This window comes from Paramormyrops kingsleyae, chromosome 4, assembly GCF_048594095.1.
Source record: "Paramormyrops kingsleyae isolate MSU_618 chromosome 4, PKINGS_0.4, whole genome shotgun sequence".
In the NCBI taxonomy this organism is placed as follows: domain Eukaryota; kingdom Metazoa; phylum Chordata; class Actinopteri; order Osteoglossiformes; family Mormyridae; genus Paramormyrops; species Paramormyrops kingsleyae.
In genome coordinates, this window is record NC_132800.1 from 1,153,422 (window position 1) to 1,297,600 (window position 144,179).

The 144,179-nt window shown below is 45.7% G+C and overlaps 2 protein-coding genes and 1 long non-coding RNA gene across 19 annotated transcripts; 2 read left to right on the forward strand and 1 right to left on the reverse strand.

The window, feature by feature from the left end:
- The first annotated feature begins 1,874 nt into the window (after window positions 1-1,874).
- LOC111842345 (uncharacterized) lies at window positions 1,875-13,841 on the forward strand. 2 transcript variants are annotated; one of them, XR_011989773.1, is made up of 14 exons: window positions 1,875-1,952; window positions 3,096-3,223; window positions 3,312-3,433; window positions 4,029-4,221; window positions 4,840-4,908; window positions 5,312-5,380; window positions 7,516-7,623; window positions 8,407-8,512; window positions 8,707-8,765; window positions 8,853-10,716; window positions 10,805-10,924; window positions 11,667-11,714; window positions 11,860-11,907; window positions 12,073-13,841. It is a non-coding gene; the product is annotated as an uncharacterized lncRNA (long non-coding RNA). The 2 variants fall into 2 exon arrangements; XR_011989772.1 differs by lacking the exon at window positions 1,875-1,952 and having other exon boundaries at window positions 2,949-3,223.
- Window positions 13,842-26,927: 13,086 nt separating this feature from the next.
- LOC111841645 (polymeric immunoglobulin receptor-like) lies at window positions 26,928-67,149 on the forward strand. Of its 9 annotated transcripts, none has more exons than XR_011989774.1 (14): window positions 26,936-27,013; window positions 27,700-27,761; window positions 36,607-36,777; window positions 48,787-49,107; window positions 49,837-50,148; window positions 53,992-54,306; window positions 55,663-55,699; window positions 56,109-56,191; window positions 56,506-56,549; window positions 57,657-57,716; window positions 58,021-58,080; window positions 58,365-58,454; window positions 66,021-66,303; window positions 66,431-67,149. XR_011989774.1 is itself a non-coding variant. In XM_072710437.1 (13 exons), the coding sequence occupies exons 3-13, from the start codon at window positions 36,732-36,734 to the stop codon at window positions 58,759-58,761; spliced, it is 1,371 nt and encodes a 456-aa protein (XP_072566538.1). In that variant the 5' UTR covers window positions 26,936-27,013; window positions 27,700-27,761; window positions 36,607-36,731; the 3' UTR covers window positions 58,762-64,041. The 9 variants fall into 9 exon arrangements, 7 of the variants coding, with proteins under 7 accessions (XP_072566535.1, XP_072566540.1, XP_072566538.1 ...); XR_011989775.1 differs by having other exon boundaries at window positions 58,368-58,454; XM_072710437.1 differs by lacking the exons at window positions 66,021-66,303; window positions 66,431-67,149 and adding an exon at window positions 58,759-64,041.
- Window positions 67,150-67,629: 480 nt separating this feature from the next.
- On the reverse strand, window positions 67,630-104,830 carry LOC111841644 (polymeric immunoglobulin receptor-like). 8 transcript variants are annotated; one of them, XM_072710427.1, is made up of 13 exons: window positions 104,702-104,803; window positions 93,085-93,405; window positions 79,063-79,374; window positions 77,772-78,092; window positions 71,893-71,953; window positions 71,756-71,788; window positions 70,893-70,987; window positions 69,713-69,759; window positions 69,472-69,540; window positions 69,240-69,308; window positions 68,854-68,913; window positions 68,480-68,569; window positions 67,630-68,241 (listed from the first exon to the last, which is right to left on the reverse strand). In XM_072710427.1, the coding sequence occupies exons 1-13, from the start codon at window positions 104,745-104,747 to the stop codon at window positions 68,155-68,157; spliced, it is 1,611 nt and encodes a 536-aa protein (XP_072566528.1). In that variant the 5' UTR covers window positions 104,748-104,803; the 3' UTR covers window positions 67,630-68,154. The 8 variants fall into 8 exon arrangements, with proteins under 8 accessions (XP_072566528.1, XP_072566525.1, XP_072566531.1 ...); XM_072710424.1 differs by having other exon boundaries at window positions 68,480-68,566; window positions 71,893-71,992; XM_072710430.1 differs by having other exon boundaries at window positions 67,630-68,244; window positions 68,480-68,566; window positions 71,893-71,992.
- Between the last annotated feature and the right edge of the window lie 39,349 nt (window positions 104,831-144,179).

The window sequence follows — 144,179 nt, forward strand, 5'->3', positions numbered from 1 at the left end:
CCAGGGCTTCATGACGAAGCATTTGTGTTATTTGTGATTATAGCATTATGTGATGTTTCCTCTGTTTATGTTAAAGTTCAGTGGTCAGTTTAACAGATAAACCACACACAGTTCCTTAATAACTATATTTTATTCTTCAAAACAAATATAAAAATGATTATGAAAAAATATATATTCTGTGAGCTTGCTGGAAAACAGTTTGTCCAGCATGAGCCAGCCTCATCCAGAGGGCTACTCTCCTGCTGTCAGTCATCCATTGCCATGTCTGAGCCCGCCTCGTCCTGAGGGCTGCTCTACTGCTGTCCGTCATCCATTGCCATGTCTGAGCCAGCCTCATCCAGAGGGCTGCTCTCCTGCTGTCTGTCATCTTTTTCCAGCATGAGCCAGCCTCGTCCAGAGGGCTGCTCTCCTGCTGTCCGTCATCCATTGCCATGTCTGAGCCAGCCTCGTCCTGAGGGCTGCTCTCATGCTGTCCGTCATCCATTGCCATGTCTGAGCCAGCCTCGTCCTGAGGGCTGCTCTCCTGCTGTCCGTCATCGATTGCCATGTCTGAGCCAGCCTCGTCCTGAGGGCTGCTCTCCTGCTGTCCGTCATCCATTGCCATGTCTGAGCCAGCCTCGTCCAGAGGGCTGCTCTCCTGCTGTCCGTCGTCTATTTCCAGGTCTGAGCCAGCATCGTCCAGAGGGCTGCTCTCCTGCTGTCCGTCGTCTATTTCCAGGTCTGAGCCAGCCTCGTCCTGAGGGCTGCTCTCCTGCTGTCCGTCATCCATTGCCATGTCTGAGCCAGCCTCGTCCAGAGGGCTGCTCTCCTGCTGTCCGTCGTCTATTTCCAGGTCTGAGCCAGCCTCGTCCAGAGGGCTGCTCTCCTGCTGTCCGTCATCCATTGCCATGTCTGAGCCAGCCTTGTCAAGTGGGCTGCTCTCCTGCTGTCCGTTACCATCTTGTTTGCCAGCAGGGCAATCACTGGCCATCTCATGGCCGCCTTCAGCCATGGTAGCCGTGTCTGTATCTCTTGGCGTAGTCCTCCTCAGCTTCTTCCAGAACCTGAGAAGAGTGCCTTTCTTTTTTGGGCCCTGAACATTTTTTTGTTTAGGGCCCTGCACCTTTGTGCAACTTAAACCCATAATGAAATTATGCAAACGATATAGCTTAGATTCTCTTTCACCAGTGCTTCCTTTGAGAGAGTCTCTAAGAATGAAATGTGAAGGTGCAATTGCTTCTTATATAGAAAAATCTTCCTTCGATGACATCACTGACCAGTTCCGGAATTCTGTTCTGTTTTGACATCACTGGGGGCCCTCCATATAAGGCATCTGTCATTTCATTGTTTATACCAGTACAGGGTATGCTGATTGATTTAAAAAATAATATTAAATCATTATTTAAAAAATAATACCTGTGTGTGTGTGTGTATGAATTAGCGGTCCCCATAAGGATATGTTTACCCTACATGTGTGTATGTGTGTGTGTGTGTGTGTGTGTGTTGGTTTTGAAGGCTTATGGGGACATTTCACCTGAATACGTACCAACACTATGAGGACATTTGGGATTATGAGGACAGGAGCTATGTCCTCATAATTCTGACAGCATAGATGCACTTCTACAACTGCCAGAAGCATCCTCCCACCTTTTCATTGCACGTCTTAATATACCATAAAAACCAGCTTTTGTGTATTTTTGTGTATGACGATGCACCACCAATCGTTTGGGTATGGTACTGCAATCTGATACACAATTGATACACATTTCCTCCAAGATACACAAAATTAGCGGGAAATATTTTCATTGGTTCACTGGACATTTATGCAAATGAACGTGCCAAGCGTCTTACGTCATCGATTATTTCGCGACTCTCCGTTTTCACAATTAGCATACCAGTTAGTTAAGTGTTAAGGAAAGCAGAATAGTTGTCCGGCCTACGTTGTTATTTTCTATTTTATTTCATTTACCGAGGTAGGTAACGTTGGTTTAATGAATGGTTAAAAATAATTACGTGGTGTGAGAAGTTTTATATCCAACAAGTAAAAATGCCTTACTTTATGAGGAAAATAATTTCACGTCTTAAGTTTGGTAATTCGGCTAAACTGCGTGTGTCGTGAAAGTAATAATACCGACATAAACCCCATAAAACGAACTAAGCAAATACACATCCATTAAAGGCGACGCAGCAAATGCACACCAAAGTGTTGTTTTAGTGAACAAACATCTTTCTGATGTTAATGTAACATAAGGGGTTTAAACTTATTATATTCATGGTTTACTTGCCAGAACGAACAATTTAAAGATTATTCCTTGACACTAATAGCTTAACGCTGACACAAAAATATTAAATTCCCATGTTTAAGGCCGTCTTTAACTCTGGTAAACCTATAGGCCTACACGTAGGGAAAATTCGCGAAACCGGGGACCCACCCGCAGCAGAATAAGGCAGCTCCTTACTGTAGCTGTAATGCACGTGATAGTACGGCAATTATTGAATTAATGCAGAGAATTTTTTTTTTCCATTCATACATACTTTTTCAGCATTAGGAGGATATATTTACAACAGGAAAGGATGATATGATAAAATTATATTGGGTTGTTTGTGGACGCTGTATACCTGGAAATGTTAGGGACCTTTCGTCTCCTGTGGTAGTATAAGCAGCAGTAGCGTAGGGATGGGCCAGTAGTGTCCACCCAAAACAATATAATGTTATCATATCATCCTTCCCTGTTTTAAATACAACGGGCGATGTTAGGATAAAAATAATATAACACAAATTTAGTTTTACTTTGATTGATTAATAATTATTAATAATAAAATACCTCAGTATTAGTATAACAATATTTGTTTATGTATATAACAGATGAGGATGTTTATATTAATATGTCATTGTTTGTGGCCAAGATGTTAATATGATTATCAAACTTAAAATTTGAAATGTTAAAAACGTACTGATTTCATCATACATTTGAAACATATCAGACTGTCAAATTAAATATTTTCCATAAATGCACAAGCACTTGACATTTTAACAGGTTTAATTTTGTAGTATTGCACAAGTCTATAATGGTATATTAGTGATAAACCAACCAATACTTTATAAATGGAAGCAGCCCCATGGCTGCAGCAGGGAAGCGGAGCAGCAGAAGAAATTTAAAGCCTAAAGAAGATGCAGCTCACCATGCATCCACATGCACTGATAAATGTGGATTTGAGATAAGATATATCAGTCCATATAAAGGTAAGCTAAAGTCCTCATTGACTGAATATTGCATTTCTGGCTGATTATATAAGACAAATTATAATTTTGCTCATTCTGCTTTAATCAGGCCGTGGAGTATTTAGTTGTGGACATTATGCAAAAGGAGATTTTCTCTTGGAATACAGAGGAGAACTTATTCCTAAAGAAGAAATGGAAAGAAGACAACGGGTTTACCATGATTTTTTAAAGGTTTTTATGTTTGAGTTCAAGTTTCATGGGAAGTGGTGGTGTTAAGTGTTGAAATATGTAAGGACCATAATTATTACTGTGAAAGTCAATGCAAAGCATATTAATTTGAAATCATAACACATTATTATTTTAAATATATTAATGCACTTTGATACCCCAGTGGGAGAACAGTATGAACAAAGTTTTTTTGATAGAGATCTATAGTATTCCTTCCTGGCTGTAAACAGTATGTGCGCTTCAGCTGGGATTTTCACATTCACAGCTAAAATCAAAACCATTAGTTAGTGTGTCATGAGGAAGCTAATTCAAGTTTTATTTAAATTGTGAAATTGTTTTATGTTATTGAAGGCTGACATCTCAAAATGAGGATATCTGCAGTTACTACGTGCACTTTCAGTGGTTGTTAGTTTCTGTTTATATAAGTACAGTATTTGCCAAATGTAGATCCTTATAGATGATTTATTTGACTTGATTAAAAATTTATTTGTCACAAAGCATGAAAAAATATTGAAATGCATAAAAAGTATATGAGTGAAGGTATAAATTAAAAGACTATAGCCCTAGTTTAATACATTACCATTTTTGATAACTCTAGTGTTGATGCAGCAAGAGAAGATGGATCCCTTGGCAGGCTTGTCAATGACGACCACATCGACCCAAATACCAGAATGAAGAGCATATCTGTGACTGGAAAGCCACATTTGTGTTTGTTCGCAACTAAAGACATCACTCCAGGAGAGGAGATTACGTACAACTATGGTGATTCAGAGTGGCCCTGGAGACACAAGGTACACCTTTGGTCAGATGTATTTGAGTTAGTAGAGTGCTGTACAGGGGTGACATTAAGAGTGTTTAGGGGGCATTAGCTTCTCTAAAATGTTCTTTTGCCCCCACCGAAATGAATGGACACTAGTTAAAATAGTGTTACCTTTTCAGTCAGACCCTCGTAGTAAAGGCTCAGCCCCCATTAGCATAGATCTTCAGTGCCCCCGCTCATCCTGTGTTAGTGCAGTGTCATATTCCACTCATATTCACAGGGGGGTCAGGGTGTTTTTCTCACAACATATCAAATGTTGTATTATAGCTATAAACTTTGAAACTGTTTGATAGTCACTAGTTTTAGACTTCTAGATATTAAGTGGAGTTATATACTAATCTTGGATGATATGATAGCTAATAAAAAAAAAAAGCGTATTCAATAAACGGTGAATGTGATATGTTCCGTTGTCTTTATGCAGGATTTTGTAGATTTAGCCCAATGTGTTTAACATTCATTTAGGGCTTTGAAATAGTCACTGTGTATTATTGCTGCATAGAAGTAGTATTTAGACTATGCCTTGTGATTGTATATTGTAAAAGTATGAACGTATACTGTGTTTGTTATATGTTATGTTGTCTCTCTACAGGATGTTGTAGTCCAGGCACCTGCACTTCAGCCTAGTGTTGGTGGGGAACAGCCTGACAATGTTAATAAGGTATGTAGCATAATATTTCTGACTTCTACTTATGTATGATTATGTATAATGTGGTTGTGTGTGTGTGTGTCTGTATATGAGGACAGTAGTTTGCAAGGACATTGTGGAGAAATGTCCCAGAGATGCATTTAGACTATTAATTTCAGCATGTGTGTAGGTCTGAAGAAGAGCTGGTTTACAGGGACCACAGTTATTGTAAGGACTCCTATAGTTCCCCTGTTCTTAGGTTTGTTAGCAGGTTCTAGTTTTAGCCCAGTGTGTTTAATATTCATTTAGGGCTTTGAAATAGTCACTGTATATTATTGCTGCATAGAAGTAGTATTTAGACTATGCCTTGTGATTGTATATTGTAAAAGTATGAACGTATACTGTGTTTGTTATATGTTATGTTGTCTCTCTACAGGATGTTGTAATCCAGGCACCTGCACTTCAGCCTAGTGTTTGTGGGGAACAGCCTGACAATGTTAATACGGTATGTAGCATAATATTTCTGACTTCTACTTATGTATGATTATGTATAATGTGGTTGTGTGTGTGTGTTTGGGCGCAACCAGGTATTAGACTATGCCTTGTGATTAATTCACTTATAAAAAACCTACAAAGCTCAATAGACCATGTTTTCATGTGCCCAAACTTTTATAAATCTGCCTCATAAGTTTTGTTTTTAACTCTAGCAAGCACATTTTATGGTAATAGTAATGTGCATTAGCTAAGTATCTCAGTCTGGTATGTTAAATTCACACACTCCTCATTTAATTATCGAGGTCCATTCCTATGACTAGGTCTTTAAGCAAATTGGTTGATAAGCGACGAGCCACCCCTTTCTGATATTTCAGGCATATTTATATTTATAAATGTTTATGCAGTAGTGTACTGTACTGTATACTGTAATAATCTCTTATCTAGCAAAGTTTCAACAAGCTGGCCAATAAGTGCTAATGTTAATCATCAGCAGAATAACAAATAAATTATATGAAACCAGTAAAAACTTACACCATTGCTTTTAAATATTTATGAAAAGTATAAGATACAGGAAAACTTCAAGCTTATGTACGTCCATGTTTTATATGCTACTGGAGGTTTTCTACCTGACAGTACAAAGTATATGCATCAAACTAAAGGCAACACTTCGGAATAAGTCATATATCAGAAAGCAGAACACAAAGAACAGAATACAAATGCGCACTGCTGTTTCCATGACCAAAGTTCTCATACAGTGTACAATACTGACTGGTCGCAGAGCTGGTCCTAAGTCCTCGTGGAGTGAGGAGTGTCTGTAATGGTTTCAAACACATTTTCTTGGAAGGTGCATCTCCAGGAGAGGGACTGGATTTGAATACTTTTTAATAGTTTCTAAACTGCTTATCTTAAGGAGTACTGGCATGGCACCTGAGTCTATGTTGTGGGATTCTACAGTAGGCATTAGCATTGAGTAGCGAGTCATATGGCATTAACCCCTGCTCCTGCAGTCCTAATAAAACTGCTGAAGAGGTATGAAAGTATTTGGCTATGTATTTGTTGTCTTGAGCTATATTATGTTGCAACAGAGGCAGAAAAAGTTCTGCACAACATTGTTACTGTTTGGAATTGGAGTAACACTATTAAATATTCAATTCCTGATGAAGTCCCAGCTCCATGGTCTGTTGGATACTCTTCCCAAATGGAATTCTATGTTCCTCCTCTGTGGAATTTTCCTTCCTGGCCAAAGATATGATTGGTCATGCTGTATTTCCTATAGGTATCCTGTAGGTGGGTTACCCTGTCTGTGACCAGCCATGGGTGTAATTTCCTGTTCACAGTGCTAGTAAAGATAGACAGTTGGTCCTCTGCTACGCTGTGAGTGAATTTCAGTATGCACCAGTATGGAGTGGTCCCGCTGCTTTCTGTGCACTCATAGTATTTAGTTATTGTTGCTCTACTAAAGATATTTGTAGATACATTATCATTTTAATTTAATTACCAATATTATTCTCCCCTCAGATTAAAACTAGACATAAACATAGACTGGAGCATCTCTGAAGTTTCCATAACACCAGATTGCACCACTATACCAATGTAATATGTTCACCCTTTGGGGTCGGCGGACCCGTCGGCGGGATCTGACAGAAATTTCGCCAAACCGTTTAAATAACTCTGCGAGTTTTTGTCATATACACATTTAAAAAACACCCTCAGAAACCTTGGACGGTCTACTTTTCAAATATATATAGGTAGAAACTAAATATATTTTTACAGCTTCGTGATATGAATAGAAAGACCAAGAGTGACTGACTAAAGCGTCTGCGTCTTGAAGAAGCTCTGATCGCCTGCCCATTTGCAAATCGCGCTATTCGCATGATAATAACATGATAATCCGACAGTTAGTATTGGCTAAAAAAAATTTTGAATACGCCCATTGTGACCAAAATAAACAAGAGCACATGTCTGGGTAGCGTTTACACTGATCGGCTACAATATGGCACACGGATACGTCTCTGCCGCTGAAGCTTTGCGCCAATGAAACAGAGAGAATACACTGAGAAACTACCAGCTGTATCTAAATAATTTGTTGAGTGAAAAAATTATTAACTTTGCTTTATTTATTTTACAAATTGTTTTAAATGACAGAAACCTGAGATAATGCCCACTAAGCAGCTGGAGAACACTGGAGCACCATCATCATCACCTACCGATGCCATGGAAAAGCAACAGGCAGCCTCCAGGTGTTCTCCACAGGTAACTGTACTTATTGGTGTGATGATTATTTTGGAACTCAGGTACATTAGTTTAAAGTGCAATGAAATGCAGAAAATCACACTATCTGACTAAGTCAATACTTGACTGCATCACACACTCTATTCATTGAAGCCAGAAAGTATGTTCCTGAACTTACAGTTGTAGAAAAATTGAGACCACTCTATATTTTTAAACCAATCTGCATTTTTAAATCCTGGTTTAATCATGGTTCTGCTGGCAGAAGGCTGTGCTGAACAGCAGGATACTTACAGGTTCAAAATTTTTAAGACAGCAGGACACAGGGATAAGATGAAGTGGCCGACTCTGGGAATGACCAGAAACCGGCCAGGTAAAGGGAGGAAACAACTTTCTAATGCCAGAGATGACAGTTAACTTATCCGAGAGTTTCTTGTGAATTGAAGTATGACATCAAGTGACCTTCGAATGGAATGGGAAACATTAAGTGCAGGTGTGAAGTGCACTGATAGGACTGTGTGTCTAAAAACAGAACTGCAATTCCATAAAGCAAGGAAGAAGCCCTTCATTAATGAGAAAGACAGAAGAACCAGGCTGCAATTTCCATAAAAATACATATTGTTCACCAACGCACACCCACAAATTGAGAAATGAGTGGGAAAAAAATTGTGCTGTGGTCTCTTAGTTTTTTCTGCGACCGTATGTCTAAAGATTTAGTATAAAAACACATAACCTTTGAACAGGATTTTTTAAATATTATGTACTTCTTTTGCATTTAAGTTAATTTATAATGATTTTTCTCTACAGTGCTGTAGACGTGACATGTGTGCTACAACCATTTCAAGTTTAGACAAGTGTATCCAATGTGTTGGACCTATATCTTCTCTGGAGTGGCTTGGATTTCAGTGTAAAGGTAGGTATTACAGGGTTCACAAAAATAATCTTTTTGTCTACGAGTCAGTTTGGTTAATTCTGTTTCTGAATGTGCTCATTTTGTGTGGAAACTTATTGTGGCCAAAATAAAAATATAACTTTATGTAATTTGTAAAAAAATGTAACTTCAGCAATTAGAGCATCTAGAATTCATAAATATAATTTTCATTGCAGTTTGTTCTTCAATGTGGCATAAACACTGCTTTGACAGACTTCTGAAGCAATCACCACCAGTAAGCAGATTCCACAGTTGTAATTGCCTTTATAGTCAAAATTATTTCTTAGACCTTTTGTTAATCTTTTTGTTTTTGTAATGCTAGGAGGAACAGAGTTCCAGTGCAACTGAAGATGAACTTTTTTCAGAAGACGAATACATACCAGATAGTCAGTCTAGCTCAAGCAGCGAATTAGACACGACCTGTGTTAATGCTAATTCCAAAAAACAAAAAACTGCTGAAAATGTAAATATTGCTCAACAATCAAGTTCAACAACTAGTTTTGACACTGCAAACAATATAAGTGACCTTTTAAGTGCCAAGAAAAACTACTGTTACGTGTGTGGCAAACCTCAGTCCAAGATTGCCAGACACTTTCAAAACCATAAAGATGAAGCTGAAATTGCACAAGTGCTTTCATTACCTAAGCGTTCAAAAGAACGTAAAATACTGTTGGAGAAGCTAAGAAATAAAGGTAACTACCAACACAATTCAGAAGTCCTTAGAAGTGGAGCTGGGCATCTTAAAGTCAAAAGAAGAACAAAAGTTGAACATGACTTCCCAAAGTTTATTCATTGCCTTTATTGCAAAGGAATGTTTTTACGCAGAGAACTCTGGAGGCATATTCGTAGATGCCCCTCAAATCCTGGAACAGTGAGTGAAGAGCCAGGAAGAACCAATGTATTAGGCTTGGCCACACTTGCTGAATCAACATGTTCACAGCAAATATCGGCAGGAGTTTGGAAAATTTTAAGTAACATGAAGCAAGATGCTGTAGCATCTATTGTACGAAATGACTCTTGCATTATTCAGCTTGCACAGTCCTTTTATAATAAACATGGACACGACACCACCAAATACGAGTACATCCGGCAAAAGCTTCGGGAAATTGGCAGGTTTTTGTTAGTTTTGCGAAATGAATTTTCTATCTACAGCATTGAAGAGGCTATTAAACCTGTTCATTTTCATAAAATTATTCAAGCAGTCAAAAAGGTGTCAGGTTATGATGAGGAGAAGTGCTTCTACAGTACCCCAAGTCTTGCTTTAAAATTAGGGCATTCCTTACAGAAAGTGTGTGACATCCTTCACTGTAGGGCCCTTATGGCAGGAGACGGTGAGCTAAGCCAGGCAACTGAAATTTTCAAAAAACTGTACACTTCTAAGTGGGCTGAGTTAGTTTCGCACGCTGCCCTGACCACTCTGAGTGATGCAAAGTACAACAAACCATCCACTCTGCCATTTACCCATGATGTGCAGCTTCTCCACAGGCACCTTGAGAAGTCAGCAGAAAGTGCCATGGAAGAATTGAAGAAGGTGGCTAGCCCACAAACCTATAGTGAAGTTGCAAAAGCTACATTGGCACAAGTAATTGTGTTCAACAGAAGGCGTGCTGGTGAGGTATCCAAAATGAAACTTCAAAGTTTCTATGAGAGAGACCAAACCACCCTTCATGAAGATGTAGCTGAAGGTCTCTCACGTTTTGAACAAAAGCTCTGCAAGCATTTCAGCAGAATAGAGATCATGGGAAAAAGAGGAAGGAAGGTTGCAGTCCTTCTCACTCCGGCTATGGTGGATGCTTTACTCCTAATAGTTAGCAAAAGAGAAGAATGTGGTGTTGGCATTGCTAATATGTTCTTGTTTGCCAGGCCAAAATGTATGAGTCACTATAGGGGGCAGGACTGCTTGAGAACCTATGCGGTTCAATGTGGAGCCAAAAACCCTGAATACCTCAGGTCAACATATCTTCGAAAACATGTGGCCACATTATCTCAAATTTTAAATCTAAAAGACAACGAAATTGATCAGTTGGCAGATTTCTTGGGACACGACATCCTTGTTCACCGTGACTTCTATCGATTGCCAGAAGCAACCACTCAACTGGCAAAAATTTCAAAATTGCTTCTTGCCATGGAAAAAGGATGCTTTACAGATCTAAAAGGAAAATCATTGGATGAAATAGAAATTGAAGGTATTTGCTGGTTTGTGAATTGTGTAGTTTATATCTCTGAAAAATATATACAAAAAAACAAAAAAAAACACAGGATTACATTTTGCAGATGAACTGATAGTCAGTGGATCAGAGAAGACCGATGAAGACAGTGATTTGGAAGTGAATGAGTCAGGATATACCCCTTCGTCTGCAAACAGATCTGTGGATTCTTTCCCATTACAGAAAGGTATTTGCATTCTGACAACTTCCTTTCATTGTGTAATAAAGCATCAACCACAGGTAGAGCAGCTGTGCAAAAGCAATTTTACATTGATGATAAAAAAACCACAGCATCATGACATATGACAATCATTATTTATTGTACTTATATATTTTGGAAACCAGTTTCCTTGTGTGCCTTTCTAGCTGTACTTGCTTGTGCCATGCTGGGAAAGGCACTGTCTCCTTGTCACCCAGTCTTGTGGAGTCATTCCTCAGTCATGCCTTGATTTTGTGAATCTTCTCTGAGAACTCTATTTGCTTGTCAGGGCACTGATGCATTCTCAGGCATTTTTGAAATGAGCTCATGAACATTGTGAGCCCATGAAAGTTTTTATTGTGATGCAGGTCTTTAACTAACACAATTGACTACTGACCCTTAAATACATTGAAAGTCACATTGCATAACTATGCTTACCCAGTATGAAATAATATTTAGACAATCTGCTGAATCTTTTGTATCCTATTAAAAATCAGGAAAGGTTTTCTTCGCCACAATGAAAGGACCATTAAATTGATATTATTACATATATTATTTTACTTATTTCCTCTTGTTTTATTAGCATTTGCTGAATCAGTGTAATGGATGCACTATACTTGTATGAGAAGTACAATTATCTCATGCTCCTAGGATTTTGTCCATTGTCTTTTCAAACCAGTTATCAGTTTAATGAGGTTTCTGTTAACCAAGTTTTATTTCTCTTTATTAGAAAGTACATCATCTGTGGCTATGGAAGAAGTGCCTGAAAGCTCTTATGGTAAATTATAGGGGATGAAAATTTACAGTTTAGGGGTGAATATTTGTGCAGTAAAGACTTCATGTTTTTCAATTGTAAATTTTAAAAAGTGTTACTATATATGCAATAAGGTTTCTGTTAAATGAGTTTTATTTCTCTTTATTAGAAAGGACATCGTCTGTGTCTATGGAAGAAGTGCCTGAAAGCTCTCATGGTAAATTGTAGGGGATGAAAATGTACACAATTTTGGGGGTGAATACTTGTGCAGTCGAAACTTTGTATGTTTTTCAATTGTAAATAATTTGTTACTATAGTGTTACTATATATGCTACTTATCTTCCTGCCTGCCTGTTTGTTTGTTTGTGTTTCTTTTTTTTAGTTTTACCGGACAGTTCTACAGAGACAACTGCTAATACAAAAAGGAAGTGGTCACAAGGAGAGGTCAAATCAGTTATGAAGCATTTTAAGCACCACATACTAAAAGGGAAATTGGCCACTTATGCCGAATGTCACCAATGCAAACTTGCTGAACATCCAATTTTAGAGAATCGAAGTGTTCAAAATATTAGGGATTTTGTGCGTAATCGTGGAATAACTTTAAAAAAACAGAATCAGCAACAATAATTTTTAGTTAATGTTGATTGTCACTTTTTGTCTTCAACAGATTTGGTATTTTAGAATTATGCCATAACATTCTTTTTCATTCATTATTTAAAGCCTTGAAATAATATTGGAGCAGTGCTTTTTTTTAAAAAAAAAAGGCTTGATATATCTTTTAAAGGGGTTTTAAATGATGTCTTATTTTCCTTGTAAATGGCAGTGAAGTTTTGGTTATTGTGAATTAGATTTAAGTAAAAGAATGTTACAATAAGTTGTTTTGAAAAGGCAGATTGTGTTTATTGAAACTCTTCTTTAAACCTCACAGTACAGCATGCTTTTTTTTTTTTTTAAGGATTGATATATCTTTTAAAGGGGTTTTAAGTGATGCCTTATTTTCCTTGTAAATGGCAGTGAAGTTTTGGTTATTGTGAATTAGATTTAAGTAAAAGAATGTTACAATAAGTTGATGTGTAAGTTGTTTTGAAAAGGCAGATTGTGTTTATTGAAACACTTCTTTAAACCTCACAGTACAGCATGCTTTTTTTTTTTTTTAAAGGATTGATATATCTTTTAAAGGGGTATTAAATGTTGCCTGATTTTCCTTGTAAATGGCAGTGAAGTTTTGGTTATTGTGAATTAGATTTAAGTAAAAGAATGTTACAATAAGTTGTTTTGAAAAGGCAGATTGTGTTTATTGAAACACTTCCTTAAACCTCACAGTAGAGCATGCTATTTTGTGTGTTTCACTGAAATGTCCTCATGAACAGGGAGTGCGCTCGTAAACCAGTAGGCTGTTAGGTGTGTGTGTGTGTTTCACTGAAATGTCCTAACAAACAGAGAGTGAGCTCGTAATCCAGTAGGCTGTTAGGTGTGTGTGTGTGTTTCACTGAAATGTCCTAACAAACAGAGAGTGAGCTCGTAATCCAGTAGGCTGTTAGGTGTGTGTGTGTGTTTCACTGAAATGTCCTAACAAACAGAGAGTGAGCTCGTAATCCAGTAGGCTGTTAGGTGTGTGTGTGTGTTTCACTGAAATGTCCTAACAAACAGAGAGTGAGCTCGTAATCCAGTAGGCTGTTAGGTGTGTGTGTGTGTTTCACTGAAATGTCCTAACAAACAGAGAGTGAGCTCGTAATCCAGTAGGCTGTTAGGTGTGTGTGTGTGTTTCACTGAAATGTCCTAACAAACAGAGAGTGAGCTCGTAATCCAGTAGGCTGTTAGGTGTGTGTGTGTGTTTCACTGAAATGTCCTAACAAACAGAGAGTGAGCTCGTAATCCAGTAGGCTGTTAGGTGTGTGTGTGTGTTTCACTGAAATGTCCTAACAAACAGAGAGTGAGCTCGTAATCCAGTAGGCTGTTAGGTGTGTGTGTGTGTTTCACTGAAATGTCCTAACAAACAGAGAGTGAGCTCGTAATCCAGTAGGCTGTTAGGTGTGTGTGTGTGTTTCACTGAAATGTCCTAACAAACAGAGAGTGAGCTCGTAAACCAGTAGGCTGTTAGGTGTGTGTGTGTGTTTCACTGAAATGTCCTAACAAACAGAGAGTGAGCTCGTAATCCAGTAGGCTGTTAGGTGTGTGTGTGTGTTTCACTGAAATGTCTTCATAAACAGGGAGTGCGCTCGTAAACCAGTAGGGTGTTAGGTGTGTGTTTCACTGAAATGTCCTAACAAACAGAGAGTGAGCTCGTAATCCAGTAGGCTGTTAGGTGTGTGTGTGTGTGTATCACTAAAATGTCTTCATAAACAGGGAGCGAGCTCATAACCCGGTGGGCTGCCATGTTTTTGTGTAGTGTAAACCTGCGTCCCAGCAAACGTTTGTGTCCTACTAACCACCCCTTATGTCATATTCCGATGTCCCGTATCCCAGCAATATGTCAGGTGCAATATTGGTTATTCTGTAATGTATATTGCAAATCTAAAATGAAATTTATAATGTATGGGTGTTGTCAAACACTTTTTTGGTTCTTCAGTAGCTGTATAAGCAGAGGAAAAGGTAGTCCCCTTAAACCACCATTTGTACTGGTTTGAAAAAAGTGTCCTCTTTAACCCTCAAAACCAGTATGTGTGTGTGTGTGTGTGTGTGTGTGTGTGTATGTATTAATGAGCGGTCCCCATAAGGATATGTTTACCCTACATGTGTGTATGTGTGTGTGTGTATGTGTGTGTGTGTGTCTGTGTGTGTGTGTATGAATGAGCGGTCCCCATAAGGATATGTTTACCCTGCATGTGTGTGTGTGTGTGTGTGTGTGTGTGCGCTGTGTGTGTGTGCTGTGTATGTCTGTCTGTGTGTGCTGTGTATGTCTGTCTGTGTGTGTGTGTGTGTGTGTGTGTATGAATGAGCGGTCCCCATAAGGATATGTTTATGAATGTAGGGTAAGAGGTAATTTTCTATGTCCACTGTGTGGCAGCAGTAAACAGAAATGTTATATTTTAATCTTTTCCAATGGGGGATTTATGCTGGATCGACAAAGCTGATACTCATTAGTGATGGCCAAAATGATGCTTCAAGAACCAAGAGCGCCATCTAGTGGGATCAGAAAGGACCCAAATGGTTCATGAATTGTTTTGGCTGTAACTAATACTCACATATCCCAATACCTCCAAATTTGTACCTGTAATCAAAGTGAGATTAATAAGCTTCTAATTGGTTAGAGATAATGCTATTACCAGCCTTTATAATTCTTTATCTTAAGAATTTAAGGGTAAAGCATAAAAGATCTTTTACTGTCATTCCAAAACATGTACATGAAGGGAGCGAAATGAGATACTCAGGACAGATATAGGAAGCAATAATAAAATAGAAATAAAATCCAAATCATTAAAACAATGGATAAAATAAGGTAAAAAAAAAAAAAAGTGAAACAATAAGCGTAGGCACTAGCACTAGCTCTCAGCGGAGGCGGACGCACTTCTCTCCCTCTCCCTCCCCTTATCTTCCCTGCTTTGCTCCTCTCGTCTCGTCCAGTCTACTGTCTTACTGTCTATACTTGAGAGACTCTCAGCTCTGCTCTTCAAAACTCAGGAAATTATGGATTTGATCAACTGGTCTCTCAACGCATTTGACACCATCTTCTCGACGAGAAGCCCAGGTTCAGGGGAACCTGACTGTCCTGCAGGAACATACGCAGCTGGCTACACGATGGACGGATGGGAGAAGTGGAGGGTTGTGTGTCTGGCAGCTCTTTCCGTGGAGGACATAGAAGACATTTACCTATTCGGAACCATGATTACAGGTCTGATGCTGATTGGATTAGGCATTGCCCTGGTTTATCGAAAATTGAAGAAAACGGTGACAGCCGCTCAAAGCCCAACTAGGCTGGCCGGGATGATTGAGGTGATGATTGGCAGAGCTGTTGGCGCCCAGACTATGGCTATAGATCGCAAACTGGATAACATCACTGTGTCTAATGACCGCAGATTTAATAACATCACCGTGACTATGGACCGCAGATTTGATAACATCACGGAGAGGCTCATGGCTCTGCAAAGGATTTTGGATGGCGGAGACCAGCATGGACATTAGAGGAGCTGCGAAATTACAGTTTCTCGCCTGAAAACCCAAACAAGCCCATTCTATCTGCTTTTGGCTCCCCCCTAATCAGCACGGGCCTTGGCCAAGGCCGCTGCTGAGCTCAACAACTCCCCCTGAAGAACAAGGCAGTGAGACTCTCTTGCATTCCTCTCCCCCAACCACAAGGACACCCTACCCCCATCCCACGCCTTCGCCGCTTCATACCCCCAGCATGAACGAGCGGGTCCTTGTACAGCGCCGTCTGGCTGCAGGAACGGATGGCTGTTTGTCTATGCTGGACTACCTCCACCTCCCCATTCCCCTCCCCTGTTGCAAGTCTCGACTTTAGTGTTGTGAGATGTGGTGACTATGTGCTTATTGCTGAGGTGTTTTTTTCTGTTCCTATATTGTACTCCCTACTGGAGTACAGTCTGGGGGCTGTTTTTTTTTATTCACCTCCACTCTCCTCACGTAATCTTGTTTCTCTGAGTTTTCCTATAGTCCCCTGTCTTCCTGACCTGTCCACCCCCTATTTGTGTATGTGATGTTTGTACAGTATATGTATGGTCAGGTTGATGGCCAGTTTTTTCGCTGGTACTTGTGACCAGTGACATGGTGTATTGCAACAGCAATAAAGGGTTTCATCAATCATCAATCAATCAATTAAGTGAAAAGTATGTGCGTAGAAGAAATTATTCAGGTATGTGCAATATAAAGTATATGTGACACTGGATAAAGAAGCAGCAACATGTGTGTGTAAAATCACAGTAATAATGTGCAGCACTGAAGGTAACTATTGCAACAATGTAACCTGACATGTAACACTGATGATTTATAGCAGTGCTGTAACATGGGTGAGAATTCAGAGAAAAGGCCAAAGTGTGGAGAACTGCAGCGATGCCCTGATGGACAACATGAGACCTCTGGGAAAAAGCTGTTCCTCAGGCCAGGGGATTTGGTCCTCATGCAGCGTAGCAGGACCCAAAGGAAGGAGGTCAAACATACTATGAGCAGGCTGCATAGGGTCCCACATAATACAGGAAGGAGGGCAGACAGTCCATGAGCAGGGTGCGTAGGGTCCCTCAGGATACAGGAAGGAGGGCAGACAGTCCATGAGCAGGGTGCGTAGGGTCCCTCAGGATACAGGAAGGAGGGCAGACAGTCCATGAGCAGGGTGTGTAGGGTCACTCAGGATACAGGAAGGAGGGCAGACAGTCCATGAGCAGGGTGCGTAGGGTCCCTCGGGATACAGGAAGGAGGGCAGACAGTCCATGAGCAGGGTGCGTAGGGTCCCTCAAGATACAGGAAGGAGGGCAGACAGTCCATGAGCAGGGTGCGTAGGGTCCCTCAGGATACAGGAAGGAGGGCAGACAGTCCATGAGCAGGGTGCGTAGGGTCCCTCAGGATACAGGAAGGAGGGCAGACAGTCCATGAGCAGGGTGCGTAGGGTCCCTCAGGATACAGGAAGGAGGGCAGACAGTCCATGAGCAGGGTGCGTAGGGTCCCTCAGGATACAGGAAGGAGGGCAGACAGTCCATGAGCAGGGTGCGTAGGGTCCCTCAGGATACAGGAAGGAGGGCAGACAGTCCATGAGCAGGGTGCGTAGGGTCCCTCATGATACAGGAAGGAGGGCAGACAGTCCATGAGCAGGGTGCGTAGGGTCCCTCAGGATACAGCAAGGAGGGCAAACAGTCCATGAGCAGGGTGTATAGGGTCCCTCAGGATACAGGAAGGAGGGCAAACAGTCCATGAGCAGGGTGCGTAGGGTCCCTCAGGATACAGGAAGGAGGGCAGACAGTCCATGAGCAGGGTGCGTAGGGTTCCTCAGGATACAGGAAGGAGGGCAGACAGTCCATGAGCAGTACGGTGTTCATTTTAGGACATCCTCAGGTCTTATGAAAAAATCCGTCAGACTTCAGACAAAACGGCATCAGACATCGAACTCAGGCTAAACGGACTCGGGTGTCAGGAAAAAAACCGTCAGACTTCAGACAAAACGGCATCAGAACAAATGGACTCAGACAAAACGGACTCGGGTGTCAGGAAAAAAACCGTCAGACTTCAGACAAAACGGCATCAGAACAAACGGACTCAGACAAAACGGACTCGGACAAAACGGCATCAGAAAAAGCTTAATTTTTTTTTTTTAATACATTTAATATAAAAATGTAGAACTATTATTGTTCGCTATTTTCCTTAGATTTGTTTTTTTTCCTGACATTTGTTCAAGATGTCATCTGGCAAGGAATGCTCCAACTATGGCAGTTTGATACTGGCTTTGTTTGAAGCTGTTATCACAGTGTAAAATCTAGTAGTCTGATAGCAGAGGTGGAAAGAGTGCTGAAAAATCCTACTGTCACTACCTGTATATATTATTATTATATGATGTAAAGTTACTAGTCCACTAAGTTATTGAGAAGAAAAGTAGCCTTTTGAAAAAATGTTGAAATAAAATACATTTGTCTTACTTATGTGGTAATTATTTTTAATTTTGAATTTGGGGTGTAATTAGATTTAAATCCCATAACATGTTTGGCTGGTAGAGGTGGTAATAGAAAGGTGGTTGTCACATTTAATTTTGTAGATGCAATGATAATGTTGTTATTCAACCAGGGATTTAAACAAAGGGAAATTAGCTGTGTACTGGGCTCACAAGGACATCAAGTTAGGTAAGCCTACATTTAGAAAAGTGTGTTGCTGTATCAGCATTGATATGACACATCTAGCGTGACCACCTAATCCATGTCAGGAGGGACACTATGAGCTACTCCAGGTTTTACAAATACTTTAAAACTGAAAGGCTCCTTGGCTAATTAGTTCTTCTAGTTCTAAATAATAATTTTTGTGCTTTTACTGGTTTGTTTCCTTCATTCAAAGACTCATCCAGCTGTTTCACATTAACATTACTGACACATGCATGACTGAAGGAGACTGACCAATCAGCACACAGCAAGAACTCCTTGCTCAAGTGAAATTCAGGTCCTTTTAATTGAAATGATTGAAATGGTAGTTTGCAAACCCTGTCATAGCTCATAGTGTCCCTCCTGACGTGGATTAGGTGGTCACCCTAGACACATCTCTGAGACTGGACAGGATGTAGTGTCTTTTGATAAAAAAAAAAGTCTATGTTGTGGTTGGTTTGTGGCATAACAGTGAAAGACACTTGAGAAGAATTTTAGAACGTTTGGGGTTGAAGCGGAGATGCCCCCAGCGACCTGTCACTGAAATCCACAAAGCTTTTTCTTTATTTGAAGCTGCAGTAGCTTTTTGGCTTTTCCAAAAGCCTGTGCTGCACCTGTAATGCATATATATATCGTACCTGAAACCTATGCAAACTGACTACTTCTCACAGTAACAATAGTAGAACTCACAAATGGGAATAATTTGGGCTTTCCTTACTGATAAATGCATTGGCACTCCTTGAGCTGGAGTCATCTGCAATATAAATGGGACAGTGCTTTGTAGAATCCTACTACTGCCACAGACGTCTCTACAGTAAACTTGTGAAAATGTGTTGTCTCAAGGTAATACATTTGCTTGTCTGACACTAAATACTAACCAGATCATTAAATTAGGAGTCAAAATATTTTACATGCTGTGCAACAACCATCACTAGAAAAGCCTACCTGTTTTGTCTGCTGTCAATAGCTTTTTCACGTTGGTATCAAAGCCTTTTTGAGTAAGCTCACCTTCAAATAAAATTTTAAGAGGTAAGGAGTGAAAATAATGTAGTACTAAGCAGTAGTCACGAGGTCTTACATCTGATTTACCTTTGATATTCTAAACACACACACAGAGACACACACACACAAATTAACGTTAGTGAAACCTGTTTATTATAGCTTGACGGCTCGACTTTTCTGAAAAAAGCATTTGCAACTGTAAACATGAAGACTGCCATTCTTACTCAAGTGGTAATCTGTACAGTCAATTAGATAGGAATGCTTAATTATCAAATTTAAATTAGCCCAGAACATCCTGTTAGCCTTATGAGTCAGTTTACGTCGATAGCAAGAATGTGCCAACATTAGGCAGAATAAACAGTCGTTACCGTTTTCGAGGTCTTTTTTAAGATCCTCATAGGCCTTTACTTTGTCCATAACCTGACAAATATACGAATCGTCAATTAAACTTAACATCATTGCCACTACTTAAGCTAGCTAGCACGGATTCGGTCCACAAAATAACAACATCCAAATATTACAATTTTGAAATATAATAAAAAGTTAACTCTCTTCATCATCCGCTGTCGTAGCTTGATGACGCTTCATCAGGCTTTGAGGTCGAAAAAAATTTTAAAAAGTTTTTTCTGATGCCGTTTTGTCCGAGTCCGTTTTGTCTGAGTCCGTTAGTTCTGATGCCGTTTTGTCTGAAGTCTGACGGTTTTTTTCCTGACACCCGAGTCCGTTTTGCCTGAGTTCGATGTCTGATGCCGTTTTGTCTGAAGTCTGACGGATTTTTTCATAAGACCTGAGGATGTCCTAAAATGAACACCGTAGAGCAGGGTGTGTAGGGTCCCTTAGGATACAGGAAGGAGGGCAGACAGTCCATGAGCAGGGTGTGTAGGGTCCCTCAGGATACAGGAAGGAGGGCAGACAGTCCATGAGCAGGGTGTGTAGGGTCCCTCAGGATACAGGAAGGAGGGCAGACAGTCCATGAGCAGGGTGCGTAGGGTCACTCAGGATACAGGAAGGAGGGCAAACAGTCCATAAGCAGGGTGCGTAGGGTCCCTCAGGATACAGGAAGGAGGGCAAACAGTCCATAAGCAGGGTGCGTAGGGTCCCTCATGATACAGGAATCCTTTTTCCTGCTCTTGTGAATGTCACTGATGGTGGGAAGGCTGCTACCAGTGATTCTCTGTGCAGACTTTACCACCCACTGCAGTGCATGTCTGTCTGCAGCAGAGCAGTTTCCGTACCACACAGTGATACAGGAAGTGAGGATGCTCTCCACCACACACCTGTAGACGGATGTGAGGACTGAGGTGTCAAGGGCAGCACACTTCATTCATCACAAGAAATAGAGGCAGCGGTGTTCCTTCTTCACAAGGCTGGCTGCACTGATGCCCCAGGTGAGGTTCTCAGAGATATTTACCCCTAGATATTTAAAGGAGGAGACCACCTCAGCAGCTGTGCCTCCGATGTGAAGGGAGGCAGAGTGGTGCCAGTTTTCCTAAAGCCCACAATCATCTCCTTTGTTTTCTTCACATTGAGGGTGTAGGATCACACATGCACGTATCACAGGGCCTAAATTCCAGGTGGCCTGAGACAAGGCCGAGCCTGGCACGAGAGGCACCAAAGGGGGGTTACACACACAAACACACACGCACAGATAACCATGGAGGCCAGCACTCCAACTTTTATTGCCCTTGACTTGGCACACAACCCCCCTCCACATACACTCTGCCTTACATCTCACTCACCCAACAGACGAACACCCTAAAGGAAATTTCAGTTAAGTTTGGCTTTTGTATACCCTGTATATTGATTTACTCACGACTACTAGTCTCAATATACAGATAGGTTATGTTTGTATGTGTCCTTAGACAATCTTAGTGTTTTGTGTGCCACCCTTATAACCATGTTCACGGAGTATCACCTGTTTTACCCCTTTGCACTTGAACACATATAAATTTAAATAAATAGATAGGTATAGCTACCATTGTATATATGTTCTCATGGTATACCAGAAGAATCTGGAAAGTGAGTGTAACCAATGTGTCCTAACTTTTAGAGAGTCTTCTTTGTTAAACCCCCCCCTTCTCTTCCAACATTCCTTTGCGGCCCTTATCTGATCTTGGTGGACCGTTACAAAGTTTCTTTGTTATACCATGCTATATTAAAAAGAACCGAAATAAGGTGTACATTATCCATTTTGGAGAAGATTAATTAGAATAAGCCACACCAACCAAGATATGTTGTGTCCAGATGTGCAACTTATATTGATATTACCACAAACTAATGGCCACGCCTATCTATGTATAAGATGTGCTGTTTGTAATATGAATATTTGATGTAATGTCTGCACAAAGTGTAACATCTGTTGAGGTGCAACCCAAAACACCTGTATCCTATACTGATGTGAATGAGTCACATAGATAAAATAATTAATTGTTTAATCAATTAATGCAGATGGTATGAGGTATGTACCTGTGAAGCTGGTATGGCATATTTGGTGTCAAACTGATGGAAAATCACCCCTGATTCCAAATCTGGTCAGTGATTACCATAAAAGTGGATGTATCAAAAGTTATAACAGCTTAATGAAAATCATTAGTAAAGGGAGAATCAGTCGGGTCATAAATCCCAAAAGGACTGATACAGACCCCCTTCCGAAAGCCCGCCAAATGGATGGCCATCCATTAGGCCAGGAGTCGAATTCCTGGTCATCCCTATTCATGAACTTTAGACCATAAAAATCTAGCACCTCAGAACAAAGGTGCGCAGAGAATAACCATCAGCCCGAAGGAGAACATCAGCCCGGGAGAAGAGAAGCCCACCAGAAAACCCTCCGGTGAAGGCCCAGCTGAACAGAGAACAGCACCCAAGACAAAGCTTCACCAGGAGAGAGAATCCAAAGGGGCTCCACTCCACTGCTCCAAACGCCGCGCCTTCCTGAGTGCCATCAGCTCAGCAGCTCTGCCATCAACTGCCAAGACCCCCCCCCCCCACTCTTCAACCAAGTAAACCAACTTCCTTTCATTCTAACAACTTAAGCTGTTCTGTTAACCTGCTATAAGACTTTAGGGTCGTGTTTCCACAAACTGTGCTTGCTTTGCAGAACAGTATTTCCCATTTAAGGTTACTCATTTAAATCCGGTCATTGCATTTTCATAATTACATTGTTTGTTTTATTCCGTTATTTCGTGTTTGTTGTTGTGTTAGGTGTAATGTCTGTCTTATGTTAGTTGTAGTGTTAGTTAGGAATAAATGCATGTCTTTTACACAACTTTAGCCTCCGTCATTGAGTACTCACACTAAGTTCCTGCCTTTGTGCGATCTCGCTACACGCTCTGAACCTCAAACACGCCTGAAACATCGCGAGACTCTCTCTCATTGGCTGTGAGGGGGGCTTCGCTACCAATTGTTTACATTACCTGGTGACGCAGCTCGGTGGACGAGCCTTCTAACCCAGGTTACTAAGTGATACTGGTAATTAGTGAATCCCGTTTAAGTTAAGCTCACATTAACAGACTCACAGGGATACCACAATTGAGTTTGGAGGAGCCGACGATTCGGCATAACAATTGATTAATAATCAGCATTAAATAATAATTAATTAAACTTTAATTAATTCAAACATATTGGTGGAGATATAAAAATTTACCTGAGCTAATAATTCCTACAAGGGAGAGGTTGTTTACTTTGCAGCAGACCTCCAGTTTTTACACTTCCTGCCTGTACTCAGCGTTGTGAGAGATGAGTCCCACCACTGCCATGTTGTCTGCAAACTTCACTGTATTATTGCTCAGATAATTGGCTGAGTAGTCAATGGTCAGCAGTGTGTACAGTAGGAGGCTCAGGACGCATCCCTGGGGGGAACCAGTATGTGGGTGATGGGAGAAGGTGAGATATAATGAATTCTATTGCACTGGGGCCTGTTTGTTAAAATGTTCAGTACTCAGTTACATAGGGATGGGTTTAGTCCAAGGAGTGACAGCGTGTCTATCAGGGTTTGTGGGATGATGGTGTTAAAGGCTGAACTGAAATTCAAAGAGAGGAGCCTAACATATGAGTCCTTGTTCTCCAAGTGAGTGAGAGCCTGGTGAAGCACAGATGACATGGCATCTGCAGTAGAGCGATTCTGTCTGTTTACATACTGCTGGGGATCTACAGTGGAGTCAATGAACTTCCACATGCGCCATGACCACCCATTCGGAGCACGTCATGATTATTGGGGTAAGTGCTACTGAGCGGTAGTCATTCACACATGACACTGTCAAGCTGTTTGGGATGGGGATGATGCTGATGGACTTCAGACATCTAGGGACTGTATCCTGGGAGAGTGGGATGTTAAAGATGCCCATTAGCACCTCTGGAGGTGGGGAGAGCCTGGAGCCAGGAGAGGTGCTGGACTCCTCAAAACAGCCATAAAAGCTGTTAACGGCATCAGGCAGAAATGGGTCCCTGGGGCAGGGATACGGGTAATCTGGTGTAGTCTGTGATGCCCCTCCACGTGCTCCGAAGTTCATTGGTGGAAAAGTGACCCTGGATCTTGAGAGCATAGTTAGCTTTAGCCGTCATTATGCCTGCAGTGAGGTTCCTCCTTGCTGCTCTGAGTCTGGCTGCATCACTAGACCTGAACACAGAGTCACATGCGTTTATTAGAGCGTGGAGCTCCATATTCAGCCAGGGTTTCTGGTTGGGGTGGATGGTGGTTGTTCTACTGGTGGTGACATCATCACACACGGCTGCTGATGGACCCCATGACCGGTGATGCATACCCCTCCAAGTCCACATCCCCAGTGTTTGCTGCTGCCAGTCTGTACATTCAAACAGTCCTGGAGCGTGGAGGCAGTGTCACTGGGCCATACTTTGATGGTCTTTCTTGCTGGTTTACTGGTTTTCAGCAGAGGGCAGTAAGCAGGGACTAGCATGACTGAGATATGGTCAGAAAGGCCGAGGTGGGGGCAGGAGATGGCTTTGTATGTCCCCCGTCTGTATGTATTCATGTGATCAAGTGGTTTGGTTCCTCGAGTGGCAGAGGTTATGTACTGGTGGAACTGGTGGTAAAATGTCTGTTAGGTTGCATTGGTTGAAGTCACTCGCGATCATGTAGAATGATGCATGTATTCAAATGCACTGATATTATCGTGAAGCGCCCTAAGCGCGACGTTAGCATTAGCACTCGGGGGAATGTAAACAGTAACGATGAAGACCACTGTAAACTCCCTCAGCAAATAATGCAGCTGGCATTTTCCCGATGAACACTCAGCCTCAGTCGAACAATGTGCATTTTACTGTCTAGTGAATGAATGTTGACCAAAATGATCAAAACTGCTGGTCTGTTGGCGTTAGCTTTTAGCTTGGCTAACAGACTGGCCCCCGTTCCCCTGTTCTGCTTCTGTACACACCGCTTCCTCTCGCCTCTGAGCCGCTGTAATCTGCTACGCCAGTCCGCTCCGCACTGAGCTCCAGTGGTAGCGAGATGGGGGAGGGGCTTTTAATGAATAGAAGTTCAGCTGGATTGTACCTTTTTAGCCAAGTTGCACTAGTCATGTAGGCCACAAATTTAGTCAAGTTAGAGGAAGAGTTATTTACACTAAACTTTACACTGTAACCGGGACCCTGAGAAGCCGCTGCACTACTGTGTGCCGCCATCTTGGCATCACTGTCTGTAATGAAATAACAGGCTGTGGATTCGGGCATCTGTGTCTGTGTGTCTGTCGGGGGCTGAGAGAAACACAAACAGCACTCAGTCTGACAGGACTGCTGATAAGGCCCAGGTGAAGTGAGTCAATGTGCTCATCACCTGACTCTGCCCCCCCTGGGACGCCCCCACCCCTGACTTACAGAGACACCTTCCTAATATGCCTCTTGCTTCCTACTGATCCACAGAGATTAAAAGGACCTACTGCAGTGATGCTTAACAAACTGTATAAAACATAACAAAGACTGAAACAAAGGCCTGAGGTCAGACCCTCTGTATGCAGCACACAGTGTTTCTGCAGAGTCTCACCCTCACATCCTGTGTAATGACATTTCTGCTTTTCACAATTCGTGTTTCTCCAAGAATAGCTTCTGTGTCACGTGAATGATTTAGTTGCTTCATGCACATGTGTGAGAGAAAAACGAGGAAATTAAACAGATCAGGAATGAATTTGACTTATTTGCTATACATGCATGTACTTTTAAACTGTGAGCTTCAAAGATCCTTTGTAAAGACCAACTATCATTTATATTAATCTGAAATTATGTTGCTAAAATGATAAAATTTCAAGTATTGTAAAAATATTTTTTTCTTGTAAAAATCAGGACAAAGGCAAAATCAAAATGTTTTCAATTTAATAGACAATGAAAACATGCATTTCTGAAAATGCATCAGTGCACAAAAAGATTACAGCCTCTGACAGTATGTACTGGCCTTCACTGTTTTCTGCAGTGTCTCTCCCTCTCAGATCTTCATTTCACACTTTAATTATGTGCTTGCATTTAAAAAGCCATGAGTCACGTGAATGAAATGAAGCAAGCTGAAGACTTTATTGTTTTTGTAATTTTCCACTTTGGCTGCACATGCAGTGTAAAAGGAGCTAATCCTCCACAGTAAGCAGTAACATGTATAGTGATGTAATGCATACAGGGGCTGTAATGCACAGGCTTACCCAGGCTGATGCCCAGGGGCCTCTGACCATGTTAATGTGGTATAACGCATACAGGAGCTGTAATGTACAGGCTTACCCAGGCTGAAGCCCAGGGGCCCCTGACCATGTTAATGTGGTATAACGCGTACATGGGCTATAATGTATGGGCTTACCCAGGCTGAAACCCAGCGACCTCTGACCATGTTAATGTGGTGTAACACATACTGTACAGGGGCTGTAATGCACAGGCTTACCCAGGCTGAAGGCCAGGGGCCCCTGACCATGTTAATGTGGTATAACACGCATAGGTACTGTAATGCACGGGCTTACCCAGGCTGAAGCCCAGGGGCCTCTGGCCATGTTAATGTCCCTCTGAACGCATGTACCTGCCCCCTCAGCACTCCTGACTGTTGGCTTTGAATGTGACCATGACTGTGTCTGTGTGCAGTTTGCAGGCTTCCTCTGTTCACATGGCATTTCTCCAGCTTCCAGTGCCCTGCAATGGACTGACGTGCTGTTGAAGGTTTACCTCACTTTACACTGTGTGCTTCCTGCATTAGGACATAAATAATTATACTAATGATAAATGATTAAACTGAGACAAATCTTTGAGAAAATTTTTTATTCACTAATGTAGGAGTCTGAGCTTTCATGCTGTATATAGGAATAATAATAGAATGACTTGCTGAAGTATTTAGTGCTAAACATTCAGCCTTGTGGTTTTGTCACTTCCTGTTTAAAGTGTGAACTCCCCTTTCACTCTGCCTGCTGTGTCTGAGAATAGAAACAACAGAGATAGTGAAGGTACAGAGGATGAGGAAGTGAGGGTCAGTCTCCACAGATCTGGGCTCAGTGACACACACACGTATGGATCCTCTGATGCTCCTGTTTCTTCTCATTGCTGGGCTCACAGGTGAGTGTCTCTCATTACAGTGGTACTGAGTAGTGTTGGGTCTTTACCAGGTTTTACAAGCAGGCTAATGTTGGCAGAGTTCATGTTTGGAGATAGCGTGTGATCATTCTGAATTTGAGTAACCATTCTGATAAAAACGGGTGCTAGCGTTGGCCAAAATACTTTGTAGAATTCTGCTGGGAAACCATCTGGACCTGGAGCTTTATTATTTGGAAGGTACTTCATTGAATTCAGATATTGATAGAGGAGAGTCTAGAACCCTCATCTGTTCATCATTTAGTTTTGGCAGATTTATATTGCTAAGAAATTTGTTGATGTCAGCATCAGATGGATTATTCTGTGATGAGAATAAAGCTTCATAAAATTCTTTAAAAGATTTATTAATTTGTTGGGGATCATGAGTTATATTCCCCATCGAGTCTTTAACAGAACAAATTGTTTTTTCTTTATTTAGTTTTAACTGGTTAGCCAGGAATTTTCCAGATTTGTTGCCTTGTTCAAAGTTCTCCAAACACAACCGGAAATTGTGTCTTCTTATCATTTAATTCATTAAATTCCTATTTTAGTTTTCTGAAGTTGTTAATTATATGCTGTTGCGGTGAGGTAGTGTAAGCTGTTTCTAATGATTTAATTTTCTGTTCTTATTCTGCTACATGTGCTTTTTCTTTACTTTTATATGTGAACAGTAATATTTTCCCTCTCATTACTGCCTTTCCTGCTTCCCAGATAACACATGGTGAGACTCCTGGTAGGTCATTGTTATCCAGATACGTTGCCCACTCATTTTTTAATTACACTGAACAAAAATATAAACGCAACACTCTTGTTTTTGCTCCCATTTTTCATGAGCTGAAGTCAAACATCGGAAAATTTTTCTACATACACAAACGACCCATTTCTCTCAAATATTGTTCACAAATCTGTCTAAATCTGTGTTAGTGAGCACTTTTCACAACATTCCAGCAACATTCCACAGGCCACAATCAACAACCTGATCAACTCTATGCGACGGAGATGTGTTGCCCTGCGTGAGGCAAATGGTGGCCACACAAGATACTGACTGGTTTTCTGCCCCCCCCCATAAAGCAAAACTGTGCACATTTCAGAGTGGCCTTTTATTGTGGGCAGTCTAAGGCACACCTGTGCAATATTGATGCTGTCTAATCAGCACCTTGACATGCCACACCTGTGAGGTGGGATGGATTGTCTTGGCAAAGGAGAAGTGCTCACTAACACAGATTTAGACAGATTTGTGAACAATATTTGAGAGAAATGGGTCTTTTGTGTATGTAGAAAAATTTTCCGATGTTTGACTTCAGCTCATGAAAAATGGGAGCAAAAACAAGAGTGTTGCGTTTATATTTTTGTTCAGTGTAATTGATAAAATCTTGTTCTTTAAGTAAAGATGTATTGAATCTCCAGTTCCTGCTTGGTGGTGTGACTCTGTCCTTAACCAAAGAGATAGACACTGTGATCACTGATAAGGACAGAGTGTATCTGAGTTTCTGTGATGTTTCTCATCACGGAGCTGCTAATTAGAAAGTAATCTGAGCGTGAATGTGAGTGGTGTACTGGTGAGAAGAAGGTGTAATCCCTGGAAGTGGGGTGATGTGAACACCAGGCATCGCAAAGACCAAAATCATTCATTTACTGGTCAAGAATATCTGCAGACAGCCAGTTCACTGCCGTGCTGAGCCTGTCAGTTTCTGGGTTCAATACCAAGTTGAATTCTCCTCCTATAATGAGTGTGGAGCCCGAGTGACCAGAAAGTGAAGTGAAGAAGGCGTGAAAAAAGGAGGGGTCACCATACACTAGCAATGCAGAAATCCATATTTTGAATAGATAGAGTTATAATACTTCATCTACCTTCTGTATCTATTATACTGTTGTGTAGGAATAATTATAGCTCAGGTAAATTTTAATATCTCCACCAATGTATAAAGATATTAATTAGTATTTAATGACAATTATTAACTAATTATTTTGCCGAAAGGTTGGTTCCTCCAAACTAAATTGAGGTATCCCCGTGAGTCTGTTAATGTGAGACTTAAATGGGATTCACTAATTACCAGTATCGCTTAGTAACCTGGGTTAGAAGGCTGGTCCTGCGAGCTGCATCACCAAGTAACGTAAACAATCGGTGGTGAAGCTCCTCTCACGGCCGATGAGAGAGAGTCGCGCGATATTTCAGGCGAGTTTGAGGTTTCTGAGCGTGTAGCCAGATCGCACAGAGGCAGGGACTATTGTGAGCACGCAATGAACGGAGGCTGAAGTTGTGTAAAAGACATGCATTTATTCCTAACTAACACTACAACTAACATAAGACAGACATTACACCTAACACAAACAACAAACACGAAATAACGGAATAAAACAAACAATGTAATTATGAAAATGCAATGACCGGATTTAAATGAGTAACCTTAAATGGGAAATACTGTTCTGCAAAGCAAGCACAGTTTGTGGAAACACAACCCTAAAGTCAGAAAGCATATTAACAGAACACTTTAGTTTTTTTAGAATGAATAGAAGTTGGGTTACTTGGTTGCAGAGGGGGGGGGGGGGGGTCTTAGAAGTTGGTTGCAGAGGCTGATGAGCTGATGGGATGATGGCACTCAGGAAGGCGCAGCGTTTGGAGCAGTTGCTGGAGTGGAGCCCCTTTGATTCTTTCTCCTTGTGAAGCTTTAAGGTGAAGGCTTTGTCTTGGGGGTTGCAGTTCTCAGTTTGGTGGCAGGCTTTCACCGGCAGGCTTCAGGACAGCCTTCTTTACTGGGCTTCGCGATGGTCTGGCGATTTCTTGAGGGCTTCTCGCGGGCCTCTCTCTGGGCTGTTCCTCTCTGTTCTTCTCCTGGGCGGATGTTCTCCGCCTCTCTCTTCTTTGGGCTCTCCTTTCTCCCGAGTCTTTGTTCTAAGGTGCCAGGTTTTATGGTCTAAAGTTCATGAATAGGGATGACCAGGAATTTGACTCCTGGACCAATGGCTGACCATCTAGCTGGTGGGCTTTCGGAGGGGATGTCTGTATCAGTCCTTTTGGGATTTATGACCAGACTGATTCCCCTTTACTGATGATTATCATTAAGCTGGTGTAACTTTTAATACATACATTTTCATGGTAACCACTGACCAGATTTGTAATCAGGAGTGATTTTCCATCAGTTTGATACCAAACATGCCATACCAGCCTGGCGGTTCGCACCTCATACCATCTGTATTACTTCATTAACAATCACTTTAATTAAGTAATAAGGGGTAACGATCACCATTATTTCTGTTTCCTCGTCTGCTTTCCCCGGGATGCCTGAAAATACTAAATTATCTCTCATGCTCTGGTCCTGGAGGTCAATGATAGATTCTTTTATTTATTTTTTTTCCTCCGAAAGGTGTGTCATTCCATCTGTGAGGGATTTTTTCGCATTTCCTGCAGCGAGTGTTTCCACCTGCTGCTGGCTGAACTCCACTGACTCGTGCAAAGCCTGAAACTCTTTATGGAGAATTTCCATTAGGGACAGACTAATCTAAGCTGGATAGTCCTTTATCTATCGACTCCAAAATGTCCGTCACGTCGTTGGTATCAGGAGAAGCCGCTTCTGGGGAGTCCTCGGGGCAGCTTCCCTTGGCGGACGAGTTGTTTTTACTGGTGGGGGAAGTCAGCATTTTGTCCGATTTCCCCATAGCAATTCGCTCAAAAACACTCATCTATAAAACTGTTCAGGTCCTCACTGTGCTCCAGGGTGCTAATGTTCCTACGGATACAACTGAAATGTATTTTTATTACCTGTAAAGCTGTCCAGAGATCAGTTGGCGTACAAAGAACCAATGAGTGAAATGTTTGCGATCAGTTGTGCACCGCCATGTTCAATAATGCCGTGGTTTTCGTTGAGGTGTCGCGGTACTACAGCATGCTCACACATGGTTACCGCTGCTGCCTCACAGCTAGAAGGTCCTGGGTTTGGTTCCTGGGTTTGGTTCCTGGGTTTGATACCTGGGTCAGGCGTAGGACCTTTCTGTGTGGAGCTCTCATGCTCTCCCCGTGTTCATGTGGGTTTTTGCCGGGGGCTCTGGTTTCCTCCTACAGTCCTAAAGTGTGCATGTTAGGTTAATTGGCGACTCTAAGTTGGCCTCGTAATTGGTTGTGTGTGAGTGTGTGTGCCCTGTGGTGTGTTGGCGCCCACCCAGGATTGGCTCCCGCCTGCACCCCTTGTTCCCGGGATAGGCTCCGGTCCCCCCCACGACCACAGTTGGGATTCAGCAGTTATGGAGATGGATGGATGGAAATCAGCCCCATTACTGTTGTGTCATCTGCATATTTTATAATAGTATTAGTGGTGAATGCAGGTACACAATCATGAGTGACGAGGGAGTAGAGGAGGGGGTTCAGTACACAACCTTGTGCTGTGTCTGTGTTCAGGGTTATGGTGGAGGAGAAATGGGGGCCCAGCTGTACCACCAGATGGCGCTCTGACAGGAAGCTGAGGATCCAGTTACATATTAGTTTGCTGAGGCCCAGCTGGTGCAGTTTATGGATGAGTTGGGAGGGGACAACAGTATTGAAAGCAGAGCTATAGCCTACAGATAGCATCCTCACGTATGTGCCCTGTCCCTCCAGGTGAGTCAGGGCTGTGTGGAGAGCTAGAGAGATGGCATCGTCTGTAGATCTATTAGCTCTGTAAGCAAACTGATATGAGCCCAGGGAGGCGGGGATGTTGGCTTTAATGTAAGAGAGAAGCAGTCTTTCAAAGCGCTTCCTTATTATCAGTGTCAGAGCGATTGGATGATAGTCATTCATGTGGCTGATGTTTGTTTTCTTTGGCACTGGCACAATAATGGCTGATTTAAGGCATGCAGGGAGCATTTACAACATCAAGGAGACACCAAAGATGTTCATACAGTAAGTACCTCAGTGAGCTGCTCAGCACAGTTCCTGAGCCCCCGTCCTCCAGTCCAGCAGCTTTATGTGGATTGACCCTCTGCAGTGTACATCATACGTGCTCCTTTAGTGTACAAGCAGTACAATGACTGTCAGTACAGATAAACTGCCCCAGTCTCTTGTACCCTTTGCTTTTCTGTGAGGCCGGTGATTGATCTGACTGGGGTCGTTTCAGCAGCACTGGAAGCTCTTTTTCTAACTTCACTATGGGAGTCGCTTTGGCCGTGACCAGCTACAGAAACTCCAATGTAGCGTCACCCCCGAAAGATGCTCAAGACTTGACTGATGGTTTTATTGTTTATTGAAATCCTTGCGTTAATCAACCAATAATCCAATCAACCAACTTAAGAGCTGGGCAGAGCACAAGAAAAATGCATTACCTTGCTAGACAGTGCCATGTAACTTAGCATATTACCAACTTAGCGAAAGAGTAAAAGTTCTCAATTCAGTAAGAATCACCTCAAACATAACATTAACACACATATTAACTGTATCTTTTCATGAACACCAAGCTTGTGCCACTTCAGAAGGTGCAAATCTTTCAATTTCAGATTATTTCCTGTCTCCTTCTCTTTACGTTCGCTCAGTTCCTTTTTCTTTTATCTTTCGGTAAGAACTTACTAAAGCAAGGCACGTAATTTCAAAATAAACCTCCCTCAAATCAATATGAAACCTAAGGCAAAACAAGTTCATAAAAATGATTTTGTAGCACAGTGGTACCGGCAGCATGTTGGACTGATGCCAGTTTGTAAACAGTTCGCAGTAATCGCTTGTGTCGATGTAAATGTGCTGTGTGTGTAATGTTATGTATAGTGGTTAATGTATATTGTTTTAGGTAGTGTGTGTGTGTGTGTGTGTGTCCACATGCCCACTGTGTGTATGAGTAGTAAACGGGGTGATGGGCATGGTGGGCAATGCAACTGTGTGCATTGTAGTAGTACAGGTGTAATAAATGCCGTCTGATGATTGAACCCCAAACTATCTCTACTGTCCAATTATTGAGAGCATGGCTCAGCATGCTCTCAATATTATAAATAATACCTTAGCCATATTTTACAGTGCAATATTGTGCCATTCACATCACACCTGTCTGTGACAGACAAGTCAACCCAAGACCAGGCTCCACCCCTGCTATCATTACATTTACACCATTTAGGAGATGCTCTTATCCAGAGTGACTTCCATTTTTCTAAACTCAGGGACAATCCCTCTGGAACAAATTGAGGTTAAGGGTCTTGCTCAGGGACCCAGTGATGGTAGAGTCAGAGGTGGGACTCAAACCCATAACCACTTGGTCTAGAGGGAAGCATCCTAACCACTAGACCACCAACAGCAGTCAACCTCCTTATTGTGTCATTTTCACTTTCTTCCTGTGAACTACAAGCTCCCCCAGGTCACCTGGACTTGAACGCTGATTTTGCTTAACTGACATTGGCAGGGGGGGTATGGGAGGGGTTAGATTTCACCAATCGGGGAGGAGGGACGTCCCTTGATAGATTTGGCCGATCTGAGCTCCCTTCTACCGATTGGGCCCTAAGCAGCTGCCTAGTTTGCCTAAGCCTAGATCCGGCCCTGAGGCTTGTGGTTTCGATATCCAGCCTCCAGCCCTCTGTGGGCAGTTTGCCTGGTCTCCCTGTATCTATGCTGGTTTCCTCTCAGTTCTCCGGTTTCCTCTCACAGTCCAAAGACACATGGTTCAGGTGAATTGGTGCCTCTAAAAGTGCCCATAGTGACTGTGTGTGAGTGTTTGCCCTGTGACAGACTGGCATTCTGTCCTGGGTGTTCCCCTGCCTTATGCCCTGTGACAGACTGGCATTCTGTCCTGGGTGTTCCCCTGCCTTGTGCCCTGTGACAGACTGGCATTCTGTCCTGGCTGTTCCCCTCCTTTGTGCCCTGTGACAGACTAGTATCCTGTCCTGGCTGTTCCCTCTGTCCTGGGTGTTCCCCTGCCTTGTGCCCTGTGACAGACTGGCATTCTGTCCTGGCTGTTCCCCTCCTTTGTGCCCTGTGACAGACTAGTATCCTGTCCTGGCTGTTCCCCTGCCTTGTGCCCTGTGACAGACTGGCATCCTGTCCTGGCTGTTCCCCTGCTTTGTGCCCTGTGACAGACTGGTATCCTGTCCTGGGTGTTCCCCTGCCTTGTGCCCTGTGACAGACTGGCATCCTGTCCTGGCTGTTCCCCTGCTTTTTGCCCTGTGACAGACTGGCATCCTGTCCTGGCTGTTCCCCTGCTTTGTGCCCTGTGACAGACTGGCATCCTGTCCTGGCTGTTCCCCTGCCTTGTGCCCTGTGACAGACTGGCATCCTGTCCTGGCTGTTCCCCTGCCTTGTGCCCTGTGACAGACTGGCATCCTGTCCTGGCTGTTCCCCTGCCTTGTGCCCTGTGACAGACTGGTATCCTGTCCTGATAAGGCCCAAGTGAAGTGAGTCAATGTGCTCATCACCTGACTCTGCCCCCCCTGGGACGCCCCCATCCCTGATATACAGAGACACCTTCCTAATAGGCCTCTTGTGTCCTACTGATCCACAGAGATTAAAAGGACCTACTGCAGTGGTGCTTAACAAACTGTATAAAACATCATAAAGACTGAAACAAAGGCCTGAGGTCAGACCCTCTGTATGCAGCACACAGTGTTTCTGCAGAGTCTCACCCTCACATCCTGTGTAATGACATTTCTGCTTTTCACAATTCGTGTTTCTCCAAGAATAACTTCTGTGTCACGTGAATGATTTAGCTGATTCATGCACATGTGTGAGAGTTAAGCAAGGAAGTTAAACTGATCAGAAATGAATTTTACTTACAGTATATGCTTAACCTGCGTTTAATTTTAAACTGTGAGCTTCAAAGATTCACTTATTCACTTATGTTACTCTGAAATTATGTTGCTAAAATGATAAAATTCCAATACTGTAAAAAAAAAAATTCTTGTAAAAAGCAGGACAAAGGCAAAATCAAAATTCTTTCCTTTTAATAGACAATGACAACACAGAAAATGCATCAGTGCACAAAGAATTACAGCCTTTGACAGTATGTACTGGTCCTCATTGTTTTCTGCAGTCTCGTCCGCTCAGTTCTTCATTTCACACTATAATTATGTACAGTACTTGTAAAAAAAAAAACCCATGAATCACGTGAATGAAACATGAGACTAAGCAAGCTGATGACTTTATCATTTTTTTGTAACTTTCCACTTTGGCTGCACATGCAGTGTAAGAGGAGCTGATCCTCCACCATAATCAGTGATGGATTCCGAGGCCTGACTGTCAGAAGCCCACGTCTCCTGCTGGTCTTGCTGCTTTTTCCCAAAGTCTCATTGTGTCTTTACTTTATCATTATTTCAATTCAATTCATTTTTATTTCTATAGCACATTTTACAACATTACATTGTCTCCAAACACTTTTCATTATCCCTGCCCAAAGCCCCCAGTGAGCAAAGCAGAGGCGACAGTGGCAAAGAAAATGTCCCTAATAGGAAGAGACCTTGGGAGGAACCAGATTCAAAGGGGGAGCCCATCCTCCAGGGGGCAGCAGAGGAAGTCAAATGAACAAAAAGAACAAAATCCTAATTTATAGTCTAAATGTTAATGTTACTTGAGTCTAAATGCAGAGGGCAGCTTCTGACGGCAGGATGAACAGTGGTACAGAATCGGGGCAGGTAGGTGAGACATCACAGGCAGCAGGGCGGGCAGGAGAGACGTCACAGGCAGCAGGGCGGGCAGGAGAGACGTCACAGGCAGCAGGGCATGCAGGAGAGACGTCACAGGCAGCAGGGCGGGCAGGAGAGACGTCACAGGCAGCAGGGCGGGCAGGAGAGACATCACAGGCAGCAGGACAGGCAGGATATAATGCTTATTTTGGGTCTCCATGCAGCACAGCCCAGGAGGGGTGAGAGGGATAAAAAACTGCATTAGCCAAAGTATGGGAGACAAGAGGCAACGTAAACAGTTAAGTGAGTGAAATATGTAAGCTTCGGCAGATATGGCTACAGCAGCATAAGTAGGAGGGAGAGGCAAGTGGCATAACTCATACAGGGTCTGTAATGCACAGGCTTACCCAGGCTGAAGCCCAGGGGCCTCTGACCATGTTAATGTGGTATAACGCGTACAGGGGCTGTAATGCACAGGCTTACCCAGGCTGAAGCCCAGGGGCCTCTGACCATGTTAATGTGGTATAACGCGTACAGGGGCTGTAATGCACAGGCTTACCCAGGCTGAAGCCCAGGGGCCCCTGACCATGTTAATGTCCCTCTGAACGCATGTACCTGCCCCCTCAGCACTCCAGACTGTTGGCTTTGAATGTGACCATGACTGTGTCTGTGTGCAGTTTGCAGGCTTCCTCTATTCACATGGCATTTCTCCAGCTTCCAGTGCCCTGCAATGGACTGACGTCCTGCATTAGGAAATACATAATTACACTAATGAAAAATCGCTATGATAAAACTCAGAGAAATTTCTGAGGCAACAGAGAGATCCATGTCATATTCATTTTTTATAATCAATGACACAATAAACATGCTAGGTCAAATTCATGCATCTTGTTTATTCAAACTGAATATCTTAATTCATTAATGCAGGAGTCTGTGCTTTGATTGTTCATTTTATGCTGTACAGACTTACTTAAGTACTAAACATTCAGCCTTGTGGTTTTGTCACTTTCTGTTTAAAGTGTCCACTCCACTTTCACTCTGCCTGCTGTGTGTGAGAATAGAAACGACAGAGACAGTGAAAGTACAGAGGATGGGGAAGTGAGGGTCAGTCTCCACAGATCTGGGCTCAGTGACACACACACGTATGGATCCTCTGATGCTCCTGTTTCTTCTCATTGCTGGGCTCACAGGTGAGTGTCTCTCATTACAGCGGTACTGAGTAGAGATCTCTCTCCTGCTCCTCACACACTGTCAGATACAGTTTGGAGATCATGATGGAGATCTGCTGCTACATCAGAAGAAATTGCTATGGCTAAATTCTGAAAACATTTGTAGAGGCTGCATCAAGTATCATACAGTACTCTTTGAAACTGTAGATACTATTTGGTTTTTATGTCACCTGTATTATAATATTGTATGTTTGTTTTAACTGTTTTCAACAAAAATATTTTAGCATTAAAACATATTTACTTCATACACGTATTAGAAGTTCAGGTAGACTGTGGTGTGGCTGAGTGGGATCCATGCAGATGCTGGTGGCTCCTGAGCCAGTGGCTCTGCAAACGTCCTCCAGGGCTGGAAGCTGCACCCCGACGATCCTCTGCGCTCTCGACACAACCCGCTGTAGAGCTTTCTGATCAGCTGTAGTGCAGCTGAGATCCCACACGCAGATACAGCAGGTTAAAATACTCTCTGTGGTGCAGCGGTAGGAGGTCAGCAGCCCCTGTTGAGGGAGGCCAGCTTTTGTCAGCATTCTTAGGAAGATCAGCCGTCGCTGTGTCCCCTTCAGTAGAGCCGTGGTGTTAGCTGTCCATGAAAGATCCCTGGAGATATACTGTACTGTATATCCCCAGGAGGATAAAGCCTGATACACACCGCACCCTATCCCCATTGATGAAGACTAGAGCATGATCCTCATCATCTGATCTTCTGAAGTTGAGTTCCATGGTCTCATAATTGCTGAAGGACAGGTTGTTCACTTAGCACCATCTCACCAGACTTTGCACCTCCACTCTGTCCAATTACTGTTGTGTCATCTGCATATTTTATGATGGTATTAGTGGTGAATGCAGGTACATAATCGTGAGTGACAAGGGAGTAGAGGAGGAGGCTCAGTACACAACCTTGTGCTGTGTCTGTGTTCAGGGTTATGGTGGAGGAGAAATGGGGGCCCAGCTGTACCACCAGATGGCGCTCTGACAGGAAGCTGAGGATCCAGTTACATAGTGGTTTGCTGAGGCCCAGCTGGTGCAGTTTATGGATGAGTTGGGAGGGGACAACAGTATTGAAAGCAGAGCTATAGCCTACAGATAGCATCCTCACGTATGTGCCCTGTCCCTCCAGGTGAGTCAGGGCTGTGTGGAGAGCTAGAGAGATGGCATCGTCTGTAGATCTATTAGCTCTGTAAGCAAACTGATATGAGCCCAGGGAGGCGGGGATGTTGGCTTTAATGTAAGAGAGAACCAGTCTTTCAAAGCGCTTCCTTATTATCAGTGTCAGAGCGATTGGATGATAGTCATTCATGTGGCTGATGTTTGTTTTCTTTGGCACTGGCACAATAATGGCTGATTTAAGGCATGCAGGGACCATTTCCAACGTCAAGGAGACACCAAAGATGTTCATAAGTACCTCAGTGAGCTGCTCAGCACAGTTCCTGAGCCCCCGTCCTCCGGTCCAGCAGCTTTATGTGGATTGACCCTCTGCAGTGTACATCATACGTGCTCCTTTAGTGTACAAGCAGTACAATGACTGTCAGTACAGATAAACTGCCCCAGTCTCTTGTACCCTTTGCTTTTCTGTGAGGCCGGTGATTGATCTGACTGGGGTCGTTTCAGCAGCACTGGAAGCTCTTTTTCTAACTTCACTATGGGAGTCGCTTTGGCCGTGACCAGCTACAGAAACTCCAATATAGCGTCGCCCCCGAAAGATGCTCAAGACTTGACTGATGGTTTTATTGTTTATTGAAATCCTTGCGTTAATCAACCAATAATCCAATCAACCAACTTAGGAGCTGGGCAGAGCACAAGAAAAATGCATTACCTTGCTAGACAGTGCCATATATAACAGCATATTACCAACTTATCGAAAGAGTAAAAGTTCTCAATTCAGTAAGAATCACCTCAAACAAAACATTAACACACATATTAACCGTATCTTTTCATGAACACCAAGCTTGAGCCGCTTCGGAGGGTGCAAATCATTCAATTTCAGATTATTTCCTGTCTCCTTCTCTTTACGTTCGCTCAGTTCCTTTTTCTTTTATCTTTCGGTAAGAACTTACTAAAGCAAGGCACGTGATTTCAAAATAAACCTCCCTCAAAACAATATGAAACCTAAGGCAAAATAAGTTCATAAAAATGATTTTGTAGCACAGTGGTACCTGCAGCATGTTGGACTGATGCCAGTTTGTAAACAGTTCGCAGTAATCGCTTGTGTCGTTGTAAATGTGCTGTGTGTGTAATGTTATGTATAGTGGTTAATGTTTATTGTTTTAGGTAGTGTGTGTGTGTGTGTCCACATGCCCACTGTGTGAATGAGTAGTAAACGGGGTGATGGGCATGGTGGGCAATGCAACTGTGTGCATTGCAGTAGTACAGGTGTAATAAATGCCGTCTGATGATTGAACCCCAAACTATCTCTGCTGTCCAATTATTGAGAGCATGGCTCAGCATCTCAATATTATAAATAGTACCTTAGCCATATTTAACAGTGCAATATTGTGCCATTCACCTCACACCTGTCTGTGACAGACAAGTCAACCCAAGACCAGGCTCCACCCCTGCTATCATTACATATGCACCATTTAGCAGATGCTCTTATCCAGAGTGACTTCCATTTTTCTAAACTCAGGGACAATCCCTCTGGAACAAATTGAGGTTAAAGGTCTTGCTCAGGGACCCAGTGAGTCAGAGGTGGGACTCAAACCCACAATCACTTGGTTCAGAGGGAAGCATCCTAACCAGTAGACCACCAACAGCAGTCAACCTCCTTATTGTGTCATTTCCACTTTCTTCCTGTGAACTACAAGCTCCCTCAGGTCACCTGGACTTGAACACTGATTTTGCTTAACTGACATTGGCAGGGGGGGTATGGGAGGGGTTAGATTTCACCAATCGGGGAGGAGAGACATCCCACGATAGATTTTGCCGATCTGAGCTCCCTTCTACCGATTGGGCCCTAAGCAGCTGCCTAGTTTGCCTGAGCCTAGATCCGGCCCTGAGGCTTGTGGTTTCGATATCCAGCCTCCAGCTCTCTGTGGGCAGTTTGCATGGTCTCCCTGTATCTATGCTGGTTTCCTCTCAGTTCTCCGGTTTCCTCTCACAGTCCAAAGACACGTGGTTCAGGTGAATTGGTGCCTCTAAAAGTGTCCATAGTGACTGTGTGTTACTGTTTGCCCTGTGACAGACTGGCATCCTGTCCTGGCTGTTCCCCTGCCTTGTGCCCTGTGACAGACCGGCATCCTGTTCTGCGTGTTCCCCTGCCTTGTGCCCTGTGACAGACCGGCATCCTGTCCTGGCGGTTCCCCTGCCTTGTGCCCTGTGACAGACCGGCATCATGTCCTGGCTGTTCCCCTGCCTTGTGCCCTGTGACAGACCGGCATCCTGTCCTGGCTGTTCCCCTGCCTTGTGCCCTGTGACAGACTGGCATCCTGTCCTGGCTGTTCCCCTGCCTTGTGCCCTGTGACAGACTGGCATCCTGTCCTGGCTGTTCCCCTGCCTTGTGCCCTGTGACAGACTGGCATCCTGTCCTGGCTGTTCCCCTGCCTTGTGCCCTGTGACAGACTGGCATCCTGTTCTGCGTGTTCCCCTGCCTTGTGCCCTGTGACAGACTGGCATCCTGTCGTGGCTGTTCCCTTACCTTGTGCCCTGTGACAGACTGGCATCCTGTCCTGGCTGTTCCCCTGCCTTGTGCCCTGTGACAGACTGGCATCCTGTCCTGGCTGTTCCCCTGCCTTGTGCCCTGTGACAGACTGGCATCCTGTCCTGGCTGTTCCCCTGCCTTGTGCCCTGTGACAGACTGGCATCCTGTTCTGCGTGTTCCCCTGCCTTGTGCCCTGTGACAGACTGGCATCCTGTCGTGGCTGTTCCCTTACCTTGTGCCCTGTGACAGACTGGCATCCTGTCCTGGCTGTTCCCCTGCCTTGTGCCCTGTGACAAACTGGCATCCTGTCCTGGCTGTTCCCCTGCCTTGTGCCCTGTGACAGACTGGCATCCTGTTCTGCGTGTTCCCCTGCCTTGTGCCCTGTGACAGACTGGCATCCTGTCCTGGCTGTTCCCCTGCCTTGTGCCCTGCGACAGACTGGCATCCTGTCCTGGCTGTTCCCCTGCCTTGTGCCCTGCGACAGACTGGCATCCTGTCCTGGCTGTTCCCCTGCCTTGTGCCCTGTGACAGACTGGCATCCTGTCCTGGCTGTTCCCCTGCATTGTGCCCTGTGACAGACTGGCATTCTGTCCTGGCTGTTCCCCTGCCTTGTGCCCTGTGACAGACTGGCATCCTGTCGTGGCTGTTCCCTTACCTTGTGCCCTGTGACAGACTGGCATCCTGTCCTGGCTGTTCCCCTGCCTTGTGCCCTGTGACAAACTGGCATCCTGTCCTGGCTGTTCCCCTGCCTTGTGCCCTGTGACAGACTGGCATCCTGTTCTGCGTGTTCCCCTGCCTTGTGCCCTGTGACAGACTGGCATCCTGTCCTGGCTGTTCCCCTGCCTTGTGCCCTGTGACAGACTGGCATCCTGTCCTGGCTGTTCACCTGCCTTGTGCCCTGTGACAGACTGGCATCCTGTCCTGGCTGTTCCCCTGCCTTGTGCCCTGTGACAGACTGGCATCCTGTCCTGGCTGTTCCCCTGCCTTGTGCCCTGTGACAGACTGGCATCCTGTCCTGGCTGTTCCCCTGCCTTGTGCCCTGTGACAGACTGGCATCCTGTCCTGGCTGTTCCCCTGCCTTGTGCCCTATGACAGACTGGCATCCTGTCCTGGCTGATCCCCTGCCTTGTGCCCTATGACAGACTGGCATCCTGTCCTGGCTGTTCCCCTGCCTTGTGCCCTGTGACAGACTGGCATCCTGTCCTGGCTGTTCCCCTGCCTTGTGCCCTGTGACAGACTGGCATCCTGTCCTGGCTGTTCCCCTGCCTTGTGCCCTGTGACAGACTGGCATCCTGTTCTGCGTGTTCCCCTGCCTTGTGCCCTGTGACAGACTGGCATCCTGTCCTGGCTGTTCCCCTGCCTTGTGCCCTATGACAGACTGGCATCCTGTCCTGGCTGTTCCCCTGCCTTGTGCCCTGTGATAGACTGGCATCCTGTCCTGGCTGTTCCCCTGCCTTGTGCCCTGTGACAGACTGGCATCCTGTTCTGCGTGTTCCCCTGCCTTGTGCCCTGTGACAGACTGGCATCCTGTCCTGGCTGTTCCCCTGCCTTGTGCACTGTGATAGACTGGCATCCTGTCCTGGCTGTTCCCCTGCCTTGTGCCCTGTGACAGACTGGCATCCTGTTCTGCGTGTTCCCCTGCCTTGTGCCCTGTGACAGACTGGCATCCTGTCCTGGCTGTTCCCCTACCTTGTGCCCTGTGATAGACTGGCATCCTGTCCTGGCTGTTCCCCTGCCTTGTGCCCTGTGACAGACTGGCATCCTGTTCTGCGTGTTCCCCTGCCTTGTGCCCTGTGACAGACTGGCATCCTGTCCTGGCTGTTCCCCTGCCTTGTGCCCTGTGACAGACTGGTATCCTGTCCTGGCTGTTCCCTTGCCTTGTGCCCTGTGACAGACTGGCATCCTGTCCTGGCTGTTCCCCTGCCTTGTGCCCTGTGACAGACTGGCATCCTGTTCTGCGTGTTCCCCTGCCTCGTGCCCTGTGACAGACTGGCATCCTGTTCTGCGTGTTCCCCTGCCTTGTGCCCTGTGACAGACTGGCATCCTGTCCTGGCTGTTCCCCTGCCTTGTGCCCTGTGACAGACTGGCATCCTGTCCTGGGTGTTCCCCTGCCTTGTGTCCTGTGACAGACTGGCATCCTGTCCTGGCTGTTCCCCTGCCTTGTGCCCTGTGACAGACTGGCATCCTGTCCTGGCTGTTCCCCTGCTTTGTGCCCTGTGACAGACTGGCATCCTGTCCTGGCTGTTCCCCTGCCTTGTGCCCTGTGACAGACTGGCATCCTGTCCTGGCTGTTCCCCTACCTTGTGCCCTGTGACAGACTGGCATCCTGTCCTGGCTGTTCCCCTGCCTTGTGCCCTATGACAGACTGGCATCCTGTCCTGGCTGTTCCCCTGCTTTGTGCCCTGTGACAGACTGGCATCCTGTCCTGGCTGTTCCCCTGCCTTGTGCCCTGTGACAGACTGGCATACTGTCCTGGCTGTTCCCCTGCCTTGTGCCCTGTGACAGACTGGCATCCTGTCCTGGCTGTTCCCCTGCCTTGTGCCCTGTGACAGACTGGCATCCTGTCCTGGCTGTTCCCCTGCCTTGTGCCCTGTGACAGACTGGCATCCTGTTCTGCGTGTTCCCCTGCCTTGTGCCCTGTGACAGACTGGCATCCTGTCCTGGCTGTTCCCCTGCCTTGTGCCCTGTGACAGACTGGCATCCTGTCCTGGCTGTTCCCCTGCCTTGTGCCCTGTGACAAACTGGCATCCTGTCCTGGCTGTTCCCCTGCCTTGTGCCCTGTGACAGACTGGCATCCTGTTCTGCGTGTTCCCCTGCCTTGTGCCCTGTGACAGACTGGCATCCTGTCCTGGCTGTTCCCCTGCCTTGTGCCCTATGACAGACTGGCATCCTGTCCTGGCTGTTCCCCTGCCTTGTGCCCTGTGACAGACTGGCATCCTGTCCTGGCTGTTCCCCTGCCTTGTGCCCTATGACAGACTGGCATCCTGTCCTGGCTGTTCCCCTGCCTTGTGCCCTGTGACAGACTGGCATCCTGTCCTGGCTGTTCCCCTGCCTTGTGCCCTGTGACAGACTGGCATCCTGTCCTGGCTGTTCCCCTGCCTTGTGCCCTGTGACAGACTGGCATCCTGTCCTGGCTGTTCCCCTGCCTTGTGCCCTGTGACAGACTGGCATCCTGTCCTGGCTGTTCCCCAACCTTGTGCCCTGTGACAGACTGGCATCCTGTCCTGGCTGTTCCCCTGCCTTGTGCCCTGTGACATACTGGCATCCTGCCCTGGCTGTTCCCCTGCCTTGTGCCCTGTGACAGACTGGCATACTGTTCTGCGTGTTCCCCTGCCTCGTGCCCTGTGACAGACTGGCATCCTGTTCTGCGTGTTCCCCTGCCTTGTGCCCTGTGACAGACTGGCATCCTGTTCTGCGTGTTCCCCTGCCTTGTGCCCTGTGACAGACTGGCATCCTGTTCTGCGTGTTCCCCTGCCTTGTGCCCTGTGACAGACTGGCATCCTGTCCTGGCTGTTCCCCTGCCTTGTGCCCTGTGATAGACTGGCATCCTGTCCTGGCTGTTCCCCTGCCTTGTGCCCTGTGACAGACTGGCATCCTGTTCTGCGTGTTCCCCTGCCTTGTGCCCTGTGACAGACTGGCATCCTGTCCTGGCTGTTCCCCTACCTTGTGCCCTGTGATAGACTGGCATCCTGTCCTGGCTCTTCCCCTGCCTTGTGCCCTGTGACAGACTGGCATCCTGTCCTGGCTGTTCCCCTGCCTTGTGCCCTGTGACAGACTGGCATCCTGTCCTGGCTGTTCCCCTGCCTTGTGCCCTGTGACAGACTGGCATCCTGTCCTGGCTGTTCCCCTGCCTTGTGCCCTATGACAGACTGGCATCCTGTCCTGGCTGTTCCCCTGCCTTGTGCCCTGTGACAGACTGGCATCCTGTCCTGGCTGTTCCCCTGCCTTGTGCCCTGTGACAGACTGGCATCCTGTCCTGGCTGTTCCCCTGCCTTGTGCCCTATGACAGACTGGCATCCTGTCCTGGCTGTTCCCCTGCCTTGTGCCCTGTGATAGACTGGCATCCTGTCCTGGCTGTTCCCCTGCCTTGTGCCCTGTGACAGACTGGCATCCTGTTCTGCGTGTTCCCCTGCCTTGTGCTCTGTGACAGACTGGCATCCTGTCCTGGCTGTTCCCCTGCCTTGTGCCCTGTGATAGACTGGCATCCTGTCCTGGCTGTTCCCCTGCCTTGTGCCCTGTGACAGACTGGCATCCTGTCCTGGCTGTTCCCCTGCCTTGTGCCCTGTGACAGACTGGCATCCTGTCCTGGCTGTTCCCCTGCCTTGTGCCCTGTGACAGACTGGCATCCTGTCCTGGCTGTTCCCCTGCCTTGTGCCCTGTGACAGACTGGCATCCTGTCCTGGCTGTTCCCCTGCCTTGTGCCCTGTGACATACTGGCATCCTGTTCTGCGTGTTCCCCTGCCTCGTGCCCTGTGACAGACTGGCATCCTGTTCTGCGTGTTCCCCTGCCTTGTGCCCTGTGACAGACTGGCATCCTGTTCTGCGTGTTCCCCTGCCTTGTGCCCTGTGACAGACTGGCATCCTGTTCTGCGTGTTCCCCTGCCTTGTGCCCTGTGACAGACTGGCATCCTGTCCTGGCTGTTCCCCTGCCTTGTGCCCTGTGACAGACTGGCATCCTGTCCTGGCTGTTCCCCTGCCTTGTGCCCTGTGACAGACTGGCATCCTGTCCTGGCTGTTCCCCTGCCTCGTGCCCTGTGACAGACTGGCATCCTGTCCTGGCTGTTCCCCTGCCTTGTGCCCTGTGACAGACTGGCATCCTGTTCTGCGTGTTCCCCTGCCTCGTGCCCTGTGACAGACTGGCATCCTGTTCTGTGTGTTCCCCTGCCTTGTGCCCTGTGACAGACTGGCATCCTGTCCTGGCTGTTCCCCTGCCTTGTGCCCTGTGACAGACTGGCATCCTGTCCTGGCTGTTCCCCTGCCTTGTGCCCTGTGACAGACTGGCATCCTGTCCTGGCTGTTCCCCTGCCTTGTGCCCTGTGACAGACTGGCATCCTGTTCTGCGTGTTCCCCTGCCTTGTGCCCTGTGACAGACTGGCATCCTGTCCTGGCTGTTCCCCTGCCTTGTGCCCTGTGACAGACTGGCATACTGTTCTGCGTGTTCCCCTGCCTCGTGCCCTGTGACAGACTGGCATCCTGTTCTGCGTGTTCCCCTGCCTTGTGCCCTGTGACAGACTGGCATCCTGTTCTGCGTGTTCCCCTGCCTTGTGCCCTGTGACAGACTGGCATCCTGTCCTGGCTGTTCCCCTGCCTTGTGCCCTGTGATAGACTGGCATCCTGTCCTGGCTGTTCCCCTGCCTTGTGCCCTGTGACAGACTGGCATCCTGTTCTGCGTGTTCCCCTGCCTTGTGCCCTGTGACAGACTGGCATCCTGTCCTGGCTGTTCCCCTACCTTGTGCCCTGTGATAGACTGGCATCCTGTCCTGGCTGTTCCCCTGCCTTGTGCCCTGTGACAGACTGGCATCCAGACCTGGCTGTTCTCCTGCCTTGTGCCCTGTGCTGTCTCAGATCAGCTCCCTGTACTGTACTGACCCTGCACTGGATCAGCATGTGCAAGATGGATGGCTAAACTACAATATATTTAAATTCTTTCTGTATCTCATTCTTAACCCTATGATGCATGAGTGGTATGACCCTACACTTTTCCATAAGTGGGTCATGCTTGACCCACTTATAAAAATCAATTTGTTTTATGCCATTTTTGTCATTTTGGTTATGAATAATGAATTGTAACATAGTCTGTATTATATTTTGGACCACACAAGAATGATTTCATGTTTGAAATTTTATTTTTTACTTTGTAACACATTTTGATAATTAAAAATGTAATATTACACAGAACAGCAATAGAAGAATGTCAACATTCATTATGTGTTTGTGTGTAAATGTCCAGTCATGGACATCTCTTTTCTATTCTCTTGCAGGTAAGTGTCTGTGTTTGCTGAAGCTTTTGATGCGATGGTCCCTGTTTTGCCTTCTTGTCTGCAGTTGTGACAGACTACCTGCTTCTGGCTGTGATCATTGCACATAGGGACATTGCACTTCCCACACCTATTGCTGACTTTGTAATCTTTGTTTCTTGGGCAGATCTGACACATCTTTCTCTTCGATTGGCCCTGTCTGCTTCTTTCCTATGGCTGGGTTGTGGCTTTTGTCACCCCACACCTTCCCATTGTTTTAATGTTCGGGGCTTGCAGTTGTGGGCAGCCTGCCAGTCAACCCCTCGTGTGTCTTTTGAATTTAATTCAATTAGAATTTAGTGATTAATTGCCATTGCTGACACACCTCAGCACACAACAATGCAATGCGTTCAACCCATATGTGACAATGTGACGTAGCAGGGGACAGCTAATTCAGCGCCTTGGGAGCAGTGCTTGGGGTGGTACCTTGCTCAAGGTATCTCAGTAGTGCCTTGCTGGTTGGGGATTCGAACCTGCAATCTTTCAATTATAAGTGCACTTCCCTAACCATTGAACCACCACTGCTCTTTGTGGAAGAGTCGTCATACATTGGTGATACCTCTGTTGAATTCAGGGTGCTGAGTCGTGAAAAAGGTATAGGAATTTAGGGTGGCGATGTCAAGGATGTTGTAGCACAGCACCATGGGCCACCTCTGTGTTTGTCGCTTGCAGGTGTAGGTGCCAACCATCTGGTCTATGGTGTCAACACCTCCTTTTGTCTTGTTGTAGAATGTGATGGTAAATGGTAAATGAACTGCATTTATATAGCGCTTTTCTACTCCTACGAGTACTTTACAATTTATGCCTCACATTCACCCATCCACACACACATCTACACACAGTTGATCACTTCTGTTTTTTTCTTTCTGCTGTTTTCATCCACTGTATTATCGTGGTGCATCGTGCTCAGGAGGACAACAGCCATTCCTTCCTTTCTGACATAGCTGGCCATGGTAATGCTGGCATTGAATCCCAAACTCTGTCCCTGGACTTGGAAGCCTTCATCAGAGGGGATGTCTGGCTTGTTCTGTCTTAGAGTCCCCACAATAGTGAGATCCATTTCCAGGCACACTGGTGAAAAAGTTATATTTGTTGTGGCGACCTGTGCTTCTGAATCTACTGCACAACTGCCGGACAATGTTTTCCCCCAGATCCTTCTGAACTTCTTCCCCTGGTTGTCTCCCTGTGTAAACAATCCCATCTACTGCGTATGGGATGTATGCATCAGGTCTTGCTGTGTAAAATAATCTTCCTGTTCGGTGACACTTCTGACATAGGGTGTGTGGTCCATAGTAAATAAATCCCTGACAGCCACAATTGATAAGAAACACAGGTTCCCATGAAACTGTATGGGAAATGCATGTGGGTCATGTTTGACCCACTTATGGAAGCTTGGGGTAGTAATACAAATATTACAATTTCTTAAAAAGTATAACAGGTAACTTAAATTTTTTTATGGAATGATATAAAAAACATGTTATTTGAGGAATATCTGGAATATGAAACGATAAAAACTTTTCATTACAAAGATATTGCAAGAAAACGACCTCACTGGGTCATTGTTGACCCACTTGTGCATCCTAGGGTTAAGTAAAATTTCACAGAATTAGGTGTGTTTATAAATACAACCTTTGAATCAAAGAGGTTTGGTCGTCCCACAAAGTGACGACCCCATTCATTCACCTCCCCTCTGCATTATTACCAGTGATTTAAGGTCCTGGTTTTTTTCTCAGACCCTACAGTAGATCACACTCCCTGGCTCAGGTTCCCGATCCCACATCCCACTGTAGCCTTTTCAAGATCCAACACCCATTTTTTTTTCCTGTTTCTTTCCCTCGTTCTTATGGCAAAATGACAGTCTTTGCCTTTCATGTTTTTTTCCTGCTTTTTCCCATCATCCCTCCATCCCTGACATTTTAATTCAGGCTATACCTGCCAACATGAATTGAAATCTGACATTGTTTTGTCGTTTTTTTTTTTTTTATCCCTCCATCCTCCCATTGACCCCCATTATTTTTTCAGAGGCTCTTACCACTCAGACACTGAACATGCCACAGCCACCAAACTGCATCTGCAGCCTCAGGCCACGTCAATGACTCCTCACTGCAGGATGAATACTGTACACCTGCACTTGTCTTTTTGTCATTCTTTTAATTTTTGCTGCAGGGCAAACAAGCTCACATTTTCATCAGGAAATTCACTCTTCTAGTTCTTTCTCAGATGCCTGATCAAAGTATTGCACAAATTGAATATATAGTGTATTAGAGATCAGAGAGACTGTGATGTTAAAATTGTAAATTCAGTTGGTTATTTTCCCTGCAGGTGCTGACAGAGAGTCCAGAAGGAGACAGGTGTCTGTGCTGAGTGGAGGATCTGTCACCATCCCATGTTTCTATGGTGACAGAAATAAAACTCATGTGAAATACTGGTGCAAAGAGAATGAAAGGGATGCATGTACTCCCATAGTACACAGTGACTCTCCACAGGAGGGTAAAGTGTCAATCAGAGATGATCCTGACCAGCGAGTTTTCACTTTGACCATCAACAATGTGACAACTGGGGACTCTGGTTATTTCCGGTGTGGTGTGGAGATCAGTGGAGCTTCAGATGATGGAGATCAGGTTTTCCTGTCAGTGACTGATGGTAAGATGTCTGTACAAATCACCTGATCACACTCTTTTCATGAATATATGTATAACAAGCGTAAATTATAAATTTTATTTTACAATCTGCAGTGACTATCAGGAATCTTTCTGATACGGAAAATATTTTTTTAATGGATTGACATCGGTAGTAATGTTGTTTAGCAGGACATTCTAAACAATCATTTCATTAGAGTTCTATTAAACTTACGCATGTAGAATAGGGTCTAAATGTATGGTTTGGTTAGGATGGTAAATGAGACCTGGGAGAAGTAACAGTGTCAGTTTAAATGGGCTACAGCAGGCGGTCAGGAATGATAAGTAATGTGTTAAGTAATATCATTTTATTAAGGGTTAAGTGGGTTTCAAGTATAAATGTAATGGAAAAGTGTAAATATAAAAAGCCTGTAAAAGAGCATAAACTTTGCTGTCAGTTACTGATGTTTGTATTATAAATATAAATGTATATACAGTAAGTCAAAACCAGAAATGGTCTTGGTATGCTAATTATGAAAGTAAATCATCAGTTAATGTTTTATTACAGTATTTTATTTTTTATAAATATAGTAACATTCAAAACAACATTCACCAAAACACATTTGAATATCCTATAAAGTAAAGTAGTGTAACCTACAGAGGACTGATACTGACTCTGTATTAATATGTGTATAAATGGTGTAAGAGGAAGTGAGAGTTAATCAGCCTGGTAATTTTCATACTGTCCTTGCAGGTGTGTCCACAGTGAAATGGATGCGTGTACAGAGAAGAGGATCTGTCACCATCCCATGTTTCTATGATGACAGATATAAAACTAATGTGAAATACTGGTGCAGAGGGAGAGAATGGAGGTCATGTACTCCCATAGTACACAGTGACTCTCCACAGGAGGGTAAAGTGTCAGTCAGAGATGATCCTGACCAGCGAGTCTTCACTGTGACCATCAACAATTTCACAGATGGGGACTCTGGTTACTACTGGTGTTGTGTGAAGATCAATGGAGCCTCAGATCCTGGAGATCAGGTTTCCCTCTCAGTCACTGATGGTGAGATGTTTGTACTGCAGACTGTAGCCAATGAGTTGCACAGTATGTAACATGTCATTCAGCCAGAAAGGAAGGACACAAACACAAACACTGGAGGAATAAATATTTTAGCATTTGATGACCTAATTTACAATAACAAATACCAAATCTTAGTTTTGCACAGTAACATAAATGTGACCTGGGAGATGTAACAGCCTCCGTTTAAATGGGCTGCTTTAGGGGTGTCACGCCCTGCTCCGTCCGCTCCTAGTGTGTGCCACGCCCCCTCATTATCCACGTGTGCTTTCCTGATTGTGCCCAGCTGTTTCCTGTTTCGTTTGCCTAGTCTTGTGTATTTAGTCCGTGTCTTAGTCGATGTACCCCAGACTGGTCATTGTATTGTCATGTGTAGTGTCCGTACCTGTACGTCTGCCTCCGAATAAACCCCGTTACCCTGACTGCCTGGCTTCGCTCGCCTGCTTCCTGCTCGCCCTCCCCGCGAAGCGTGACAGAATGACCAGTCTCCTACACACGCTCAGCGCTACCGGGGAAAACCTCCCCGTAGACGAAGAGGTCGTTTGGTGGACCAACATGCTGGAGCTTCAGGGGGATCCAGTGGCCCGCCCGCTAGTGGAGAGATGTTGGGTGCTCCTGAGACGAAGGCATAAGATTGGTGAGGAGCAGCTGCGTGACAAGGTGGGAGAACACCTTAAGCGGCTGAGGGAGAGAGCGGCAGTCTGGCTGTCCCCCTTGGGGTACACCTCCTGGGAGCCGCCCCCCGACTCACCACCTGCCTCCATCCCGGTTGCTAGCAAGCCGGAAAGGGCTCCAGCCTCGACCACTCCGCGAAAGACGCCTCTTCAGCGGCGCACAACTGAGCGCAACGCGGCTACGGCCGCTCAGTTCCCCAGCACTGGGGAGCTGCCTGGGGGAAGACCTCAGGAGAAGGACCTACCCTGGGTCCTAGAGAGCCCCGCTCTTCCTAGAAGGAAGAGGCGCAGGGGGAAAAAGAGAGCCAACCCGACGCTCTTCCTGGGAGCGTGCTCCCTTCTCCCCGCCTGGGAAGACGCCACGGATGCCGCCCTTAAAGGGATAGTCCCGGGCGTATCTATGCCGGACCTGCTGGCTCCGGATCTGCCCGCGACTGCGCAGCCTGCTGCTGCCGCCGCCGATCTGCCCGCGGCTGCGCTGTCTGCTGCCGCCGCCGATCTGCCCGCGACTACGCCTGCTGCTGCCGCCGCCGATCTGCCCGCGGCTGCGCTGCCTGCTGCCGCCGCCGATCTGCCCGCGGCTGCGCTGCCTGCTGCCGCCGCCGATCTGCCCGCGGCTGCGCTGCCTGCTGCCGCCGCCGATCTGCCCGCGGCTGCGCTGCCTGCTGCCGCCGCCGATCTGCCCGCGGCTGCGCTGCCTGCTGCCGCCGCCGATCTGCCCGCGGCTGCGCTGTCTGCTGCCGCCGCCGATCTGCCCGCGACTACGCCTGCTGCTGCCGCCGCCGATCTGCCCGCGACTACGCCTGCTGCTGCCGCCGCCGATCTGCCCGCGGCTGCGCTGCCTGCTGCCGCCGCCGATCTGCCCGCGGCTGCGCTGCCTGCTGCCGCCGCCGATCTGCCCGCGGCTGCGCTGTCTGCTGCCGCCGCCGATCTGCCCGCGACTACGCCTGCTGCTGCCGCCGCCGATCTGCCCGCGGCTGCGCTGCCTGCTGCCGCCGCCGATCTGCCCGCGGCTGCGCTGCCTGCTGCCGCCGCCGATCTGCCCGCGGCTGCGCTGCCTGCTGCTGATGCCGCCACTCTGCCCGCGGCACCGCCTGCTGCTGATGCCGCCGCTCTGCCCGCGGCACCGCCTGACCCGCCTGTCCTGCCTGACCCGCTTGTCCTGCCTGCTGCAGCTGCCGCCGCTCTGCCCGCGGCACCGCCTGCTGCAGCTTCCGCCGCTTTGCCTGTCCTGCCTGTCCCGCCTGACCCGCCTGCTCTGCCTGCAGCTGCCACCACTCTGGCTGCGGCACCCGCCGCGGCGCCCCCTGCTGGCCGCGTGATGGCGGCGCCTGTCCTGCCGGCACCTGAACTGCCCGTCTTGCCTGTCCTGCCGGCACCTGAACTGCCCGTCTTGCCTGTCCTGCCCGGCCAGCCCTGCTCCTGCTCGCCTGTCCTGTCGGCGCCTAAACGGCCTGAGGTGGCCGCGGTTGCGCCCCCTGCTGGCCGCGTGCTGGCGGCGCCCGCCGAGGCGCCCCCTGCTGGCCGCGTGCTGGTGGCGCCCGCCGAGGCACCTGCAGTGGCCCCTGCTCTGCCTGCAGCGCCCCCTGCTGGTCGCGTGCTGGCGGCGCCCGCTGAGGCGCCCCCTGCGGACCGTATGCCCGAGGCGCCTGCAGTGGTCCCTGCTCTGCCTGCAGCACCCCCTGCTGGCCACGTACCTGACTTGCCCGTCTGGCCTCTGGCTGCACTGCCTGCGGCCATGCCCGCGGCTGCATCGCCGGCTGCTGCCGCTGCTCTGCCCGCGGCGTCCCCGGTTGGCAGCTCGCCTGTCCAGCCCTGCTTGCCTGTCCAGCCGGTCCAGCCCTGCTCGTCGGCGGCTCCGCCTGCTGCACTGACCACACCCGTGGCCCCGCCCGAGACTCAGACTCCTGTCCCCGAGGGGGACCTTGAGTGGGATCCCTTGGGGACCGTCCTGTGGACCTCAGATCCCTCTCCCTGCAGGGGCCCACACCCCTTAGGACCCCGCCTGTCCGTGTCCCGAAAGGGCCGGGGCCATAGGCGTGGGGCCCGGTTCCCGCCCGCCCTGCCCCCTGGCTCGCCCTCGCTCGCCTTGGCTGGGGCTCCGGGGCCGCCTGCGGTTCCTCCGGCTCGGGGTCGGCGGTCGCCTCCGGGTCCCCCCCTGGTTCCGCGGTGCCGGTCCTCGGTCCCTCCTCCGGCTCCATGTCGGTCGCCTCCGGGCCCCCCTGTTCCGGCTGAGCGTCGGACGGCGCCTTCGCCGGCTCCGGCTGCGCCTCCGCCTGCCGCGGCTTCCCCCTCCTGCTTGCCTTCACTGGGGTTCCCTCCTGCTCCCTCCGTGTCCCCTCTGTCACTCCCTCGTCCCGTTCCCTTGGCCCCTCCGGCCGCTGCCCGTCGCCCGCCTGGGCTCCCTCGTGCTCCCCTTGTTCCTCCTCCCTTTCCGTTTGTCCCGCCTGTCTCTGCTCCTCGTCCCTCTCTGTCTCCTTTGTTCACTCCTGGCCCTTTTGTTCCGCCTTTCTCCCCTTCTTCTGTGTCTCCCTTCTTGGTCTGTCTGTCTGCGTGCCCTGTCCTCTGTCAGGTCCTGTCTTTCTTTTTGTCCTTGTTCTTGTTTTGTGTTTCGGTCCTGTTCCCCGTCCCTCGTTGACGTTTTGCTTTTTTGTCTTCCAGGTCCTGTTCCCCGGTTTCGTCCCGTCCGTCGCCTCCTCTCGGGCGCGCCCGGTGTGCGCGCCTTTGGGGGGGGGTTTTGTCACGCCCCGCTCCGTCCGCTCCTAGTGTGTGCCATGCCCCCTCATTATCCACGTGTGCTTTCCTGATTGTGCCCAGCTGTTTCCTGTTTCGTTTGCCTAGTCTTGTGTATTTAGTCCGTGTCTTAGTCGATGTACCCCAGACTGGTCATTGTATTGTCATGTGTAGTGTCCGTACCTGTACGTCTGCCTCCGAATAAACCCCGTTACCCTGACTGCCTGGCTTCGCTCGCCTGCTTCCTGCTCGCCCTCCCCGCGAAGCGTGACAAGGGGATAAATAACATTAGTAATAAAAAGTACTAATAAAAAGTATGGATAAATATTAAAATAAGCATGTTGTAACCGGGTCGTATGCATGAATATTTTACAGCTGTATAAATAACAGTGTTTCATTTGTCCCTAATTTACATGTTCAGCTTCCTCAAGGCTGTCAGTGGACAAACAGGAGGTGACGGGTGTGGAAGGAGACAGTGTCAGTGTTCAGTGTCGCTATGGATACAGTGTAAATAAGAAGCTGTGGTGTAAGATCGGGGGCTCCTGTGTGTCAGAGAGATCTGGGAGCTGGGATCTGGATGGGAGGCCTGTCCTGATCAGGGATGACACAGTAAATAGAGTCTTCATTGTGAAAATAAGGGCACTGGAGAGGAAGGACACTGGCTGGTACTGGTGTGATGCTGGAGGCTTGCAGATCCCAGTTCATATTACTGTCAAACCAATAATCATCACTGAATGTAAGTAATTAATATAAATCTGGCTGTGAATAATTTGTGCTTCAGTACAAATAGCCAAACAACAAATGAGGCAGTTTCACCCATGAAGGGGGTCTGTGCGTTTTATAGTGATAATCTGTGGGGGGGCTGTGTGTCTTTAAAGTCCCCTATTGATAACTTTTGCTGAACAGAGATATTTATTGGGATTATAGGTTCTGTGCTAGTGGTACAGTGGCCCAGTAGGTGGCGCTGTTGCTTCACACCTCCATGTTTAGGGGTATGAATCTGGCTTCTGCTCTGTCTGTGTGGAGTTTGCATGTTCTCCACGTGCTGTGTGGGTTTCCTCCCACAGTCCAAAGACATGCAGTCAGGCTAATTGGTGTCTCTAATAGAGAGTGTGTGTCTATGTGCCCTGTGACTGACTGGCATCCCGTCCAGGATGTACTCCATCCCTGTGCCCTGTCCTGCCTGGGATCGGCTCCAGGCCCCGCATCCCTGACCAGGATGAGGGGTTAGAAGATAGATGGGTGGATGGCTGTAGTTAAATGTGTCTGTATGAATGTACTGAAAGATTAATGTTAAATGGCAGCATTATCTCTATGGGAGACATCCCATAATACAGTTGTGATGACCTGCACCAAAGAGGAATTCCTTGCACACTTGGTATTTGGCAAACAATAAAGATTCTGATTCAGATTTAACTATATATACATGCAACTATTTTCTTATTAATTTCCTGGCCAATACATTGTATATAATCTAATCCTGCTGTTAGTATGTAATTCATTCCTGCCCAGATCCCAGACACAAAGTTGGAGGCAGAATTCCATGCTATCAGGTCCTGCTCTGTACCAAATACACGTGTCTGATCTGTTTGTTACACCTGGAGCTGTACTGAGCCCTCAGGAATCAGCAGCTTCTAGGTCAGGATGTGTCTGTATAATGAGACACATTTCACAGGATGTTGCCGCAGACAAACATTCGTTTCCGTATTACAGCCATTTGTTATGTATATAAATCCAAATACAAAATTGTTACAGAAGGTGTGCAGACTGGCTGATGTGTCTGTAGGTGGTTTCAAATTGCAGCAGAGGCCAGTGTTACAGTTATACTCTGTAATAACTGATCCAGTGCTGCAATAAGTACATTATGATACATTAATAAAATAACTAATATCATCAAATCGCTGCCAGTTCCCTGGGATATTAACACTTTAATCATAACACCAATTTATTATTCTGCATCCAGCCAGCTGATCTATGGAATATTATTTATTCTTATATCAGTTTTAAAATGGCCTTTTCTTAAGAGTCTTTAGTGACTTACAGAACAGGGTTTTATCAGTAAATTAAGAATCCTTTATCCTGTTTCTCTCAGCACATGATGAAGATGGAGGGAATAATGATAAACTGAGGTAAGCATTCAGCAGCATTTACAGGAGTGTGGGGGTCCAGCTAGCAGCATTTACCGGGTCACACAGTGATGGGAAACTGCCATTATATTTACGAGAATTAGGATATTGCTTTTTATTGTTTTTCTTAATTATAATAAACTTAAGATGCCATCCCATCCAGGCTGAGCCCCTGCCTTGTGCCCTGTGCTGCTGGGGATAGACTGCAGGCCTGTTTAGAAGATGGATGGATGGATGGATTTTACAAAAGAGTATAACATGTTGTGTGAAAATCTTGAGCTGTTTTCATGCTACTTGTTAATGTCTCCTCTTCCTCATATGTATCCTGTGTAATGGTACAGATGTGGCTGTACTGTGTTGCTATAAACCATATAAGACTTTACTGTTCAAATTCACCCTCTTATTGTTCCAGATTGTTTCTGTATGTAGGACTGGGCTTATTGGTGCTGCTGTTGATCATCATCATCATCACATGGAAAGTGTGGGACAGACACAGTGAGTATCTGCTGATGCAGACAGTGAATAAGTGACCTGAGTCTTTGATCACATGTTTTAGTCTATTTTGTTTTGCTTTAAAGTGGTATCACAACATGCTGACTTATTTAGGAGCCCCTTCCCCCCACTCTGTATCTGACAGGACCCCCCCCCCCCCTCCTCTCAGACTCTGATTTAGCCCCTGGATATATGTACATGCTAATTCAGAGACTATTTGTTTGTTACACAGTAAATTATTGTCACTTAAGAGCAGAGACCCTGGTGGGAGCAGAATGACTTTCTGTGGCTTTTTTTCCTCATTTTTTTTCTTGTAGACAAAAAAACAACGAGTCAAAATCAGGGAAACACAGAATTGACAGTAAGTTCATATTTAATACAGAAAGAACAGAACAGCGTCTCTTAACCCGCTGGTCTCTACAAGCTTTGAAAGAGTCGTGAGCTCCAGTTGGAAAGTAGTCATTACTTATTTAAAATCAGAAACTGACACATTTTTTCAATCTGTAGTTCGCATGATGTTGAATTTGAGAGGACACTGAAAAAGTTACTTTGAATGAACTCAGTTGAATCAGGGACAGTGGTTCCCTACAATTAGAATGAATATTCTGAAAATGAAACTTTGTATTTAAGTTGTGATGCATTCACTTTGTGTTCTAAGAACATAGTACAGTTGAGTTAATCTCACCAAATTTTCTCATGCCTAATTAAACCAACTGAATTGGTTGCTAGATAATAACCTTCTTATTTATGTTTATGGTTCAACCTGTTTTACAGGCTACACTGAATAAATTACTTACATTGAAACAACTTCAAATATTTCATGTGATCCATTACTTCTAATATTGAAAATAAGGGCACTGGTTGATTAAACTTTTTCAGCATTTTATTTTTTTCAGTGTACTGTACAGGTGTTATGCCACTGATTATATACCTAATTTAAGTTGAATGGAAGTGATTCAGTTGGTTTGATTAGACATGAGAAAATTTAGTGAGATTAACTGAACTATATTCTGTTTTCAGGACACAAAGTGAATGCATGAACTTAAAAAGAATGTTTAATTTTCAGAATACTCATTCTAGTTATTGTGGAACTAATATGCATGATTCAATAGCATTTATTCAAAGATTTATATATAACAAATAATTCATTTACATTGCATCAACATGATTATTTAAGTAATACCAGCAAGTAAGATGAATCCTTTATTTTAGTGATTGTTTTCCTACTTTACTGTATAGGGTCATGACTGAGCTGGCAGGTGAAAAATTAGGGCGAGATGCAAAATAGTTGAGAATCACTGGTCTAGAAGATTCTGCAGAGTTACGTCTTTTATAAGAGAACATAAACAGAAATTAAACTGTGTTAACAGCCACTTACTCGTTAAAAAGTTAATTTTTGTAGAGTAATATGATGTGAAACTGACTTGAGGAGTGATTGTTTGAACGCTGAGCTGTGACTTTGTTCTAGCTGAACCCAGACCCTGAATATGCAGCAATAGGCAACATCAAGAGAGACCCCCCAGGGCAGGTAAAGTGCAGGAATAAAATATATACAGCGAGGATTTTGAGAGCAGTCTGTGTATCTATATGTAAAAAAAATTATAATATTTTATGTAACATATATTAAGCCAGTTGTTACACTGTGGTTAAAGAGTTTTCTAAATGGAAATAAAAATTAATTCATATTGTACAATATCAGTAAAGATACAAATCATTAACTAATACGTCAGATTATCATCAAATTCAGCAACAATGACGTTCCATTGCTGTCAGTTAAAGAATGGACAGGTGGTTCTGTATAGATACATGGTCATAATGTGATCCTCTCTCAGGCCTCTGAGGAGCCTGGTGCTGATGTCACCTACAGCTCCATTGTCCTGTCAGACCCAGAGGTAAGATGGTTTCATGTAAATCAGTGTTTGGTTCAGGCATAGGACCAGTATCACAATAAGAGTGACACGTATATCAATAATGTACTGACTGGGCAGGAACATCTACACCTCAGCTGATCTCTCAGATCCATGTGTATCAGAATTAGCTGTAATGTACCAAGAAGTACCATGATACCCTGATATTTCACAGTGATTCACATGGGAGGTTTGGGAGTTTATGGATTTGTGGTCTCTGTACAAAGGTTGGTCTTGTACCTCCACTGTAAGCAGCTAAATGCTCTCAGCAGGTGTCCTCTAGATGTTCTTCACACCGTCCTGCTGTAACCCCAGCCAGCGATGTGGTCTACAGCTCAGTCGCCCTGAAGCACAGAGAGGTGAGTTTGGACAATTTGCTCTAACATGAGCTGTGATACATTTAGTGTCTGATGCTACATACATGTCATATGTTTCATTTGACAACATATACAGCCACAATTGCAACATCATACATGCAGCTCATTTGACTTGAAATTTTAAGCCAGATGAAAGTGAACTAAAAAGATTTTCCTAATTAATCTATCGTTCATTTCCTGTTCCTGTAGCAGTAACATTAACACACCAAACTCCCTGAAATGCTAAGGAAGGCGTTAATACCTCAGTAACCAAACTGATGTTAATGTTTATCTGTTCCTTGTCCAGTAGGGGGCAGCAATTACACAGACAGGCTCCTCTACATGTGGGGAGCTGCTGCTCAGGATGAGAGCTGTGAGGGACACACAGATACTCCAGTGATGGGGATGGTTAAATAGATGCAAGTGTACGACATTATCTTGGCAGTGTGTGAACTGTCCGTTTTCTTTTATATTAATGGAAAAACAAAAATCATTAGCAATTCTAGTTGATTGTTATAATATAGTTCACAGAAATACAGTATTCTGAGAAAGTGTTAGCCAGTGTCTTGTGTATATACAGTTTATGTAGAGGTGAGGGGTTAATGAGGTCTAAGCGCTTTGCTGCCCCCTGCTGGAGCCATTTCACTGTTTACTATAGATCAGGAGTGCCCAACTCCAGTCCTAAAGGGCCAGAGCCCTGCACATTCTTAGGTTTCCCCTCAATTAACACACCTGATTCAACTCATTGTGCTACTTACCACGCAGCTCTTGAGCTGAATCATTTATGATGGAACAGGGAAAAAACTAAGCTACACAGGGCTCCGGCCCTCCAGGACTGGAGTTGGGCACCCCTGCTATAGACAGTGGAATTAAAAGCTGCCCTATTACCATTATATCATATTTCAGTATAAAAGCTTTAGGTTATTTCCACAGAATGTTAGGCTTTTGTTTACTGATAAATGGAGTATTATTGAAAATGCAGACCACAGACTGTGTGACTCATCATACACAATGTTAATAAAAATGCTTTTCATTCCTCCTGCATGCTGCAATGGTGTCTCAGTGTCTAATATGGATGTCTCACACTGTCAGGGGTTTGGGTTTGAATCCTGCCCCTGGCTCTCAGTGTGTAACATGGACGCCTCATACTGTCAGGGGTTTGGGTTTGAATCCTGCTCCTGGCTCTCAGTGTGGTGTTTGTGTCCCTGATTTGGGTCCTGTGCTTCCTGGGATCTGACTCCATCCTGGGTAATATAGTGAAAGATAGATGGATGACTTTTAAACATTTAAAACCCATAATAGGGAGGCAGTGAAGTTATGGAGAGTCAGGAAGTGAGTGTCAGTCTCCACAGATCTGAGGTCAGTGAGACACACATAAGGCTCCTCTGATGCTCCTCTTCATCCTCTTCTTGACTGATGGGCCTCCAGGTGAGGATCACTTACTCTGGGACAGACTCTCACTCTCTCTTACTCCACCATGCAGCATATTTAGATAGAAAGATAGACAGACAGAAAGGAAATGAAACATGAGCTTTTATGTTTTTCTATATTTATATTCTTAATGACGCCTGATGCCAAATCAAATCATTGTAATATTCAATAATCACACAGAATCTGTATAAGAACATCTACGGCAGGGGTATTCAACTAAAATTTAAAGAGGTCTAGTTAGAGAAAAATTCTTGAAGCAAAGGTCCGGAAGATCACAATGTCTAACTATTTAATAGTGTGATATATATTTAATTAGCCTATTAGTTGCATCAACATTGTATGTAATCAGTACCTGACTGTCAAATAAAATTAATTCAGTACAATTCAAAAACGTTTTGACATTATTTATTGTCACGTGACATAGGACTTCGGCCACTTGGCTGGAGTGAGATTTTCAATTTGAGATGTCTGCACACATGTAGCAGTTCTTACCTTGTAAATAGTCTGCTTTTGTATTTAACCTTGTAAATATACTTTTGACGTAGCTAATTTTAAGTTTTATAATGGAATAGTATAGATTTGCCGTAAGATTTCCAGCATGATTCTGAAAGCGTGAGTGTCATGCCAGATGCTTGAGATTTGGCAACCCTGAAAATGTACATTTTTTGTTTCACATGAGTTTATTTATATAACAGATAACATTACTTTATACTAGAGTTGGATGTCTCAAGACTGGTCTTGGTCTTGTCACATTCTCGACGGTATATGGTCTTGGTCTTGTCTTCGTCTCGGATCCCTTGGTCTTGTCTTGGTCTCGCTGTCTTGGTCTTGCTGTCTCAGATCGACATAGTGGAGATTTGGAGTGAAAAGTATTCGACACACAACGCAACATTATTATTATTTCGCCTTTCACGCCCTTCAAATGCAACCAATCAATGACATACGTGCATTTTGCTGTGATTCAGACATTGGCGCTCATCCAATCAAAATACGCGTTATACGCGCAAAATAAGTGTTGCGCTAGTTAAACGTCAGTTAAATGTAGGGCTGCACGATTTGGGGAAAATATCGAATCGCTATTTTTCTGACAGAATTTGCGATTACAAATTTGCGATTTAATTTTTTTATGTCAAGCTTCAGTTCAATATTCAGTGTGTATAGTAATTTTAAAGCATGACGCAGCATGAGATACCATCGATCAGTATATTAACTGGTCTATGTTCTAATGCAAGGATGAGAATTTAAATATGTGATGTGTCAAGTTAAATAAAGTAATAATGAAAACAATTATAATCATAATATTAATATATTATAATAATTATATTATACTTATTGTTATAATAAAAATAGCGATCTTTGAAACAACGCGAAATCGAAATTTGAAATCGATAAATCGTCCAGCCCTACTTAGATGTGTAATCACATGTCACTGCGGACATCAAGATATCAGAATCTTTTAAGTACTTGTCCTCATTCTTATGAATGCACATTTTGATGTGCCGTTTGTACTGGTATATAGTATTTGTAGTTTGCATTTGATTCATGTGACGTGTGCGCATGTCTTTATATTATTTGATTACAGTATTTTACTTAAAATGGTGTTCTACTAAATAAATGTGACCATTGACTTTTAAATAACATCTGCATATCACGTTGTGTTGACTTAACAGGCCTAATCCATTTCAGGGACGTTGATATCATACAGTGTCATTTGGCTAGTACAGTACTACTACAATGGGACATGATGCAATTTCAAGTTTATAATTGTGTATCTTCAATATGATGTTACAATTAAGTATAATTGAAATCAGTTACATATTTCCCATCCTTTAGACAGTTGTTGGAGGTGTTAGCTGTTTTGTCAGATAACTTTGGGACCAGTCAGTACCCGTCATGTCAGTCCTCAACAGCACACAAAAGTTAAGGGAGTCTTTTTCTTCGGTCTCGGTCTTGGTCTCGCCTCGACTTTGTCTTGTTCTTGACTCGGTCTGTCTTGGTCTTTGTCTTGGTCTTGTCTTGGTCTCGATACCCTCTGGTCTTGGTAGTGTCTTGGTCTTGGTTTAGGCAGTCTTGACTACAAGTCTACATCATAGGTGCTTCTGTCAGGCCGTTGCTGCACCCTGGTGCTCCCAGAGGCTCCACAGCTACTCCATACCTGAGCTCCACTCATACCTCCAGCTTCTGGGAAGCTGGAACCTCAAGTCCCTGGTCTCAGAAACTATGGTGCTTCCATTTTGTCAAACTTAACAGGGAAAATGTACATGTCTGTTTTCGGCACATCAACAGTCAAGAGAACCACAGGCATCCTGAAGATATGAGCCAATCAAAAGTGGATGGGATGGACATCAGCTCCGTTACAATGGCATACAAATAAGAAACGTGCGTACATACAAAAAAATTCAGATGCACAGAACCGTGCATAAGCAAAGTTCTATGCAATTTCCCTTTGTAAATAAATTAAACGCACAAGCAAGAACCTACAGCCCCTCCCTGACTCCTCACAGAATTATACTTAATAGAATATGCAAATCAATATAAATAGCCCAGTATTTTGTCAAAAGACAATGGCAAAAGCGCAGGGAAAAAAAGAAGAATTTCAGCGAATGCAAAATGGAGGTCCTGCTCAGTGAAGTAGTGGCCAGGAACAATAGACTGTTTGGTGGCTAAAGCAGTGGCATAAGCAACAAACGAGAACTGGTGGAGAGACGCAGTGTGACGGAGGCACAAGCTCAGAAAGGCGCACTGTGCCCGAGATTAAAAAGAAGTGGTCAGATATTAAAGTGGACACGACGTGGAGAGTCACAGCCCATTATCTGAGTGTCAGCACCACTGGAGGAGGGAGCAGCATTCCGGGGCTCACACCGTTTGAGCAGCGACTCACTGCAGTTATTGGGGAGATGCTTATAACTGGGATTTTGCCTGAGTGGGGCTCTGACATCACTGCGGGTGAAGGTGAGAGTTTTTATTTTTTTCCGCTTATCATTATCCATACTCGTTTAAATAAGCTGCATGTTTAGTAAGACTAACAAGCAGGTAACAGATACGATGTTACTTTTCATTCTGTTTCAGATAATATTCCAAAAGGCGACCCCCCTGGGACGCGACTCCAGGCGGTGATGGTGCTGCTGTGCCGACCTCATCCTCGGGTGCTGGCTGCACTCACTCCGACCATCTGGCCGTGTGCTGACAGTCACTGCCCAGATCAGCACAGCCCAGATGATCATCAGCTGCCCACCGCCCTCTCTGGGACAGTGTTATTCAGCCCTCACTGCCTCAGCAGAGCAGCCAACATATGGAAGGACCCATCCCACCCTGGACATCATCTGTTCGACCCACTGCTCCTGGTAGACTTTTTGGGTCTATTACATCACGGACAAACAGACTTAACAACAGCTTTTACGCCAGAGCCATACAAGAACTGTGTCAGGGTCAGCCGCTGCTGTGGTCCTTCCGTGTTCCCTTCCCCGTTTGACCAGCAGGCGTTGCTGGTCATCCCGTCCTTCATGTTAGTCTTTGTTCGCCCAGGTTACCTGTCTGGTCATGTGGTTCTATGTGTTGAGCATGTGGTTGTCTGTGTACCCTTCTGCCCTAAGTACCCTTCTGTCCTGTGTTCAAATCCCACCTCCTCTGTTTTTGTATTTTGCTCCCTAGTGTTTCAGTTGAGTTTGTCTAGTTATTGTATTTGGTGATTTTGTATATGGTTTTTGGTTTTGTTCCTTGTGCCCCTGCTTGTGTCTTTACCTGTTTAATTCCCTAGTGTTGGTTTCTGTTTCCCTGTGTTCTTGGTTAGTTCTTAGTTTCCCTGTTTTTTAGTTCCTTTGAGTTTATTAGTTTCACCTGTGCCCTGTTTCCCTGGTCTTTGTTAATTAGTCTCACCTGTCCTGTGTTAGTCTCGTTACCCCTTTAGTATTTTAGTTCCTGCTTCTGTTCAGTTCCCAGGTGGTTCATTGTCTATGATTGTCTATGAGTGTGTTATTGCTTGTCTTGGTTAGTTTGGTTAGATCTGTGTCCTGTTTTTTCCTTCCTAGTTTTTGTTTTGTGATATTAAGTCTTTAATTGTCACCTTTAGTTTTGACCCCTCATGGTCCTTTTGGTTTCATTGTGTTTATAGTGTTTTCTGTTTCATTTGAATAAATCCCCATCTGTCTCTGAGCCGCAAGTGGGACGTCCGCCCCTTTTTGTGCCTGCACTATGCCTCGTTCCCGCACCCGAGCCGCCCGGATCCCTGACAAACTGAGCACTGCCAAACAATGACAGTGCCTGCTGTCGGACCTGTGTGCCCAACTACCCCAGAACACTTAGAATTGTGTCTACAGAAGGCTGCACTGACTTTCACTTTCATATTTATTTCTATGTTTATATTTCATTTGCACTTCTGTACATATATATCTCCTATTACACTAACAGCATCCCAGGCCCCAGTGTGCAATATCTCAGCTGCCATTTAGACTACAACAATATACATTCTATTTATATACACAACCACACAAGTATACTTGCACATTTTATATCTGCATAATATATTCTTTGTAGCACTTAAAATTAGTTTAATTTGTAGCTTTACTCATTTTTTATTTTTCTGTTTTTATGTGTGAAGGTACTGTAAGGTCTGCTTCTCAATTTTGTTGTACTCTGTTGTAATGACAATAAAGGAATCATGATTGATCTTTATCTTTCCTACATAACATTGCTGCATAGTGGACACAAATAAGATTGCAGTCAATTCTAAAATCAGTCAGTCATCCACAAGTAACCTCAGTACGCTGCACACATGAAGTGACAAAATCGACACATGTCATCCGTCATTCTGCATAAATGCTTATCTGGTTCTGCAATACTGAGAGAATATGATTTGACAACAGGGATCATCCATCCATCTTCCAGCTGCTAATACTGGTCAGGTTGGTGGGCATCAAGGATCGATTAGAATAAAAATATACAGATGCAGGAAGTTTTACGTATTACCCAAAATTTACTGAAATGTGTCAGTTATCTGTCTCTTCATATTAACTACAGTGAAATGTGGAGTGAGAGAGAGTGAGAGTCTGTCCCAGAGTAAGTGATCCTCAACCGGAGGCCAATCAGTGAAGAAGAGGATGAAGAGGAGCATCAGAGGAGCCTTATATGTGTCTCACTGACCTCAGATCTGTGGAGACTGACACTCACTTCCTGACTCTCCATAACTTCACTGCCTCCCTATTATGGGTTTGAAATGTTTAAAAGTCATCCATCTATCTTTCACTATATTACCCAGGATGGAGTCAGATCCCAGAAAGCACAGGACCCAAATACCACACTGAGAGCCAGGAGCAGGATTCAAACCCAAACCCCTGCCAGTATGAGGCGTCCATGTTACCACTGCAGCATGCAGGAGTAATGAAAAGCATTTTTATTACAGTTTTTCTGAATTGCTAAAACACTAAATCCCATTGTAAAAACTAAACTATCAACTACCAAAACTCTTTCATCAAATCAATTCCACAGTTGTCAAAATCTTAAACACTATTCACTTGGTTAGGACACAATTTGCAAATCTGAATCTCCCATTTACCAAAACTCTAACCACATTCTCAAACACAAAACACATTTAGCAGTGTGGTGCACTTGTACCCAGAATGATGCACACAGGCTACAGAAGTTAAACACAACTAACACACTGTTTTCATCATTTACACACTACCACTCAAAATTGAAAACACATGTGTCCAATCAGTGAACCCAATTAGTAAACAGTATATAAGCCTAGTCAAATGCAAATGGCATGAGTGGATCCAACAATGGAGCAACACAATAGAAGAGGAAGAGGAAGAGGAAGAGGTGGTGGGCAAGGGCGAAGACCAAGAAGAAGATCTGTAATTTCAAATGAAATTCGAGCAACTGTCATAGATCATGTTCTGGTGCATGGCATGACTATGAGGGAGGCAGGGCAACGTGTACAACCAAACCTAAGCAGGTTCTCAGTGGCTACTATAATCCGGACCTTCAGAGAAGAAAACAGGTAAAAAGTATACTTGTCTCAGTAAGGGGACAGTGAAAAATATTTTCTCCATGGTACTGTGTTTGAAAACATTTACTGAATAAAATATATATGTATGTATGTATATATGTATACTTCTAACTAAATGTTTTTTTTTTTAGAATTGAAAGACGGCCACATGAGGGTGGAAGAACACGCATGTTCTCACAACACCAGGAGACACTTATTGTGGATATGGTCCGTCAAAATAATGCAATTCGACTGCGTGAAATACAGCAACAGATTATAGAAGACAACATACATTTTGAGGGAATAATTAGTGTGAGTCTGTCAACAATTGACCGTGTCCTGCAACGCAACAGGATAAGGATGAAGCAAGTTTATCGGGTACCATTTGAGCGAAACTGTGAGAGAGTGAAAGAGCAACGATGTCAATATGTGCAAGTAAGTAAACTTTTTTACAGTAAACTCAGTACTAGAATGTATCCTGTATTGTCTGGGAAGCAGCACATGTATACATCATACTGTGTCATTTACAGAACTAAATGTAGTTTGTTTTCACTGTGTACAGAGAATCTTTGAGCTTGACTCAATGGTTAGGCCTCATGAATACATCTTTGTGGATGAAGCTGGATTCAATCTAGCAAAAAGGAGAAGAAGAGGTCGCAACATCATAGGTCAACGTGCCATTATTGAACTGCCTGGCCAGCGTGGTGGAAATGTAACTATCTGTGCTGCCATCAGCAGCTATGGGGTTCTCCACAGTCATGTTACTGTTGGGCCATACAACACTGAAGTACTACTAGCATTCCTAGATGGCCTACGGGATGCTTTGCTTGAGCAGAGAGATCGCGAGCAGACAGAGCATCCCATGTATGTTATCATTTGGGACAATGTGAGCTTTCACCGTGGTCAAAGAATTCGCGATTGGTTTCACAATGAGCAGCATTTTATGAATGTGTTTCTTCCACCATACTCTCCTCTTTTAAACCCTATTGAGGAGTTTTTCTCGGCATGGAGATGGAAAGTATATGACCGAAACCCTTACACACAGGAAAATCTGCTTCAAGCAATGAATGGAGCATGTGGTGACATTGGAGTGGAATCTTGCCAGGGCTGGATTCGGCATGCTAAAGGTTTCTTTCCCCGTTGCCTTGCAAGGGAGAACATAGCATGTGACGTGGATGAAGTCCTGTGGCCTGACCCAGCACAGAGGCGTGATGCTGAGGCAGAATAATTTTTCTGAATATGCGGTACAAATATATCTTTTTTTTTTTTTTTTTTTTTTTTTTTTTTTTATGTAAAACTTTTTTTGCTGCAGTTCTTTTTTGTTTATATGTGTGCTTTTTTGTTTAAATGTACAAGGATGAATGAATGAATAAATAAATATTATTTTCCCGCTATCCCACAGTGTTTTGTACTTATTTATGTAGTGTGTAATAGTTGCTAAGTTGTGTTTGCACATTGGCTGGTTTTGTGTGGTTTTTGACAGTAGTGCTTGATTTTGAGTAAAGTTAAAATAGTTTTGGGTCAAATGTTTGGTTTTGCAAGACAAGTTGAAGGTTTTGTGAGTGTAGCTTGAATTTTAGAATTTGTGTTTAGTGTTTTGAGACAAAGAGATGAGATTTTAGGAAATGTGTTTTAGCAATTCAGAAAAACTGTAACATTGTGTATGACGAGTCACAGTCTGTGTTCTGTATTTTCAATAGTACTCCATTTACCAGTAAACAAAAAAAAATACTGTGCAAGTAAGACTTTTATGCAGAAACATATTATAACAGCAACAGGGCAGCTTTTAATTCCACAGTCAGAGGAGAGCAGGGAGGCAGTGACACAGTGAAACTGCTCCAGCAGGGGGCAGTGAAGTGCGTAAGAAGAGCATAAAATTAAAGCCAGAGCCCTTAGAGCTCAGTAACCCCCCACTGGTACATACTGTATGTACACAAGAGAAAACAGACATTGGCAAATACTCTCAAAATACTATATTTTGTGGTAACAAACACTTCATATGAAATATATCATACATACAAATCAACTAGAATTTTTCCGTTAATATAAATGAGAAAGCGACAGTTCAGACCACCTGTATAATACCTCACATTTACATTTATCTTATTTAGCAGATGCTTTTTTCAAATAGCACCTTGATCATGGTTCAGATGCACAACAGCCATGAATGTGTGTTTCTCACTGGCTGATTCTTACTGTCACACTGTAATGTGACAGAGCTGCATGCCATTTAAATACAGCTCACATCACTGTAAGATGCTCCTCTCTGGTGATGATCCCTCCCCATCACTGGAGTATCTGTGTGTCCCTCACAGCTCTCATCCTGAGCAGTAGCTCCCCACATGTTGAGGAGCCTCTCTGTGTTGCTGCCCCCTACTGGAAAATGACAGATAAGCATTAACATCAATTTGGCTTCATTTACTGCTACAGGATCAGGAAATGAACCAGACAGATTAATCTGGGAAACCTCTTTAGTTCAGTTTCATCTGGTGTATAATTTGAAGTTAAATTAGCCGCATGTATGATGCTATAATAAGGAAACACACGACATATATGAAGTATCAGACTAAATTTATCACAGCTCATGTTAGAACAGATTGTCCAAACTCACCTCTCTGTGCTTCAGGGCGACTGAGCTGTAGACCACATCGCTGGCTGGGGTTACAGCAGGACGGTGTGAAGAACATCTAGAGGACACCTGCTGAGAGCATTTAGCTGCTTACAGTGGAGGTACAAGACCAATCTTTGTACAGAAACCACAAATCCATAAACTCCCAAACCTCCCATGTGAATCACTGTGAAATATCAGGGTATCATGGTACTTCTTGGTACATTACAGCTAATTCTGATACACATGGATCTGAGAGATCAGCTGAGGTGTAGATGTTCCTGCCCAGTCAGTACATTATTGATATACGTGTCACTCTCATTGTGATACTGGTCCTATGCCTGAACCAAACACTGATTTACATGAAACCATCTTACCTCTGGGTCTGACAGGACAATGGAGCTGTAGGTGACATCAGCACCAGGCTCCTCAGAGGCCTGAGAGAGGATCACATTATGACCATGTATCTACAGTATACAGAACCACCTGTCCATTCTTTGACTGACAGCAGTGGAACATTATTGTTGGTGAAATTGGTGATAATCTGATGTATCAGTTAATTTTTTGTAGCTTTACAGATTTTATTAAATTTGAGTTCTTTTTTATTTCTATGTAGAAGGCATTTTTACCGCAATGTAAGAAATGGATTATGAAAATGTAGTACATAAGATGCAGTTGCTTCATATATTGATAATATTACACTCATACATTTTGATACGCAGAATCAGAAGTATCATTGTATATATTTTATTCCTTTGTTTACCTGATCTGTGGGGGCTCTTCTGATGATGCCAGTTCTGTCTACAGCCGCATATTCATAGTCTGGGTTCAACTTGAAAAAAGTTGCTTGTCAGCTTTCAAAACAATCACTCCTCAATCAAATTTTACATCATCCGTTTAAATAGAAATGAATTACTCAGTGAGTACATTTGTACGTTTTGATACACAGGCTGCTCTCAGAAGTATCATTGTATATATTTTATTCCTGTGTTTACCTGATCTGTGGGGGCTCTTCTGATGATGCCAGTTCTGTCTACAGCTGCATATTCATAGTCTGGATTCAACTAGAAAAAGTTGCTTGTCAGCTTTCAAAACAATCACTCCTCAAGTCAAATTTTACATTATCCTTCTAAATATAAATGAATTACTCAGTGAGTTTGGTTTGTTTTTGTTTTCCTATAAAAGACAAAACCCTACAGAATTTTCCAGAGTGTCTTCCCTTATTAAACAACTTACTGTCAATTCTGTGCTTCCTGGATGTTGGTTCCTGACCATTTGTTTCTCTACAAGGAAAGAAATGAGGAAAAAACGAAACAGAAGATGATTCTGCTCACATCAGTGTGTCTGCTCATCAGTGTGTCTGCTGATCCGGTTAATTTCCGGTGTAACAAACACAGAGTCATTCCCTCTTCATTATATCTGAAAATATTATCCAGTCTAATAATTGTACGACCAGAGTTGGGTAATTCGGTTCAGACCGGGAATTTTTTTTCAACCAACTAGCTGAATACTCTGTAACTGTGACTCTTTCTGCTCAACTGATTGGTTGAAACAAAATCCCGGTCTGGTCTTTTACTCTCTGGACCTGAATTACCCAACTCTGTGTAAGACTCTCTACAAAAATGTATGAGAGCAACCAGGAGTTTGGGGTAGTGTAGGATTTATTTGGGGAAAACAAACTCGGGGACACAGAACAGCAAGCATGAAAGACTTCTATGACGCTAATGTTCAGACTGGGGAATCACTCACAGAAACTCACTTAAATACACCAAATCAATTAAGTACACAACAAGAAGCAGCTGATAACAAGAGGATTCCACATGAGGTAAATTAAGGGGTATGGCACACAGGAGGATAGGAACAATCGGGACGTGACAGAATGAGGCGATGCCCATGAATCGAGTTAAGTACTCAACCTCATTGAGGCTGCGGGATAAATTGAAAACCTTGCTGTTCTCTCCTGATGGAATTAAATTGTTCGAATCTGCCTGTGTGTCACTGTTTGCCTTTATCAAAGTGAAATAAAGAGCAAACAGTGTCTGATCCATATCACAGTGTCTCTGTCTTATGGTTTGTAAAACCCGGTCACCACGGCGCTGTCCCCCCCGTAAATCCCGTTACGTAACGCACCCCCTTCCCAAATCAGTACTGGCCTGGATTTCCTGTTTGCTCCATTGCGGTTTTTACTTCTGTTTTTAGTCTGTGTTCTCAAAGGGGCCGTGACCATGTTTTGTGTTTTAATGTTACTGTATAACCTGTGTGTCAGAATGCTGCTGTCTGTGTCTCTGTCCAGCCGTCTTTGGAAAAGGATAAAAGCATGAAGTTTTAGCTGCTGCTTACAGGAGTGCAGAGGGACAAGCATCACTGCTCAGACAGTCAGGTCACTTATACACCGTCTGCATTAGCAAATACTCACTGTGTTTGTCCCGCACTTTCCATGTGATGATGATGATGATCAGCAGCAGCACCAATAAGCCCAGTCCTACATACAGAGCCAGCTGGACCAAGGAGCTGAATAAGAGGGTGGATTTGAACAGTAAAGTCTTACATGCTTTATAGTAACATGGTTCAGCCACATCTGAACTATTACACAGGATACATGTGAGGAACAGGAGAAATTAACAAAGAGCATGAGATTAGCTGGAAAATGTAAACTGCCAATTTCAGTATGATTATTAGCAGGGAAACACATAACTGGTGCACAATTACACATTTGGGGTATAGAGCAATATGCCCAACAACTTCTTGCCATAATGAAAGAAATACATTTGTATTTTATTTCATTGATGCTGTTATGACAAGAAATCACCAGGCATTTGAACCTTTATACAGCTAATACATGCACACCAGTTATGTACATCACTGTTTATCACATAACATTACACTATTTTCTAAAATCCATCCGTCCGTCTGTCTGTCCATCCATCCATCCATCTGTCTTCCAAACAGTCCTCCAGCTTATCTCCAGCAGCATAGGGCACAAAGCAGGTGTCACATCCAGGCAGTGCAGGAAGGCAGACATAGGGGTAAACGAAGAAAGGGCTTTACTTAAAGCAAAATGGGTGCAGGACAGAACAAAGCAGACTGCAAGGGGTCAAACAGGAAGGCTGGCATGGGGAAAGCACTGGTCAATTAGAGGACTAGGGAGCACAAGACCAGAAGCACTTAAATGGATTAACATGGGAGGACAACCAGTGGCATAAGGAGTGAGACACAGGAGGGCTGGAATGTTAGAAGGGAAAACAGGAAGGAAGGAAGAGCGTGATAGCAGGGTCTCACCCTGGATGGGATGCCGTATCAGGGATATTATGACTAAGGAAAATAAACACAGTATCCTTATTTTCATAAAAGTAATATGCATTTCCCATTACTGTATGATCAGTCAGACGCTGTAGCATGACGAGCTGAATACTAACCTCTGTTCCTTATCATTGGCTCCTGTGGGGGTCGATCCAGGAGCAGAAGGCTTGATGGTCACTGAGACAGAAGCAGAACCTGGAGTAAGGACTGTGGTTTCTGATTAGGGGGGAAAAGGAAAAACTGTGTTCTGTCAGGCAGGAAAGACTCATAAGGAAAAGGTCATTTATAAAACATTATTCTAAAAAGGATAATGAAAATTTTTCAATAGAGTAGCTGGTTGGATACAGAATAATAAATTTAGGTTATGACCAAAGTGTTCATCACTGACAGTGAACAGATGAGATTAATTATTTAATTTATACACCAAAATGTATTTATGACTGAACTGGATCAGTTATTACAGAGTACAGCTGTAACACTGGCCTTTGCTGGGATTAGAAACCAGCTACAGACACATCAGCCAGTCTGACAGCTTTAGTAACGATTCAAAGGCAGAAAAATGCCTGAAAAACATTTGCATGACACTACAAACCAATATTTTATATTTCAACAATTGATATTGATAAATATGGGAGTTTAAAGCATTTCCTCGTGATTAGCTGCCATCACATCAGACATCTACAGCAGGCTAAAAGCACGGGACGTGGCCTTCAGGTCTGGTGGCCCTGTGGCCTTAAGGACAGCTAGAGCCGCTCTGTCACAGGCCATGAGAGCCGTAAGGGCTTATGCACAAAAACTTCCGTGGGCTTTTCTACAGCACCAGGGACACACGATTTATCTATAAGTTATAAGTCTCGGCGCACCTCCCCACTGCCCCTCAAAGCCCTAGTGTTGTGTGAAATGTGGTGTTGAGCCCAGGGGAGCAATAAGGGCGTGCCAGGAGTGGGCCCCCCCCCGGCACTGGGGCCAGATCCCCGACTGGCCCCGATTAGTCCCCATCCCCGACCCCGCACAGCCGGCAGGTGTTCAGGGGCGCCACAGGCAGCCCGGCAGCAGGAAACCCCCCCCCACCCCCCCCCCAGGCGCAGACCGGGAGACTCCCGCCCCACCACGCCCGATGAGACCCCAGCTAGCAGCCAAGGACAGGACAACCCCAGGCCCCCCGGCAAACGGGGAGCCAGTGCGGCCAGGCGGGGTGACCCCCACCCCCCGGCCACCCCAGGTCCCCCCCAAGCAAGGCGGAGCCCCCCCCCCCCAACCACCCCACAGTGCCCAAGGGCCCGACGCCGGCAGCACCAATGGCAGACACCGACCGGCCCCCACCAGGTGACCGGGCCCGGGCAGGCCAGGCCCTACCGCATGCAGGCGACCACCCGCCCGGGAGACCACCTGCCCAGCCCACAGAGCCCACGCCCCAAATCCACCCACCCCACCACAGCTGCGCAGGCAAAACCCAGAGGCCCCCCCCAGCACGCCACCCACCTGGGGGGGGCAGAATCCCTCATCACCTGCACCGTCCCCCACAGGCCAGGCCAGCGAACACCCAGAGACACCAGTACTGTGAGAAGCATGCAAGATTTATTTGTGTCTATATTAATGTTAGTGAGGTCCCCAAGCAGCAGAGTGAGGGGGATGGTGGGATGGGATGCCCTACAGTAGGTGTGTCGATAAGTCTTCACAAATCCTTTGCCATAATTCGTTGACCGGTGTGCAGTACCAGAAAGCATGCAGATAATTATCTGGTGCGTCCTTCTTACAAGTTATGCATATGCAAGTACAGTGGTACCTCAGAATTCGAAATTAATCCGTTCAGAACTCCGGACCGAATCCTTAAAAGTTCGAGTTCTGATTGAATTTCCCCCATAAGAAATAATGGGAAACCAATTAATTGGTTCCCGGCCCCAAAAAATTACACCGAAATATGTTTTTTTTTTAGCATTTAAATGCAAAATGAACCGGACAAAACAAGAAAAGCATATACTGTACTAAACACATCTAAGCACATTTATCAAAACAGTCATTTTTAATGTAAGAAAATAAATGTATCCAAACAATGTGTAAAGTTAAAAAAAAAAACCAACGTGTCCTGCCCCGATTGTCCGCTCCTTCCGTGTGTCACGCCCCCTCGTTAACCCTGTGTGGAATCCCTGTGTGATCAGCTGCTTCTGGTTGTTGTCATTAGTCCTACTGTATGTATTTCGTCCGCATTTCAGTTTGTTTCCCCAGTTCGGTCATTGTATTGTCCGTCTGCATTTTGCCTGCCTTACCTGTAATTAAACCCCGTATTCCCCGATACCCTGACGTCTGCGCCTTTTTCTCCGTTCCGTCCCCGCTGGGCATGACAATATTATTATAATTAAATGTATTAATGGTTTATTATTAATATTAAAATAATTAATAAGGAATCTTTATTTTTAAATGCATTTTATTATAACATAATAATTACTGTTACTATCTATCAATGTCTAAATATATTTTTACTGTCTAAATATATGTATTCAGCTAGTGTAAACATGCAGGATGCTATCACAGTGAATGCGAGGCTGAGACTGAAGCGTTACCCTTTGTTTCCGCTGAGAGACGTGCCATATGTGTCTCATTTCCCTGCGCCTAGGTCATTTTTTTTTTCAAATTGGTTAGTTCGACTTTTAAGAAATTCGAGTTCTAATGAGTTCGAGAACTGAGGTACCACTGTATTTCTGATACCCATCTGGAACATCCTTTGCCCTGTATAGTGTGTTCTATGTAAAATTTTGTATTGTATTAGCTGCAGGTTGGAGTTCTGACTCATTCTAAAGGTATTCAAGCAAATTTGCCTCCAGAAGTTAGTGTCTGGGATCCCTTTCCCATTTGTGGGTAGGGAGTGAGAGCGTTGTATCAAATTCTGCTAGATACACATATATCCTAGATAGTAGTTTTTTAGTTGGAGTTATTAGGAAGTTTGCTACTTTAGGTGAAAGCTCCAGATCTAATTGCTTACGGCACCATCTATTATGTATTATTGATTTAAGTTGAAGATATTCTAAGTATTTATTTTTCTCAATGCCATAAGTTATTTTGTCAAATGAGATCATGCAGAGATCATCTTGGATTATATGTTCGAGGTGCATGATTCCTTTATTATGCCATGCTGGGAAGTTTATCATCTTCTTTTTATTTAGCAGGATGTCAGGCTTGTTCCAGATGGGTGTCAGTTTGCATGGGACCAGTGAAGTTAGGTTCATTTTAGGAAATTCTCACCAGGCTGTCAGCGATGTGCTGATATTAATGCTCCTAAAACAGCAATGTTGTTTAAGTATATGACTGATACATGGCAAGTCCTGGATTTGAATATTGTTACAGAAAGTTTGCTCGATATCCAGCCAGTTAAGGTCTAAATTGTTTTGCGTCGTCCATTTTAGGACATCAATCTATTGGAAAGAAAGTAGTACAAATTAGGAAGCTCCAAACCCCCACACTTTTTGGGTTTATTTAAAGTTTTTAAACTTAATCGTGGTGGTTTGGATTTCCATATATATTTTGAAATTAAGTAGTCCAGTGATTGGAACCAAGCCAGCGGAGGTTGACTCAGAACCATTGAGAACATGGAGTTAATTTTTGGCAAGATCATCATTTTGATTGTTGCTACTCTTCCCAAAAGTGATGTGGGCAGATTATTCCACTATGCAAGGTCATCATCTATCTTTAAGTAGAGGGCTGTGATTTAATCGCGTCAGAACTGACAGCTTGGCAGAAATGTTTTACTGTTATCTAACCGGGAAGTTATAAAGGCATGGATGGCTTTTCAAAGTTCTCATGAGAAAGAAATACCCTGACCTTAGATAAAAGTTTCAATTGAAAAATGCATGAACTCACAACAGCATTGATCAGTTTCTCAAATTTAAAAAGAATTATCAAAGATCACACCTAGATTTTTGGTGGATGGCCTCTCATATGAAACAAAAGGGCCAAGAGCATCACTGAGAGGAGCTGAGATATCTAAGTGTCGAATACCAATATTTCAGTTTTCTTTTCATTCAGCTGAAGAAAATGTTTTGCCATCCAGGATTTAATACAGTATCATTTAATCTGTCATAGATCAGGTGCGCTGAGTTTCCCTCTACTGGTTTAAGATTAATGGTAACACTTTACTTGATGGGGCAGAAATACTTAGTAATAACACAGTTATTACTGAAGTACAAATTATCAACAAATCATAAACAAATATAGTTGCTTCTGGAGATAAAAGATGTTAGGATTCTTTAATGATGAACAAACATGAGATCAGTATTTCACTTGTGTTATTCATTACTTGTTCCTTCAGTCGTTTACAAAGGTTTACAGAATTAACACATACTGTATAGTAACAACTACGGTAACTGCTTGGGATGAAAGATGCATCATGATTCATTAATGATAAACAAATATAGGATCACTATTTAACTTATTTATTACTTGTTCCTACAGAAGCTCCTTCAGTTGTTCCTTCAATATTTCACAAAGATTGACAAAATAAACAAATACGGCAACAAATGTAGTAACTGCTTGAGATAAGACATGCATCATGATTCCTTAATGATGAATTAACATGAGATAAGTATGTAACTAAGACAAGTAATACTTAAGTAATAGTATAATACTATATTATTTCTGCCCTGTCAAGTGTTACCAGATTCATCAATCAAATGATAAATAAATTAATTAATTAAATCTTAATCTCATACAGACCGCAGATTACAACACCACCTCACATACCATGGATTGTGACACCTCCCTCCCTGACAGGCTTCACTAGCTCTTTGCCTGGTTTGATGTGTCACACGACAACGCAGAGAAGAGCACCCCTCCCACCAATGAACAGACACCCCACCCATCCACAGCGGAAGTGAGGAACACTCTGTGTAACATGAACCCACGTAAGACTGCTGGTCCTGACAATATTCCAGGTGGGGTTCTTAGGGACTGTGCCCATGAGCTCACAGATGGCATGACAGACATCTTTAATACCTCAGTCAGACAAGCATGTATCCCCAACTGCCTATAAACTGCCACAGTCATACGGTGCCTAAGAAGACAGCTGCTCCAGTGTTTAATGATTATCCACCCATATCTCTCACTCCATCATAATGAAGGGCTCTGAGCGGCTGGTCATGTGACACATCAAAGCAAACCTCCCTCTCTCCCTTCATCCATACCAGTTTGCATACCACCCAACTGGCCTGCAGAGGGCGCCATAACCCCGACCCTTCACACCACGCTGACACGCCTGGAGAATAAAGACTGTTATGTAAGGTTACCGTTACCATGGTAATAGTGAACAACAACCAAACCAAAAGCTGCTCCATCTTTGGCAGAAAATGTGACTTTGCCACCAGACCCTGGACTTTCTGACAGAGACCACAGTCTGTCAGGGCAGGAAACATCACTTCTGCTCCCGTCAGTCTGAGCACAGGAACTCCCCCAGGCCGCTGCCTCCGCCCCCTACTATTCACACTGCTGACATCCGCCTGCTCCGCCAAGACCGCCTCTAACCACATCATAAAGTATGCAGACGACAGCAGCATGACGGCCTCATGAGGGGGGAGACGAGTCTGCGTACAGACAGGGGGGGAGAGCTGGTGGAGTGATGCAAGGCCCACAGTCTGCTGCTAAACATCGACAGGAGCGAGGAAGCGACTGTGGGCTTCAGGAGGACCTGGGGGGGCGTGACCCCCTATAGGAAATTTACTTCGGGCTTCAGGCCTCTTTATGTTTCAATAGTCAGATTGTCAGTCTTTAAATGTCTTTCATATTAATATTCTGTTCATCACATTATTGCACTATGACCAACAAGATGGTAATTTCATCATAGTGTGTGACCCATGGAACATACTGCAGAAGATGATAAAGATCCAAATTATCCCACAAAAAAACACAGACCGCTTTCATGACTGAAACTGGTAGGGTCATTTAGCATTTATCTATTTTATGATGAAGCATAAAATGATTCACGGCCAGATTTAAATGAGTTACTTACCTTCAGTGCTGGTTGTGGTTGTAGTTGCCTGATTGACAGTAATATGAACTGGGATCTGATGGTCTCTGTCAGCACACCAGTACCAGCCAGTGTCCTTCCTCTCCAGTCCCCCCATTGTCACACTGAAGACTTTATTTACTCTGTCATCTCTGATCAGGACAGGCCTCCCATCCAAACTCCCAGATCTCTCTGATGCACAGGAGCCCCCGATCTTACACCACAACTTCAGACTGCCACTGTTTCCATAGTGACACTGAACACTGACACTGTCTCCTTCCACACCCGTCACCTCCTGTTTGTCCACTGACAGCCATGTGGAATCTGAACAGGCAGATTAAGAACAAACAACATGATTTTTACACATAAATAAAATATACTATGCATAAAATAAAAGCGAGTTACAGTTAAGGACAAGATTATTAGCCTCCCTATGAAAATCTCATTATTTAAAAAGTGCTGTTAAATAGAGCAAATAATATTTAACATGGCTTTTTTTAGACATCTCAGTTTTATTTTGGATGCTTACGTTATTTTACTTTTCACACAGAAATGAAAATATTCCACAGAAACCAAAAAGTACCATGGTCAAAATTATTAGTACATTGAATATGAATGGTCAATTGTGTATCCTTTTTGTTGGATAACAGCCTGCAGTCGTTTGTTGTAGTTTTCAACAAGTCTCTGACAGGTCATCTGAGGAATCCCAGCCCATTCTTCTTTGGCAAATCTCTCAAGCTCCTCCAGATTTGATGGCCTTCTGGCATGGACCTTCTTCTTTAGTTCACCCCACAGATTTTCTGTTGGATTTAAGTCAGGGCTTTGTGCAGGCCACTCCATTACGTTCACTTTGCTAATAATTTTGTCCTCAACTGTACATGCTTATACCTGTATGAGCCAGGTATGTGTTTAAATTAATGTAACCATACATTTTATAAAAACTAAACAAAATGACAGAGAGCTGGGGGCCGGATACCGAAACCACAAGCCTGGAGGTGTGAGGCCCCCACGCTGCCCCCAGTCTCTACCAGCTAGAGGGTAATTAGCTCCAAACCTGCTGCAGGGTGAAAGACAATAAATTTAAATTGATGTTGCTACTTTTCAATGGTCTCAATCATGCTATTGAACAAAAGTAAAATTTGGAATCTATTCTATACATTTTTAAAATGTTAAAATTTCTCAGCCACCATCAAGCCTGCTCCTCCTGGATCAACCACCACAGGAACGAATGATAAGTGACACGTTACATTACTGTGCATCTCATTGGCTACAGTCTGCAATACAGACATCTTACCATCAGTGACTGACAGGTAAAGTGATGCTTCAGCATCTGAACGTCCACTGATCTTCACACCGCATGAGTACCCATTAGAGTCCTGAACTGTCAGATTGTTGATGGTCACAGTGAAGACTCGCTGGTCAGGATCATCTCTGATTGACACGTTACCCTCCTGTGGAGAGTCACTGTGTACTACGGGAGTACATGACCTCACATTATACCCTCTGCACCAGTATTTCTCATCAGTTTCATATCTGTCCTCATAGAAACATGGGATGGTGACAGATCCTCCTCCCTGTACAGACACGGTTTTCACTGTGGACACACCTGCAGGGACAGTATGAAAATTACCAGGCTGATTAACTCTCACTCCCTCTTACACCATTTATACACATATTAATACAGAGTCAGTATCAGTGCTTCACTTTGCATAATAATAAAATTTGTGTGTTTTAATTAAATATTGTATTCATTACTATTGTCCATCCATCCATCCATCCATCCACACCTGCTTGTCCTATGCAGGGTCATGGGGGTCTACAGACAATCCCAGAAGCTGCAGGCGCAAAGTAGGGAATAACCAGGACATGGGGCCAAACCATCACAGGGTCACTCACACAGCATATGGCAATTCTAATCCACCTCAGCATGTTTTTGGAATGTGGGAAGAACATAAATTTTACATTCATTCTAAACTAAACAAAAGGACATTTCTTAACATATTACGTCATATAAATCATCATGAATTAATCCATTCAAACTGACACTTACATCTCCCAGGTCTCATTTATCATGTTAAACAAAACCTATACAGTGGTATCTCAGTTCTCAAACTCATTACAACTCAAATTTCTTAAAAGTTGAACCAACCAGTTAGAAAAAAAATGACCTAGAACTCGATCTGAATCTTAGAAGTCGAACCGTGAACACCAACCTAAAACAATTTGTACGTGCGGGGAAATGAGTCACGTGCCACGTCTCTCAGCGGAAACAAAGGGTAAGGCGTCAGTCTCAGTATCACATTCGCTGTGATAGCATCGTGCATGTTTACACTAGCTGAATACATATATTTAGACAGTAAAAATACATTTAGACAATGATAGACAGTAAGAGTAATTATTATTATATAATAAAATAAATTTAAAAATAAAGATTTCTTACTAATTATTTTAATATCATTAATAATAAACCATTAATACATTTAATTATAATAATATTGTCATGCTGAGTGAGGACGGATCGGACACAAAGGCGTAGACGTCAGGGTATTGGGGAATCCGGGGTTTAATTACAGGTAAGGCAGGCAAAATGCAGCCGGATAATACAATGACGGAACTGGGGAAACAAACTGAAAAACGGACTAAATACATAGGACTAATGACAACAACCAGAAACAGCTGATCACATGGGGATTCCACACGAGGCTAACGAGGGGGCGTGGGACACGGAAGGAGCGGACGATCGGGCAGGACACATTGGGTTTTTTTTAACTTTACATATTGTTTGGATACATTTATTTTCTTACTTTACAAATTACTGTTTTGATAAATGTGTTTAGAACAGTATATGCTCTTCTTGTTTTCAATTCGATCAGAACTTGAACATTTTAGGATTCAAACCCGAGTTCTGAACGTATTAAGTTCGAATTCTGAGGTACCACTGTGTTTCATCTTGATCTACATAAATAGTTTAATGTTTCTATAATTAAATAATTCTTAAGAATTCCTTCCTAAACATCACCATCATTGATGTGTCAAAAAAACCTTTTTGTATTCCTTCTAATTGTATTTTTCACTGGCGGATTCATTCCTATCTTCATTATTCCTTCTCTATTTTGATATAAGATACACTGTAAAAAAAAAGATGTGTTTTTACAGCCAAAGTATTGCAAAAATTAACAAACAATTTCTGTTTTTTTTTAATTTATAGGCCTGTAAATGATCTATTTACTCCTGTATTTTAACAGTGGTATTTTTAATTAACAGAAATTGTCTGTAAATTGATAGAACTTATGATTACTGTTATTTCACAGAGATTACATTTGTTTTAATGAAGTGACCGTTGTTATTACAGATCAAATCCTGTAAATCAGTTTCTTAATAATATGAAAATGGATGGATGGATATCATTACTCATCGTTAGAAAACTTAATCTGTGTCGATTGTGTCAGGCCCGAGAGGAGGCGACGGACGAGACGAGACCGGGGAACAGGACCAGGATGACAAAACCCAAGACATCAACGGGGCACAGGAAACAGGACGGAGACACAGAACAGGAACAGGGACCAGAAGAAAGACAAGACCTGACAAAGGACGGGTAATGCAGAAAGACAAACAGAGAAAGGGGACACAGAGGGGACAGAAAACGGAGGAACAACAGGGCGAGGAGTGAACACAGGAGACACCGAGGGACGAGGAGCAAAGACAGGAGGGAAAAAGGGACCAGAAGGGAACGGAGGAGACACAGAGGGAAGAGGAACAGAAACAGGTGGGACGGAGGGAAAGGGAGGAGGAACCAGGGGAGCCCGAAGGAACCCAGGCGGGCGACGGGCAGCGGCCGGAGGGGCCGCAGGCGAGAGGGAGGAGGGAGCAGGAGGGGACCACCCAGGGGCCAAGGGAACGGGACGAGGGAGTGACGGAGGGGACACGGATGGAGCAGGAGGGAACACCGGTGCAGGCAGGCAGGAGGGGGAAGCCGCGGCAGGTGGAGGCGTAGCCGGAGCCAGGGAAGGCGCCGTCCGACGCCCAGCCGGAGCAGGGGGGCCCGGAGGCGGCCGACACGGAGCCGGAGGCGGGACCGAGGACCGGCACCGAGGAACCAGGGGGGGACCCGGAGGCGACCACCGACCCCGAGCCGGAGGACCCGCAGGCAGCCACCGAGCCACCGCCAGGGGCCGAACGGGCGAGCCAGGGGGCAGGGCGGGTGGGACCCGGGCCCGACGCCTGTGTCCTCGTCCCTTGCGGGACACTGAAAGGTGGGGTCCCGGGGGGCGTCGGCCTTGTCGGGGCAAGGGCGAAGGAGTCATTAGGGCTGGGGGAGCTAGAGGCAGGGCCTCTGATGAGGCAGCAGGCGCGACCGCAGGTGGTGCAGCCGGAGCCGCGGGCGTGGCTGCAGGCGGTGCAGCCGGAGCCGGGGACAGGACTGGCTGAAAGGGAGAGCCGGGCAGATCAGGCGCCGGCAGGACAGGCGAGGGCGCCTCGGTAGGTGCCTCGGCCGTGCGGCCAGTAGGAGGCGCCACGGGCAGAGCGGCTTCCTCCGCTGCAGGCGGAGGCGAAGCCAGGCCCTCGGGCGGAGCTGCAGGGGGCACCCTCAGTTCTTGGCCAGCAGGGGGTGCCGCGGCTGGCGCCACCATCACGCGGCCAGCAGGGCGCGCAGCCGCGGCCACCGCCATCACGCGGTCAGCAGGGGGCGCATCCGCGGCCACCTCGGGCAGTACTGCAGGCAGAGCGGTGGCAGCTGTAGGGAGCAGTGCAGCTAGAGCTGCGGGCAGGACGGGAACAGGCGGGTCAGGAACAGGCAGGTCCGGAACCGGCTGGACCGATGAGCAGGGCTGCACGGGAGACGCGGCCTCAGACAGGGCCGCGGGCAGGACAGGAGAGGCGGCCTCGGACAGGGCCGCGGGCAGGACAGGAACGGTGGCCTCGGGCAGGGCCGTGGGCAGGACAGGAACGGCGGCCAGCAGGGGGCGCCGCAGTAGGCACCTCGGGTAGATCGGCGGCAGCAGCAGCAGGCGGTGCCGCGGGCAGAGCGGCGGCAGCAGCAGCCGGTGCTGCTGGCAGGTCCGGAATAGGCGCCAGGATCGGCGCCGGGCGTGCAGGCGCTGCCCCTTTAAGGGCCTTGGGGATCCGGGGAATCGCCTCCAAAACGGCCCTGGCCCCTTTAAGGGCTAGCCGCGTTCCCCGGAAGGGGGAAGCTGCCCGCGAAGGTACCTCCGTGTCGGTGCCTTCCGAGGTGAGGTCCATGGTGATCAGGGATTCCCCCTGATCACTAACAAGGAGCGAAGCAGAGGAGAGAGAAGCGGCTCCCAGGCAGATGGTTAGGGCTTCCTCTGATGCCCTCTCCTTACGCCTCTTCTTCTTCCTCCGGCTTGGGGTTGGCGGTGGCTGCGCCGTCTCCGTGACGACGGGCGACGGGGCGTCAGTCCCTGCTCTGGACCGCGTAACGGGCGTCCTCACCGTTGTCACCCGTTGCACGAGCTGCTGGAGGCTTGCGTGTACTTCCTCCATCACGCGCATGTCTCCGCGCAGGGACATCTCGCTAAGGAGCGTCCCGCTCCGGCTGGCTAACTTCAGCACTACAGGGTCCTCTTGGACCTCGGGCTGGTTTAGCCAGAACACCACCTCCTGTAGTAAGCCGAGGCGCCGCCGCTCGGCTTGCGGAGGCGAGTCTTCGTTGAGGTCTGTCATTCTGTCAGGTTGCGTGTCCGGGCGATCCGGGAAGCAGGCAAGTGAGCCGTGAACACGGTCAAAAAGGATTTATTAAAGGAACCAAAGCAGACAGGGGAGCTTCACAGCAAACGACGTCAATGACAGACCTGGGGAAACTAACTCAGACGTGGACTAAATACACAAGACAAGCAGGAAAGAACGGGTAACAGGTGATAACAATCGGTAATCACACAAGGTAATGAGGGGGCGTGGCACACATCAGGATCGAACGGAGCGGATCGTGACAGATTGTATAATATACATTAGACCTGTAATATGACTGCTTTTGAAAAAAGAAAAAAAAAAACAAAATGTTAATAACACAAACGCATCATAAACTGTGCTTCGATTTCTGGAGTCATAACAGGCAGAAAAAGTTAGTGTGTCATTCTTCGTGAGTCCGTCAATCTTCATTAGTTCTGTTAGATTAAATGACTGACTTTTAAGTAAGTACGGATTAAAGAAATAATAATGTAGTAATACAATATATGAGTTTAGCAAACTTAAAATGTATTTAATAGAAAACATAAATGAGTAAAACTAATGTATATTTTTAAATTACAATATACCTAAAAAAATGTTACAGATACTTACATTTTCTTACATAATCGGTTACAACAAAAGACTCTGAACTTACTCGGATTTACAGTGTAGTACTACAGTAGCTGCATTATTTTAGGGCCAACAGGCAGTTAACATTGTTTTTCCATAGTTGCTCATTGCATCAAATAAGTTGTAATAGTACCAATAAAATGATTGCAATGGAATCTATAAGGAAGGGTGGGTTGTTGTTGTAATTGAATTGGTCTGTCAACAATCGAACTGCACAATGATTTTTGATGCATCTCAATACTGGTAAAGTATTTACTTTTTATGCAACTGGTAATTGGACTACTTCCAACAAAATACTTTCTCAGTGGTAAGTGCATGCAAAAGAGAGTGTGTTTCTGGTCTAGTGGTTAGGATGCTTGTCTCGCAACCAAGAGGCTGTGGGTTTAAGTTCCACTTATACTACCATTGGCACCCTTAACCCCAAGTTGAAAATGGAAGTTGCTCTAGATACAAGTGTCTGCTAAATGCTGTAAATGTAAAGTGTGTGTGTCTGACTCAAAAAGACAATATCCACCCAGCACTAAACATCTACAAATAGATGTTTTTGTTTTTTTTCTCAAATTCAAAATCCTTGAAGACATTGGACTTTTGTTGTTTTTTAACACATTTGAAGCCTGATCAGGGACTGTATGAAGTTCATGTTGAAAAGTAGCTCTTATGAGGTTTACGTCTGTGAGGTTCAGAGACTGATAATGGGCCACAATAGGGCCAGAAAGATTTTGCTATCTGGGACGGCTTTGTGTTATACATGAGAGTTGACTAGCCACATAATTACTGTAGCAATAGCTTCTTTTGAAATACTAAGTTTAAACGTTTAAGTATAAAAGTTTGAAAGACAAACTCTGCCACATTTTTTCTTTCACTAAGCAACAAACCACAGCATTTTGCATTTAAAATGATTCAATTACACTAAATAAAAATAAGTTCAACTGACTTAACCATGACCCAATTTCATAGTACAAAATTTATTGCTTTTGGAAAAATCTACTAAAAAAAAAATCCAAAATGTGTTAAACTCAAAACAAATGAAAACCTAGTCCATATAATGAATGGATTTAAAATAAATTCTCAAAAATATGGACAGCCTCCATTGTCACAATTCAAGTTATTTATTCAAGTTCTAAAACAACTTTCATTAATCATTAACAATTATCAAAGGATATACTGCACACTGTAAAAAAAAAAATCCATCAAAAACAGACTCTTCCTTCAAGTCTCAAGGAAAATGTTGTAAATTCACAGTTTTCCAAAGTTTGTTGTTCCAAGGAATATTTTTTAAATAATATATTTTTTTCAAATTGAATTCTTCATTCTGCCAATGCAGATTTGTTTGTTTAATAAATGGTGTTGTTCACAAAACTACAAAAAGTAGTTTGAGAACACAGTAATTCACTATATTCATTATTTTTTTTGACTCAAGGGCCCATAAACATGCAGTCATCCAACTGAAGCTGGATTTGAACCAGCAGCCTTTGGATTACAAGTAACAGAGCCACTTACACCGACTTAGCTTAACTTGTAACTTTTCAAGTGGAAAGAATTGTAATGTACGTGATTATAATACTCATTAAGGTCAGTTTATTTACAGTTCCTACTTTAAAGAGCCAGCCAGCCAATCTAATTAATTTTTAAGTATTTCTCCTGTAATATGTAATACACGTTTAAGTTAATTTCCAGGTAAGCATTTCAGGCAAGGCAGTGCTCATTGACACAGATTATAAAGTTTGTTTCACTCTGCAGCTCCTGGACCTGCCCACTCTCCTGAAGACCAATAGCTCCGATGTATATTTGCATAGCATGACAGGGTACTGCCTTGTGTTAACCTTTCACCATGATGGTGTTGAATAGGGCAACAGTATAAATTCCCCAGCCACGTTGCATAGAGGCTGTTGCCACAGCAGTGGATTCCAGTAGGATTTGTTGGTTTGTGTTCCATGGTGAGGACTTGTTGGTTGGCAGCCATAAAGGTAAGTTCATAAAGATTGGAATTAAAAAGAAAACCTTCTGAATACTTGTTTTCTTGCCCTAATATTGCTGCATTCTTCACATAAGCCATCTCAGGCACAACACCTATACAGACCAGTGTTAGTTAATTTCTAGTGGCTAGAGTATTAATTGCTTACCCTGCCCCCATTTATGTTTAAACTTCCCAAACAGGCTGGAGGAAGATTGACATCATACCCAAAACAGAGTAGGATTACGCCTGGCATTCACTGGAATTATTACATCAGCAATAGTCTGATTGCTGACACAGACCCCTAGCCCAAGAGCTGTCATTCTGGGCCACCACATAGCTAATAATACATGGGAGAGAGTAATATCTGTGGCATTCCATTTTCAGTTGCGGTGGGTTTCTAAATATTCCAAAAATCAAGTCTAATAAAAAATGTAAATATTAAATGAGTAAATTGGATTTGATTTGTTCTTCTGTCCCAACTTGTGATCTAAAAGCAATGAGGCTGCCACACACTGTAAAAAAATCTACTGTAAAATAACAGTCAAAAGTCTGGCAGAAGCCTACTACTTGGCCATTGATGCAGTACAGTATGTACTGTATGTCTGCATGAGCACAGTATTCATGCAGTACAGTATGTACTAGGGATGCAACGGTACTCGGTAAAATACCGGACCATTCGGTCCGCGCTGCACGGTCCGGTACGCCCTTGTGAACCGCGGTATTTCGGTTTTGCACTTCCTTTTGAAAATGGTGCTTAATGCTTATCAGGCTACTGTTAAGCAGTAAGCGCAAATGAGCGAAAGCCCTCCACCGTGAGTTATTGTCCGTTCGTTTTTCTCTCGGAACTCGGAAATTCCATCCAGTTCTCACGTCCATCCAGCTACCCACATCTCGGAACAAACATGGCTGCCTCCATGAACACGCTGCTGTGTGTTGTTGCTTTATATTTTAGCAGATTTGGAGTGAGATTATTTTTTCTGAGAGACAAACAAGAAACACGAACTAGTCAACCCACATTAAAAGCTTTAAAAAACATTTTTGTACATTCATAGCGATATTCTTTTTTCGACAGGCAAACTACAAACAAAACAAAGACAAGTCCGGTAAAAATCTGATATTGCATGCTAGGATACTGTTTACGGTCATGATATGGTATTCTCTACACATGCAATAACTATATATTTATAACTATATTAATACATTTAACAAAATAAACATTTTTAAAGATTTATAAAATAGAATTACTGTTGAGTGTATAAGCCGCCAGTCCGACATCAACGTCACAAAAGAGGCGTCCGATGGAAAGTGACCATTAATGTCCAATCACTGTTGTGGCTCCACCCACTCGCCCTCTCTCACACTGACGTACTGTAACTGGAGCCGAGCTAGCAGCTCGATCGGTACACAAAAGCGGAAAAAAGAAAAACAAACAAGCATGGCCAGCACTAGCGGAACAGATGAGAGGCAGAAGTTTGAAGAAGCACCGGCTTCGTACAAATCTCCAGTATGGTTTTTTTTCGGGTTCGCTGTAGAATACAACGACCAGGGAGTCGAAACAGTTAATAGAAATGCCACTGTTTGTAAACATTGCCTAACACGTGTCCCATATGCTAATGGAAACACCAGCAATATGGCTAAGCATCTCAAACGTAGTCATGCTGATATAACGGTTCCTGAACAGAGGACAGACGAAAAGGTAACTGCAGATAAACAAGTGTCTATCGAAAAAGCTTTTCAATTAACAGACATACCCTGCCACATCCAATAAACATAAGGAAATAACCCGTGCAGTGGGAACATTCATTGCTAAAGATTTGCAACCCTTTTCCGTTGTCGAAGATGCGGGGTTTCGCCACTTAATTAAAACGCTCGACCCACGTTATGTTGTGCCCTGCCGTACACATTTCAGCGACGTTATAATTCCCGACCTCTGTGACAAAGGCCGCAAAGCCATCGAAAACGATTTGGCTCAAGCACAGAGCCTCGAGTGGAATATACAGTGTTTAGAGCACTTTAACATTTTTAAAAGTGTTTTTGTTTACATTTTGTAAGTTTGAATGTTATACATGTATACATATTTCTGAAAGTATGTTTACTCTGACTACTGTGTTGTGTTTAGAGCACTTTAACCCTATGATGCACGAGTGGTATGACCCTACACTTTTCCATAAGTGGGTCATGTTTGACCCACTTATAAAAATCAATTTGTTTTATGCCATTTTTGTCATTTTGGTTTTGAATAATGAATTGTAACATAGTCTGTATTATATTTTGGACCACACAAGAATGATTTCATGTTTGAAATGTTATTTTTTACTTTGTAACACATTTTGATAATTAAAAAATGAATATTACACAGAACAGCAATAGAAGAATGTCAACATTCATTATGTGTTTGTGTGTAAATGTCCAGTCATGGACATCTCCTCTCTCTTATCTATTCTCTTGCAGGTAAGTGTCTGTGTTTGCTGAAGCTTCTGATGCGATGGTCCCTGTTTTGCCTTCTTGTCTGCAGTTGTGACAGACTACCTGCTTCTGGCTGTGATCATTGCACATACAGTAGGGACATTGCACTTCCCACACCTATTGCTGACTTTGTAATCTTTGTTTCTTGGGCAGATCTGACATCTCTTTCTCTTCGATTGGCCCTGTCTGCTTCTTTCCTATGGCTGGCTTGTGGCTTTTGTCACCCCACACCTTCCCATTGCTTTAATGATCGGGGCTTGCAGTTGTGGGCAGCCTTCTAGTCAACTCCTCATGTGTCTTTTGAATTTAATTCAATTAGAATTTAGTGATTAATTGCCATTGCTGACACACCTCAGCTCACAACAATGCAATGCGTTCAACCCATATGTGACGTAGCAGGGGACAGCTAATTCAGCGCCTTGGGAGCAGTGGTTGGGGCGGTTCCTTGCTCAAGGTATCTCAGTAGTGCCTTGCTGGTCGGGGATTCGAACCAATGCAATCTTTCAATTATAAGTGCACTTCCCTAACCATTGAACCACCACTGCTCTTTGTGGAAGAGTCGTCATACATTGGTGATACCTCTGTTGAATTCAGGGTGCTGAGTCGTGAAAAAGGTATAGGAATTTAGGGTGGCGATGTCAAGGATGTTGTAGCACAGCACCATGGGCCACCTCTGTGTTTGTCGCTTGCAGGTGTAGGTGCCAACCATCTGGTCTATGGTGTCAACACCTCCTTTTGTCTTGTTGTAGAATGTGATGGTAAATGGTAAATGAACTGCATTTATATAGCGCTTTTCTACTCCTACAAGTACTTTACAATTTATGCCTCACATTCACCCATCCACACACACATCTACACACAGTTGATCACTTCTGTTTTTTTCTTTCTGCTGTTTTCATCCACTGTATTATTGTGGTGCATCATGCTCAGGAGGACAACAGCCATTCCTTCCTTTCTGACATAGCTGGCCATGGTAATGCTGGCATTGAATCCAAACTCTGTCCCTGGACTTGGAAGCCTTCATCAGAGGGGATGTCTGACTTGTTCTGTCTTAGAGTCCCCACAATAGTGAGATCTATTTCCAGGCACACTGTTGAAAAAGTTATGTTTGGTGTGGCGACCTGTGCTTCTGAATCTACTGCACAACTGCCGGACAATGTTTTCCCCCAGATTCTTCTGAACTTCTTCCCCTGGTTGTCTCCCTGTGTAAACAATCCCATCTACTGCGTATGGGATGTTTGCATCAGGTCTTGCTGTGTAAAATAATCTTCCTGTTCGGTGACACTTCTGACATAGGGTGTGTGGTCCATAGTAAATAAATCCCTGACAGCCACAATTGATAAGAGACACAGGTTCCCATGAAACTGTATGGGAAATGCATGTGGGTCATGTTTGACCCACTTATGGAAGCTTGGGGTAGTAATACAAATATTACAATTTCTTAAAAAGTATAACAGGTAACTTAAATTTTTTTATGGAATGATATAAAAAACATGTTATTTGAGGAATACCTGGAATATGAAGCGATAAAAACTTTTCATTACAAAGATATTGCAAGAAAACGACCTCACTGGGTCATAGTTGACCCACTTGTGCATCCTAGGGTTAAGAGACATTTTAACATTTTTTTAAAAGTGTTTTTTTTTTACATTTTGTAAGTTTGAATTTTATACATGTATACATATTTTATACATAAATAAGAGATAGTTTATTATTTGTTTTGTTGTATTATTATTTGTAGTGTTGTGTTTAAACCGAACCGAAACCGTGGCCCAAATACCGAGGTATGTACCGTACCGTGGGATACCTGTACCGTCGCACCCCTAGTATGTACTGTACGTCTGCATGAGAGCCGGATGCATGCTATAAGGCCGCAGGCCTTACAGGCCCCGTCGGTCTGAGCTCTGTCAAGCCTGCAATGTTCCACCCAGTGTCCTGAAGCAAAGGTCCACCGGCTCCGACAAGACTAGACCCAAATCACCAGATCACCACATCAAAAGGGACACCTCAGCCCCACTGGGCGGCCAGAAACCTGCAGCTAAATTCCAGTGACAAGGCCTGGTTGCCTCAAGACACAGATGCATCCTACACTCGCTGACTCACACTAACACAGGAGGTATTACCCCAGACTAACATTAGGGACACATACACCCATGTCTGGGTCACAGTACAACGAGTACAATACTCTCAACCTTAAAGCAGTATGTTCTCACATAAGAGAAATATAGAAAATAAGACTAAACCCACCAAAGTGGGTTTAGTAACACACTGGGTTACGGCAAAGTCCGGCCCAGCCTCTGAGGCGTGCACATGCTGAGTTACGGCAAAGGCACGCACACACGGAGTTACGGCGAACACCGGCTTAACTTCTGAGGCCCTCAGTCGGTCAGATTCGGCAAGTGTCAGCTGAGCCTCTGAGGTGTTATGGGTCGCCGGGTCCTGAAGGTTTTCTAGGCTAACACTGTATTACAATGTAGTGATTTCCCAACTTCTAAACCGAAATAGAAATAGTATATCCGCGGATCACCCTATCGGCCGAGGCGAATCCGGTGTGCCCCACCATCCGGGATTAGTGGGAGTTCAGCAGTAGAAGGCACAGCCCAGGAGTAATCTAAATAACAGAAATGTCATGACTAAAAATGCCATAAAAGTTCTTTAATTAAATTGGAGTCAGATATAATTCAGTTTTACCTAAAAAGGGTAACTAACTTTATAGGAGCACTCGGAAGGATCCACACGCATTCTAAGCCTTCCGCTGTCCAGTTGGATTCCGCCATTGGGCCAGTGGACGGTTCCTACAATGCATTTGCACACACTGCAGTCACCATCCTGCATATTACCTGACCCAGATTTTATATGATAACTGTTAAAAATCACTCATGAACAGTGTTGGGGAAAGTTACTTTTAAATGTAATATATTACAATACTGAGTTACTCCCCCCAAAAAGTAACTAATTGCATTACTTAGTTACTTTTTATGGAAAGTAATGCGTTATATTACTTTTGAGTTACTTTTGCGTTACTTATTTCTTACCTGGCTAAAGCTTTATGTTGTTCAGGCCTTAGACGTGTTTTTTTGACTAAGAAATTCAGCATTCAACAACAGCCTTTATGACCTCACCTTAAGGGGCAGCGTGTGGCTCAATGGGCTAAGCCTGCAGGTCATTTTCTTTTAAAAACACATATATAGAATAATAATATAGAATTATATAATATTCTCAGAACTTTCAGAGCTATGCATGCCATTTAAAAAAATCTCAACATTAATTATTGAAAGTTGAAAATTAATGTGTTTGTTAAGTTTTTATTTTTGTTTTGGTAGGCTATGGCCTACATAAAGTAAATTCACTGTCCAATGAGATAATAAAGAGTGCAATATAGGCTAGATAATTGCCATTGTGAAATAAGTTATATTAGGGCAAAAGACAGATCTTAAACATTTAAAATGTTTAATAACTTTTTAGAGAACAATGAAATTGTACTACAGAACAAACAACATCCCCAATTAAACATAAATCTTTCAGCTATAATTTGAAAAATTGCTTGACATAGCCTAAACAAATGTATAAGCTGGTTGCAATAGACCAAAACTCTTGAGTTTGATTTCTCTGTTCACGCTCCACTTCATCTGCCAATGAATTCAACGATCTTATCAGATCTCCAGCCGCCATGTTTCAAACGATCTAAACGTAACGCGCTTCCGCCAATCCCCGCCTTGACGCAATGATTGCCGTAGGGTGGGCGTGGTCAGCTCGGAATGCATTTTCAAAGCAGCACTGAGTGCGTGATTCTACGTGACTAAAATATATTTTTAAGCAAATTAATTAAAATAGAAAAGTAACTCGCGCTACTTTTTTAAAAAAGTAACTCAAATATTAATGTGTAAATCTATAAAGTAATGCGTTATATTATCGTTACTTAAGAAAAGTAATATTATTACGTAACGCACGTTACTTGTAACGCGTTACCCCCAACACTGCTCATGAAAGAAATACACATTTGAGTCAACTTATGTCACTGGGTATTGTTTTTTACTTAAATATGTACACATATTTCTGAGCAAGTGGTGTTCTTTGCCTCTGGTCGCCACTCCAGTGGCCTTGTGGGATAGCGTAGCCTCCATTGGTTGCAGACTTTGGATTTTCTCAGAATGTAGTATGTTATTTGGATACCGTTCACCTATACTATCATGTCCATACTGAAAATTCAGACATACTGCTCGTCACATACTATATTTCGCCTACTACATAGCAAACAAGTATGCAAATTACCCTTAATCCTTGTCTGCTGTTTGCTCTCCTGTGTTAAACACTGCTCTCTCCTTGCTCTCTGATCAGTGATCTTAGGCCCAGTCTGCTCTGACAGTGAACCCGGCGGTTTACGTGAGTTTGTGTTTAGTTTCCTGTTCAGGGCTGTGCCACTGGATTGTTTCTGCTTTATTTAATTAAACTTCTACATTCACACTCGCATCCTGTCTCCTGTGGGATTCCTCCTTACTGTGACCTTCTGAACTGTGACAACAGACATACATGCATGAAAATGGTGTGATCAGATGTTTTTCACAGACATCTTACCATCAGTGACTGACAGTTCAACCCAAGTTCCAGATTCTGAAAGTCCATTGACCTTCACACCACAGGAGTAATAACCAGAGTCCCCAGCTGTCAGATTGTTGATGGTCACAGTGAAGACTCGCTGGTCAGGATCATCTCTGATTGACACTTTACCCTCCTGTGGAGAGTCACTGCGTACTATGGGAGTACATGACCTCCATTCTCTCCCTCTGCACCAGTATTTCACATTAGTTTTATATCTGTCACCATAGAAACATGGGATGGTGACAGATCCTCCTCTCCATGCAGACACCCAGTTCACTGTGGACACACTGTCAGCACCTGCAGGCAAAATAATCAACTGAGTTCACATTTTCAATATTATCAATTATTAGTTGTTTTTGTTAATAATACTTTGAACAAGAGTATCAGCAAGTTGTGTTTAACATAACAGTGTGGATGGTTAAAAGGCAAAAACTGTCACTTTGCCATAAGAACAAGGGAAAGACACAGGAAAACAAAATGAGTGCTGGAGCTTGGGAAGGGCTACAGCAGGATGTGTAGCCCTTGCTACTGCAATGTTAACACAACATCATATAAGGCCGGGCAAGTCTCTGATTGGTCAATAAAACATTGCTATAGACCAGGGGTGGGAAATTTTATCCGCAAAGGGCCAGTGTGTATGCAGGTTTTTGGGATAACCTTTAGGTCAGCTGTTCAAACCTAGGTGTGAGGACTCTTCAGCAAATCAGTCCTCTAATTTGTAATCTAATTAGGGAGGTGCAGCAAAACCCCGCATATACTCCGGCCCTTTGTGGATAAGATTGCCCACCCCTACTATAGACCATTCGTCAGGAGATGCCCATGGTGTTCCCACGCCCCACATAATGCATTTTGATTGGTTGGTTTCTCTGTCACTCTGCACTATACTGTCCAGTAAGAGCTCAGAGAATCCCCTGGGCTGAGTGAGATCGCTGTACCTGTTGTATCACCATATCAGCCATCAAAAGAAGGAGGCGTTACTTTTAGTCACACAGTTCATGCAAAAAAATGTAACACAATAGATTCAGAAACTGAAAAAACGTTTTATTAATATTACTATATTTATTCTTACAGTTATCAATTGTTATAATTTGTAATTTTTCATTATTTTAAAAATTCATTCATGTACCCAATCTTCCTTGGGCGTGACCAACTACAGAAGCTCCAATGGCATCTGTCTGTTTCGGACACGTACCTGTACAACTATGGGAACTATGGGAAATGGCTAAATGTGATAAAAAATGTTTCATATCATTCAGTATTGATAAGCATCACGATAAATGGTTAATTGTGGTTTTAAACTCATCTTTTTTTATGCCAAATAGCATTTCATGAATCTGAGGCAGAAGCTGAAGTTAGTGCTGACAAAACACCTGCTCGCATTCATCTTTCGCTTCTCTGTGAATTATTGCAGTGTGTTTTTGTATTAGGATGAACTTCCGGACGACTATGTTGCCTAGAATTAATCATTGTCCTGTTACTGTCATACATATGAGGTGATTGAGGTGTGGATTGATTCTAATCATCCTGAGATTGAGATACGTCGTCTATTATTCACCTATAATATTATTGTATTAAGGTTAGACTGCAAAAGCTGTCTAACCTTTTTTCCCTCTCTGATCACTTATATAACTTGCTTTCCACAAATGACTGGTTTCAGAGTATCCTTATCTTATGTGAAAGAATCCTCGTTCTGGGATGCTTACCCTATTCAAGGACCCTTACCATGTTTCCCCGGGTTTGGGGGGGGGGCTTGTTGAAGACAGGGAAAGGTGTTGCTCAATATGTTCTGTACACCACTGGTCAGTGTATGAGACACCTGCCTTATCTTCATGGGAAGGGAAAGCATTGCTCAAGGATACTCTTCTAATTATTTTGGGAATTAGTCAGTGTGTGTAGAATGCTTACCCCCATCCTTAGGAGGAGGGGATACATTGATTATTGAAACTTTCCGATTGAAACCGCAGGTGGCATTGCTCGGACAAAACTGGAAATTTGAGAACGCATTGCCTGGGGAGGGGGCGGGGCCCTGGCCAGCTTATCCCCTGCCCACATGTAATGCCCAAAATGCCCAAAATTTAGTATAAAGGAAGGTCTATTCGGGGGTTCTGGAGAGGAGGGTCCGCCGGATTGTCGAACCTCGGATTCAGGAGGAGCAGTGTGGTTTTCGCCCCGGCCGTGGAACAGTGGACCAGCTCTATACTCTCCGCAGGGTTCTGGAGGGTTCATGGGAGTTTGCCCAACCAGTCTACATGTGTTTTGTGGACTTGGAGAAGGCATTCGACCGTGTCCCTCGGGGAGTCCTGTGGGGGGTGCTCCGGGAGTATGGGGTGCCGGGCTTCCTTTTAAGGGCTGTTCGGTCCCTGTATGACCGGTGCCAGAGTCTGGTCCGCATGAGCGGCAATAAGTCGGACTTGTTTCCGGTGAGGGTTGGACTCCGTCAGGGCTGTCCTTTGTCACCGATTCTGTTCATAACTTTTATGGACAGAATTTCTAGGCGCAGCCAGGGCGTTGAGGGTGTCCGGTTTGGTGACCTCAGGATTAGGTCTCTGCTTTTTGCAGATGATGTGGTCCTGTTGGCTTCATCAGACCGTGACCTTCGGCTCTCGCTGGGACAGTTCGCAGCCGAGTGTGAAGCGGCTGGGATGAGAATCAGCACCTCCAAATCCGAGACCATGGTCCTCAGCCGGAAAAGGGTAGAATGCTCTCTCCGGGTCGGGGATGGGATCCTTCCCCAAGTGGAGGAGTTTAAGTATCTCGGGGTCTTGTTCACGAGTGGGGGGACGATGGAGCGGGAGGTCGACAGGCGGATCGGTGCGGCGTCCGCAGTGATGCGGGCGCTGCATCGGTCTGTCATGGTGAAGAAGGAGCTGAGCCAAAAGGCGAAGCTCTCGATTTACCAGTCGATCTACGTTCCTACCCTCACCTATGGTCACGAGCTGTGGGTAGTGACCGAAAGAACGAGATCGCGAGTGCAAGCGGCCGAAATGGGTTTCCTCCGCAGGGTGGCTGGGCTCTCCCTTAGAGATAGGGTGAGGAGCTCGGTCATTCGGGAGGGACTCAGAGTAGAGCCGCTGCTCCTCCGCATTGAGAGGAGTCAGATGAGGTGGCTCGGGCATCTGATTAGGATGCCTCCTGGGCGCCTCCCTGGTGAGGTGTTCCGGGCATGTCCCACTGGGAGGAGGCCCCGGGGAAGACCCAGGACACGCTGGAGGGACTATGTCTCTCGGCTGGCCTGGGAACGCCTCGGGATCCCCCCAGAGGAGCTGGATGAAGTGGCCGGGGAGAGGGAAGTCTGGGTTTCCCTGCTGAGACTGCTGCCCCCGCGACCCGACCTCGGATAAGCGGGAGGAAATGGATGGATGGATGGATGGAAGGGGGAGATCTCGGTACTGACTGGAGTTCAGCCGTGGGATAAAGCGCGCATCGCCCGGCACTTTCTCGGGACTCACGTGATGGTCTCCTGATAGGACTGAAACGGGCTCCCCAGTCTAAGAGTGAGAGTAGGTGATGATGACACGTCCGAGTGTGAATAGCTTTGCAGTGTCAATGTGTTGATTCAATCAATTATCACAATAACTATAATATCCATTTGCACTTTCTATTTTATGCATGTTTCATTGTCACCCTTTTTATATATACCTATAAGCTCTTGTATTTTCAATTTTATTCTCGTTAATGAATATATATATATATATATATATATATATATATATATATATATATATATATATATAGCAAAGCATTTCAATGCCACGTAGAATTAAGGCAGTTCTGAAGGCGAAAGGGGGTCCAAACACCGTATTAGTATATATATATATATATATATATATATATATAGTAGTGCTGTCAAACGATAAAATTTTTCCTTGTGGAATTTTGAAATGCTGTTCCTTACAGATATAGAGCCGTATATCCCCCTCACATCATCTTAACAGTATTTCTCGTGGACTGAATTTTACTGTGGACTTTCCTTCTGGATCTTGCTGGATTACCTTTATTGGACTGGTTGCTTTGTACTCCTGGTGAGTTTCCCTGTTGTTTTGACCGTTTTGTCTTTTGTCTGCTTGCACTATTACATTCGTTTGTTTAGTTAATCCCCCATTTGTGTTTTTACGGCTGTGTCTGTATTTGTGCTCAATCGCTGGTCCTGACAAGCAGTCACAGAGAAAATGACGACATTTCATTGTGGGGCAAAAAGTCTCTCTGGCGCCATGGTGGATATTAAATTATCGAATTTTCATCAAGCATTTGTCATATTGATATCCAGGAATATTGTATGGCAATAATAATGGGTACTATTTTATTATCCAGCCTTAATTGAGAGTAATATGAACTGGGATCTGTTGGTCTCTGTCAGCACACCAATACCAGCCTGTGTCCTTCCTCTCCAGTCCCCTCATTGTCACACTGAAGACTTTATTTACTCTGTCATCCCTGATCAGGACATAGCAACACTGTCTGTTTTATTACCTTATACTTATGTAATAAATATACATAAGTTAATTAGACGGTAATCGTTACAGCCCTCGTGTGGATCACCCCAGGTGCCTCTCCTCTGCTCCCTCACATGCCCTGTATAAAGCCTCCTTCAGTCCTGCGATCCTCAGTCCAGTCATTGATGTTGCTGCCTGCATGTGCTCCCCAGTGTGTCCTGTGTCTAGTGTTCTTGCCTGATCCTCCCTACCCTGTGTTGACCCCTTGTGGTCCATTTCCTTTGCCCTGTATCTGGTATAATTTCCTTAATAAAGCCCTTTTTGCTTTTCCCCCACGCCTGCTGTCACCTCCATCCTTGCGCTCAATGTGACAACAAGCTCCACGGCAATCATTATTCCCTCCCAACGGTATTCTTTAAGTAATTCAGCCATGACATTGCGACGTGGATTGACATCAGCCATTTTGTGACTGTTTGTGAATTGGTCTTAGTGACTTAGGAGTCCTCTCGACTACTTTTTAGTTCTTCCAGACTTAGGTGCTACTTTTAACCCTAAGAGGCTTTGTGAATTGCTCTAAGTCAAACAAAAATTAGGAGTCCTAGATTTTGGACTGACACGCCCATTATTTTTAGGAGCTTCTCCAAAATCGGCAAGTTAGTAGCTACTTTTAGCCTTAAGATGCTTGAATATGGACCCAGGACAGGCCTCCCAACCAAACCCCAATACTTACTGATGCACAGGGGCCCCTTATCTTACATCACATCACCTTCCACACACGTCACCCCCCTGTCTACTGACAGCCATAGGGAACCTGAACACACAGATTAGGAACAAACGAAATCCGATTTACAGTCATACATATGAGTCAGTTAAAACATGTTTATATTATTTTTCTTATGTTACTTATCATAATTGTAGGATAACACACACGAATACCACAGGCTCGAAATACCAGGACCCTGAGACAAGGCCTCGCCTGGTATGAGAGGAACTCGATGGGCTCAGCACAAAAGGGGGGTTAGTGATCCCACACAACACACACCCACACACAGATAACAAGGGAGGCCAGCATCCCATCTTTTATGGCCCAAAGATTTAGGAACCTACAGACAACAGAATAGACCTCAAAGACAGGGGTCCCTCGACTTGGCACACAACCCCCTCCCCAGATATCTTGCCGTACCTACCATGGATTCACCCAACATCCTAAAAGAAAGTTTCTTTTACCTTTGGCTTTTGTATACCTTATATGTTTGTTTACTCATGATTGCTAGGCTCAATATCCAGATAGGTTATGTTTGTATGTGTCCTTAGACAATCTTAGTATTGTGTGCCACCCGTATAACCATATTTCACTGAGTATCACCTATTTTACCCCCACACTTCAACACTTATACAAAATTGAATAAATAAATAAATATGTATAGCTACCACTGCATTCATGTTCTCATGGTTATACCAGAAGAATCTTGAAAATTAAATATTGTAACCAGGTATCTTAGTGTGTCCTAACTGTCAGAGATTCTTTCTTTGTTTAACAACCCCCCCCCCCTTTTTCTTCCACATTCCTCTATGGCCCTTATCTGATCTTTGTGGTCCATTAGCAAGTCTTTGTCCTATACTTAATGAGATAGACTGAATTAATATATATGTTATCAATTCTGGAGAGCAGATCATTGGGACCAAACAGAATATGTCATTCCCAGATATTTAAATATTTAATATTTAATTTAAATTGATATTGCAACAAACTGACAGCCACACCAATCTAAGGGTAAGATGTGCTGTTTAAATATGAATATGCAATGTCTTGTCTGTACAAATTATCCAGAGTAGCAACCTCTGTTGATGTGCAACACAAAACACCAATACTGTGTTACTGATGGGATTCATCAACATACATAATATAAGAAATTGATAATTAATTAATACAGATGGTTTGAGGTGTTAATCGCCAGGCTGGTATGGCATGTTTGGTGTTAAAGTGATGGAAAATCACTCCTGATTCCAAATCTGGTCAGTGGTTACCATGAAAGTGTATGTATCAAAAGTTACACCAGCTTAATGAAAATCATCAGTAAAGGGGAATCAGTCTGGTCATAAATCCCAAAAGGACTGATACAGACCCCCTTCCAAAAGCCCGCCAAATGGATGGTCAGCCATTGGTCCAGGAGTCAAATTCCTGGTCATCCCTATTCATGAACTTTAGACCATAAAAACCTGGCACTTCAAAACAAAGCCTCAGGAGAAAGGAGAGCCCAAAGAAGAGAGAGGCGGAGAACATCTGCCCAGGAGAAGAACAGAGAGGAACAGCCCAGAGAGAGGCCCGCGAGAAGCCCTCAAGAAATCGCCAGACCATCGCGAAGCTCAGTAAAAGAGAAGCCCTCCTGAAGCCTGCCGGTGAAGGCCTGCTACCCAACAGAGAACTGCAACCAAGACAAAGCCTTTCACCTTAAAGCTTCACAAGGAGAGAGAATCCAAGGGGCTCCACTCCACTGCTCCAAACGCCGTGCCTTCCTGAGTGCCATCAACTCAGCAGCTCTGCAACCAACTGCCAAGACCCCCCCCCCACTCATCAACCAAGTAAACCAACTTCCTCTTATTCTAACAACTTAAGCTGTTCTGTTAACTTGCTATAAGACTTTAGGGTCGTATTTCCTCAAACTTCGCTTGCTTTGCAAAACAGTATTTCCCTTTTAAGATTACTCATTTAAATCCGGTCATTGCATTTCCATAATTACATTGTTTGTTTCTATTCCATTATTTCATGTTTGTTGTTTGTGTTAAGTGTAATGTCTGTCATATATTAGTTGTAGTGTTAGTTAGGAATAAATGCATGTCTTTTACACAACTTCAGCCTCCAGTACCCTTGCAAGGGTATAAAGCTGGTCCAGTGTTCCACGACCAGGACGAAAACCGCATTGCTCCTCCTGAATCCGAGATTCGACTATCGATCTCACCCTCCTCTCCAGTACCCCGGAATAGACTTTCCCAGGGAGGCTGAGAAGTGTGATCCCCCTGTAGTTGGAACACACCCTCCGGTCCCCCTTCTTAAATAAGGGGACCACCACCCCGGTCTGCCAATCCAGCGGCACTGTTCCTGACCTCCACGCACTGTTGAGAAGGCGTGTCAGCCACGACAGCCCCACAACATCCAGAGCCTTCAGGTACTCAGGGCGAATTTCGTCCACCCCCGGGGCCCGGCCACCACGGAGCTGTTTAACCACCATGGCCACCTCAGCCCCAGTGATGGGCAAGCCCTCCCCAGCACCCTCGGGCTCTGTGCCCTCAGATGTCTCAAAGGCAGTGTGCGTAGATGTATTTGAGGCAGGATTGAGGAGGTCCTCAAAGTACTCCTTCCACCTCCGGGTGATGTCCCCAGGTGAGGTCAACAGCCTCCCCCCCCCACTATAAATAGTAGGAACCAGGAGCTGCTTCCCCCTCCTGATACTCCGGATGGTTTGCCAGAACCTTTTTGAGGCCGACCGAAAGTCACTTTCCATGGCCTCACCGAACTCCTCCCACGCCCGGGTTTTTGCATCTGCGACCGCCCGAGCTGCGTTCCGCCTGGCCTGCCGGTACCCGTCAGCTGCCTCCGGAGACCCCCGGGCTAATAATTCCCGGTAAGCCTCCTTCTTCAGCTTCATGCCCCCCCTCACCTCTCATGTCCACCATCGGGTACGGGGGTTACCGCCACGACTGGCACCGACCACCCTGCAGCCACAGCTCCGTACGGCTGCTTCCACAATGGAGGTCCGGAACAGTGTCCATTCAGACTCAATGTCCCCAACCTCCCCCGGCATGCAGTTGGAATTCTGCCGGAGGCACGAGTTAAAGCTCCAGCAAACAGGAGCCTCTGCCAGACGTTCCCAGCATACCCTCACTATGCGCTTGGGTCTACCAGGTCTGACTGGCTTCCTCCCCTGCCACCTGAGCCAACTCATCACCAGGTGGTGATCAGTTGACAGCTCTGCCCCTCTCTTTACCCGAGTGTCCAAGACGGAAGGCCGCAGATCAGACGATACGATTATAAAATCGATCATCGACCTGTAGCCCCGGGCATGTTCGTACCATGTCCACTTATGGACACCCTTATGCTCGAACATGGTGTTCGTTATGGACAAACCATGCATTGCACAGAAGTCCAATAACAGAACACCACTCGGGTTCAGATCAGGGAGGCCGTTCCTCCCAATCACCCCCTTCCAGGTTACACTGTCATTGCCCACGTGAGCGTTGAAGTCCCCCAGCAAAACAACGGAATCCCCCCGCGGCACGCCAAGTAGCATACCGCTAAGGGAATCCAAGAAGGCTGGGTACTCCGAACTGACATTCGGCACATAAGCGCAGATGACAGTCAGAGACCTATCCCCGACCCGAAGGCGCAGAGAGACAGCCCTCTCGTTCACCGGGGTAAACTCTGTTGTTAATGCACCGAGCTGCGGGGCCACCAATAGCCCCACCCCAGCCCGGCGTCGCTCACCCGCCGCAACTCCAGAGTAAAAGAGCGTCCAGCCCCTCTCCAGGAGATTGGTTCCAGAACCCAAGCTATGCGTTGAGGTGAGCCCGACTATATCTAGCCGATACCTCTCAAACTCCCGCACAAGCTCAGGCTCCTTCCCCACCAGAGAGGTGACATTCCATGTCCCGAAAGCCAGTTTTGTCAGCCGGGGATCGGACCGCCAGGGCCTCCCTTGGCCGCCACCCGATCCACAAAGCACCGAACCCCTGACATTCCCCCTGCGGGTGGTGGGCCCACCTGGGGACAGTCCCGCGTGCCTCTTTCGGGCTGTGCCCGGCCGGGCCCCACGGGCCAAGGCCCGGCCGCCAGGCGCTCGCCTACGAGCCCCTCCCCCAGGCCTGGCTCCAGGGTGGGGCCCCGGTGACCCTAGTCCGGGCGAGGGAAACGGGACTTTGATATTTAACTTTTTCATGAGGTTCTTTTGGATTGCTCTTTGTCTGGCCCCTCCCCTGGGACCTTTTTGCCTTGGGAGACCCTGCCAGGGGCTATTGCCCCGGACAACATAGCCCCCAGGTTCACGGAGGCACGCAAACCCCTCCACCACGATAAGGTGGCAATCCAAGGAGGAGCTCTCACACTCTCTCCCTTTTAAGAACGCCTTATTTAACTCACTCACCCGAACACACTCTCACACTCTCTCCCTTTTAAGAACGCCTTATTTAACTCGCTCGCCCGAACACACTCTCACACTCTCTCCCTTTTAAGAACGCCTTATTTAACTCGCTCGCCCGAACACACTCACACTCTCTCCCTTTTAAGAACGCCTTATTTAACTCGCTCGCCCGAACACACTCTCACACTCTCTCCCTTTTAAGAACGCCTTATTTAACTCGCTCGCCCGAACACACTCTCACACTCTCTCCCTTTTAAGAACGCCTTATTTAACTCGCTCGCCCGAACACACTCTCACACTCTCTCCCTTGTATCCCCCCTGGCCTCACCTTATTTAACTTGCTCACCCGAACACACTCTCACACCCTCTCCCTTTTAAGAACACCTTATTTAACTCGCTCACCCGAACACACTCTCACATTCTCTCCCTTTTAAGAACGCCTTATTTAACTCGCTCACCCGAACACACTCTCACACTCTCTCCCTTTTAAGAACGCCTTATATAACTCGCTCGCCCGAACACACTCTCACACTCTCTCCCTTTTAAGAACGCCTTATATAACTCGCTCGCCCGAACGCACTCTCACACTCTCTCCCTTGTCTCCCCCCTGGTCTCACCTTATTTAACTCGCTCGCCCGAACACACTCTCACACTCTCTCCCTTGTCTCCCCCCTGGCCTCACCTTATATAACTCGCCCGCCCGAACGCACTCTCACACTCTCTCCCTTGTCTCCCCCCTGGCCTCACCTTATATAACTCGCTCGCCCGAACGCACTCTAACACTCTCTCCCTTTTCTCCCCCCTGCCCCACCTTATATAACTCGCTCGCCCGAACGCACTCTCACACTCTCTCCCTTTTCTCCCCCCTGCCCCACCTTATATAACTCGCTCGCCCGAACGCACTCTCACACTCTCTCCCTTGTCTCCCCCCTGGCCCCACCTTATATAACTCGCTCGCCCGAACGCACTCTCACACTCTCTCCCTTGTCTCCCCCCTGGCCCCACCTTATATAACTCGCTCGCCCGAACGCACTCTCACACTCTCTCCCTTGTCTCCCCCCTGGCCTCACCTTATATAACTCGAAAAACGAGAAGAAGAGAACAGATGGCGTCGTGCTCTGTGCCCATTGGCCTATAGCTGGAGACTTGCCTGTCATGTCTAGTAAATATACGCCACTGGATGGGACTGATCCAGCACTACAGCCAACATCATGTTCGACGACAGGCTCCAACAACAGGCCACGTGTGAACAGTTAAGCCAAATCAACCCTTCTAGTCCAGGCGACCGGAGGGATCTTGCAGTTCCTCACAGAAAGTGCAAATGACCCATCAGCGAGGTCGACCGTGGTAGTGAGGGCAGGGGGTGGAGCCTGGTCAACCTGTCCATCACAGACAGACCTGATGTCATTGGAGCTTCCGTAGCTGCTCACTGCCAAAGCGACTCCCATAGTGAAACAAATAGTGAAGTTAGAAAAAGAGCCACCAGTGCTGCTGAAACGACCCCAGTCAGATCAATCACCGGCCTCACAGAAAAGCAAAGGGCACAAGAGACAGGGGCAGTTTATCTGAGTCTCTGTACTGCTTGGACTCTAAAGGAGAGACGTTACAGTATCATGCAGTATATTTGGATATTATGCTTATGTCAGTAACCTGTTCCATGCAACTTTGGTCATGTCTACATATCTGCATTCTGTACTAATAAATACAAATAACACAAAATAAGTATATGAAGTAATTACACTTTAATGCTAAAAATTTTTTGTTAAAAAAGTAAAAAAAAAAAACATACATAATAACATTTTAATGTAGGTGATATAAGAACCTGTGAGAATCCAAATAATATCCACAATTACCAAGAGTATGATACTCAATTAAGCCTCTGCAAATGTGTTCAGAATCTAGCCATAGCAATTTCTACTGATGTAGCAGCAGATCTCCATCATGATCTCCAAACTGCAGCTGACAGTGTGTGGAGGAGCAGGAGAGAGATCTCTACTCAGTACCACTGTAATGAGAGACACTCACCTGTGAGCCCAGCAATGAGAAGAAACAGGAGCATCAGAGGATCCATACGTGTGTGTGTCACTGAGCCCAGATCTGTGGGAACTGACCCTCACTTCCTCATCCTCTGTACCTTCACTGTCACTTTCGTTTCTATTCTCAGACACAGCAGGCAGAGTGAAGGGGGAGTGGACACTTTAAACAGGAAGTGACAAAACCACAGGGCTAAATGTTTAGCACTTCAGCAAAACATTATTATTAGTCTGTACAACATAAAATGAGTTACAGTATCAAACCACAGACTCCTGCATTAATGAATTACAATATTCAGGATGTATAAATAAGATGCATGAATCAGAACTAATGTGTATTTTTATTGTGTCATTGCTTATAAGAAATGAATATTATATATTACAAGGCTCCTGGGCTTCAGCCTGGGTAAACCTGTGCATTACAGCCCCTGTATGCGTTATACCACATTAACATGGTCAGAGGCCCCTGGGCTTCAGTCTGGGTAAGCCTGTGCATTACAGCCCCTGTATGAGTTATACCACATTAACATGGTCAGAGGCCCCTGGGCTTCAGCCTGGGTAAGCCTGTGCATTACAGCCCCTGTATGAGTTATACCACATTAACATGGTCAGAGGCCCCTGGGCTTCAGCCTGGGTAAGCCTGTGCATTACAGCCCCTGTATGAGTTATACCACATTAACATGGTCAGAGGCCCCAGGGTTTCAGCCTCGGTAAGCCTGTGCATTACAGCCCCTGTATGAGTTATACCACATTAACATGGTCAGAGGCCCCTGGGTTTCAGCCTCGGTAAACCTGTGCATTACAGCCCCTGTATGAGTTATACCACATTAACATGGTCAGAGGCCCCTGGTCTTTAGCCTGGGTAAGCCTGTGCATTACAGACCCTGTATGAGTTATGCCACTTGCCTCTCCCTCCTACTTATGCTGCTGTAGCCATATCGGCCTGAGCCTGCATATTTCCCTCACCTAACTGTTTGCACTGCCTCTAGTCTCCCCTACTATGGCTAATGCACTTTTTTATCCCTCTAATCCCTCCTGGGGTGTGTTGCTGGAGACCCAAAATAAGCAAGATATCCTGCCTGTCCTGCTGCCTGTGACGTCGCTCCTATTTGTCCTGCTGCCTGTGACGTCTCTCCTGCCCGTCCTGCAGTCTGTGATGTCTCTCCTGCCCATCCTGCTGTCTGTGATGTCTCTCCTGCCTGCCCTGCTGCCTGTGACATCTCTCCTGCCCGTCCTGCTGTCTGTGACGTCTCTCCCGCCCGCCCTGCTGTCTGTGACGTCTCTCCCGCCCGCCCTGCTGTCTGTGACGTCTCTCCTGCCCATCCTGCTGTCTGTGATGTCTCTCCTGCCTGCCCTGCTGCCTGTGACATCTCTCCTGCCCGTCCTGCTGTCTGTGACGTCTCTCCTATTTGTTCTGCTGTCTGTGACGTCTCTCCCGCCCGCCCTGCTGCCTGTGACATCTCTCCTACCTACCCTGCAGCCTGTGGCGTCTCTCCTGCCCGTCCTGCTGCCAGTGACGTCTCTCCTCTCTGCCCTGCTGCCTGTGACGTCTCTCCGCTCTGCCCTGCTGCCTGTGACGTCTCTCCTCTCTGCCCTGCTGCCTTGTGACGTCTCTCCTCTCAGCCCTGCTGCCTGTGACATCTCTCCTACCCGTCCTGCTGCCTGTGACGTCTCTCCTCTCTGCCCTGCTGCCTGTGACGTCTCTCCTCTCTGCCCTGTTGCCTGTGACGTCTCTCCTCTCTGCCCTGCTGCCTTGTGACGTCTCTCCTCTCTGCCCTGCTGCCTGTGACGTCTCTCCTCTCTGCCCTGCTGCCTTGTCACGTCTCTCCTCTCTGCCCTGCTGCCTGTGACATCTCTCCTACCCGTCCTGCTGTCTGTGACGTCACTCCTCTCTGCCCTGCTGCCTGTGACGTCTCTCCTCTCTGCCCTGCTGCGTGTGACGTCTCTCCTGCCCACCCTGCTGCCTATGACGTCTCTCCTCTCTGCCCTGCTGCCTGTGACGTCACTCCTCTCTGCCCTGCTGCCTTGTGACGTCTCTCCCCTCTGCCCTGCTGCCTGTGACGTCTCTCCTCTCTGCCCTGCTGCCTTGTGACGTCTCTCGTCTCTGCCCTGCTGCCTGTGACGTCTCTCCTCTCTGCCCTGCTGCCTTGTCACGTCTCTCCTCTCTGCCCTGCTGCCTGTGACATCTCTCCTACCCGTCCTGCTGTCTGTGACGTCACTCCTCTCTGCCCTGCTGCCTGTGACGTCTCTCCTCTCTGCCCTGCTGCGTGTGACGTCTCTCCTGCCCACCCTGCTGCCTATGACGTCTCTCCTCTCTGCCCTGCTGCCTGTGACGTCTCTCCTCTCTGCCCTGCTGCCTGTGACATCTCTCCCGTCTGTCCTGCTGCCTTTGACGTCACTCCTGCCCGTCCTGCTGTTTGTGACGTCTCTCCTCTCTGCCCTGCTGCGTGTGACGTCTCTCCTGCCCACCCTGCTGCCTATGACGTCTCTTCTCTCTGCCCTGCTGCCTGTGACGTCACTCCTCTCTGCCCTGCTGCCTGTGACGTCTCTCCTGTCTGCCCTGCTGCCTGTGACGTCTCTCCTGTCTGCCCTGCTGCCTTGTGACATCTCTCCCCTCTGCCCTGCTGCCTGTGACGTCTCTCCTGCCCGCCCTGCTGCCTGTGACATCTCTCCCGTCTGTCCTGCTGCCTTTGACATCACTCCTGCCCGTCCTGCTGTTTGTGACGTCTCTCCTCTCTGCCCTGCTGCCTGTGACGTTTTTCCTGTCTGCCCTGCTGCCTGTGACGTCTCTCCTATTTGTTCTGCTGCCTGTGACGTCTCTCCTGCCTACCCTGCTGCCTGTGACATCTGTCCTGCACGCCCTGCTGCCTGTGACGTCTCTCCTCTCTGCCCTGCTGCCTGTGACGTTTTTCTTGTCTGCCCTGCTGCCTGTGACGTCTCTCCTCTCTGCCCTGCTGCCTGTGACGTTTTTCCTGTCTGCCCTGCTGCCTGTGACGTCTCTCCTATTTGTTCTGCTGCCTGTGACGTCTCTCCTGCCTACCCTGCTGCCTGTGACATCTCTCCTGCACGCCCTGCTGCCTGTGACATCTCTCCTCTCTGCCCTTCTGCCTGTGATGTCTCTCCTCTCTGCCCTGCTGCCTTGTGACGTCTCTTCTCTCTGCCCTGCTGCCTGTGACATCTCTCCTGCCCGCCCTGCTGCCTGTGACGTCTCTCCTCTCTGCCCTGCTGCCTGTGACGTCTCACCTCTCTGCGCTGCTGCCTGTGACGTCTCTCCTCTCTGCCCTGCTGCCTGTGACGTCTCTCCTCTCTGCCCTTCTGCCTGTGACGTCTCTCCTCTCTGCCCTGCTGCCTTGTGACGTCTCTTCTCTCTGCCCTGCTGCCTGTGACATCTCTCCTACCCGTCCTGCTGTCTGTGACGTCTCTCCCCTCTGCCCTGCTGCCTTGTGACGTCTCTCCCCTCTGCCCTGCTGCCTGTGACGTCTCTCCTGCCCGCCCTGCTGCCTGTGACATCTCTCCCGTCTGTCCTGCTGCCTTTGACATCACTCCTGCCCGTCCTGCTGTTTGTGACGTCTCTCCTATTTGTTCTGCTGCCTGTGACGTCTCTCTTGCCTACCCTGCTGCCTGTGACATCTCTCCTGCCCGCCCTGCTGTCTGTGACGTCTCTCCTCTCTGCCCTGCTGCCTGTGACGTCTCTCCTCTCTGCCCTGCTGCCTGTGACGTCTCTCCTCTCTGCCCTGGTGCCTGTGACGTCTCTCCTCTCTGCCCTGCTGCCTGTGACGTCTCTCCTCTCTGCCCTTCTGCCTGTGACGTCTCTCCTCTCTGCCCTTCTGCCTGTGACGTCTCTCCTCTCTGCCCTGCTGCCTGTGACGTTTTTCTTGTCTGCCCTGCTGCCTGTGACGTCTCTCCTACCCGTCCTGCTGCCTGTGACATCTCTCCTCTCTGCCCTGCTGCCTGTGACGTCTCTCCTCTCTGCCCTGGTGCCTGTGACGTCTCTCCTCTCTGCCCTGCTGCCTGTGACGTCTCTCCTCTCTGCCCTTCTGCCTGTGACGTCTCTCCTCTCTGCCCTTCTGCCTGTGACGTCTCTCCTCTCTGCCCTGCTGCCTGTGACGTCTCTCCTGTCTGCCCTGCTGCCTGTGACGTCTCTCCTACCCGTCCTGCTGCCTGTGACATCTCTCCTCTCTGCCCTGCTGTCTGTGACGTTTCTCCTGCCTGTCCAGCTACTGTACCACCGTTCATGGGCTCCCCCAATAAGTCTGGTTCCTCCCAAGGTCTCCTCCTACTAGGAACATAAGAACATAAGAACATAAGAAATTTACAAACGAGAGGAGGCCATTCGGCCCATCAAGCTCGTTTGGGGAGAACTTAGCTAATAGCTCAGAGTTGTTAAAATCTTATCTAGCTCTGATTTAAAGGAACCCATGGTTTTAGCTTCCACTACAATAGCAGGAAGACTATTCCATACTCTGACTACACGCTGTGTAAAGAAGTGCTTCCTCAAATTTGTTTTAAAATGTTCTCCCGCTAATTTCCACTTATGGCCACGAGTTCTAGTATTTAGACTAATATTGAAATAGTCATTTGGCTGAACGGCATCCAGACCCGTTAGAATCTTATAGACCTGAATCATATCCCCCCTTAGTCTCCTTTGCTCAAGGCTGAACAGATTCAGTTCCGCTAACCTCTCCTCGTAAGACATTCCTCTAAGACCAGGAATCATTCTCGTAGCTCTTCGTTGCACCTTTTCTAAGGCAGCAATGTCCTTCTTGAGGTATGGTGACCAAACCTGCACACAGTATTCTAGGTGGGGTCTTACCAAGGAATTATATAAGTGTAACATCACCTCCCTTGACTTAAACTCCACACATCTAGAGATATAACCCAACATTCTGTTCGCCTTTTTTATTGCTTCCCCACATTGGCGAGAGTGGGACATGGAAGCATCAACATACATACCGAGATCTTTCTCGTAATCAGCTACCTTTATTTCAGTGGAACCCATAAAATATCTGTACTGTATATTTCTGCTCCCTGCATGGATTACCTTACATTTATCTGTGTTAAATTTCATCTGCCAAGTATCAGCCCATTCGCTAATTAAATCCAGATCCCGTTGGAGCCTCTCTGCTGCTAGATTAGTATCTGCTACCCCGCCCACCTTAGTGTCGTCTGCAAATTTAACCAGTTTACTGTATGTATTCGTGTCAATATCATTAATGTAAATTAGGAACAATAGTGGTCCTAAAATTGAACCCTGCGGTACCCCACTATAAACGGAGGCCCACTGTGACATAGTGCCTCTAATAACTACTCGCTGCTTCCTATCAGTTAGCCAGTTTTTGATCCAAGCTGCCACAGTTCCTAAAATTCCTGCAGCTTTAAGCTTTAACAAGAGCCGTTTGTGGGGGACAACATCAAAGGCTTTCTGGAAATCTAAGTAAATCACATCATAGGCCTTTTTGTGATCAATTTCACTTGTAGCTTCCTCAAAGAACTCAAGCAGATTCGTTAAGCAGGATCTACCTCTCCTAAATCCATGTTGGCTATCCTTTATAATGTTATTTGCATCTAGGTAATCTACCATTTTCACTTGAAAATGGGAGATTTTCTTTGCCACTGTTGCCTCTGGTTTGCTCATGGGGGGGTTGGGCAGGGATAATGTAAAGCACTTTGAGACAATATAAAGTTTTAAAATGTGCTATAGAAATAAAATGTAATTGAGTTGAAATACTGATAAACTAAAGACACAGAAGGACTTTGGGTAAAAGCAGCAAGACACAGCAGGAGACGTGGGCTTCTGACAGTCAGGCCTCAGAATCCATCACTGCTTACAGTGGAGGATCAGCTCCTCTTACACTGCATGTGCAGCCAAAGTGGAAAATTAAAAAAAAATAATAAAGTCATCAGCTTGCTTGGTTTCCGGTGTCATCCATGTGACTCTTGCTATTTTCTGCAACTTCATAATTAAAGTGTGAAATGAAGATCTGAGAGGGAGAGACACTGCAGAAAACAGTGAGGGTCAGTACATACTGTCAGAGGTTATAATCTTTACATTTAGAGTTGTGCACTGATGCATTTTCACATTATTTATTGCCTAATAAAAGTAAAATATTTTGATTATACCTTTGTCCTGCTGTTTACAGAAATACATTTTTTTATAGTACTTGGAATTTCACCATTTTAGCAACATATAATTTCAGAGTAAAATAAGTGTTAGTTGGTCTTCACAAAGAATCACTGTAGCTTTAATTTAAGTCAATTTTATTATAGAACTGCTTAACTTCCTAATTTTTCTCTCACATATGAGTATAAAGCAGCTAAATCATTAGCATGATGCAGAAGTTTATGCAGACATTTTTCTGAAAGCGGAAATCATTACACAGGATGTGAGGGTGAGACTCTGCAGAAACACTGTGTGCTGCATACAGAGGGTCTGACCTCAGGCCTTTGTTTCAGTCTTTGTTATGTTTTATACAGTTTGTTAAGCACCACTGCAGTTTGTCCTTTTAATCTTGGTGGATCAGTAGGAAATAAGAGGCCTATTAGGAAGGTGTCTCTGTAAGTCAGGGGTGGGGGCGTCCCAGGGGGGGCAGAGTCAGGTGATGAGCACATTGACTCACTTCACCTGGGCTTTATCAGCAGTCCTGTCAGACTGAGGGCTGTTTGTGTTTCTCTCAGCCCCCGACAGACACACAGACACAGACGCCCGAATCCACAGCCTGTTATTTCATTACAGACAGTGATGCCAAGATGGCGGCACACAGTAGTGCAGCGGCTTCTCAGGGTCCCGGTTACAGTGTAAAGTTTAGTGTAAATAACTCTTCCTCTAACTTGACTAAATGTGTGGACTACTTGACTAGTGCAACTAGGCTAAAAAGGTACAATCCAGCTGAATTTCTATTCATTAAAAGCCCCTCCCCCATCTCGCTACCACTGGAGCTCAGTGCGGAGCGGACTGGTGTAGCAGATTACAATGGCTCAGAGGCGAGAGGAAGCGGTGTGTACAGAAGCAGAACAGGGGAACGGGGGCCAGTCTGTTAGCCAAGCTAAAAGCTAACGCCAACAGACCAGCAGTTCCTTCGCTCTTTTTGCCAAACCTTTGTTCACAGGACAATAAAATGGATATTTGATTGAGGCTGAATGTTCATTGGGAAATGAGGAACTGCTGTGTTTTTCTCCTAAAGGAAACCTGGCTATATACCAACACGCCAGACTCGGCTTGACTAGACGGGCTGATACTCGTCTGAGCGGACCAGAATCATCTGTCTCAGAAAACCTGAGGAGGGGAAACCCCAACCAGAAACCCTGCCTGAATATGGAGCTCCACACTCTACTAAACGCATGTGACTCTGTGTTCAGGTCTGGTGATGCAGCCAGACTCAGAGCAGCAAGGAGGAACCTCACTGCAGGCATAAAGACGGCTAAAGCTAACTATGCTCTCAAGATCCAGGGTCGCTTTTCCACCAATGACCCCCGGAGCACGTAGAGGGGCATCAGGAGCATCACAGACTACACCAGAAGAGATGCAGACTGCCCCAGGGACCCGTCTCTGCCTGATGCCCTTAACAGCTTTTATGCTTGTTTTGAGGAGTCCAGCACCTCTCCTGGCTCCAATCTCTCCCCACCTCCAGGTGAGCTGCCTCTCAGCGTGACCACAGCAGAGGTAAGGAGGTCCCTGCAGAAAGTCAACCCCCACAAGGCTGCAGGGCCCAACAATATCCCAGGCCGTGTTCTTAGGGACTGTGCACACCAGCTCAGTTAACGGACATCTTTAACATCCGACTCTCCCAGGCAATTCTCCCAACATGTCTGAAGACCACCACCATCATCCCCATCAAGAAGAGTTTGACAGTATCATGTATGAAAGACTACTTCTCAGTTGTACTCACCCCAGTAATCATGAAGCGCTCCGAACGGGTGGTCATGGTGCACATCAGGAAGCTCATTGACTCCACTGTAGATCCCCAGCAGTATGTATACAGACAAAACCACTGTACTGCTGATACCATGTCATCTGTGCTTCACCAGGCTCTCACTCACTTGGAGAATAAGGACTCATATGTTAGGCTCCTCTCTAGATTTCAGTTCAGCCTTTAACACCATCATCCCACAAACCCTGATAGACATGCTGTCACTCCTTGGACTAAACCCATCACTATGTAACTGGGTACTGAACTTTTTAACAAACAGGCCCCAGTGCAATAGAATTCATTATATCTCATCTTCCCCCATCACCCACATACTGGTTCCCCCCAGGGATGCGTCCTGAGTCTCCTACTGTACACGCTGCTGACCATTGACTACTCAGCTAATTATCCGAGCAATAATACAGTGAAGTTTGCAGACAACATAGCAGTGGTGGGACTCTTCTCTCACAAAGCTGAGTACAGGCAGGAAGCGTAAAAACTGGAGGTCTGCTGCAAAGTAAACAACCTCTCCCTCAATGTGAAGAAAACAAAGGAGATGATTGTGGGCTTTAGGAAAACTGGCACCACTCTGCCACCCTTCACATCGGAGGCACAGCTGCTGAGGTGGTCTCCTCCTTTAAATATCTAGGGGTAAATATCTCTGAGAACCTCACCTGGGGCATCAGTGCAGCCAGCCTTGTGAAGAAGGAACACCGCTGCCTCTATTTCTTGCAATGACTGAAGTGTGCTGCCCTTGACACCTCAGTCCTCACATCCGTCTACAGGTGTGTGGTGGAGAGCATCCTCACTTCCTGTATCACTGTGTGGTACGGAAACTGCTCTGCTGCAGACAGACATGCACTGCAGTGGGTGGTAAAGTCTGCACAGAGAATCACTGGAAGCAGCCTTCCCACCATCAGAGACATTCACAAGAGCAGGAAAAAGGCTTCCTGTATCCTGAGGGACCCTACGCACCCTGCTCATGGGCTGTCTGCCCTCCTACCTGTATCCTGAGGGACCCTACGCACCCTGCTCATGGACTGTCTGCCCTCCTTCCTGTATCATGAGGGACCCTACGCACCCTGCTCATGGACTGTCTGCCCTCCTTCCTGTATCCTGAGGGACCCTACGCACCCTGCTCATGGACTGTCTGCCCTCCTTCCTGTATCCTGAGGGACCCTACGCACCCTGCTCATGGACTGTCTGCCCTCCTTCCTGTATCCTGAGGGACCCTACGCACCCTGCTCATGGACTGTCTGCCCTCCTACCTGTATCATGAGGGACCCTACGCACCCTGCTCATGGACTGTCTGCCCTCCTTCCTGTATCCTGAGGGACCCTACGCACCCTGCTCATGGGCTGTCTGCCCTCCTTCCTGTATCCTGAGGGACCCTACGCACCCTGCTCATGGGCTGTCTGTCCTCCTTCCTGTATCCTGAGGGACCCTACGCACCCTGCTCATGGACTGTCTGCCCTCCTTCCTGTATCATGAGGGACCCTACGCACCCTGCTCATGGACTGTCTGCCCTCCTTCCTGTATCCTGTGGGACCCTACGCACCCTGCTCATGGACTGTCTGCCCTCCTTCCTGTATCCTGAGGGACCCTACGCACGCTGCTCATGGACTGTCTGCCCTGCTTCCTGTATCATGAGTGACCCTACGCACCCTGCTCATGGACTGTCTGCCCTCCCTCCTGTATCATGAGGGACCCTACGCACCCTGCTCATGGACTGTCTGCCCTCCTTCCTGTATCCTGAGGGACCCTACGCACCCTGCTCATGGGTTGTCTGCCCTCCTTCCTGTATCCTGAGGGACCCTACCCACCCTGCTCATGGGCTGTCTGCCCTCCTTCCTGTATACTGAGGGACCCTACGCACCCTGCTCATGGACTGTCTGTCCTCCTTCCTGTATCCTGAGGGACCCTACGCACACTGCTCATGGACTGTCTGCCCTCCTTCCTGTATCCTGAGGGACCCTACGCACCCTGCTCATGGGCTGTCTGCCCTCCTACCTGTATCCTGAGGGACCCTACGCACCCTGCTCATGGACTGTCTGCCCTCCTTCCTGTATCATGAGGGACCCTACGCACCCTGCTCATGGACTGTCTGCCCTCCTTCCTGTATCCTGAGGGACCCTACGCACCCTGCTCATGGACTGTCTGCCCTCCTTCCTGTATCCTGAGGGACCCTACGCACCCTGCTCATGGACTGTCTGCCCTCCTTCCTGTATCCTGAGGGACCCTACGCACCCTGCTCATGGACTGTCTGCCCTCCTACCTGTATCATGAGGGACCCTACGCACCCTGCTCATGGACTGTCTGCCCTCCTTCCTGTATCCTGAGGGACCCTACGCACCCTGCTCATGGGCTGTCTGCCCTCCTTCCTGTATCCTGAGGGACCCTACGCACCCTGCTCATGGGCTGTCTGTCCTCCTTCCTGTATCCTGAGGGACCCTACGCACCCTGCTCATGGACTGTCTGCCCTCCTTCCTGTATCATGAGGGACCCTACGCACCCTGCTCATGGACTGTCTGCCCTCCTTCCTGTATCCTGTGGGACCCTACGTACCCTGCTCATGGACTGTCTGCCCTCCTTCCTGTATCCTGAGGGACCCTACGCACGCTGCTCATGGACTGTCTGCCCTGCTTCCTGTATCATGAGTGACCCTACGCACCCTGCTCATGGACTGTCTGCCCTCCCTCCTGTATCATGAGGGACCCTACGCACCCTGCTCATGGACTGTCTGCCCTCCTTCCTGTATCCTGAGGGACCCTACGCACCCTGCTCATGGGCTGTCTGCCCTCCTTCCTGTATCCTGAGGGACCCTACGCACCCTGCTCATGGACTGTCTGCCCTCCTTCCTGTATCATGAGGGACCCTACGCACCCTGCTCATGGACTGTCTGCCCTCCTTCCTGTATCCTGTGGGACCCTACGCACCCTGCTCATGGACTGTCTGCCCTCCTTCCTGTATCCTGAGGGACCCTACGCACCCTGCTCATGGACTGTCTGTCCTCCTTCCTGTATCCTGAGGGACCCTACGCACCCTGCTCATGGACTGTCTGCCCTCCTTCCTGTATCATGAGTGACCCTACGCACCCTGCTCATGGACTGTCTGTCCTCCTTCCTGTATCATGAGTGACCCTACGCACCCTGCTCATGGACTGTCTGCCCTCCTTCCTGTATCCTGAGGGACCCTACGCACCCTGCTCATGGGCTGTCTGCCCTCCTTCCTGTATCATGAGTGACCCTACGCACCCTGCTCATGGACTGTCTGTCCTCCTTCCTGTATCATGAGTGACCCTACGCACCCTGCTCATGGACTGTCTGCCCTCCTTCCTGTATCATGAGGGACCCTACACACCCTGCTCATGGACTGTCTGTCCTCCTTCCTGTATCATGAGTGACCCTACGCACCCTGCTCATGGACTGTCTGTCCTCCTTCCTGTATCATGAGTGACCCTACGCACCCTGCTCATGGACTGTCTGCCCTCCATCCTGTATCCTGAGGGACCCTACCCACCCTGCTCATGGGCTGTCTGCCCTCCTTCCTGTATACTGAGGGACCCTACGCACCCTGCTCATGGACTGTCTGTCCTCCTTCCTGTATCCTGAGGGACCCTACGCACACTGCTCATGGACTGTCTGCCCTCCTTCCTGTATCCTGAGGGACCCTACGCACCCTGCTCATGGGCTGTCTGCCCTCCTACCTGTATCCTGAGGGACCCTACGCACCCTGCTCATGGGCTGTCTGCCCTCCTTCCTGTATCCTGAGGGACCCTACGCACCCTGCTCATGGACTGTCTGTCCTCCTTCCTGTATCCTGAGGGACCCTACGCACCCTGCTCCTGGACTGTCTGCCCTCCTTCCTGTATCATGAGTGACCCTACGCACCCTGCTCATGGACTGTCTGTCCTCCTTCCTGTATCATGAGTGACCCTACGCACCCTGCTCATGGACTGTCTGCCCTCCTTCCTGTATCATGAGTGACCCTACGCACCCTGCTCATGGACTGTCTGCCCTCCTTCCTGTATCATGAGGGACCCTACGCACCCTGCTCATGGACTGTCTGTCCTCCTACCTGTATCATGAGTGACCCTACGCACCCTGCTCATGGACTGTCTGCCCTCCTTCCTGTATCCTGAGGGACCCTACGCACCCTGCTCATGGGCTGTCTGCCCTCCTTCCTGTATCCTGAGGGACCCTACCCACCCTGCTCATGGGCTGTCTGCCCTCCTTCCTGTATACTGAGGGACCCTACGCACCCTGCTCATGGACTGTCTGTCCTCCTTCCTGTATCCTGAGGGACCCTACGCACACTGCTCATGGACTGTCTGCCCTCCTTCCTGTATCCTGAGGGACCCTACGCACCCTGCTCATGGGCTGTCTGCCCTCCTACCTGTATCCTGAGGGACCCTACGCACCCTGCTCATGGACTGTCTGCCCTCCTTCCTGTATCATGAGGGACCCTACGCACCCTGCTCATGGACTGTCTGCCCTCCTTCCTGTATCCTGAGGGACCCTACGCACCCTGCTCATGGACTGTCTGCCCTCCTTCCTGTATCCTGAGGGACCCTACGCACCCTGCTCATGGACTGTCTGCCCTCCTTCCTGTATCCTGAGGGACCCTACGCACCCTGCTCATGGACTGTCTGCCCTCCTACCTGTATCATGAGGGACCCTACGCACCCTGCTCATGGACTGTCTGCCCTCCTTCCTGTATCCTGAGGGACCCTACGCACCCTGCTCATGGGCTGTCTGCCCTCCTTCCTGTATCCTGAGGGACCCTACGCACCCTGCTCATGGGCTGTCTGTCCTCCTTCCTGTATCCTGAGGGACCCTACGCACCCTGCTCATGGACTGTCTGCCCTCCTTCCTGTATCATGAGGGACCCTACGCACCCTGCTCATGGACTGTCTGCCCTCCTTCCTGTATCCTGTGGGACCCTACGCACCCTGCTCATGGACTGTCTGCCCTCCTTCCTGTATCCTGAGGGACCCTACGCACGCTGCTCATGGACTGTCTGCCCTGCTTCCTGTATCATGAGTGACCCTACGCACCCTGCTCATGGACTGTCTGCCCTCCCTCCTGTATCATGAGGGACCCTACGCACCCTGCTCATGGACTGTCTGCCCTCCTTCCTGTATCCTGAGGGACCCTACGCACCCTGCTCATGGGCTGTCTGCCCTCCTTCCTGTATCCTGAGGGACCCTACGCACCCTGCTCATGGACTGTCTGCCCTCCTTCCTGTATCCTGTGGGACCCTACGCACCCTGCTCATGGACTGTCTGCCCTCCTTCCTGTATCCTGAGGGACCCTACGCACCCTGCTCATGGACTGTCTGTCCTCCTTCCTGTATCCTGAGGGACCCTACGCACCCTGCTCATGGACTGTCTGCCCTCCTTCCTGTATCATGAGTGACCCTACGCACCCTGCTCATGGACTGTCTGTCCTCCTTCCTGTATCATGAGTGACCCTACGCACCCTGCTCATGGACTGTCTGCCCTCCTTCCTGTATCCTGAGGGACCCTACGCACCCTGCTCATGGGCTGTCTGCCCTCCTTCCTGTATCATGAGTGACCCTACGCACCCTGCTCATGGACTGTCTGTCCTCCTTCCTGTATCATGAGTGACCCTACGCACCCTGCTCATGGACTGTCTGCCCTCCTTCCTGTATCATGAGGGACCCTACACACCCTGCTCATGGACTGTCTGTCCTCCTTCCTGTATCATGAGTGACCCTACGCACCCTGCTCATGGACTGTCTGTCCTCCTTCCTGTATCATGAGTGACCCTACGCACCCTGCTCATGGACTGTCTGCCCTCCATCCTGTATCCTGAGGGACCCTACCCACCCTGCTCATGGGCTGTCTGCCCTCCTTCCTGTATACTGAGGGACCCTACGCACCCTGCTCATGGACTGTCTGCCCTCCTTCCTGTATCCTGAGTGACCCTACGCACCCTGCTCATGGACTGTCTGCCCTCCTTCCTGTATCATGAGTGACCCTACGCACCCTGCTCATGGACTGTCTGCCCTCCTTCCTGTATCCTGAGGGACCCTACGCACCCTGCTCATGGACTGTCTGCCCTCCTTCCTGTATCCTGAGGGACCCTACGCACCCTGCTCATGGACTGTCTGCCCTCCTTCCTGTATCATGAGTGACCCTACGCACCCTGCTCATGGACTGTCTGTCCTCCTTCCTGTATCATGAGGGACCCTCCGCACCCTGCTCATGGACTGTCTGTCCTCCTTCTTGTATCCTGAGGGACCCTACGCACCCTGCTCATGGACTGTCTGCCCTCCTTCCTGTATCATGAGGGACCCTACGCACCCTGCTCATGGGCTGTCTGTCCTCCTTCCTGTATCCTGAGGGACCCTACGCACCCTGCTCATGGACTGTCTGCCCTCCTTCCTGTATCCTGAGGGACCCTACGCACCCTGCTCATGGACTGTCTGCCCTCCTTCCTGTATCCTGAGGGACCCTACGCACCCTGCTCATGGACTGTCTGCCCTCCTTCCTTTGGGTCCTGCTACACCACATCAGTACCAGAACCCCCAGACTGAGGAAGAGCTTTTTCCCAAAGGCCATGAGACTGATAATCTCTGCGTCTCAGTGATACAGTTATTAATAGGACTACACCTCATGATACACATCAGGGCATCACTGCAGTTGTAACTTCCTCACTTTGGCCTTTTCTCTGAATTCTCATCCATGGTACAGCACTGCTATACAGTAAATCATCAGTGTTACATGTCAGGTTGCATTGATGCAATAGTTACCTTCAGTGCTGCACATTATTACTGTGATTTTACACACACATGTTGCTGCTTCTATATCCTGTGTCACTTATACTTTATTTTGCACAGACCTAAGTAATTTCTTCTACATTCATAATTTTCACTTAATATTCATACTGTAGTTGTCTTCTGCCTACGCCATGTCCGAGAAAGATGCGTAAAAACTTAGCTCCACCAGACCTGTGTAGAATTAGCCGATAAAGTATGGAAAACCGATAAATGTATAATAGATTACGTGAAAAGTGCTCTACAGAGATGAGTGCGAATCAGAAAACGAGTAAAAAAGAAGCTAAAACTGTTAAGCATGACGATGTTAAAACAGGACCGAAACAGCTAACGTTAGCAGAAGCTGCACCACTGACAGCCAATAGCATTGTTAGCGCAGAATCAGAGTTGCTAACGGAGCTTAGGAAACTTCCACAAGGAAATAGTGGCTCGTTTCGGGACTTGAAATCCTCTCTCAACAGACTGTAAGCATCCATGGAGGAGTTAAAACAACAAACAGAGAGGCAACAAACTGGAAAAAAGACTAACTGACGCAGAGAATAGAGTCGGGGCTACGGAGGACAGAGGCATACGGAAGGAGAGAGTATTGGGCTACTTATTACAAAGAGAAGCCAACCTCACTGCTAAATGCGAAGACATGGGAATCAGACTCCGTCGCAATAATATTGGGCTATATGGTACCTCAGAAGGCGCTGAACAGAATGACATGATGGCGTTTGTGGCAGACTTTTTGGGCTCCTCGTTGGAGTTGCGGGAAGAAGTGGACATTAGACTAGAGCAGGTTTCTTCAACTCTGAACCTCGATTCCAAATCCAGGCCTTGTTTTCAGTTCTCCCAGGTAGTTGTTTAATAATTACTGATTCTGATTGGTCAGAGGCTTCACACCTGACTGACAGGTAAATGAAGGCTGGAAAACCAGCAGTGCTCGGACCTCGAGGACCGTGAGTTGAAGAACCCTGGACTAGAGAGAGCACACAGAGCGCTTGGATCAAAGCATAAAGACACAGCAGCACCGCCAAGGTCCATAATAGTTTGCTTTTTGGACTTTAAAGTGAAACAAATGGTACTGCAGCAGGCCTGGAAACAACAAGATATTAAGTTTCAAGGGCATAATGTTTATTTTGACCAAGACTACTCGCCTGAGTTGCAAAGGAAAAGGAAAAAGGTTGAAGTTGAAGTTTATTGTCATGTGTACCAAGTACAGCGTACAGAGCACAATGAAATTCTTACTTGAAACCCCCCCCCCCCCCCCACAGACAGAACATAAGACAAGATACACACAAGACATAGAAGACAAAGACAAAGTGGTGTAGCAGCAATAATAATAATAAATAGTCTAAGTTGCATAGTTTGAGTGTGCATAATATACAGTGACAGTGCATAGTGTGGAGGAAGTTGCACAGTAAGGGATTTTACCACAATTACTGATTGTTGAATAGCCTGATGGCACTGGGGTAGAAACTGTTCCTGAATCGAGTCGTGCGTGAGTGAATTGTCCTGAGTCTCTTGCCTGATGGCAGGAAAGTAAAAAGTGCCAATGCAGGGTGGCTGGGGTCTTTCAGGATGTTCTTGGTTTTCCTGAGACAGCGCGTGCTATAGATGTCCGTTATTGCAGGGAGTGGTGTGCCTGTGATCTTCTGAGCTGTTTTCACCACCCTCTGCAAAGCTTTCTTGTCTTGAGCAGTGCAGCTGCCGTACCAGGACGCAATACTCCCTGTGAGGATGGACTCCACAGTGCACCTGTAAAAGCTGGTGAGGACAGAGGTGGACACCCCAGCCTTCTTTAGGCGTCTGAGGAAGTGAAGTCGTTGATGGGCTTTTTTGGTGACCGCTGCTGTATGGTCTGAGGACTTGAGGTTGGCACTGAGGGTGACCCCAAGGAGCCTGAAGCTGCTGACCCTTTCCACGGCACCTTCTCCGATGTGGATAGGGGGATGAGCTGCATCCTGCCTCCTAAAATCCAAAACCATCTCCTTGGTTTTGCTGATATTGAGAGAGAGGTTGTTCTCCTGACACCACTCTGCCAAGAGTCTCACCTCCTCTCTGTAGTCCGTCTCGTCGTTGTTGCTGATCAGGCCCACAACGGTGGTATCATCAGCAAACTTGATGATAGTGTTGGAGCTGTGTCTGGACACACAGTCGTGTGTAAACAGGGAGTACAGTATTGGGCTCAGAACGCTTCCCTGTGGTGTGCCAGTGTTGAGGATCATTGTGGTGGAGGTGTTTTTGCCGATCCTCACATGCTGTGGTCTGTTGGTGAGGAAGTCCAGAACCCAGTTGCACAGAGTAGCACTGAGTCCCAGGACCCGCAGCTTCTGGATCAGTTTGGAGGGAATAACTGTGTTGAATGCAGAGCTGAAGTCCACAAACAACAGTCTGGCATAGCAGTTCTTATTGTCCAGGTGAGCCAGGGTGGTGTGGATGGTGTGTGAAATGGCGTCGTCAGTGGATCTATTGTGACGATATGCAAATTGGAGGGGGTCCAGACCGGTCGGAATGGAGCTCAAGATGTGCCTCATTACCAGCCTTTCAAAGCATTTCATTGTGATGGAGGTTAGTGCAACAGGCCGAAAGTCATTAAGGCAGCTGGCTTTGTTCTTCTTTGGAACTGGGACAATGGTGGTGTTTTTAAAGCAGATGGGGACAGTTGAGCTTTGCAGGGAGGTGTTAAAAATGTCAGTGAAGACGGCAGACAGCTGCTCGCTGCACACCTTCAGTACACGACCCGAAATTCCATCTGGACCGGCAGCGTTGCGGATGTTGACTCTGTTAAACATGTTCCTCACGTCCGCAAGAGACACGGTTGGAGTGACGTCATCATGCAGATCTGCCGGAGCCCGCTCTGGGGAGTGAGAGTTAGCGAGCTCAAAGCGTGCATAGAATGCATTCAGTTCGTTTGGGAGTGATGGGCTGGCGGAAACGAGTGAGTGAGCTCGTGGTTTGTAATCCGTCAGCGTCTGAATCCCCCTCTGCATCTGACGCGCGTCACGTGTGCAGTTAAACTGGGAGTCCACTTTACTGCTGTACTCCCACTTCGCGCTCCTGGTGGCTTTCCGGAGATCGTATCTGCATTTTTTGTACAGGTCCGCATCTCCGGACTGGAAAGCACGCGTGCGCTCGCGGAGCTTACGCCGGATGGTAGCGTTAACCCAGGGTTTCTGGTTGGGGAATGTCCGTACAGTTTTAGTGGGGATACATTCCTCTACGCAGGTCTTAATGAAATCAGTTACCGCCGTGGTGTACTCGTCCAGGTCAGAGGATGAGTCTCTGAACATGTCCCAGTCCACACAGTCAAAGCAGTCCTGAAGTTTCTCCTCTCCCTCCCGTGTCCAGCGCTGCACCGTGCGTGTCACCGGCTCCCCGCGCTTTAGTTTCTGCTTGTAAACAGGCAGTAACAACACCGCGCTATGATCGGAGGCGCCCAGATGCGCGCGAGGCAGAGAGCGATATGCACTCCGATGTTCGGTGTAGCAGTGGTCGAGCGTGTTGTTTCCCCGAGTGGGGCCGGAGACATGTTGGTGATATTTTGGGTACACAGTCTTAAAATTCGCCTTATTAAAGTCCCCAGAGACAATGAACAATCCATTCGGCTGCGCATCCTCATGGCTGGTGATCAGCTGGTAGAGTTCACTCAGAGCACGCTGTGTGTTCCCTTGCGGTGGGATATACACTCACCTAAAGGATTATTAGGAACACCTGTTCAATTTCTCATTAATGCAATTATCTAATCAACCAATCACATGGCAGTTGCTTCAATGCATTTAGGGGTGTGGTCCTGGTCAAGACAATCTCCTGAACTCCAAACTGAATGTCAGAATGGGAAAGAAAGGTGATTTAAGCAATTTTGAGCGTGGCATGGTTGTTGGTGCCAGACGGGCCGGTCTGAGTATTTCACAATCTGCTCAGTTACTGGGATTTTCACGCACAACCATTTCTAGGGTTTACAAAGAATGGTGTGCAAAGGGAAAAACATCCAGTATGCGGCAGTCCTGTGGGCGAAAATGCCTTGTTGATGCTAGAGGTCAGAGGAGAATGGGCCGACTGATTCAAGCTGATAGAAGAGCAACTTTGACTGAAATAACCACTCGTCACAACCGAGGTATACAGCAAAGCATTTGTGAAGCCACAACACGCACAACCTTGAGGCGGATGGGCTACAACAGCAGAAGACCCCACCGGGTACCACTCATCTCCACTACAAATAGGAAAAAGAGGCTACAATTTGCACGAGCTCACCAAAATTGGACAGTTGAAGACTGGAAAAATGTTGCCTGGTCTGATGAGTCTCGATTTCTGTTGAGACATTCAAATGGTAGAGTCAGAATTTGGCGTAAACAGAATGAGAACATGGATCCATCATGCCTTGTTACCACTGTGCAGGCTGGTGGTGGTGGTGTAATGGTGTGGGGGATGTTTTCTTGACACACTTTAGGCCCCTTAGTGCCAATTGGGCATCGTTTAAATGCCACGGCCTACCTGAGCATTGTTTCTGACCATGTCCATCCCTTTATGACTACCATGTACCCATCCTCTGATGGCTACTTCCAGCAGGATAATGCACCATGTCACAAAGCTCGAATCATTTCAAATTGGTTTCTTGAACATGACAATGAGTTCACTGTACTAAAATGGCCCCCACAGTCACCAGATCTCAACCCAATAGAGCATCTTTGGGATGTGGTGGAACGGGAGCTTCGTGCCCTGGATGTGCATCCCACAAATCTCCATCAACTGCAAGATGCTATCCTATCAATATGGGGCAACATTTCTAAAGAATGCTTTCAGCACCTTGTTGAATCAATGCCACGTAGAATTAAGGCAGTTCTGAAGGCGAAAGGGGGTCAAACACCATATTAGTATGGTGTTCCTAATAATCCATTAGGTGAGTGTATATAGTATACATTTATTGAATTCCATTTTATACTTGGTATATTATCATTTATTACAATCTGAATAAACAACAGTTTTCAGAATCTTTTAAATTAAAATATATTAAATTCAATTTTAACCAAGGCTATAATGCTAAATGTATATGTCAAAACAATTTCTATTTGACAGAATCAAACAAAATTAATATCTGGCTAACTTTCTAACTCTCTAGATTATTAAAATGTAAAAAAATAAACAAAAATAACAAAAAATAGTTCAATTATCATATATATGTTCTGAAATAATCATGTCCATATAATACATGAATGCAGTTTTTTTAAAGGTAACAGTTGTCATCTTCAACAAATTGTCAACATTCAACAAATGTGCAGTTGCATGCAAACAGAAAAACATATTTATATTTTGGCGAATATAGCATCCAAGTTATACAATTTTGTACCTTGGGTTCAAATACAGCTTATTAGTATCAAAGCTTGTCATTGTATATAAAGGCCAAAATCAGAAATTTCAGCCAATGTAATTAGTTGATATTCGTTTGATCTTTCTACTGCATAGGCATAAAAATGGTCATTGAAGAAGTTGACTTTCAGAATCCTCACAAACATAAAGACAGACTCATTAACTGACTGTGGCAAGTCTCTTCTTAGTGCTAATACAGAACCAGTTCTATAAGTCTGGCCGTACACATCAATACTATGGGACACAAAAATAGTACTAGTCAGAGAAAGGTCTTGTTCAAGGGTTAACCTCAAGTTGTCCAACAAGACACCTGCTTTTTTCAATGACCCCACACTAACTAGGCATTGGACACATCCACTTTCTTAGCTAGATTACCACTATGCTTATAGTGATACATGTGTTGAACCTGATGTTTAAAAGCCAATATTTTTGACAGATTTTTGAAGTTACAAACTGAATGTGCTAGTCTTTTAAATGGATTGTGCTTGGCTTCAAATCGCATGCACCAAAGTTTAGACAGAGGTCCAAACAAAACCATCATCCTTGGATAATGTATCATAAAATGATGTTTCGGAATAAGATTTGTGGCATACAGCTGCTTGAAAAGAGTAAAATTTCAAGTATTTGAATTGTTATTTTATTGTATTAGGAAGTTCAGCCCCTGCTCACTATTCAACTGCCCTGAATCCGGGACCATGTTGCGCCTTGCATTATTGTTTAGTATAACTCTTAAACAGCCAGGACTATGCTGGGTTACTATCACCCGTTTAAAAAGGGGTTACACACAGTATGTAAACTTGGTAACATAAACAGAAAAGTGGTACGTAAGCTGCCTGCACATAATATGGCATGGTACAGTACAGTACGTAAGCTGCCTGCACATAATATGGCATGGTATAGTACAGTACGTAAGCTGCCTGCACATAATATGGCATGGTATAGTACAGTACGTAAGCTGCCTGCACATAATATGGCATGGTATAGTACAGTACGTAAGCTGCCTGCACATAATATGGCATGGTATAGTACAGTACGTATAGGCCTGTCACGATAACAAATTTTGCTGGACGATAAATTGTCCAAGAAATTATCGCGATAAACGATAATATTGTCGATCTGAGACCATTTTCATCTAGAATAATGATAATGGCATAATAATGCACATACGCCTTTCAAAATTCAAAAACGTTTATTTTTAGACTATTTAACACTGAAAATGGAAAACATTTTAAATATCCACAATAACGATGAACAAAACAACCAAAAACAATAAAAGCAATGGACTCTCAGTCTCTGTTAACAAAAAATGCACTTGAATAAATACCAAAAACAATAAATAAAATGGATGTAAACAAAATTGCACTTCGAAAAATATTAAACAATAGGCTCAACATGCATTCCATAACAGGCAAGACTGCCTGTTAGGACCTTTGTAAACAAACAAACAAAAAGTCTCAAGCCATATGCAAAAAACTTTTGAAAAATAATTTCTCCAGCAAAAAAAGTGAATTGCAGTCTATGTACACCAGAGCATGTGAGCGTAGCGGAGCGGTGAGAATTTCCGCTCCTCGCTCACGAGGCTGTTGGCTCCGCCCGCTCCGCTGTAATTCGCACTAAGCCGCTCCGCTCAACACCGCTCCTCGCTCCACTAAAATGTCCTCCCGCACCAGTCAAAACGCTCCACGCTCGCTCCAATTTAAAAGAGGAACAAATAATCTGCATACCTAACAAATGTCACCTTAAACCGAAGCCTTATGTCATAAAGAAATATGAGCAACGGCAACATTGCCAGTCAGAACAGAAAATATTTATTTTTAAGCAACCTATCGGCAACAATGGACAGGTTTGGGAATGGCATTCCACACAAAAATAGGCTTAAAAATAAAGGAATCAGTGGGTTTAATAGCCTAAAGAATATACAGACACGTTTTAAATTCCTCAATTTTTTTCTGTCTCTAAAATAAAATTTTACGTTACGTGAAATTAAAAAAAAATCTTATTAGACCTACTTTGAATGACAAAACGAATTTATTTGATTACCAATATTTACTTTATAGGCTTTTATACTTTAATTTACTTTATAGACTTGATATGCTACAACCATATAAAACTTGCACGCGTTTTGCTCTGGCTTCTGCTTGTTTGCGTAGCACACTCATGTTTCTGAGAAAAGTGATTCCAAAGTGAATCTTTACTCACTAAAACAGTTTCACCACATTGTTGTTCTTGCTGTACATTCTTGTCATCTATACGTTTGATAAGAATAGTACACTTGTATGATTTATCCGTTTCCTTTGTGAAATACTTTGCGAATTCCATCTCGGCCAATTTGTGTAACAGTCTTGATAATTGTACAGATGAATTCTGGGTAGATTTGGGCACGCCTCAGAATTGTAGTGTGAGCGGTATCTGAGCGAAATTGGAGCGAGACAAAGCGACCGCTCCAGCCTTAATTAGAAAACCCGCTCCGCGCTCTGACCAAATTCCGCCCGCTCCGCTCACATGCTCTGCTCCCCACACAAAAGACAATGCAACTGACAAGAGGGTTCGCTTCTCCTACGCTAAGGAAACGAGAGTTGTCATTCAGTCGCGGATAACAAACAAGTATGCAAATGAAATTATCGCGGCCGGAAAAATTATCGAGGTCATTTTTTTTTATCGTGCGATTAATCGATTTATCGACTATCGCGACAGGCCTAATTAGACTACTCGCTGGCCGTAAACTAGACATTACAAACAGGACAATATACGCAAATATACGCAAAACAGACAAATCTGCGAGGAGCGGCATTCAACACGTCACCACTCTACGGCGCCGAGGTATGAGGGGTGATTAAAAAACTAAAAAAAAAGAACATCAGAGCCCAGTCGCCATATCCTGCTCAGTTAAGGCTCTTTCTGCAGGAGGGAACGAAACTGTTCCCCTCACTGTTGGAGGCGCAGCCAGTGCTGAGAGAGCTTGGTATTGATGCAAGAATGGAAGACATAGAGGTGCAGGAAAGAGAGCTGACACAGGAGATGTGGACAATACAGAGGGGCCAGGGGAGGAATCAACAATTAAACCCAGAAGAAATTAGAGCCGAGTCTGGAGGAACAACAGGGAGTCTCTCAGAGCAGGAGTAAAGGTCAGGACTTGGTGAGACGGGACAAGATGTAGGCAAAAAGAAGTTGAGATGTTGTAATAATCATTTATCGTATTCTGTTGATGGGAATTCATTGGCTAAAGCTGGATTATACAGGAATAATTTTAAGATAAGAGTCGGTGTGAGAAGGAGTAAGTAATGATTATCAGACAAGTTGAGGCAAATTTTGCCTTCAAGGCGACGTGAGTACAACAGCGGGTGGTCCGTCGCAATCGCACTCTGTGCGCTCTACCCAGAGGGCTTTAGCTCTCTGCCCTGCGTAGTTAGGGAGTGGGGAGACCCAGAGCCTGTTTTCTGTAAAAACAAAGTATGGTTCATTTTTCTTCAGGGGCAAACTACTGGACTGTTGGAAGTTCACCAATTCTTCTTATGTTCAAAAGAGTTTCAATTCTTAGTTATTATTATTGTGTTGTGTTTCTTGGTAAATAATTTCTTAAAGGTAATTATGGTTAGTGTTCTTATTTTAATTTCAAGTAAAAGAAATGGACAAAACGAAGGTTGTTAGTTATAATATAAAAGGAATTAATCATCCCATAAAGAGAAAGAAAATTATGAGCCAGTTGAAAAGGTTGAACTGTTCAATAGCGTTGCTTCAAGAGATGCATCTTGATGATAAGGAACACAAAAAGCTTAGAAGGGAATGGGTGGACCAGGTGTTTAGTGCTTCATGTGATAAGGGGAAGAAGAGAGGAGTAGCAATTCTGTGTCATACTGTAGATCATTTGGTTTTAGTCTAGAGAAAATACATGCAGACAAAAACGGGCGCCACGTAATGATTGTGGGTACGATTATGCACGTTAAGATTACCATTTTAAACATATATGCACCAAATGAAGACGACCCTGGCTTTTTCAAAGAAATATAATTGCCACTTATGCAGAAGGATTCATCATAGTAGGTGGAGATTTCAATTGTGTGCTGAAACCCAATTTAGATAAATATCCATTCGATCAAGGACCAAAGTTACAAAAAACTAAGATGCTAGGCAATGTGATAGAGGAGCTGGGGCTGGTGGATGTATGGCGTCAAAAGCATCCCGGAGAAAGGGACTATACTTTTTTCTCAAAAGTACACAAAAGTTACTGCAGGATAGACCTTTTTTTGGTGCTAAAAAAGGATGCCTATAAAGTTTTGAATTGTCATATAGAACCCATAACACTATCAGACCACGGGCCAGTGGTTATGTCAGTAAATTTAGAGAACGACAAACAATTTAAACAGTGGAGATTGAATGTTTCACTTTTGAATAACTTACAGATAGTTCAAAACATAAAAAAGACTGGAAAGATTATATGGAGTTTAATGATAATGGCGAAGTGTCACCATCCACTTTGTGGGAAGCCGCAAACGTTGTGCTCTTGCTTCTAAAGTAAAAAAAGACAGAGATAAGGAACAAAGAAATTTAGAAAAACACATACAGGTTTTAGAATTACAGCATAAAAAGTCAAATGATGGTAAGGTCTTGAAAACTCTTAACAAGTACAGACAGACTCTAAGTGATTGATATATTGATTGACAGAGTGATTGACATATATATTATTGACATATAAAGCAGAAGGTGCACTACGCTTTGCTAACCAACGGTATTATGAATCAGGAAATAGGGCCAGTAGATTACTGGCTTTTCAGTTGTGCAAAGACCAAGCGAATAGAACAGTGACAAAGATAGTGAACCCTTCTACTAAAAAAATGGTGTCTCATCCTAAAGACATAGCAGAAGCTTTCTCTAATTTTTATGAAGCACTCTATTAATCAGAGAACAGAGACAATAAAACTGAGATGATTAAAACTTTACTGGTGTAACCGGTGTAAAACTTCTGCGTTGTGTTATGTATTAAAGATGACCCAAAGCCATCCGAACTGCTGCGTTGGAGCTTTATTCTCTCTCTCTCTCTGCACAAAGCATATTAAAACAATTCGTTGGTCCTCCATACACACATCTCCATCTCCTCTTTCCAGAAGAATTCCAAAAAGGGAAGCGTATGTATTAAAGAAAAAATAATAAAACATGACACACCTGCACAAAGCATATTAAAACAATTCGTTGGTCCTCCATACACACATCTCCATCTCCTAAAACAGCCCACAAACACAGGGTTACAACTCGTTAGCGAACCCACGCAAACATAGCTAATTCCGCTATGATGCTAAGCACATGTGGCGGGTTAGCAAGACAACAAAAATACATTTACACAATTAATATTACAAAAATAACCGACTAATGCTGTATAACAGACAAATATAAATAAAGTAAAAGCAAATAAACCTATGGATGGCACAATTGGAAGTTAATATTTCACAGACAAAGTTTTGGCTGACATCACCCGACCTACCTCTTTCCAGAAGAATTCCAAAAAGGGAAGGGGGAGGGGGAGTCACAAACAGATAAGGCAATGGGAGAAGGAGGAGCTACTAGGACCCCGACAGGCAGTGTGCTGAGTGCCAGAAAACTAAAATGCAGGCTAGAGCTCTTGTGCAATTATATTACCATACATGAGTGCATACACTTTTCAATCTGTTACACTCACCCCTGCAGAATTGCACAAAGCCCTGCAACCATCCATCCAGTACACAGGCCACACATACTAGTCCAGCAACAAAAGCTGCCTACTACACCAGGCTAGAAAAGAAAACCAAGGTTGATCAGGCCTCAGGATTCTACACAGGAAACAGGGATGCCATATACACCCCCATAGAGCATGATCTACTGCCTCTTCAAGGATGAGAATAACCAAAGAAATAATCAAAAAAAATTAGACAATGGAGAGATACTCACTACAGCTGGAACTCCTTTTACGGAAGAAAAAAAAATGAAGAAAACACAATCAAACATGGATAACATGCCTCTCAGGGACATCACCATCAAGCACAGATTGAAGCTGAACCATAGATTCAATCAACCTACATACGGGCCTAATAACTCGGCCAAATCTAGAAGCACGAGGCGCGTGCGGTGCGTGCCAAACGCGCGATACAGGAACATGTGTCTGTGCAGAAGTACTGTGTGAATTGGGACCAGATGCATCAGTCGAACCAATCACACTGGGTGCCTCTAAGGCAGGGCCAGCAAAATCAGGGTTGTCAACCCAATCATCTGTAGGTCCTACAGTGACATCCGAGTGCTGCGAGACCCATGACGAGGTACGGTCCCCTACAACTGCATTTACGGAAGAGACAGCACCATCCAACGGGGAAACTGACACCACATCGCTGAGAGCTGCTTGCACAGGGCAAGACACATCCGGAACCACACCAGCAGCCACCCCAATGTCCTCCATGGAGCTTCCATCCAGCCTTTCATTCAACGGGAGAAAGTTAACCTCCAACAGCAGATTCCGGTGCACCACTTTCTCATTCCCACAGTTGCTACGGATCCTGTAAACATGGAACACTGGTTTGGCTGCGACAACTGTGTAGACTGTGTCACACCACCTATCCGTTAGCTTGCGTTTCCCACGGCAGGCCTTGTTCGCCACCAACACCCGGTCCCCCACCGACAACGGTCGACCAATCGCCCTCTTGTTGTACTGATCTGCCTGGAGTGTTTGCGCCGACTTCGTGTGTTCCTGAGCAATAGACATGGCTGTCTTGAGATCCTTCAACAGAGAGTCCACAAAGGCGTCATAGTTACCCACAGTGTCATCTAGCAAAACACTGCTGAACATTAAATCTACTGGCAGCCTCGGGACACGGCCAAACATGAGATAAAAAGGCGCAAAGCCAGTGGTCTCATGAGCTGTGCAGTTGTAAACAAAGGTCATCGTCTGGAGCATCTGAGGCCATTTGTGTTTCTGCCTAGGCGGCAAGGAGCGGAGCATGCCGCCCAACGTCCTGTTAAACCTCTCGACTGCACCATTCCCCATAGGATGATAAGGGGTGGTATGAGACTTGCAGATACCGGCAAGTTGAAGCAGCTCCGCGACCAGCTCACTCTCGAAGCTTGTGCCCTGATCTGAATGTATACGCTCAGGGAAGCCATAGACACAAAAAAATTTGTCCCACAGCGTCCTAGCTACTTGCTTTGCTGTCTGGTCTCGACATGGAAATGCGTGGGCTAACTTCGTAAAGTGATCAGTCATTACCAGAACATCCACAGACTTGTTGTTGTGGCCTTCTGCGGACCAAAAGTCGATGCATACCAGTTCCAATGGAGCGGTTGTTTTCACACTCTCCATTGGGGCCCGAGCAGCTGGCTCAGGCGTTTTGCTCAGTACACATCTGCTGCACTTCTTGACATAATCGCGAACATCCTTCTCCATGTCATGCCAAAAGAACCGTTGACGGGTCAGATGGAGTGTGCGGGCCTGACCTTGGTGACCAGCGTGGTCGTGGACTCCAGCTAGGGCTTGACGTTTCAGTGTCTCAGGCAAAACATACTGAAATCGCTTGTGGTTTGTCAGCGTGTCCTTACTGACTCGATACAAAACACCATTCCTCAAGGTCAGCTTGTCCCAGTGCCTTAGTAACCGAAGAGCGGACTGGTTTTCTCTGCAACGCTCACGGAAAGACGGTCTCTGTCTCCTCACCACATAAGGTAGCACTGCCGCAATGGACGGGTCATGCTGCTGGTGTGACTGCAACTCCTGTAGTGACATAGCAGGCAGAGCGGGCAGGCCTACTTTCACCACCTCAGACAGGTGCTCTGCTGCCGACATAGCCCTGAGTCGCGAAGCAGATTCCCAGTCACTGTGACTCTCCAGCATAGTTGACACCTCAGCCTCAGACAGGGATGCCTTAGAGCCAGATGATACTCCAGCCAAATAGGTCAGTGTCTGCGGCTGGCTGGTCAAACGAAAAACATCTTGGACAAATCCGTCTGCAACATCACTTGCACACTTAAGCAGATCCGTGTATGGCTCTGATAGCAGCCGCTGGCCCAGTGGCTTGACAAAGGGGTCTCTGCTCAGCGTATCAGCAATCACGTTTAACCTGCCTGGAATATGCTTGATCCTGAAATTGTAAGGGGCCAATTTGGCCACCCAACGCTGTTCACAGGCATCCAGCTTTGGCTTTGTCATGATGTATGCGAGCGGGTTATTGTCCGTCCACACTGTAAACTGGCTGCCCTTCAACCAGTGGCTGAACTTATCACAGACGGCCCATTTCAACGCCAAAAACTCTAGCCTGTGTGCAGGATAGTTGACTTGGCTACGACTGAGTGACTTACTCGCAAATGCTACAGGCCTCGCCCTGGCATCTCCATCTTGGACTTGCGAAAGAACAGCCCCCAAGCCGTCAAGTGATGCATCTGTCGAGAGGATAAACGGCTTGTCGAAATCAGGGTGGGCGAGAACCACACAGCTGACCAAAGCATTCTTCAGCTCTGCAAAAGCATCATCACAAACTGCCGTCCAGTCCTCTGGGGTCAGCTGACGAAAAGTGCTGCCCCTTCCATGTTTCGCCCTGTTTCCCCTACGCTTAGCACCTGCAGTCAGACAAAACAAAGGCTTTGCAATGGAGGAACAGTTCGGAATGAAATGCTGGTAATATAAGACCATACCAAGGAACGACCGTATCCTCTTCTGGGATGGGGTGCAGCCATCCGACTCCATCAAATCAGTTTTCTCAAAGGACGAAATAACATCAACCTTCTCCTGGTCCACTGAGACTCCAGTATTATCTACAATGTGACCCAAAAATTTAACTGACCGTCTCAGAAAGTGGCACTTTTTCTGTGATAACTTGAGGTTGTTGGCCCTCAGGCGGCTGAAAACAGTCCTCAGACGCTCAAGTCCCATATCGACAGACGGTGCAAAAGACAGCAGGTCGTCCAAGTAACATAGGAGACTGGAAAAGTTCAAATCACCGAAAATGTTCAGCATCATCCTCATGAAGGACGCCGGACTGTTGCACAGGCCCTGAGGCAGACGATTATACTCATACAGGCCTATCGGAGTGGTAAAAGCTGTGAACTTCTTATCTGCCTCATGCATTGGGACATTGTAAAAACCAGACGTCAAATCCATTGTACTGAAAACAACATTACCCCCGAGTGCAGCAAGACAGTCAGACTGGTGAGGCAGGGGATGGGCATCTTTAACAGTTCGTGCATTCAACCACCTGAAGTCCGTGCAAACACGCAGGTCACCATTCTTTTTCCACACCATGACCAATGGGGAGGCGTAGTCACTCACCGATTTTCGGATGATTTCGCGCTCCTCCATTTCATTCAACACTTGTCTTAGCTTCTGATAGTGTGCCGGTGGGATACGCCGGTAGGGGAGCCGGAAAGGACGGTCATCCGTGAGGTGAATCCTGTGAACAAAGTCTTTGGCCTCTCCACAGTCAAGGGAGTCTTTCGAGAAAATGTCACTATACTCTAAAAGCAGACTCGCCAGCTTGGCTTTGTCAGCCTGGGAAACCTCACAACTGTCCAAGTCAATATCGCTCAACCCAGCATCATTCATCACTCTAGTAAGCCCACTGAGCGCGCTGGCGGATAGCTCTAGGCTGGGCCCAGCAGCTTGGGTTCGACAAGATCCCTGTGTGATGTTCAAATCCTCTATTGCCAAACACGGGAACACATCAGCTATCTTAGCATTTCGCCGCAGTGTAATGGGTTTCAGCGTCGGATTGAGGATCCTCATCGGGACCCAGCGATCACCCCACATAGCGGTGGCTAGCCTCCCCACCAAAATATTCTGTGGAGTAGAGCGAGCCGAGGTGGGCTCAACTACGACTGTGCTACCAGGAGACACGGGAACATCACCGGGGAGTCTCCCCCATACTAGGTGTTCGCGTTGCGGTAGGAGTGTGACACTACGCACAAGCTTCACTGTGCCAACCTTGTCGCACTGACCTGGGGCTTCCCACCGTGACACACAGCTCAACAGTTCCAAAAAGCGTTCACAATCAGGATCGCTGCTCTTTGAAGAAATCAGCTCCCAGTATTCCTTCCTCTTCCTCATGATCTGAAGGACTGACTTAATCACATTAGTGCCGACTATGAAGTCATCTCGTTGGCCTGGAACAACTAGAGTAGGCACAACAAACTTTGACTCATACACTTCAATTTCAAGATCGTAAAAACACTTTGGATACGCCGTCTTGCCCCCACAGCCCACAAGCACCACATTTCCAGGGATTAACTGAGCACTGGGTAAGGCTCCAGCAGCTCGAAGTTTCCTCTCTGCCTCTTCACTTAACGTACAAGACATGGAGCCCGAATCCAGCAATCCTCTCAAAGTAACCTCGCCACCTACCAGTACGGGCGTATAAAACAGCTCGCTTGATACGTCCATTTTCTGTGGACTAATGATCAACGGTGTCTGGCCCGCTGGCAAAAGCTGACAGGTGTTACTGTAGATAGAGAGTAAGTCCGGTTCACCTTCGAGGGCTTCTGTACCAGCGCCCACGCTTGCCCTCACACAGCGTGGAGCCTCTAGTTTAACGGCGTGCGGCTGGGCTTTCCTGACGCAGCCCCAGGATGAGACACACTTGGACAATCACTCTTGAAATGGCCAGGTTGGAAGCAGTGTCGGCAGAGCTTCAGTAGCCTGCAGTGGCTGTAAGTGGAGTGGTCAGTGTTGCTGCACACCTGACAGGCAGAGGGCACTGGCAGCCGAGGCGACCGCTGACGCTGCTGAGGCTGCATCTGGTGTGACACTGACTGTGGAGCAGAACACAGTGTGATTACTTTATTCAGCATGCTTACCACCTCACGCATACTTGGATCTTTCTCTACATGATTCACAGCGAGAGGTGGAGCTGCCTGAGGCTGATGACGCGAGGGGTGGTTTGCGTCCTCAGACTGCACATATGAGTTGTTCAACCGTACAGCCGACTGAGTGACCGCCACACAGCTAGGACTGTAAATGGCAGGCGGGTGCTGACACACTGAGGCCCCCCGCCGCAGGTCCCTCTGATGGTCATCCAAGCGCTCCTGGACTTCTGAGGCCAACCATTTCCCAGCTGGCTTGCTTTTGAAAGACAAGGCAAGACATGGATCTGGGCAGTGAGTAACAAACATCATCACGACTTCAGCACTCACGTCCTCAACACCTTTACCCCGCCTGCGGAGACACTCATCAGCGATATCTATGGCCTTATTCAGACGTACCCAATAATCCAGTGCATGCTCCCCCATTCTTGGCAGCGTGCCATAAAAGTCTGCCATAGGCATGCTAGAGTAAGGGAGTTCGCTAAAATTCTGCTTCAGTATGTCAAAAACAGCAGTAGGACAGTTATATGGGTCTATGTCTGGGCTGCTGCGCAGTGAAACCTTAACTATGTCCCTGGCTTTCCCCATAAGCCTGCTTGTCACTACTCCATGCATCTCAGCGGTACTGTATCTGTGTCTGCGCAGATAACTCCACATCAAATCTTCCCATTCGTGAACTGTGCATGTGTCAGTGTGATCACCTCTGAAGAACGGGGGCGGTGTGACATCTGATTGGACAACTACATTGAGTTTCGTTGCATCCAAGCACCCTCCGGAGCAGGTCCGTGCAGCAGGTACTAGGCCTGAATGACTGCCACTGACATCATTCATCACGTTGTCAGTGTCATGCACCCTATTTGTGTGTCCAACGTTAGCATACCCAACAGTACTAGCGTTTGTTACCTGTCCTGGTGTGTTTCTGACTGCCTGAGCGACCGGAGTGGAACATGCAACTGGACTCAAAGAAGACTGGCCTACCGTTTGATAATTGGCCCCTCCATCTGTACTCAACAAGCATCCCCTCCCAAACCCACTAGACACTTGAGCACCATCCATCTTGGACAATGACATTTCGACTGAAGTGACTATGTAAACAGTAACTTCAAGTTCAAAATGAAAACACTGCAAACCAGGCTACGAACTCAGTTTACCAGAACCTATAAACAGTAGCCCTAAAACACGGCATCAATACAGCTACACCACCACCTCCAACAGCAGGCGCGACGGAGTGTCGGATTCGAAGATCGGAGGGGTCGTGCGCGGGGGGGGGGGGGGGGGGGTCGAGGGACAGCACGCATCAACATCGGTGGCCATATCGGCAGCAGTCCCGGCAATCTAGCGAGCGTAGATCTGATGATCCGAGTCACGGCACCATTGTAACCGGTGTAAAACTTCTGCGTTGTGTTATGTATTAAAGATGACCCAAAGCCATCCGAACTGCTGCGTTGGAGCTTTATTCTCTCTCTCTCTCTGCACAAAGCATATTAAAACAATTCGTTGGTCCTCCATACACACATCTCCATCTCCTCTTTCCAGAAGAATTCCAAAAAGGGAAGCGTATGTATTAAAGAAAAAATAATAAAACATGACACACCTGCACAAAGCATATTAAAACAATTCGTTGGTCCTCCATACACACATCTCCATCTCCTAAAACAGCCCACAAACACAGGGTTACAACTCGTTAGCGAACCCACGCAAACATAGCTAATTCCGCTATGATGCTAAGCACATGTGGCGGGTTAGCAAGACAACAAAAATACATTTACACAATTAATATTACAAAAATAACCGACTAATGCTGTATAACAGACAAATATAAATAAAGTAAAAGCAAATAAACCTATGGATGGCACAATTGGAAGTTAATATTTCACAGACAAAGTTTTGGCTGACATCACCCGACCTACCTCTTTCCAGAAGAATTCCAAAAAGGGAAGGGGGAGGGGGAGTCACAAACAGATAAGGCAATGGGAGAAGGAGGAGCTACTAGGACCCCGACAGGCAGTGTGCTGAGTGCCAGAAAACTAAAATGCAGGCTAGAGCTCTTGTGCAATTATATTACCATACATGAGTGCATACACTTTTCAATCTGTTACACTGGGAAGACTTAAGTTAGCTAAAATAACTGAGAATGAGTCCAAAGCAATGAGAGACCCAATCACAAAAGAGGAAATTATAGAAACAATAGGAAAGTTGAAAAACAATAAGGCGCTAGGAGTGGATGGTTACCCAGGGGAATTTTATAAGCATTTCAAAGAGGAGGTTACACCTCTCTTACAAAGAGTATTCAATTATGCCCTCTCAAAGAACGACCCTCCAAAATCCTGGTCGGAAGCAATAATATCTGTGATCCATAAAGAGGGTAAGGATCCTACAAATTGTTCCTCATATAGACCAATAAGTTTACTTTGCTGTGATGTAAAAATTTTAACTACAATATTGGCTAAACGAATCCAGAAGTGGGTCCAGTATGGGACCTACTGAAATAAAGGTAGCTGATTATGAGAAAGACCTTGGTGTGTATGTTGATGCTTCCATGTCTCATTCTCGCCAGTGCGGGGAAGCAATAAAAAAGGCCAATAGGATGTTGGGGTATATCTCCAGGTGTGTGGAGTTTAAGTCAAGGGAGGTAATGATAAGATTATACAATTCCTTGGTGAGACCTCACCTAGAATATTGTGTACAGGTTTGGTCACCATATCTTAAAAAGGACATAGCGGCCTTAGAAAAGGTGCAGCGTAGGGCCACAAGAATGATTCCTGGTCTTAGAGGAATGACATACGAGGAAAGGTTATTTGAGCTAAATCTGTTCAGCCTCAAGCAAAGGAAACTGAGGGGGGACATGATCCAGGTCTATAAGATTCTAACAGGTTTGGATGCTGTTCAACCGAATAGTTACTTCAGCATTAGTTCAAATACAAGAACTCGTGGCCATAGGTGGAAATTAGCGGGAGAATATTTCAAACTGGATTTAAGGAAGCACTTCTTTACACAGCGTGTAGTCAGAGTATGGAATAGTCTTCCTGATAACGTAGTGCAAGCTGAATCCTTGGGTTCCTTTAAATCAGAGCTAGATAAGATTTTAACAACTCTGAGCTATTAGTTAAGTTCTCCCCAAGCGAGCTCGATGGGCCGAATGGCCTCCTCTCGTTTGTATAGTTCTTATGTTCTTATGTTCTTATAAATAAAATAATTAAGCCAGATCAGACTGGGTTAATTCCGGGGCGCCAGAGGATAAACAATATCAGAAGAACATTGAATATAATTTCTGTAGCCAAACATATGCAGGTTCCCTCAATGCTTCTCAGCTTAGATGCGGAGAAAGCATTCGATAGGGTGGACTGGGTATATCTGGAACACACTCTGGAAGAGATGGGATTTCACTTGGACTTTATTAAATGGATTAGGGTGTTATATTCTGGACCGGAATCTAGAGTGAGGGTAAATGGACACCTATCGAGGAACTTCCATTTGAAAAGAGGAACCAGACTGTCACGCCCCACTCCGTCCGCTCCTAGTGTGTGCCACGCCCCCTCATTACCTCGTGTTCAGCCCTGATTGCGATCCCCTGTGTCCTGTTATTTCTGGCTTGTCTCTTGTATTTAGTCCTAGTCTTAGTCAGTCTTGTCAGATCTGTCATTGTAGTGTTACCCAGTGTTTGCCGTCCTGCTTCCCCAGTCCTGTCCTGCCTAATAAATCCCCGCTTTACCCGACTCCCTGGCTCCATTTCCCTGCTTCCCCGATCGACGGCACGCCGCAACGTGACACAGACAGGGATGTCCATTATCTGCCTTATTATTTGCAATCAGTATAGAGCCCTTGGCAGAAAGCATACGAGCAAATCCTAGTGTACTAGGGGTACAGGTGGGTGGAGTGAATCACAAAATTTCACTGTATGTGGATGATGTTATTTTGTACATCACTAACCCCCTGACCTCCAGAATTGAAACAATTCTGAATTGACACAATTAGAATTGAAACAATTAGAATGAATATACTTCCCAAATTTTTTTTTTTTCAATCACTTCCCATATGGATACCAGCATCTAATTTTAAAAAGCTAAACAAAATACTTCTTGCATTTATATGGCAGACAATGATACCCAGAATTCGAAAAAAGTTATTATTTAGCCCAAAAGAAAGAGGTGGCCTTGGTTTCCCTAACTTGATGTGGTAGTATTGGGCAGCACAACTTCGTGGTGTAGTTGAGGGGGTGGTACAAGATGAGGAAACAAATTGGATAGGATTGGAGAACTGTGCGTGCTCATTAGTACCTTTAGAGATAATACCATTCATAGAACAAGAGGACTGGAGAGGTCTTAAAATTAAGAATGAATGGATTATCAGCACCCGTAGTGTCACGATCAGCTCCGAACGATCCTTGTGTGTGCCATGCCCCCTCATTACCTCATGTCGACTCCTGATTGTTCCCACCTATGTCTAGTTAATTCCAACCAGTCCTGTGTACTTAGTCCGTGTCCGAGTCCAGTCCCGTCAGATCTGTCATTGACGTTAGTAGTGCATTGTTCTGTGGTTACCTGTCCGCCCTGAATAAACCCCTGTGCTACCCGTCTGACCGGCTCCTCTCGCCTTTCTGCCCGCCCGCCGACCACGCTACGTGACAGAATGACAGATCTGCCCGAAGACGCATCGCAGCAGGAAGAGGACCTCTGGCTCGTCCTGCTACATGAGACTGCGTGTTGGCAAGAGCTGCCAGAGATCCAAGAGGACCCTGACTTATCCGCCCTCGCCGATCAGAGCTGGAACCTCTTGCACGAGGTTACCCCACACACCGAGGAGCGCGTAATGGCAGAAGCGCGCTCCCTTCTGCAACAACTCGGCGACTGCGTAAGAGAGAGGCAGCTTCAGCCTTCAGCCGTCCCAACGGCAACTCCGCCTCCGCCTACCTGTCCCAGTCGGAGACGGAAGAAAAGGCATAGGAGAAAAGAGGAAGAGGACCAGATGATCTTCCTGGGAGCCTGTTCCTTGCTCTCCGCCTGGGAGGAGACCTCTGCTGCCTGTCTGCTCAGCGCCGGTGAGAAGCCGCCCCTCATGGAGGCTTACCACTACCGGCCGGCGCGCCTGGGTCAGGGAGGGATACACGCCGTAAGAGACGCCATTCCCCGAATCCCCACGGCCTTAAAGGGGCAGCATCTTCTTTAAAGACGCGTGCTCGGGCAGTCCTGCCTGTCCCAGTCTTGCCTGAAGTTCCCGTCCTGCCCGTCCTGCCCGCGGCACCGCCTGCTGCTGCTGCCGCCGCACTGCCCGCTGCAACCCCTGCTGCAGCTGCCATCGTCGCTCTGCCCGAGGTGCCTGCTACAGCCCCACCTCCGCCTGCTGGCCGCATGCCCGAGGCACCCGCTGAGGCTCCCCCTGCTGGCCACACGCCCGCGGCCCTGCCTGAGGCCGCCGCTCTGCCCGTCCAGCCCGGCTCGTCAGTCCAGCCCGTCCTGCCCTGCTCGTCTGTCCTGGAGTGGGACCCCTCGGGGACCTCCCTGATGACTCTCTCTCCCTTGCTCCACCGTGACCGACGCCCCTCGAGACTCCGCCTGTCAGTGTCCCGTAAGGGAAGAGGACACAGAAGTCAGGCCGGGTCCCGCCCGCCCTGCCCCCTGGCTCGCCCGTTCGGCCCCTGGCTGTGGCTCGGTGGCTGCCGGCGGGGCCTGCGCCATCGGCTCGGCGGTTGCCTCCGGGCCCTCCCCGGGTTCCTCGGTGCCGATCCCTGGCCTCTCCTCCGGCTCCGTGTCGGTCACCTCCGGGCCCCCCTACTTCGGCGGGATGTCGGACGGCGCCTTCGCCAGCTCCGGCTTCCCCCTCCTGCCTGCCTTCACCAATGTTCCCTCCTGCTCCCTCCGTCTCTCCCTCGTCCCGTTCCCTCGGCCCGGTGTGCGTGCCTTTGGGGGGGGGGTTATGTCACGATCAGCTCCAAACGATCCTCGTGTGTGCCACACCCTCTCATTACCTCATGTCGACTCCTGATTGTTCCCACCTATGTCTAGTTAATTCCATCCTGTCCTGTGTACTTAGTCCGTGTCAGAGTCCAGTCCCGTCAGATCTGTCATTGACGTTAGTAGTGTATTGTTCTGTGGTTACCTGTCCGCCCTGAATAAACCCCTGTGCTACCCGTCTGACCGGCTCCTCTCGCCTTTCTGGCCGTCTGCCGACCACGCTACGTGACACGTAGGGTGTGGTCGCTGGTAAGGAATAAGACAGGGGTACCGTTAACAATCTCAAGAGCAATAAGAATCACAAAGATCGCAGATTTCTTGCCAAACAAATTGGATACTGAGTTTTGGATTTGGGCAGAGAAAGGGTTAATAACAATAAACCAAATGTTTGAGGGAGAAATTCTAAGGTCGTTTAGGCAATTACAGAATAAATATGGGTTGTGCTCTCTGTGATTTTTATCGGTATTTACAACTGAGAGATTACCTAATGTCCCACAAGGAATGGAATAAAAACGGCCTCCCTCTACTATAGAACATTTATTGATTAAATGCATAGAAGAGAACTATAAAAGTAAAAATATATCAAATGTCTATAAACAATTACGAACATGTTTATCAGATAATTCTTTAGACATAAAGAAAAGGTGGGAGTTAGAAATGAACACTATTATTGAAGATGAAAAATGGGAAGAAGCGTGTGACCTGGGACATAAAGTTACAAATAGTCCATCATGGAAGGAATTTAATTGGAAGGTAAAAATGAGATACTTTATGACTCCTTTTAAGACTTCAAAATTTGATAAAAATAAGGTAAATTTGTGTTGGAGGGATTGTAAGAAGATGCAAATACACATATTTTATGGGATTGCCCAAAACTGAAACCATTCTGGCAGGGGATTTGAGCAGAGGTTCTATGGAGCTAAATTAGGGCCAAAAGTTTCGTTAATTTGAAAAAAAATCTGTAACTGAAAGTTCAAGTTTTGCTGTTGAACTTTAAAAAGTACAACGATGAATTCAAACTAAAAAGACGTGTTTGAACGTTCTTTTTGGCTTAAAAATGATTTTGATTCAGTGCTGGATTTTTTTTAAATAAATGTTTTATTTTCATGTTTCACTTTAATATATATTTCAATATTTAAGGTCTTATTTTTTTCAGTTGCAGATTTTTTGTTGTCAGCTTCATGTTTTTTTTTTCAGTTTCAAGTCTTTTTTTTCGGATTCGGATCTCCTTTTCAGTTTCGGACTTTTGGGACTGATTTGGCGTAGGGGCGTGGTGTCAGCTGAGAGGGACGTGGAATGATGAGTGACAGCCTAACATAGTGACATAATGGACGGCCTCCGTGCCATCGGCATATATACTGTAGTACCCTCCACGTGAATTTAGTATTGTAATTGACGCAATACCAGCAGGATTTGTGAGACTTTTGCAGAATTCTAGTGATTCCTTTAAGTATTCAATGAGTAAAGAAATTTGTTTAAATGGTATTTATATCAAAGACAGAAAATGTAATAACAAATTTTTAAGATGCTTGATTCATTGCCCTGCAACATTTCGACATAAATACTTTTGGAATAGCCAATTTGAGAATATTGACTGGAAATTGATTTGGACGTATAACAACAAATATTGTGTTAATAACAAAGTTAGTGAAGTATATTTAAAATTATACACATCATCTATTCTGTCACGACACAGGGCGGAAGCAAGCGACGGTACTCCAGGAATAGGGGAACACCGGGTTTAATTGCACACAAGGCAGGCGAAAACACATTGACAATACAATGACCGAACTGGGGAAACAAATGGAAACACGGACTAAATACAATGAACTAATGACAACAATCAGAAACAGCCGTAAAACACTGGGAATCCACATGAGGTTAACGAGGGGGCGTGGCACACAAGAGGAGCGGACGATCGGGGCATGACATATTCAACTAACCAATTTCTCAAGAGATATAAAGCTGATCTTTCTGAATTTTGTTCTTTTTGTCGAATGTATGTGGAATCTGTTTTACATCTTTTTTTTGAATGTATATATGTTTTTTTTTGGATTATTGTTGAATCTTTATTTACTACACTGAATGGATCAAAAATTAATATAAGTAAAAGAGATGTCATTTTTTATTATGATAAAAGAGATATCGAGAAGAGTCACATTTTCATGTAAAATCTTTTAATATTACTAGGTAAATTCTATATTCACAAATGTAAATGGTCATCGAGAATGCCCAACATCTCCCATTACAAGGTGGATTTGAAACATTATTTTGGAACATTACAAGGACTCTTAAGCCAGAAAGCAACCAGAACTATGAGTGCATTTGCGGAACTGGATTCCTCTTTTATATCATTATTGTAGATGTACCCCTCTTGTTGTTATTGCTGTTATTGTCGTTGTTGCTATTGTCATTGTTGTATTATTGTTATAATATATATATATATATATATATATATTATCCGCCTGCAGTGGCTATCCGTGGGGAAGTTGTTGATGATGGCATCCGATTCACGTGGATCACCTGTTGCTGGTAAGACATGTTTCCTACCTTTTTAACAAATATTCAACTAAAAATTGTGCCCACGTTTTATTCCAGCGGTATACATAAATCGTGCTACGTAGGCTATTTACCGTACTTTTAATCGCCGTAGCACGATTTA

Coding starts and splice junctions, on each gene's coding strand:
- LOC111841645 (XM_072710434.1), top strand. CDS start 36,732: ATGGATCCTCTGATGCTCCTGTTTCTTCTCATTGCTGGGCTCACAG. Junction 56,192..56,505: donor GAAAGTGTGGGACAGACACA/GTGAGTATCTGC, acceptor TTTTTCTTGTAG/ACAAAAAAACAACGAGTCAA. Junction 56,550..57,656: donor AGGGAAACACAGAATTGACA/GTAAGTTCATAT, acceptor ACTTTGTTCTAG/CTGAACCCAGACCCTGAATA.
- LOC111841644 (XM_072710423.1), bottom strand. CDS start 104,747: ATGGATCCTCTGATGCTCCTGTTTCTTCTCATTGCTGGGCTCACAG. Junction 79,375..93,084: donor TGAACTGTCAGTCACTGATG/GTAAGATGTCTG, acceptor CTGTCCCTGCAG/GTGTGTCCACAGTGAAAACC. Junction 69,760..70,892: donor GAAAGTGCGGGACAAACACA/GTGAGTATTTGC, acceptor CTTTCCTTGTAG/AGAAACAAATGGTCAGGAAC.